The sequence below is a fragment of the Neofelis nebulosa genome, chromosome 14 (assembly GCF_028018385.1).
Source record: "Neofelis nebulosa isolate mNeoNeb1 chromosome 14, mNeoNeb1.pri, whole genome shotgun sequence".
Taxonomy (NCBI): domain Eukaryota; kingdom Metazoa; phylum Chordata; class Mammalia; order Carnivora; family Felidae; genus Neofelis; species Neofelis nebulosa.
Genome location: NC_080795.1, coordinates 59,400,532 through 59,544,710, shown reverse-complemented (window position 1 = coordinate 59,544,710; position 144,179 = coordinate 59,400,532). Strand labels below are relative to the sequence as shown.

The window sequence follows — 144,179 nt, the reverse complement described above, 5'->3', positions numbered from 1 at the left end:
CTTTTAAATGTTTGGGGAATTTCCCAAACAACTTTCTGATATTGAATTTCAATGTAATGCTGTATGATCAAAGAGCATATCCATATGATTTCATCCTTTTAAATTTATTGATTTCTTTTTATACTACAGACTATGGTCTCTCTTATTGAATGTTCCAAGTGTTTTCACTATGAATGTGTTTTCTCTTATTGTGTGATTTATTATAATATCATTGATACAAATTTGAGTGATAGTATTGTTTAAGTTTTCTATATCTTTAGTCTTCTGTTTAATTAACGGTGGGAGTATCTCCAAGTGAAATTGGGATATTATTTATTTCTCTGGTGATTTATCAGTTTTCACTTGATTTATTTTGAAACAGTAATTATGTGCATATGTCTTTATATTGGTTATGATGTGAGAAACAAGGCAGAAGAAGAAAATTAAATTTCCTTGCAAATCACAGCCCATTGACAAGTTCTTGACATTCCTCTAGGAACTCAGCTGCTTTGATGTTGACACTTTGCTAAGGGCAAAAGACAATTTTAGCCTGACCCCCGCCCAGAATCCTGTAAGTCCATTTTAACATATAAAAATTCCTTTGGAAACTTCCTTTATCTCTACTCACCCAAGAGATATGTTGGCAGTCATACTCCAAGCTTATGATCTACTGAGATACATCTGAAGGGTCTCATGACTGAGCTTTTACTAAACAGTAATAAGTGACCTTTTCCTAATAGCAGCTAGCCCCTCAGGGTCCTGGAAACCTTGTTTCCAAAATACCTTAGAGACTTAAGGCATAAAGTTATGCCACTCCTAACTTGAAGGTATATAAGCAATCACCTGTCACAACCCCAGTGCAGCATTTTTCTGTCCATGGGTCCTATCTCCATACTTTAGTACAACCACCTTTTTGCACTGAAGATGTCTCAAGAATTCATTCTTGGCTGTCAGCTCAGAACCCCAACACTTCAAACCATATCAGATTATGAATTGATTATTATTATGAATGTCCTGTTTTATCACTTATAATATTCCTTTTCCTGGGGTCTACTTTGTCTAATATTATTTTTATTACTCCTTACTTGTGATTATTGTTTGCATGATATTTCTTTTTACCGTCATTCTACTTTTAGTGTACCGATGTGTAATCTACTGAATTATGTCCTCCCTAAATTTATATGTTGAAGTTTTAAGCCCCCAGTGTGACTGCATTGGGGATAGGACCTTTAAGCAGATAATTATGATTAATGGAGTAATAAAGGTGGGATCCTAATTCAGTAGGACTGGTGTCCTTATGAAAAGAGGAAGAGATGCCAGGGAGCTCTCCCTTTTTCCATGCACATGCATAGACCAAAGGCCATGTGAAAATGCAGAGAGAAGATGGCTTAATCTTGGACTTCCAGCCTCCAGAAGAGTGAGAAAATAAATTTTGTTGTTTAAGCTATTCAGTCTATGGTGTTTTGTTATGCCATCCCAAGCCAACTAATTAAAATGTGTTTCTTACAAGCAACATATAATTGGATATTGCTGTTTTAAAAATCTAATCTTACAATTTCTACCTATAATTGGAGTGTTTAGATTATTTATAATCAATGTTGGGGCACCTGGGTGGTTCAGTAGGTTGAGCATCCAACTTTGGCTCAGGTCATGATCTCACAATTCCTGAGTTTGAGCCCACATTGGACTCTCTGCTATCAGCACAGAGCCTGCCTAGGATCCTCTATCCCTGTCTTGCTGCCCCTCTCCAGCTCACATGGTCTCTCTCTTTGAAAAATAAACATTAAAAAAAAATGTTATTGTTGATGTTGTTGGATTTATCTGCCATCAGTTAGGCTATTTGTTTTTAATTTGCCCTGTCACTGTTGTTTTTCTCTTTTCTAGCACTTTTCAAAAAGTTTCATTTTTAGTACTTTTTAATATTTTGTCTAATCTTTTCTATTGGTTTATTTGTTCTTTTTTGTTTTATTTATTTTTAAATGGTGGGTTAGGGTTTACCATATGTATTTTTTTCTTATCATAATTTATCTACAACTACTATCAAACACTTCATTATAATATAATAATTATAGTATACTGTAGTTTTTCTTCTATCATTTGTACTATTTTTGTTGTGCATTTTCCCTCTACATGTTATAAACCACCACTGTATAGTGTTAACGTGTATCTTTAATGAAACTTACAAACTGAAAAGAAGAAAAGTCTTTTATATACTTATCATTTCCTGTGCTCTCTCTTCATTTGTGTAGATAAAAGTTTCCATCTGGTGTTGATTTCCTTCCACTGGAAGAACTTCCTGTAACTTTTTTTTTTTTTTTTCATTACAAATCCTCTCAGCTTTTGTTTGTCAGAAACGTTTTTCATGTTGCTCTCATTTTAGAAAGATGTTTTCACTGGATATAAAATTCTAGTTTAACTTTATTTTTCCTTTCAATGACATAAAGATGTCACTATATTGTGTTCTGGCTTGGGTTTTTTCAGATGAGAAATTAGTTAATCTTTACATTGATTCATATTTTGTAATGAGCCTTTTTTTTTTTCTCTGACTGGTTTTTGGCAATTTGATAATGATGTGCCTTTGTGTGGTTTTCTTTGTTTGGTCCTATTTACATTTCTCTGCACTACTTGAGTCTCTGGCTTTGTAGATTTTATCAATTTTGGAAGATTTCGGTCATAATTTTTCACAGTTTATTCTGTCTCTTCTCCCCTTGTTGGACTTATATGGTATTCTGCTTCATATTTTCCTACACATAGCTGAGTCTTTGGGTTAATTTTTTATTTTGTTTTTCCCTTTGTTTTTGAATTTTGTGTTTTTTTTTTTTGCCTTTTTGTTCTCTGTCCTCCACTCTGGAAATTCTCCATTGCTATGTCTTTATATTCATTGGTCCTTTCTTCGGCAATGTGCAACCTGCTGCTAAATGCAACAAGTGAAGTTTTTATTTTAGAGGTTTTTTTTTTCTACTAGTTTTTTTTGGTTCTTTTAAAATTATTCTGTTTCAGGGGTGCCTGGCTGGCTCAGTCAATAGAGCATGCAACTCTTGATCTCAGGGTTGTGAGTTCAAGGCCCACGCTAGGCATGGATGCTACTTCAAAATAAGTAAATAAGTAAGTAAATGAAATAAATAGATAAATAAATAAGACATGACTATAAAAATATTCGGCTTCACTTCTTATTATGTTCATATTTCCCTTTAAATCCTTGTACATACTTAGGCAAACTATTGCTTAATTCTTGTCCGGTAATCCATCATCTCTGTCATTTCTTGTCTGTCTATACACTGAATTTTCTCCTGGTGATAGGTCACATTTTCCTGCTTCTTTCATGTCTAGTAATTTTTCATTGGGTAGTAGATGCTTTGCATTTTACGTTGTTGACACTGGATTTTATTTTTTTCCTTTCAGAAATTTTGGAATTTGTTCCAGCAGACAGTTAAATTACATGTTGGTTAACTTTTGAGGCTCGGTTTACGCTTTGTCAAAGTGAGTCTAGAATAGTCTTAATCTAGAACTAGTTTTATTCTCCTATTAAGATGTGTAGTGTTTACTGGAAGCCCCAAATGTTCAAATAGGATTCTCCATACTTACTGCTTAGAAATTGAGTGTTTCCTAATAGCCTGTGATCACTGGAAATTTTGTTACATTCTGTGCCTGCACAGTTTAGATTTTAGCCAGATTCATAGGAATGCAGATTTCTGTGACTAATTTTCTGTGTATCTCTTCCATCTCTGATTTTCTGCCTGAATTTCTGCCAAATTCCATTCCTCTCTGCCACATCAAATTCCAATCTTTGAATCCTCAATTCATTGAGGATTCAAATTCCAGAAAGTTTCTCCTGGCCCAGACTAGGACAATTACAGATCTCTCATCTCATGTGGTTTCTTCTTCTTCTCAAGGATCCCAGGCTTGTTCTACATATTGTTCAATGTTTGAAAATGGTTGTTTTATGGATTTTTGGAGGGATTCCTAGTTGGTTGATTTTCATATCTGTTTTCTTTGGCCATAAAATAGAGATGCTACCAACCTGTGGTCAGTTTACTTCCCTTTTAAGGTCCCTGGCCTAATATAAGAGTCTCAAGTTTTGCTCCTTCACTGTGCCCCTTACCCCATGATTATTATTCTTCTTGTAGCGCTTACTTAATCATTTGCCCTCAGAGAACTCTTTCTTTTGAGTGTGTTTACTGCTAACCATTTTGAACTCAGCTTTGTTTTTTTTAACACAGTGTGTGTGTGGGTGGCCCTAGGAGATTTTCCTTGCTTCCTGAAAGCACAGGGTTACAATAAAAAGCGTGTTTTATGTGGGATCTAGTTGTTTGCAGCAAGAAAGGCTTTTAGATTATTTTTTTCACTGTGTTGCTAGATAAAAAGTTTTTCTGAGTTTCTATTTTTAACTGTTAATTTAAGTCAATTTATAGATTTTGTTTTTAACGTCATGTTTGGACTTATATTTGTGCATTTCTAAACCGTACTGTTAACTTACTTCACGGTTTTCTCCTCATTTCCTGTATTTTCTTGTGTTAACATTGTGTTTCTCTTTTGTTTCCCCTAGGGATTTGGGTGTTGTGATGGTTAAATTTATATGTCAACTTGACTGGGTTGACTCAGTACACAGATATTTGGTCAAACATTATTCTGGATGTTTCTGTGAAGGTGATTTTTGGAACATTTAAATTTATAGACTCTGAGTAATGCAGATTACTTTCCATATGTGGATGGGCCTCATGTAATCAGTTGAAGGCTTTTAATAGAACAAAGACTGAGCACCCCCTAGCAAAACAGAATTCAGCCAGCAGACTGCATTTGGACTTGACCTGCATTTCTTCCCCTGAGTCTCCAGACTACTAGCCTACTGCATTGGATTTTTGGATGCATCAGGCCTCCAAAGTTGCATGAACCAATTCCTTAAAACATCTCTCTCTCTCTCTAGACAGACTGATAGATTGATAGATATAAAATCTCTACACATCTCTCTCTGTATATGTTTGTGTTGCTCTGGAGAACACTGACTAATGCAAGCATATATATTGATTTTTTTCTCCACTGGCTACATGGATATTGTTAAATTGCATCCATGACTCAACAATGTGTATAGTTCATCACTCCCTCTACTTTTTCCCACTTCCTAACCATGAACTGGCCACTAACTCTCAATACTCCCATTTCTGTTTTACATGCTATTGCTTTTCCTGTATTTTAGTTCACCTCATTAATAAACCAAAAGTATTTATTGTTTTTATATTGTATTTTTTTTATTTTTAAAAATGTGTACAATTTTTAAATATTCATTGCTTTAATTCCTTTTTTCCTATGGCTTTATTGCATTTGCCTCTCAAGCAAATCCTTTAATATTTTTCAGCAAGGGTTTGTGAATGGAAAATTCCATATTTGTTGGGATATATTTTATATTCTCAGTGTTTAATTACAATTTAATGTGAGTAGAATTTTTAGCTTAAAATTATTTTATCTTAACACGTTAAAGATATTGTTGCTGTGGCAAAGCCTGTTTTCAGAGGTATTTCCTGGTAACTTTTAAGTTTTTTTTTTTTTTTCCCATTTCTTTAAGTTTTCTGTAATTTCCTCATGCTGTGTCTAATTATAGGATTGTTTTTGTTTAGCATCTTTGAAAATTGTTTTCTCTTGATGCTAATGACTTAAGATTTATAATATCTGGACAACCTTCAGCGATTATCTTTTATTTTAGTGCCATATTCCTTTCTTCTTTATTCTGTCTGTGTATGTTGGCTCTTCTCATTTTTCCTGTACATATTGTAACTTCTTTTTCCTATGTGCTATGTCTTATTTCTCCTTATTGCATATGTGTGATTTCCACATTTTTATCTCCCAGTTTATGTAATCCATTTTAGCTGGGTCAGTTTTGTTGCTTAATGTAGCTATTTGTTTTGCATTGTAGTATCTATTTTCTACATTTCCATTCCTGTGTAGTTTTAAAAATTTGCATATTTTACTTCTGTAGTTTTTTTCTTTAATTATTTAAATAATTTTTTTTTTCTTTCAGGTTCTGTAATTTCAAATTCTTGAACTTATAATTTTGCTGCTTTTTAATGCTAATTGTTCACTCCTGGTGGATATATCTTTGTACATTTTACAGTTTCTGACTTTGGATTCATCTTGAATGGGATTGTGTGTATGAGAGAGAAAGACAAAGAAAGAGGAGATGAGCAGGGGGAGAGAGAGAGAGACAGAGAAAGAGAGAGAGATAGAGAGGGAGGCAAAGAGAGGGAGAGACAGAAAGAAGGAGAGAAAAACTGTATCTTGTGGTCTGAGTTCTGTGAACTTCCTTCCAGCTTTGTTTGTTTGTTTGTTTGTTTGTTTGTTTTGTGCCTCTGCCAGGAGCTTCAGGCCATCACTGATTGGTTAGAAAGGTTTTCCGTAAATTTTAACCATGTAGTTCCCAAATAATGGGAAGATTGTAACTAAAACTCAGAACTACATAAGTCAAGAATTTATGTCTTTGAATTTTTAAGAGATATATTTTTTCTTTTTTTTAAAAAAAAATTTAATGTTTATTTTTGAGAGAGAGGGAGAGTGACAGGGTGTGAGCAGGGGAGGGGCAGAGAGAGAGGGAGACTCCGAATCTGAAGCGGGCTCTGGGCTCCAAGCTGTCAGCCCAGAGCCCAACGCGGGGCTCGAACCCACCATCTGTGAGATCATGACCTGAGCCGAAGTCAGACACCTAACAACTGAGCCACTCAGGTGCCCCAGGAGATATATTTTTTCTATTAGGAGCACAAATGAAGATTTTGTTTTTATTTCCTTTGTTGTGAATATAATTTTTTTTTCCAGTCTGTTCCTCCATGTCTTGGCTTTGACCGTATGTGTACATGTATGTGAATATATCTGTTATGTATCTCTAACTTTTAATTCCAATTTCTCAATTGGACCTTGTCAATTTCTCAAAAGTGACCTTGTCACTTGCATTCAAGCACTGAAATTACTAGCATTAACAGTTCCCCAGAGCAACTTAATGTTGACCACTTTGGTTTTCTGTTACCTTTTCCTTTGATTATACCACTCATTTACATGTGAGCTTGGATATTTCATTAAATGTTATGAAATATGCCTTCAACATAATATTTGCCGTATTTTTTTTTAGTAATTATAGGTATTTGTAGTGGAAAGGATTTTTAAGATATCTATCATATTTACATTTCAAACAGGCCAGTTCAATTCAACTAATTGATTGATGGGCTATTATTGACCAGAAATACCTGATACAACAACTGTGCTTCCTTGTGAAAGCAAGTGATACTGGAACCATTGCTTTTAGATTTAATTCTTCAAGCACATAGAACTTAGATCTTTAATTTAATCTTCCTGTCTAGAAAGGGTTTGGATTTTTCAAGTGTTTTTATTACCTCAATTAATTTGAGCAGATGACTTTTTTCTTGAGCTCAGTAATATGGAAGTTTACATAGATACTTTTTGATTGTTGAACCAGCTTGCATGCTTGCAATAAATCCCAGCTGGTTGTGGTGTGTAATATTTTTATATATTATTGGATTTGATTTGCTAATATTTTACTGATAATTTTTGAATTTATGTTTGTGAGAGATACCAGTTTATATTTTTTATGTCTTGTAATGTCTTTTCCTTTTTTGTAGGTATTAGAGTAACGATGGCTTCATGAAATGTTTTAGGAAGTATTCACTCATATTTTCTATTTCTCTGTGGAGAATTGGTATTATTTTCTCCCTCATTGTTTTTTTTTTTTTTTTTTTTAATTTTTTTTTTCAACGTTTTTTATTTATTTTTGGGACAGAGAGAGACAGAGCATGAACGGGGGAGGGGCAGAGAAAGAGGGAGACACAGAATCAGAAACAGGCTCCAGGCTCCGAGCCATCAGCCCAGAGCCCGACGCGGGGCTCGAACCCACAGACCGCAAGATCGTGACCTGGCTGAAGTCGGACGCTTAACCGACTGCGCCACCCAGGCGCCCCTCTCCCTCATTGTTTGATAACAATATTGTTTGGTAAGAACTCATAAGTAAAACAATCAGAACCTTGAATGTTCTTTTCTATAAGGTTATTTATTATCGATTCATTTTCTTTAATAGACATAGGACTATTCAGGTAATCTATTTCTCCTTGTATGAGAATTGGTAGTTTGTGTCTTTTAAGATACTGATCCATTTTTCCTATTTATCAAATTTCTGGGCACAGTGTTGTTTATAGTATTTTAGTAACATTTGAATTGTCAGGCTATCCTACTTCATTCCAGATTGGGTTTCTAAAGTATTTCCTTGAAGCCCCAAACCCTATTGACTTTATCTGTTCCCCTCCCTGCCATGAGAAACAAAGCCTTTAGGTGGCTGGATTGAGAAGAAGGCCCTTCCCTCAAGAGTGATAAGGTCCTGTGGTCTTTTCCCTTGGAGCATAGGCCTGTGCTATGGCAAAGACATTGGGTGTATTTTATGATCATTCTTCCATTCCCCCTCTCAGAGCCTTGAGGATATGTTTGTCAGATCTTTGCCATATGAACCTGTTGGGGTTTTTGTACAGAAAATCCACAAACAGCAGGCCTTCTTAAGACTGCAGGCCCCAGGAATTCCTTACTCTCACTCTAGGCTATGCTCAGCCTCATGCAATTCCTCACAGATACCATTTAAATTTTCCTACCAGTTGATGGCTCCAGCAGATTCTGTTCCAGGTAAATGGGTCTTGGTTGTTGCATCTCTCTGGGTGTGACTGTCTTTCCAGATTTTAAGGTGGCAGTTTGCCCTGTGCCTTCAGTTTTCTGATGAATCCAAGAAAACGTGTTGATTTTCAGTTTGTCTTGCTCTTTCCTCTTACAAGGACAAGAGTGACAACTTGCAAACTCTTTCCCTATCATAGCTGAAACTGAAAGTCTATAAATGACATTTTGATTTTATTATTTTGTGTGTGTGTGTGTGTTGCGTGTGATTTTTTTATTTTTGTAGTTAGTCATTTGCCACTGTCAGAAACCCACAGTGATGGAAAATTTGCTGTATCTTTCAATAACAGAATCATTGTCAGTCTAATTCTGTTCCAATCAGACAGATCAAATTTTAACTTTTCCATAGAAAGGAGTAATTAGTCTGCTCTAATAAAAAATTGTCTTCAGACTTTGAGCCATGCAAAGTCACAGATGCTATTAAGAAGGCCAATCCATGCAGTAAAAATTTCAGCATCTCTCAAAGGCCAGTTAAAAAACTGCTACCTTGTTATGAGCCAAAAATTGCACAGCCATCTGGGATATAGAACAACCAATTTATTAAAAAATTTGTATAAAATGTGTATATTTTGTATTAGGAGGTTTGGATTGATTCATCTGGAGTCTGATTGTAAGACTTTATAGACTTTGCCAATAGTGATTTGTGGTTTAAAAGAGAAGGTGTGTTTATAATTTATTCTCTGAAGAGACGGTAAGAAAATCCCTTTTACAGAATGTACACACATTTTTCTTTGACAGTGTGCTTTAGAAAGCATTTGCACAACCATCTTTAAAAAAAAAATTTTTTTTTAATGTTTATTTATTTTGAGAGAGACAGAATGTGAGCAGGGGAGGGGCAGAGAGAGAGAGAGGGAGACACAGAATCCAAAGCAGGCTCCAGGCTCTGAGCTGTTAGCAAAGAGCTTGATGCGGGGCTCAAACCCGTGAACCATGAGTTCATGACCTGAGGCGAACCTGAGTTGAATGCTTAACTGACTGAGTCACCCAGGCGCCCCTGCACAACAGTCTTTATACAAAGGTTTTTTAGATTAAATATTTAAGACTATTAAAGTAAAAAAAAACAAAAACAACAACAACAACAAATAAACAAAGTCAACAAAGTTGACGGCAGGAGATTCTATGTAGATCAGTAGGACACAGATTTTTCAATTGGCTAACCTTTATAACTAGCCAATACAAGGCCCCGGTGGAATAATAGAAGCTGGCTTTTGTTCCGCTGTAGCCTCCTGTAAGCTGTGACTTATTGAAGTGCAGTCTTTCATTTTCATATAAAAAGCACGAGAGAGCCTCTCAGACATTCATCAGTTTCACATTGAGTCATTTTGTTTTCCTTTGTCTTGATGAAGGCCATTGACCAAATTGAACCTTGATCTAAAAGTTGGAGTCAATCACAGAAATTTGCTTAATGATGGATGCATGAATCCTTTCAAAAAAATAAAATTAAGCAGTCATACACCTAGGGTCAAACTTTAATGAGACCAAACCTATGTAATTTCCATAAATTTAAACAAGAACAAAACAGGAATAGTAAAATAATTTTTTGTTATAACAATTAAAGAATAATCTATGAACCTGTAAAACTTGGTGACATTTGAAATATAGCAGTCTAAACAAAATAATTTCTTCCTTTCTTTTTCTTCATTTTTTTCCATATATAATTTGGTTGTGATATAATTTGGTTTCAGTGCTTTCATCTTCTGTATATGTAACGAAACACAGATTTAAAACTTAATTTATAGATATTTCAAGAAAAGAATTGATACCTTCTTTGTCTAATTATATTAAATTAAAAGCTATATTTTCTTTGTTTGTAGTACAATAAGCCAACTTAATTTTTGTTAAAGGGCCTGGGTTTTGTCTTAATAATGTTACTAACTCTAGTACAGCAGAGGTATTGGCTGTGCAGGATAATTTGAACTTTCCTGCATCAATTAGGTTAACTACCCTTTAAATTAGAGGAATCATATTAGTGCCCTTCCTGCTTCTAGATGCAGCCTAGCATATCAGCTTTACAAATAGTGTATCTTTTTTTTTTTCTTTTGCCCTTGTGTTTTTAGACTGTATTCCAACCTATGAAAATCAAAAATACCTGCTTTTCGGGATGCCTGAGTGGCTCAGTCGGTTAAGCATCCAACTTCAGCTCAGGTCATGATCTCACAGTCCATGAGTTTGAGCCCCACATCAGGCTCTGTGCTGACATCTCAGAGCCTGGAGCCTGCTTTAGATTCTGTGTCTCCCTCGCTCTCTGCCCCTCCCCCAACTCTCACTCTGTGTCTCTGTCTCTGTCTCTCTCTCTCTCAGAAATAAATTTAAAAAAACATTAAGTTAAAAAAATACCTGTTTTTTAAACTTAAAATTCAGAGATATTAATTAATTTTCCTCTCAATTGGAGATAGAATATTATTTTGGCAACATGCCCAAGAAGTTGTTTCATTTTTGTCACAGTTTAGTGGATGTTGTGATTTCTTCCCAGTATTAATTGAGGTTTGTTTTGGCTGGTTCTAACACAAATGCCCAAATAACAAAATTAAACAATGTATAAGTTCACTTCTGTCTCATGTAGAAGATGTCTGAAGTAGAAAAGTCCATGGCTAGTGTGACAGTTCAGTGGTATCAGAAATTCTGGTTCCTTCTCTGATGTTATTATGCTGTATTTAGCATATAACCACATTGCCCAAGAGGCTGCTTGAACTCTGCCCATCATATCAAAAGTCCAGGCAGCAGGAAAAGCAAAAGTCATCAGAAGCTTACTCCTTCTTGGGGCACCTGGGTGGCTCACTTAATTAATTATCCAACTCTCTTTTTTGGCTCGGGTCATGATCTCACAGTAGTGAGTTCAAGCCCCATGTGAGACTCTGTGCTGAGTGTGGAGCCTCCTTAAGATTCTCTCTCCCTCTCCCCCTCCCTGCATGCACTTTCTCTCTCTCTCTCTCTCTCTCTCTCTCTCTCTGTCTCTCAAAAAGAAAAAAAAAAAGTTTATTCTTTTTCTTTTAGGTGACATTCCAGAAATCCCACATAGTACTTCTGTTTATATCATATTGTCTAGAAGCCAGAAACAGAGCTTTATAAAGATGCAAGGGAGGTCAGAGAATATAGTCTTTTACCTAGGTGGAAATTGGTCTAGCTAAAATGAACAATTTTTTAAGTTGAAATAGAGAACTAATTGTCTCAGCAACTGTTGATGGCTTTCCAATGTGTGAACTTTGCTAGGCTGAGCTACACTTCCAAGTCAATCAAACACTGAGCTAGGTGCTGCAATGAAAGAATTGCACAGACATGATTGTAACTCCTAATCAGTTGACTTTAGTCTATGGGAAAGGAAAGTATACTGGGTGAGGCTGACCTAATCAGGTCAGCCTTTAAAAGAGGATTTAGGCCTTCTCTCAGAAAGACTACAAACGACCTGTGTTCACAGGGTTCCAGAGTATTCATCGTCTTCTCTTTCTGGCTTTCCTATAGGATTCCATCTTGCTAAGCCAGTCTCCACTACCACATTAATACCATGAAACAATTCCATAGAACACATCAATCTCTTTTTCCCATCCTCTGTCTCTGCACACACACACACACACACACACACACACACACACACACACCTCTCTTGCTGTTTGAACTCTGATGTGAAAAGCAAAATTTGGCAATATCTATTCCCAGTAGTTCAGTAACTCCCTCAGCTTTTTCCCAACTATCTACCTTACCTGGAGCTACCCCTGTGACTTGAGACTGCTCTTTTTGCTTCAGAGATTGGGGTGTGGAGTATGTTATCATCTGGCACTCGCTGTTGGTTCCAGAACAACCATTAGAGCTAATTTTAGCCACTGTGGTGTAAGAGGGATTTAGTTCATGTTTCCCAAAAAGATAATTCCCAGCAACTCTGAGATAAATTTTGGGAAACAACTTTCTCTCTTGGCTTCAGTGTGGACACAGGAGAACAGAAACCCCAAGGCATTGCCGGCGTTAGGAAGAAAAGGGAAGGCAGTCTAAGGAAGCTGACACACAGAAAATGGAATATTCAGAAAACTTTGTTTTTTAAAAGCTGTAGAAACTTATCAATCTTGACATCCCTCAGCATTTTTAGATTAAGTGAGTCTAGAGAGCTGGTTATTTATTTGAACAGTTTAAGTTGTTTTTTTGTCACTTGCAAAAAAAGAATCCTAGCTGATATAACTAGTAAAGAATTCATTTTATGTATGATTAAAAGTAAATAGATATCTAATTCTGGTGTTGCTTAAAGTAATATCTGGGAACTTCTATAGTGTGTCAGACAGTGGCAGACTGCTGTTTTATTTGGCATGCAGACAATTTTCAATTTAGAGTTAAGTACCAAAACATAATCATTTGTTGATAATTCTGAGTATTGTGTATGAGAAATCCGTTAATTAAAAAATCACATATAGCCCTTATGTTTTGCCATAAAGATCAACGCGAATTATATCTATTCCTCTTGATCTGTTTTTGTGTGCCTGCCAAGAGATTCTATGCAAGGAAGATAATAGATGTGTTATGGGTTAAATTGTGTCCCTCTCAAAAATATGTTGAAGTCCTAACCCCTGGTACCAGTGAATGCGACCTTATTTGGAAATAGGGTCTTTACAGAGGTAATGAACTTAAAATGAGGTCACGAGGGTGAGCCCTAATCCAGTATGACTGGTGTCCTTACAACAAGAGGAAAATGTTTTGTGAAGACAAGGAGAGATCAGAGAGAAGCAGCCGTAAGCCAAGGAATGACAAGAGTTGACGGCTAACAACAGAAGCCAGAAAGAGGCAAAGAAGGATTCTCCTCAGAGTCTTAGAGCCTGACCCCGTGGACACCTTCATTTCAGACTTCAAGACTGCAGCTGTGAGAGAATAAATTTCCTTTGTCTTCGGCTACCCAGTCTGTGGTAACTTGTTATGGCAGCTTTATGAAACTAATATAATATGAACATTTCTACTTAAAAAATATAGAGGAAGAAAAGAAAAAAATAAGTGAGAAGGGAAACCGAGTCCAGGATATTCCAGAGGATTAAAAATTTCTAGTATAGGAGATACTTACCAGATATTTTCCAGAAAAATGAAATGTGGGAAGGAAGGAAGAGAGGAGGCTGTCAACATGTCGTGAACACTTACAGCGGGGCTGGGCAAGGTGTTGAGTGCTATCCATGTTACCAGATTTAACTCTCATATCTTGGTGAAGTAGGTGTAATTATCATTATTTTACTGACGAGGAAAGGAGGTATAGTGAGGTTAAGTAACTTGCCCATTATCACACAGGTTTTAGGTGGTAAGATCTGAACTGTTTCAGTTCTACTTGAAAAATCTAATCTCTTTCTTCTAGACCAGGTGTCAGCAAACTATGGCCAGACACGCAGGTCAAATCTGGCCTCTTGATTCTTGAAAATAAAGTTTTATTGGAACACAACCACACCTGTGACTGCTTTTACACAGCAGTGGTGGTGTTCAGTTGTCTCCACAGAGGCTTACTGCCTGCAGTGCTGAAAATCTTTGCTATCTGGCCCTTTCCAGAAAAAAATTTCTGAACACTTTTCTTGACATGTACAAGAAAATCTGGATGTGAGGCTCTCTGGCTTTCCTGATGATGAACTCTTGAGTAAGTCCTTTTATGTCTGAGGCAGTTTTCATACTTACCAAATGTAGATAATACCTCTTAATGTTTTCCTGAGAATCATTTGATATAGTGAATGTTAATGAACTTTGTAAATTGTATAGAAACATACAAACCTAAGTAGTTAACAAAAGTAATAAAAACCCATTATTAAAAAAAAAAAAAATCCCAGGCTCCTTGGTGACTCAGTCAGTTAAGCGTCTGACTCTTGATTTTGGCTCAGGTCATGATCTCAGGGTGGTTTGTGACATCAAGCCCTGCATCGGGCTCTGCACTGACAAGGCGTAGCCTGGTATGGATTCTCTCTCTGCCCTCCCCCATACTCTGTCTCTCTCTAAATAAATAAATAAATAAATAAATAAATAACATTAAAAAAAAAATCTCACTTTAATATTGAAAAAACCACAATTATATGGCTTTAGATTTCTGTTAATTTATTTTATTGGGTTTGTCTTATTAAGAAAAATTATAGGCAGATTTACTTTCCAAGCTGCCTTCCTTGTTAAAGGGTCCCTCTGTGCAGGGTGGTCCTTCTCTCCTGGTGATCTGTTTGTTCTGTGATCAAAACTGATTTTTTTTTTCTTCAAGAGGTATAATTTATCTATGTGGTGGGCCACCATGAGAACATTCCTCTCATTCCAAAAGAGGGAAGTTTTGAAATATAAAGACTTGGCCATCCCCTGATTAAGTCCAACAAATCTGATGCATTTCTTTAACCTTTATGTTTAGGTGGGAAGTTCTAAAAACATAAAGGCTATATCATTTCATTCAGTGTCCTGTCCATATTCTGAAATTTTATTCTTTCCATATATTTTGGCAGGACATTCCCTAACGGTCTACATTAAAGGCTGCTGGATCATAAAACATGTGCTTATTTTATCAGAACTCCTGTGATTGCTTGCTGTAGGTGCGTGGGCTAAGGTTTTAGGCTCAAAATTGCCTTTCTGTATCCATACCAATACCTAGACTAAACCCCAGCCTTATCTAATCCCCTTTCCTCATTGTGTTTTCAGTTGACCTGTTTGAGCCCAGGGTTGGTTCATCTACCTGTTTTCTATTAATAAGACACATTGTCACCGTGTGGTACAGCATAAGAGAAATCAGTTAAGTGGAAACATTTGCAAAGCCTTTCTGTTTGAATACAGAAATGTTAATATCATCTATTTCTGTAAGTTTTTGTGATATTTCAAAACTCAGACTCCGCAGTCTCTCTCCAAATGTTGACTATCTACTTTACCTTGCTCAGTTACATAATAACAGATGCTCAAAATTCTCTTTTAGGTGGGATGGTGTTTGGGAAGCATTGGTGTAGTTGTACTGGTTATACTGATTCATGAGAGCTAATTGTTAAAAATATCAGAAATTTTGTGAGCTGGTTGTTAAAAATAACCATTAATAAGAATGAAATTATATAAGTGTACAGTTAAATTACAATAAAAACGAGTCATAAAGACTCAAAACTTATCACTTCCTAATTGTTATACTACATTTTACTATTCTCTCTTGGAGGTATTTTCACATATGTCTATCTTAGAAATACTGGGTAATGGTATGCCACTGTATATCTGTTCACACCTCCAGCATTTTGTCATGTCACATTGCCTGCTTGAAATTGGCCACGGTGGGAGTATTTTTCCCACGGAAGTTAGCAGATGCGACAAACTAGAGCTTTTTTATTGTTGTTTCTTGAAGAGCAGGATGTTAAACTTTTACTAGTGCATAGCTGTTGAAAAGTCCTGTGACAACGACGACAACGACGACAACAACAACAACAACAACAACAACAACAACAACAACAGAATAGTCCTGTAACATTTCCTTGCTGCACACACGAGTTCCCTGTGTCCATTCATTACTGTACAGGTAAAACGAATTAGGAGTTGCTTTGGTAGAAAGAAACCTCTCTGTCCATATGTGGAATGGCCTTCTTCTCCTCACCACATAGTATTAGCTGCATGAGAGCAAGAACTTTGTCTGTCTTGTTCACCATGAATTGTCAGCATTTGAACAGAGTGTAGACAGAGAAGTTGTTCAGTATTTGCTGAATGTACTGCTACATAATGATATCATGAATAGCAAAATTATCACTGTCACAGAAAGTACTTATAAAACACTTGTAGTGTACCAGAGGCTATTCTGTATATATTAACTCCATTAATTTTTATAGCGATTTCATGGTATAGATAGCATAATTTTAATTTACAGATGAGGAAATTTAGGCACACAGAAACTAGGGTAGGTTTTCCATAATCATACATGAATAACTATGCATTTATCAGAAATAGTTTCTATAACATTGTAGCTTGCTTGTAAATAAACTGTAGCACATTTTCATAATTTTGCACGATTAAATATCTGAATTCTTTTTAGTGTGGGCTTTATTCAAATAGTTAGAAGCTTTAAAGTTGTTCTTCCAAGATGGCTAACTTAAAAACTATTAATCTTACTGTACCTAAATGCTATTCACTTATATACTTTGGTGCTTTTAGAAGTCTTTTCAAATTGTATTTCTCATGATTTGAGAGCTTTGGCTCTTGTGACTGATCTCTATTTCATTCTAATGACTGGTGGCATTTCTCACTTCTGAGAATGGTTTGTGATCCTACAAGTCCACATTCTGGTGTCTACCTGTGCCACTTGGTTCTGAGACTTAGTTTCTTGGTAGGCATCATTGTTGGATTAAATGATTCAGTCATCAACCTCTCTAAGCAGATGGCAGAACAGTCGTGCAGTTGTAAGGAGAGGACTGTATGTAAGTCTAAAGATTACAGGTTGGAGATAGTTTTAAAAAATGAAAAATATTCTAAGTTGGAAACTTTATTCTTGGCAACTTTGGGGTTGCTAGATTATTCCAAGTTTCATTAGGAAGAACGCTGACTGTCATCAGGAGGTTGGCATTGAGAAAATTGCCCATCACTTCCCAGTAGGTAGACCTACCTGCTTTCTGCTTGAATATTTCAGTGAATTGATGACAGTGACTCATCATGCTCCTCACCAAGGTTAAAAACTAAGCAAAAGATTTTTGATAAGTTAAAAGTTTAATGCAGTGAATTGGAGTCCATGGACATTTCTTTAAAAGTTTTCAGCAAATGAGCTTGTAGACACTGTCTCATTTGACAGCTACATCCCCATGAAATTAGATTTTTACAATATGAGTCGGGTAGATATGACAATTTAAGTAGAAAATTGCATTAAAACTTGTGGGTTTTTTTTTTTTTTTTCATTTCAAAGAAAAGAAAGAGACAGGGCGGAGGTTTGTGGAACATGCTGGTGCTAACAAATGGGAATTTTGCATCTGGCTCCTAGTTAACCAGTATTTCTGCTTTGAAATGATAGCATGGAAAGATCTCTGGTTGTGATCCAGGGAGTGACAAGAAAATGGCTGACAACAGAAGCTGAGTTTTCCAGTTATACTTGTATGTGTGAGAGAAAACTTGGAGGAGCAAACATACTGTACCTACACTTAAACGTCTTTTTTTTTTCTTTTTACGACAACAGCAGCAACACCAAGACGATTAGGTGCCAAGTCGTCAGAACCGTGCTTTTCCCACTTGAGTATGTCGGTCCCTCAGTAGTTACCCGTCATTTGTTCTTCCTCAAACAATACATCACCAGACTGACCCGGGCGTGTCCTAAACATAGTTTTTCTGAAAAGGCAAATTTCTCCTTGACCCAAGCAAGAAAGTAAAAAAATAAAAAAATAAAATAAAGTGATTTTGTGCTTATATTTATGCCTGAGAAAAAAAATACATCTAACTTTTCATTTACTTCAGATAAGCAGGTATTACTTCAGATACTTTTTCCTAAATTAATTACTGTAGTCTGTGCATATGGAAAGCCTTTATTGCGTACTTATTCATTAGTGTCTAGATGCCTCTTACTGAAGGATATTGATGGAGTGTCATCACTTGCTGAAGTTTAGAATTTCTCTGAAAATATCAACACACAAACTTTATAATTCGTCTTTTCATATATCACTCTAAATGCCTCCTTTGGCTGTTTTTATGCAGCAGCCCTGGGACAAATTGTGCCCTTGTGGTGGGGAACAGATATAGTGAGAGCCTTCATTCCACCTGACGTGCCCTGGCAGGCCCAGCCTTGGACACACCTCATCATGTCTCGCCTTCTGGCCACATTTTCTGCAGGCTGATTTTATGCGGTCACCTCACAGATTCAGTGAAAAGACCTCCACTGTACTCGCATTTCTGTGTCAGTATCAAAACAGCATGCTCCAGTGAATTGCTTGATAAAAGGTTGCAAATAAAGTTGTGGTTCCGAAGTGATTTTCTGTCCTGGAGGAAGAGGCTCAGGGCAATCCCACTAAATCACTGTGAAGAGGTTTGTCAGAGTCTGACTGTAGCACAAAGAGCAATTAGGGCTGTGCTCCCACCTGAGATTCAGAAACACAGAGAATAGTAACTAAAGAAAAGCAAAGTTGTCTGAAACTCAGGAGACTAGAAGCAGGTTGTGTCAGACCAAAGTGACGAGCCTAAGGCACCATATGAAATTGTAAAGTCAGGGTGAAGAAGGTTCTGTGTCAGTGACAGGTGACACTGGCTCAGGAGATCACGGTTTCAAACTCATAATGTAGAATACTTGAAATCAAGAGATTTTTCTAGAGGCAGAGAGAATTCAGGTCGCTCTAATTGCTGAAGTCTTGTTAACAGATGCAAGTTTACAGTTCATATAATTCCACCCAATTTCTTCTAGTAGTGTTAGAATATTCTGCTTCATATTCAGATATACTATAATTCTGAATTAAATGTGGTATTATTTTTGGTATCTAAGCAAAAAGAAGATCAGAATATCATTCACATTTTATTGGGGCTGGCCACTTTTTTTTTTTTTTTTTTTTTTTTTTTTTTTTTTGAGACAGAGACAGAGTATGAGCAGGGGAGGGGCAGAGAGAGAGGGAGACACAGAATCTGAAGCAGCCTTCAGGCTCTGAGCTGTCAGCACAGAGCCCCACGAGGGGCTTGAACTCACAGACCTTGAGATCATGACCTGAGCTGAAGTCGGATGCTTAACCGGCTTAGCCACCCAGGCGCCCTGGGGCTGCCCACTTTCTTACCAGGCAGCTCTAGTATCCAAAATCATACTTCTAGGCAGTTTTCAAGTTTATAGATTTTTTTCTATTCTGGCCAGTTGCCTGAATCAAAGTGCTAGTCTGTTTTATTCTCCGGTAACTTTTTTCTCCTGGGATACCATGAAAGCTCTCTGAGGAAAATCACCAGTTCTAACTTGTTTCTATTCCTTTGTTTCAAGCAACAGCCATTGGTTCAGATTAATTTATTTAATACTACAAGATAGCTTATTGTAACAGTGATAGATAATTCACAGAAGGACATGCTGAAAAACTAGACCCTTGGAAGAAAGTCAATTTGGAACAACTCTAGTAGCTCATTAGTGAGAATATCTGGACAATCTCTTTAAGGTTCTGTCTGTACTCTAGCCTGTTTCCAACCATCTTCTGTCCTTGCATTCCCCCCACCCCCCCAGGAATCAAATTTCAGAGGGAAAAAGAGAGAAAGATTTTTGTAGCTTGGGTACCATTCTGTAGGTTGAGGTCCACTTGATTGTCCACCAAGATCATAATGGAATAACAGGGGAAGAATCACTCCAAAGAACTGCAGATCATTCAATGATGATTGGGAATATTACCGGACAAATTAAAATTCTGTATGTAATTCATTATAAATATAATCCGTATGCTTACAATTAGATCTGTATGCTTGAAGTCCAATGTGTTAAGTTAAAAAGCGTCCAGGATAGTAGGAGGGAGTTTAGTGATTCTTTAGGGTTTTGTTCTTTTATCAAAATATGTGTAGTAAATGCCTAATTGTCTAGAAAATATATAGAAAAGTTATAATGAATAGATCGAAGTTGCCGTCAAGTAACAGGACAAACAAGTTTCCAAATGAAGTGCCAATGCTTATTTCTAATCATGATAATTTTATTTATTTATTTATTTTTTTAATTTTTTTTTCAACGTTTTTTATTTATTTTTGGACAGAGAGAAACAGAGCATGAACGGGGGAGGGGCAGAGAGAGAGGGAGACACAGAATCGGAAACAGGCTCCAGGCTCCGAGCCATCAGCCCAGAGCCTGACGCGGGGCTCGAACTCACGGACCGCGAGATCGTGACCTGGCTGAAGTCGGACGCTTAACCGACTGCGCCACCCAGGCGCCTAATCATGATAATTTTAGAAGCCTATAATCAAACTGGAGCAGTATAAAGATTAAATGCAGTGACTTTGGGCTCACTAGTGTAAATCGTGGTTCTGCTGCTTACTTGTAGGACACTGGGAAAATCTCTCAACCTCTCTATTTCCATTTCTCCATCTCTAAAATAAAGATATGTAATATATTTTTGCACTGATCTCTTCAGTATTAAAGGGGATAATAATATTTTTGATGTTCTTGTATTGCATAAATGGTAGATACTATATTTTCATCAGTATTCTTAAGAGTATGGACCACAAATCATGAGAAGACCAGTGTGTTATCATTCTAGGGCTACTATAACAAAGTACCACAAACTAGGTGGGCTAAACAACAGAAATTTATTATCTCACAGTTCTGGAGGCTGGAAGTCCAAGATCAAGGTATGGGCAGGGTTGATTCATTCTGAGGGCTCTGAGAGAAGAGCTCTGAGGGAAGAATCTTTTTCAGGACTCTCTTGTTTTGCAGATGCCATCTTCTCCTTGTGTCTCTTGTCATTATCTTCCCTCCATATGTGTCTCTGTGTCCAAAGTTCCGCTTTTTGTAAGGATCCCAGTCATATTGGATTAGAGCCCATTCCAAAGACTCCATTTTTAACTGGATTACATTTGAAATGACATTATCTCCAAATGAGGCCACATTCGGGCATACTGGGCTTTAGGACTTCAACATCTGAATTTGGGGGGAACATAATTCAATCCATGATGACAAAGTTACATTCAGAGTAGTTGAAGAATCTGTGGCTGTTTAGTCTGGAGGAGAAAATGCTGCAGCATGCAGAGGAAAAAGTCTGATAAATGCATTCATATGATGTAATGAATAGCATTTAAGGAGGTTAATACAGTGTTTAGTATATTATAAACATTCCATAAATGTCAGCTTTCTGACTCTGTCTCTGTCTCACTTGGACAAACATTTATTGAGTACCTACTATGTACCAGCTGTATTGTTGAACAGAGAAACCATGTATGCAGGATTAGACTTGTTTTGTGTGGCCCCAGGATTAAACTCCAATTAATGTGTACCAGTTATGTAGGGATATATTTTTATTTCATGAGAAATAAAGTTCTAAAGGGCAGTGCTATTCAAAGATGAAATGGGCTGCTTTTGAGGTAGCAAACCTCTCAATTTTATATATTGAAACACATTTTGAAAAACGAAGTACCTGGCATAATTTTATGGCACTTATAGAGTCAAAGGAAAATTAAGGTAACTCAGCATCCTTTAGAATCCTTCCCTATTCTTAATTTCATTGTTTAGTAATTCATTTAAGTAATCTCTATGCCCAATGTGTGGCTCGAACTCACAACCCCAAGATCAAGAGTTACAAGCTGTGCTGACTGAGCTAGCTAGGCAACCCTACTGTTGTTTTAAAAGGGACTAGGGTGGGACACCTGGGTGGCTTAGTCACTTAAGCATCTGACTTCGGCTCAGGTCATCATCTCATAGTTCATGAGTTTGAGCCCCACGTCTGTCTCTATGCTGAGAGCTCAGAGCCTGGAGCCTGCATTGGATTCTGTGTCTCCCTGTCTCTGCCCCTTGCCCACTTATACTCCTCTCTCAAAAGTAAATAAACATTAAAACAATTTAAAAAAATAAAAGGGGCTATGGCAAGGGTGGCAAGAAAGCTTAAGACAACAGGTATGCAATCTTTGTTTTAAAGAAAAGTACTCTAATTTCTTCTTATTTACATGGGAAGACTTTTTGTAATTCCAGGAACTGTTGAAATGGTAGAAGAGAATCAACTCAACCAGTATTTCTTCTGGTCTTTCTCGGGTCTTTCAACTCTGATTTCAAGAAGATACCACTGTTGGGGTGCCTGGGTGCTCAATTGGTTAAGCGTCCAACTTCAGCTTAGGTCATGATCTTGTGATTCGTGAGTTCAAGCCCTACGTCGGGCTCTGCACTGACAGCTCAGAGCCTGGAGCCTGCTTTGGATTCTGTGTCTCCCTCTCTGTCTGCTCCTCCTCTACGTGTGCTCTCTCTCTCTCTCTCTCTCTCTCTCTCTCTCTCTCTCAAAAATAAATAAAACATTAAAAATTAAAAAAGAAAAGAAGACAGCATTGCTGAATGGATGGAAAGTGTTCTGACAAAACCTCAGTATGGTTGTTTAAGAAGACTGGGAAAGGTTGCATAATAAAGCCCTTTTGGCACTGAAACATCAAGTTCCTTCCAAGTAGGGAATATGCTGCTATGACTTCTAAATAAAGGCAAATGTTAAATTTATTTATTTTTCATCCAATATTAAGGAATATGATACCACACAAAGTTAAATTTCAAAATGAAAACAATTTAAAGACTGGTAAAATTTAAATTTTAGAATAGAGTTTAAGGACACAGATGAAGTTATGTTTGAAGCTTCAAGACTTTAAGGAAAAGTAAATGTAAATTCATATAAAAACCCATTATTTATAAAATGTACACTTCAAAGTTTTTATTACTTAAGTTGTAGGATAAGACTATAGGAAGTAAGTGTCTTATGCTTTAAGATTGTCTATATTATGTTTGTATTGCAGCTGATGGAGAGTAGAGATTTGACTTCTAATAAATGATTAGACAACATAAATATACAAGCGTAAACTCTCTATGGTTGACTTACATTGGTATCCCCTAAAGGTCATGTTTTCCAGTTGTGAGGACTTTGTGTAGTATGGTCTCATATTGGCTTTTGGCTTGGGTCTGTGACTTGCTTTGGCCAGTGGGACATTTGCAAGTGTGAGCCTTGTTAGAGCACTTGAATGTTGGGGCTTGTTTCTTGGAACCAGAATTTAGAGCCAATTCTGTAAATCAGGCTAGATATTGAATGATGAGAGGTTGATATGAAAAGAGACCATGGAGGAGGAGGGCATTCTTGGGTATTCTTGCCCCATTTGAGCTCCCATTTGCATATAGACCCATGAAGGACTTCAGTTACAAAAGAACCATCCAGCCTGCTAATAATCCCAGTCAACTCACAGAGGCATGAGAAATAATTATTGTTGTTTGAAGCCACTCAATTTCGGGATGATTTGTTACTCAAAAATAGATGACAGAAATACTACTTTTTAAGTTATTTTATTTATAGCTTTTGTTTTCCATTACGGTTTTATTTTGTTTTCAATAACTTCAGAAGAAAACTGTGTTTGATGAGGCAATGGTTGAATTAAATACCTACTGTTGATTTTACAGTATATTCCAGAATCCAAATGCATAGTTTTTAGGCAAGTTGTATGACCATAGTCTAAATTGCTCCCTAAGAAGAAGGGATTTTATGAAGAACTATAACATTTTAAAGGCTTCCATGAGAGCTTTAAGTAGGTTGCAGTAACTTATTAAATGATATATTCAGTCATGCATTTTAAATGTATGTAGTAGCTAATTACATTTGTACTTATTCTTTATCATGAACCAAGTCACTAATGAGTTTTGGGGCACAATATAGATAGGAAATTCTTTGGGAAAACAAACTAGAGAAATTTTTTTCCCACCAAACTGAAACTGAAGTTGATTATTTGTCCACAGATAATTCCCTTTTTAAAAGAATTTGCTTCAGAGTTCCTGAAAATTGCAATTTCTTTCTGTGTTTATATGAACTACTATTGAATTTTGAAAAATGACATATTAAACTTCACAGAAGCCCTCCATTATATTATTCATTGTAAAGAACAAAATATGCCTTTATTTTCAGATTATTCTAAAAAAAAAAAGAAGTAAGCGTCTGTGTATCTTGTAAATCATGAATAAATGGATGTTACATATAATGGCAGTGTAATTGTAATCTCAACAGACAAAATCAGAAAAGAAGCTTTTTTGAGTTAAAGTTGTTTGTAATTCGTTGCTCCTCATCAAACATAAATGTAAATAGTAAATTAAATAATGTGGCAGTAGATTTAATGAAATTTAAATGTCTATACCTATCTTTTATAAGAATTTTAGTAAGGTAATATTATTACTTTGAATTATATAATGCTTAACAATTTATACAGTTCTTTCCCAGACTTAAAAACATTTTTAATGTTTATTTATTTTTGAGAGAGAGACACAGAGAGAGAGAGAGAGAGAGAGAGAGAGAGAGAGAGAGAGAGAGATCTCGAGTCAGGGAGGGACAGAGAGAGAGAGAGAGGGAGACACAGAATCTGAAGCAGGCTCTAGGCTCTGAGCTGTCAGCACAGAGCCTGACATGGGGCTCGAACCCACGAACTGTGAGATCATGAGCAGAAGTTGGAGTCTTAACCAACTGAGCCACCCAGACAGCCCTACCAGACTTTTTAATTAATTGGTTACTAAGTGTCAAGCACTATGAAATTCTAAGGTATCCAAGTAAACTCAATAGATATATAACATAGATCTCAGAATGTATGGTCAGTGTCATCATAATGTAGGAAGTGGTAGATATTCTCCTATACTAACTGAGAAGATTTCATGATGTGGGCACTTGTACCAAATTTAGGATAATACTGCCTGGGAAGATCATCAAATGTGAAAGTCTAGGGATGGGAGAACATGGTATGTGCCTCCCCCCCACCTGCAAGAACTAAGAGGGGAAAATGATTAATAATTCTAACTCATTAGTGTACAGCTTCTAGAAGGGACATGGCAAGGATTGAGAGTAGAGAGATTAGTACTATCTAGATCAAAATTGGCTTTTGAAGCCAAACTTAATGTCAAGAAATTTAGATTCTTTTCTAAGGAAATAGGGAAATAGGAAATAAGAAGCCATTAGGAGGAAGACATGATCAGATTGCATTTAGAAATTTTACACTGATTTGACACAGTGAATACATTGAGCAGGGGCAAGAATGCTTGCAAGGAGCCATTAGGAGGCTTCTGGGAGAATCCAGACAATAAATGATTGAGCATGTAACTCAATGTAACTATGACATTAGAGAGAAGGTAATAGAAGTGCAGAGGTAGAATGAATAGCATGTGGTGATATATTAATTGTAGCGGGTTGAGGAAGGGGGCATGTTGAGTTTATTTTCCAAGGTTTATGGTTTGAGCAACAGGATGCATACTGCTTCCTGTTGCATAAGTCATAAATGTGTGAAATAAGAATGTAAGAGAAAAAGTGAGTGTTGGGTTAATATTAATAAATTTCTGTTGATGGAGTTTCATTTGTAGGTACTTGTTCAACAGATAAGTAAGATTTATTGTCAAGAGTTGTATGGAAAATGTGTCGAGAAGAGGAGAGGGTGGGGAATAGGAACATGTGGAGAACTTTAATAAAAGGCTGTACAAGGGAGAAAGGAAACAAAAGATGGAGGAGGATGTGTGGACAAGGGACAGATTTAGGTTAAATTACATTGAGCAGAAAGGAGAAAGAAATATAAGACAAAGGACAGGAATAAATGGCAGTGTCTGAGGACACACTAGGAAACTGATTATAGAGCATATTATCTCCCATAAGTCTGTCTCTCTCGAGCACACATACAACAAGTATGATGTTATTAGTTGCTAGATAGTAGAACTAGAACTTGAGGTTACATAACCTATAAAATGTCACTTACCTGGTATATCACAGAGCTAAAACAATCCCTAGTGTCCTGACAGCTGAATCCAGGGTACATTCCTCTAGAGGCAGTGGGCACAGGGACTTTTTAATTGGTAGCTACCACAGAGTATTGAGCTCTGGCTGACAAGTGAGTCAGTCAATTAAAATAATCAATTACAAGTAATCCTACATCTTGATAGTGATAATTGAATTTTCCTTTTGAATCTAAATTTCTATCACATAATTTTTGTATGATCCAGACTGGACTGAGTTTGTCTGACATATTTGCAATAAAGAAGCATTAGCGATATGTGTACTAACCAGATCTACATCTCTTGATTCCAGCTGTGTATGCTTCCCACTGCCTGTGCCATTTAACATTGGTCAAGAATGACCCATTCATTGTCTAGTGCTCAAAAAAAAAAAAAAAAAAAGAACACTTGGCCTTATGGTTTTAGAGGAAGATTCACTTACTTGAACAATCACAGAAATGAATGGCGGGAGAAATATAACAAGAGAAAGGTGGAGAAAATGTTTTACCCTTGTTCATTATTCTTATTATTTGTGTAGAATTAACCCAGTATCTTCTTTACTTTAAGGCTTTTATTACCAAGCACAGAAGTTTTATTCTTGCATTTAGACTATTAGATGTTTAGCATTTTTTTTCTTATTTTGGACTCAAATTGCATAGGACATGCATTATTCATGGGCAGAAAATGTGGTAGTATGCACACTTGCATAAACATCATATGTAGGGTAGTTTAAATTTAGAAATAGTATTTGGCCTTCTGCTTCAGGAGACATCCTACTAAATCATACAATGACTAAAGCTTGTGATAGACATTTATCAATCCACCATGGGATGCCTGCTGTGACAAGCTGTCTTCAGGAACAGAGGATTTGCAAAGATAAAGTTACACTGGGTTTGCTCTATAAAAGGAAAGCCAAATGTACGTGTGCTTCATTGTAACCTAACAGTACAGGTCTTCGACTTGCTGGAACAGTTTTAAGCTTAAATGACTCCTGACTCCTAACAGATGATATATGAAACCATATATCCTGGATTTTTGTTAGGAAAATGTAGTCACCATGCTGTGACTGTATGTGCTGTTGCCAGCTTGTCTCCTTCAGATCTCTCCTGAATTCATGCCAGTCCCAATTCTTCCCCACCTGTGAACTAAAGCTGCCCAACATTGATCACCAGGATCTATAAAATGTCATGTTCAATGGTTGTTTCTCAGTCCTTAGGTGAAAGGACCTATGAGGTGTATTTGACCAAGTTTGTCACTGTCTGCTTTTCTTCAGTCACTTTGTTCACATGGCCTCCAGTTTCTTGGCTCCTCTGAACTTCACTAGATTCTCTCTCTCAACTTTATGGTATTTAAATATTGGATTCCTCAGGGCTCAGTCCTTGGACCTTTACTATTCTCCATCTGTATTCACTTTGGAAACGATCTTGTTCATACCTAAGGCTTTTAACTATCTAAAGCTAATGGCTCCAAATTTTGTATCTCCAGTGTGGACTGCTCACCTGCATTTTGAACTTGTATATTCACAACTACTTGAATATGTAACAAACATCAGAAATTAATAAGTTCAAAAACAAGCTTGCATTTCTCTTTATCTTCTACCCCCTCTTCTCATAATCTGTCCTGTCTCAGAATGTGGCAAATCCATTTTTCAGTTACTCATGTCAAAACCTCAGTCACCTTTGATTCCTTTCTTTCTGTCACAGCTCACATCCAAGCTGTCATTGTACCTTGTCACCCTAGCCCTCACATGTTTCTGCTTTTAGAGTACTTCTTGCCTTCCACCACTGCTTCCCTCACTTGAGTCCCTCCGTTTCTTTTTTTTTTTTTTAATTTTTTGTTAATGTTTATTTATTTTTGAGACACAGAGAGAGAGAGAGAGAGAGAGAGAGAGAGAGAGAACATGAACAGGGGAGGGTCAGAGAAAGAGGGAGACACAGAATCTGAAACAGGCTCCAGGCTCTGAGCTGTCAACACAGAGCCCAACGCGGGGCTTGAACCCACCCGCGAGATCATGACCTGAGCCGAAGTCGGCTGCTTAACTGACTGAGCCACTCAGGCGCCTCTAGTCCCTCCATTTCTTGACAGGATCATTGCAATTGCTCCCTAATTCTTTTCTCTGTTTCCACTCTTGCTGCTCTACAGACTGTTTGTGACATAGCTTCCAGAGTGAGCCTTTTAAAGCATAAGTCAGATCTTAACTGTCCCTCCACTCAAAATTCAATGGTTTCCTGTTTCACACTGGTGAAAAATTCAGAGTCTTGACTGTGACCCTTTATGGCCGTACAAGATCTGACCTCTCCGTCCTCACACTTGTCCCCATTACCCAGTCTCCCAATACTACCCCTCTTCCGCCATTTCCCTCAAGCCCACCTAGCTCTGTTCTGGCCATGACAAACCCCTGTGTGTTTTATGAGTATACAAAGCCTGGTCTCACTTTTGGACTCTGGTACTTACTATTTCTTCTGCCTGGGATATTTTTTTCCTTGTGTCAGCCTGGCTCACGCTGTGTCTTTTTTCAGGCACCTGTTAAAATGTCACTTTATCTGAGAGGCCTTCTTTTATCTCTATGTGATAAAGGGTATCCATGTTACAATACGTCTACCTTTTTTGTGTTTGTCACTGTTTGACATGATATTTGCTAGTTTATTCCCTGTTGCTGTTAGGTACTTTATTTATTTATTTATTTATTTATTTATTTATTTATTTTTTAATGTTCATTTATTTTTGAGAGAGACAGAGACAGAATCCGAGTAGGTTGGGGCAGAGAGAGAGGGAGGCACAGAATCCAAAGCAGGCTCCAGGCTCCGAACTGTCAGCACAGAGCCCAACGGGGGGCTTGAACCCACAAGCCATGATATCATGACCTGAGCTGAAGTTGGACAGTCAACCGACTGAGCCACCCAGGTGCCCCGGTAATTACATATTTAAAATTAGAATTGCATACTTCTTAGTAGGCAATTAGAATAGTTAGCTCCATGGAAGCAGGGACTTTATCTGCTCAGTACCTACTATAGGTAAGGCCTGAAACATGGTAAGTTCCCCATAAATATTGATAAATGAATGATTATAATGATTATGTATGTTTTCTTGCTTCCCAAATGTAACACATATTTTTACATAGGTTAATTCAGCCAAAGCAAAACTCCCCACTACCTACCAACTATTCCTTACTTTGTAAATAACTTCTTAGCTCTCTGGCCTTGATTTCTGCATAGACAGTTCTCAGCTGAAAAGGGCCAGACTAGCAGGAAGTGTAAATGCAGGTCTAATTCATAGGAACATTGGTATTGAACTATAAACACAAACACACTTAACCTCTTACACCTGGGTTATGAGTCATGATAACGGCACAACTCACAGTAAAGGCTCTGATCTGCTGGCAGATTGTGAACTACAACAGTGACTTGAGTTCTGTTACGTATAGTACTTTCTTTCCAGGAGTGAAATGTCCATTGCAGGAATTTTCTTTTAATATGACAAAAATACAATTTACTTAAAAACATCTTCTTCAGGATTTATACTTTTTATCCCATAAGTTGAAGAACTCTGCATTGACATTAAAAAAAAAAAATGCTGATAGGCAATAATGCAGAGTGACAGAGCCCAGGCTCTGGTCAGCCAGTGGTGGCTTCGAATAGCAGCTCTTCCAGATATTAGTTCCCTGAATTGGGGCAAGTGATAACCTTTCTCAAGTGTAGTTCCTGGGCTATAAAATGGGCAGAATAGTAGCATCATCCCGTAGAATTGCGCTGAGAACTAAGTGAGGCAACACATGAAAACACTTAGAAAAATTCCAGAGAAAACTCTTGCAGCTTTTTTTCTATTGGTATTGTTAGCATTACACTTACTTGTTTCATTGTCCCTGAGTTGAATGCCCTCCCTCCAGTGGTCCTACTTCTCCAGTTACAAGTGCAGTCTACTGTACTGAGAACAGATTTTTGTGGGAAAACTGAGATTGTCACCTGTGTTTGAGAATTACATGTTTTTCTAAATTCTTTTTTAAATTCCAAGGGGTTGTTACATTAAATTTTTGTGCTGTGTTGCCTCAGAAGTGTGCAAGAGTGTTTTGTCCTCCCACATAAAAGAACAAAATAACTTAAAAATGATTAAAATTAAAAAGTCAATTTAAAATGTCTTAAAAATGGGCTCATATGTCTTTATAACATATTTTCCACCTGCGAACTAATGCTACAGAAGTTTGCATCATGTGTTAGTGAGTATTTCTGTAGGAAAGTGCTAATGTTTCCTAAGTAGCATATGGGCTATTAGATCTGATACGTGGGAATAACTGTGCAGCAATCTTGGAAAATTATTCAAGGATTTGTTACAGAAGAAAAAACAGAATTTCTAGAGACACAAAAATCAAAATACCAGCTTGAATATTATAATGACACTTTGTGGTTATATATCACCTTTCTCAAATGCTTCACACCTATTTTCTCATCTAAAAACATCTTCTGTAAATTAATACAGTAGCGGGTATTAGTCGTCTTCCCAATATGAAGGGAAATCTTACTCGAGAGTTCACTACTGTGTTTGTTTGTACCATTTGAGATCTTCTGGAGTTCACATATTTAATATTTGCATTATTTTACTGGAAGCAAGAAGGTTGTCAACTGTAAGCATGATCTTCCAATGCAACAGCACATGTTGAAAATATATCCTGTTTAACTCAGGTTCTCTTACATGTGCTGAAGATAAATAGCTATTAGCACCAAAAAATAGTATTCTATTATTCTATTGAGAAAACTAATTTACCTAAACTGTAGGTGAGACTGTTGATAGCTATAACTCTAAATCAAATAAACATGCATTTATTTACTTGTCTATCAAACGTTTAGTATGCACTTACTATGCACCCACTAACTGTAAGATGCTGAAGAGACAGTTTCGATTATACTCAATCTCTGCTGTCACGAAAATTAAGTTTCTTGGTTACAAAATAAATCCATCTTCAGTAACAATTTTAGTAGCATCATTGAATTTTAAAGGATAATATCTAATATAAGATGAAATAATGACTTAACGATAGATGTAAATGGGAGCCAAAGAAATTAGTTTGGTAATTTGTGTTCCATAACTAGTCATTGTCAGGTATTCAGCTGTCTAAACATATGTGTTCTCTACACTTGGGTAAAATCTGTGCCACTGCTCGCCTGTCAGTGTGACTTTAGACCTAGAAGACACAGGAGGAATTGTGACCCTTCTTCCTAAGATGTGAATAATGATGGCAGTTGCTATCTGTATGAAGGAAAGTGCCCAAGGTAAATGATAGCTGGTCAGCATTTCCTTCTATTCTGTATGTATATCTAGTCATGTATATCTAGTCTTCTTTTTGACATGAACCTGAACTCAACATTTATCAGAATTAATGGTACATAAAGTAAAAATGAACCCATTAAAATTGTATTAAGATGACTTTCTGTAATCCAAGCAAATAGAATCTGTATACAACAGAAGGAAATTTCCCACATTCGGATATTAAATTTACAAAAAAAAAAAATGTAAAAGTCAAAGTACATTCACTTAGTTCTTTCATTCAGTATTCCCAGTTTTCCTTTCTCATGAAGACCTGTAGGTTTTTGCTCTTTACTTAAGTCTTGTGCCCTTGTTCCTTCTTTGAGTCCTTTTCAGTCTAAACACACAGGTTTAAACACATTGTTTAAGCTCACTATTGTTTACAAGACCAAACTTCCTCACCTTGTTCTCTTTCAGTCTCACCTGTCTAACATATCCCTGACTCAGAATGTTAGCTTTCTACACTGAGACATTTGGCAACTCAAAGAGTCTTAGGAGCATTGCTGAAGGCCTAGTTTGGCTTTCTTGTCCATCAGTCTGCAGCCATAGATATCAACCTTTTCAAAGTCCAAATAAAAATTATATCCTCCTGGGCAGAGAATAACCAATGGCCAATTAACTCTTGTAACTTGAGGTAATACTTTCCCAGCTAGCAAAGTTATTCCCAAATAGTTTTTCCTAAATGGAAAGAGAACATTTGACTATCTGACTTCAGTATCCATTGCTTGAACCCTGGGTGTTATTACATAGTCAGTACAAATTTTCCAGGGCTCCCTGCCAGTCTCCCATGGCCTACTTCTGATGATACTAAAGGAGCAACTTTTCTGATACTGGTGGGAGAAATAGTTCTCCATGATCTTGCATATCTTCTCATTATTAGATTAGGAATACTTGATTTGACAACAGTAATATAAAATATGTCAACTACACAACAGAAGAGAAATGGTCGCCTAGATAGCCCAAGACTTAGAGGCAAGCCAAAAGGTTATCTGAGCCTAGTAAATACCTCATATTTTGCATGGGTCACCATTATCAGAGAGTTAGTATAATCAGTTTTCTGTATTCATCGACAATAATATCCAGATTCTGAAAATCTTCCTCAGAGATATTTGCTCTAAAAGGCCATTCCTTACAACCCATAGCAAAATAGGTAACTATAATCCATACAGGCAAGGGAATTGGATTTCCCTGATTAGTTTGGACTTACCTAGAATTTGGGGAGGTGTTCACCTGCCTATGAATATAGGGACATGTTCAGGAGGGATGGATACCTGGAAAAACAGGATTCTGTTTAAAGGAAGAGTTGGTCTATGATAGTTAGGTAAACCATAGGACATTCTATAAACAGAAATGGATCTTTTGTGAGGCTAGCCTGGATTTCTAGATATTTCCAGACCTATCAGAGCCCACTAAGAGACATACTTTAATTTTGAACTTTAAAAAAGTTTATAAAGTTTTCACTTATATGGATCCACTTCTAGATCCTCAAGAGGACCTCATCTCAGATGTCTCTATGCCTTTACGCATTACTGTTATGGGGCGCCTGGGTGGCTCACTAGGTTAAGCCTCTGACTTCAGCTCAGGTCATTATCTCAGGGCTTGTGAGTTCGAGCCCCACATCAGGCCCTGTGCTGACAGCTCGGAGCCTGGAGCCTGCTGCAGATTCTGTGTCTCTCTCTCTCTCTTCCCTTCCCCTGCTCATGCTCTATCTGTCTCTCCTTCAAAAATAAATAAACATTAAAAAAGAAACATCACTCTTATTGAAGTCATTAGGTTGAAAGAATAGAAATTGACAGGAAACTAAAAAAACAAAAACTTTATTTTCAAGACCTATTCAAACTTGCTTGGGAGGGGGATTGGGGAGCAAATATTTTCTGTACTTTGAGAGGAATTTAGGACATGTCCAGTTACTTTTTTGGTGATTTTCTGATCATAAAATTTCAGTAAATTCTGGACAAACATATAATCTCCTTCAGTAAATGTCCAGGCCCATATAAAACTCAATATCATGAACTCTTATTAAACCTAATACTTAACCTCCCCAAACTCTGCCTTTCATTAGGCAGGATGCTGGCAGTGGGATAGAGGATTATGCATGACTTCTCTATTTCTCCTCTTTGTGTGTCTCGCCTTAGCTATTTCCTATTCCATCCTAGGCTGTCTTTTGGTTCCTCTGAGTTTAAGGCTGAGGGCAAAGAGAGGTAGGAGGCACAATGTTCTTAGTTTACAGATGCTGTTACGATCTGGCATTTGTGTTTTCTAGGGTTGATGGCTATTTGAAGGTGTTATTTTCATACAGCATTTCTGGGGATTTCTTAAAGCTTTCTTAACCAGGAACATTTACATGTATCTCTCTGGTTTGTTGTATTCTTTCTTAACCATGTTGGTGGCCAGCAACCTAGCTACCCACTCTGTTGGGATCACAAGTTTGAAGTGAACTTCTCAACTGATGGTTCCTAATGACAAGAAACTCTCATATGCCCTTGCTCTCTAGACCCGTCAAAGTGTGGCTAACCAACAAGTGTATATCAGTCTTTTCCAGTTCTGACATCATAATTTCATGGAACTTTGAACTTTGAAACTTTGTATTCCTTATGTGTGAATCCAAGAGGAGCCCCCTCTCCCCCACCCCCTGCCCCTTTCCTCTCAGCTTTAGAGGAAAAGCAACACACTCTAAAGTGTGATTTGGTTGCTTCCTATTATTGCATTTGGAAAACACAAATGGAGGACAATGCTTTCTCAGTCGTGGGGAGAGCAGAAAGATGTAAAACTATGATGTTATCTACAGTAGTAAAGGTGAATGTTTTAATAAAACAATATTTTTTATTTTTAACCTCAGTGCCCTTTCAGAAATCAAGTCAGAAATTAGAGCAGTGATTTCTTTCCCTAAAATTAGTGTCTGGAGTGTATGGTAATATTTTTCACCATGAGCTGTTAGATGAGCGCTACCAATTTGAAATGCTGCATGAGTTTCAGTGATGCAGGAGTGGAAGGATTGTCTTACGTGGGCAGCTGATAAATTGGCAACTAAAACTGAAAAATTAGGACTGAAAAATTAAAACTACATGGTGAGGGGCGCCTGGGTGGCGCAGTCGGTTAAGCGTCCGACTTCAGCCAGGTCACGATCTCGCGGTCCGTGAGTTCGAGCCCCGCGTCAGGCTCTGGGCTGATGGCTCGGAGCCTGGAGCCTGTTTCCGATTCTGTGTCTCTCTCTCTCTCTCTGCCCCTCCCCCGTTCATGCTCTGTCTCTCTGTCCCAAAAAAAAAAAAAAAAAAAAAAAAAAAAGTTGAAAAAAAAAAATTAAAAAAAAAAAAACTACATGGTGAATTGATGTGCAAATTTGAGAGGAGAATTAACTGTTTTAGAGAAAGTTGACTAGAAGGTCGAGTGACTCTGTTTGATTATGGATCTGAAGGAGGTTCAGCTTAAGCCACCTGCCTTCCACAGGTTCTCAGGGTTGATTTTATGTCTTATGCCAAGTTTGGCAGCCCTTGCCTTTATACAGATTCCATGTATTTGCTTCCTAAGGTGCTGCATTAGGTCCTGGTCAACCTTATCAGATAAAAGATGTTGATGCTAGCTAGAATCTCCAAACTAGCTCTCTGATTGATGCTTTGAAATACAGACAGAAGTTTGTATTCAGTTCAGAGAATAATCTTTGTGTATTCTGTGCCAACCAGTGTATCATGATAATGATGATACAAAGATAAAGACATGACCTCTGCCACTGAAGACATTGTTCTAAGGGTGAGACAGAAAAGTCAATTGTGGAATTGTCCCTAGCTGAATTGCAGAAAAGATCTTACAGGAAAGAATGGTGTATTTGGAACCCTAGTGGGCTATTCTCTATGAATGGTGCCCTTTGGAGTTGTGCAATGCAGTGGCTTTGGGGATGATTGATTTTTAACAATTGCTTTAATATAAGTTTCTAAATATTTGAGGCAAAAAATCCTTTCTTCCATCTCCACTTTTAGTTATAAAGACTGACTCTGGCAGTAGTGGGGATGAGGTTAATGGCACTGGTGAAGATGGATTGACTGGTTATTTTGATTTCAGTGAAAATTAATAGACTTTTAAAAAATTCAGCTGCAAAATCCTGTAGCAATAGTTGACTAATCCTGTTAAAAAGAGATGAATGAAAGAATATGTTTCCTTGGGAGAAAGAAGTATGTATAATTCAAGCAGAATTGCCCTTGATAGGATTTTGTCCTAGGTTGTTTATGTTTTATTAAATCAAATGGAAGGGTTTCCCATATGAAAGGGCTTAAATATATATTTAGTAAATACTAACATCAAAATAATTGGTTGCTGGATTGGATTCAACTGATATTGGGTGAATACAAGATAGGAGATTTCAAGTATATATTGACTATTCATTTCTCTCATTAAGTAATCTTACACCAAGTAGATTCACTTATTATTTAATTTATTGTGTTGAAAAATTCCCAAGGAGTTGCACTATGTATACCTCTCTCTTTTTTATTTGTTTATATATTTTCCTGGCTATTTTACTTTCTGTCATATCTCAGCCTCAGAAGTTAATATTTAAAATTTTTGAAAACATAGTAAGATATGATTACTGTGGTATGATATTTGAATTATGGTAGACTAAATAATAGTAGGGCACTAGAAAATTGACAATTGTTAGTCTATAGTAAGTGAGTAACATGTTTTAGATAAGAAGAAAATCATTTCACATAGGAGCAAAATAAGGGGACCAATGCAGGGATATTGGTTAAGGATTGGTTTGAGTGTAAAGAGCAGGAAACTCTACTGTGAGTATCAAAAACATAGTCGTTTATTTTTTATTACATTGTGAGTGGCCTGAAGATAGGCTGTTGTAGTAAATATGGGAGCTTTAGTTATTCAAGCATGATGAAAATAATTTTCTTTAATGTTTACTTATTTTTGAGAGAGAGAGGGACAGAGAGAGAGAGACAGAGACACAGAGTGTGAGTGGGAGGGAGGGGCCAAGAGAGAGGGAGACACAGAACCTGAACAGGCTCCAGGCTCTGAGCTCACAGCACAGAGCCTGACGCGGGGCCCGAGCCCATGAACCGTGAGATCATGACCTGAGCCGAAGTCGGACATTTAACCGACTGAGCCACCCAGGTGCCCCGAAAATAACTTAAATTTAAATTTAAATAATTTGCCCTGATTCAGTAAGTAAGGATGCAGTAATTACTATATAACATTTAATATTATTACTATTATAATATTATTATTTACATAATCAAGACTTCATTACTGTTTAAAAAATAAATTCAATGTGTATATTTTTAAGGCCTCCCGCTCGTTCCCTGAATTAACCCAAAGTTTCTGGAGTCTCACTCTACCAAGTGGCTCAGGCCTACTTCTGGAAAATCTATTCAGTTTACCAGTTCTTAGTACTTGTTACTGCATGGCATCCTAGTTAGTGACTGACTTCTCATGGTCTCATGGAATTTGCTTATATAATCATGGAATGAGTCCTCTGGCTTCAATCACGGTGACCTCTGGCTTCAAGTTTCAATCTGTTTGGCTTAAATTTATGTGCTCAACCTGTTTTTAAAAGCCTGAAGAGAAATCAATTAAAAGACAGTTGAAGAAAACCAGCAATGATTTACTTTTATGGTGGTATTAGTAAAAATAGAGGAGACAGGGTCAAAGGTTTTTTAGTTGGTAGAATCACAAGATTTGTCATTTTGGGGGGAGTGTTAAGAAATGAGAGACAACTTCAGCATTTTGTCTTGAGAAACTGTGTGGATAAAAGGTATCATTTCTGGAGATAAGAAGCATTTCCTGAGTTAGGAAACACTAGAAGAGCAGCTATGAAGAAAGAAAATGGATTTACTTTGAAATATACTGAGTTTTCATTGCTTCTGAATAATCTAAGCATATAGAGGGATTAGTTGATGTTTGGGTATATAGTTCTGAAGTTTAGGTGAGAAGACTAGATTAAAATTGAGGCTTTGAAGTCATAAATATATATACACTATTCATTCCATAGTTATAATTTCTAAATATCTAGAAATTCACCTTATTGGAATGAATTGCCCTTAAGTATTGATCTCCTTCCACCAAAAAAGATTGAAGCAGAAGTTGAATGATCTTTGGTCACCATTATAGTAAAATAACTCATTGGGAAATTTTGAATTTTCCAATTATTTTCCAAAATTCTTTCTTAATTATGTAAAAGTTGGGAAATTCCAAATACTAGTAGATATGAATAATTTCCCCCCCAAGGAAGTCAATGCTGATATAATTCAGTAGAGGTCTTGTTCAAAGACCACGAAGGAAGCTCTTATGTAACCCCTACAGATAAGGCTCAGAGCACATGCAATGTTGAATTGCTTATAGAAATGACAGATGAGAAAAACAGTCCATAAAGTAGGAAAGGAGGAATTGCAAAATGAAAAGGTCACGGGAGTTGAGAGTCAGACAGATTTTTGTTTAAATCCTGGTTATGCAACTTATCTGCTACTTAACATTGGACTGCGTATTCTCATATGTTATATAAGGGAAGTGACATCACTAATGGTGAGGATGAAATACAGTATCAGTAATATGCTTCCACAGTGACCTTCATATATGTGGGGCCTAGTGACATAAAATGGTTACTACCACTAGCAGTTCACAGTTTACGACTTAGATTAAACAAATTAAAATAATCTATACAAAATAAGCATTTTGGATAAAGAGCTTATGTATATTTGTAGGAGGTGAATTAAATATATAAATATATATATAAATAATACATATATATACACTAGCTGAAAATATGAACACATGGAAACAATTAAATTTTTACTAACTTTTTATGGTTATCTTAACAACTTTTACATTTAAAAAAACTTATTTACGTATTTTTCTTCCATGTTGTGATTTGTGTAAGTGATGAAAAACTCAATTTTAGGGACCAAGTGAGAGTAAAAATAACTGGATTAAGTTTATGGTTAAACATAAGACATTTAGCTGTCCCTGAACTAGAACTAATATTAAGGTACAGTGCTCACCTTTAAGCTACCTAAGCAAGGATCTGAGCCATGCACACTGTTAATTTTTCTATTAGCCAGAGGTCCTGATACTATATCTTAGAAAGGCAGGAAAGGAAGAGAATTCAATGTCTTTTTGTCTGGTCTCCTGAAAGGAAGGTTGAAGGCTGAAACTCTCAGAGCGCGTGCCTGATGACCGTGGAACAGGCGCTCAGACCAAAGTTTCCTCACTTCAATCCTTACCTCCCCTTCACACACCTGTGCTCCTTTCTTTAACTACCAGACGGTCTACACCACAGCAAAAATTTGTCACAAACCCACACGGTGTCCTTTGGATTCTTAAGCTTGAGCAAGCATGTTGGGAAAAGCTGTGTTGAAGAAAACTTATGTTGCCTTCTCTTAGATATAGACTAATTATTCAATGAATACCTTATGATGAGTGCATCATGTCAGTCTAAAGTGATCCGTACAGTTTTCTGGGTCTGTAGTTTACAAGGCTATGGCTTGGTTCATCATGATTAGATCCGTTCTGTTTACTTTGAATTTTCCCAGGTCTGAAGCTTGTTCTTGTTATAAGTCTTCAATGGTAAGTGATACTACCTCTGCACCTGAAATCCATTTAAATTCTCAGCTGCCCATGGGGGTACAACTCAGGCACTGCATTGTTTTGAAACGACCAGCTCCAGCTCCCAGGACGCCGGGCCATCTAGATAGCTGCAGAGTAGTAGCCAATTATTTCACAGATGTTCCAGCCAGACACTTCCCGGCTTCAGGGCAGGAAGTGGTATTTAAAAATGGAGATCTTACTTCTAGATACAGATAAGTTAGCAGATACTGTATCTTAGATATTTAAGAAAGCATGATCTAAATAATATTTTCATGGGAACCATTCACACAAACGATGAAGTACTCTGGCTAGTTAACAATCATTTTAAGTTAAAAACTTAGGAAAAACTTCCGTGTATTTTTCAGTTGTATTTTGAGGAGGGGACTTTAGTCTATTTCTACGTTATTACTTTCTCTCATATAAAAGTGGATATTCTCCGGGGCGCCTGGGTGGCGCAGTCGGTTAAGCGTCCGACTTCAGCCAGGTCACGATCTCGCGGTCCGTGAGTTCGAGCCCCGCGTCAGGCTCTGGGCTGACGGCTCGGAGCCTGGAGCCTGTTTCCGATTCTGTGTCTCCCTCTCTCTCTGCCCCTCCCCCGTTCATGCTCTGTCTCTCTCTGTCTCAAAAATAAATAAAAAACGTTGAAAAAAAAAATTAAAAAAAAAATAAATAAAAAAAAGTGGATATTCTCCAAGACTATGTGTTAATTTCTTGCCTCTCTCTAACCAGGGTTTCTTAATTTACATGGATCCTAGAGCAATAACCTCTAATTTTCTTTTAGGGGGAAGGTGGGTATTACCTCCATTTAGAATATAGTAAAAATGATAATACTTGTTCCCAGAAAAATGCACAAAAATGCACGTACCTACCAATTTCTTTTTTTTTTTTTAATGTAATTTTAGGTGTCATTGGTTGCAGCCCATTCATGGACTTGCTAGGAGTTAAAACCTGAAGACTGAGAAAACAATTAACCTTTTGCAGGGCACCTGGGTGGCTCAGTCAGTTAAGAGTCCTACTTTGGCTCAGGTCATGATCTCAGTTTGTGGGTTCAAGCCCCGTGTCAGGCTCTGTGCTGACAGCTCAGAGCCTGGAGCCTGCTTTGGAGTATGTGTCTCCCTCTCTCTCTGCTCCTTCCCCACTCCTGTTCTGTCTCACTCTATCTCTCAAAAATAAATAAAAATTCAAAAAAAGAATCTTTTGCAATCTTTTGCAATAATTTAGAGAAGTAACAAGCAAAGCTAATGGAGAAGGCAACTAGAGCAACATTTCAATCATGTTTTCTGTAGCATTCCATAGTCTGTCATCCTCTCATTATTGAAGCTCTCTCCTGGCTTTATATGCCTTAATCTCTGTTTACCTCATTTAATCCCCAGACCCCATTCTCATATTTCTTACATATTTTTGAAAATTCATCCCCTTCCTATTTTATCCAGACCCTTTATTTTTTTCTTGCCTGAACAATTACAGCAGACTCCAAAGTGGTCATTTAGCCTGTAACATCATAAATGTTAAATTGATTCTCCAATATTGATAGAAAGTTTTCTTTGTAAAATAGACATCTGAAAATGTCTCTTCTTTGAATAAAATGTCTTCCCATTATCTATAGCACTGTTGTCTAATAGAAATATAATGAGGGTGCATCTGGGTGGCTCAGCCAGTTAAGCATCCAACTCTTGACTTCAGCTCAGGTCGTGATCTCACAGTTGTGAGATCAAGCCCTGCATCCTCAGCATGGAGCCTGCTTGGGATTCTCTCTGTCCACCTCTGTGTACCCCTCCCCCATGCTCCTGTGTGCACACACATGCACTCTTTCTCTCTCTCTGACAATAAATAAATAAACTTAAAAAAAAGAAATTTGAGGGCTACATATGTAATTTAAATTTTCTAGTAGCCACATTAAAAAAGTAAAAAGAATCAGGTAAGGTCAATTAATGATCTGTTTAACCCAATATATTCAAAATAGTATCATGTCAACATGTAATTACTTTGAGAATTATTAATACTTCAGTTTTTTGGACTATGTTTTCAAGATCCAATATGTATTTTACGCTTAACATATCTCAACTAGGATGCTACATTTTCAAGGTTTAAGGTAAAATGAAGTTTTGCCTCCAAATGCAGTTATGTTTAATGACAAAAACAAGAAGTTTACATTGCTTCAGCTTTAAAATTTAAGTAACTGAAATAAAATAATTAAAAATTCAGTTTCTCTGTCACACTGGCCACGTTGCAAGTGCTCAAGAGCCGCCTGTGGCTGGTGGCTACTGTATTGGAGAGTGAGCTCAAGTTTACAAGGTAAAACTTAAACTGTGCTATAGATTTGGAACATGGCCGTGGATTAGTGTGCTTCCTCTTGGTGCCACCCCTACAGCATACCATCCAGCTGTAGCAAATGTGTTGCCATTGCCCATGTATACTGTGTACCTATCCTGTTGGCCTGAATACCCTTGCCTCGTCTTTTTGCAATTCCACTCACTCTCAGGTATTCGTTCTCAGCGTATTAAGACTCCCATGATAACTCTTTTTATTCTTCTGTTGTCCTGGCTTGAATCTGAAGAAAACAGTTCTTCCTCTATTCTCCCATGGAAATTCACTGAGTACCTACAATGGGTATTAGTCTTTTTCAAATGTGTTCTCTCCTATTATCCTGTGCATACAAGGGGAAACAGAAACTTGGAGAAGTATGTTGTGCAAAATCATTTACGTAGAAACTAGAGAAGAAAAGGAAGCCATTAGCCGGGACTTAACAACATTTTCTCAACACCAAATGTATAGATCTATCTGCGTTTGCACCCACCTTCTCTCTTATCTACTATTACATTGGAGGAAATTAATCTCCATTGTAAAAATATTTTTAATTTTACATTGTAAAATAATATTTGTGTTACTTTGATAAGTGCTCTGCATAACATCATCTTTCACATTATCAAGGACTTTGCTTGTTTCTAGAGTTTGGCATCATCTGAGAAATAGAAGAAACATCAGCAGTTGTGTACTTCATGATTGTCCATCCTCCTCCTCCCCCTCCTCCCCCTCCTCCTCCTCTTCCCCCTCCTTCTCCTCCACCACTTCCTCCTTTTTCCTTCCTCTCCCTCTCCTTCCTTCTCCTCCTTCTACCTTTTTTGTTTCCCTAATATTTTTTTAAAACATAATGCTGAAGATATAAAAACTAAAAGCATGAAAGATTAGAAAGAAGCAGGATATATTGTCCAAAATCATTGAGTATTCCAGTGGTAGAATAAGGACAAAGATGTGTACCTTTTAGTTCTTGGTTTAGTGCTTTTTCCATTTTATTGTAGCTTCTCCTCCCAAGGCCCTTTATTCATGAAAAAGCAGTCTTTCCCTTACATTTCAATGGGTAGAAATACCTGTGGAATTTCATTGAAAAAGCTGACAAAGTCAACTTATAAAAATCATGTATTTGGTGCTAGGTACTAATGGTTTCAAAGTGTAGGTAATTTAAATTTCTGCAACCATCAGAACTTAATTATGTATTCAGCAGGGGTCAAAGGAGTGATAATCCTTTTATTACTATATGCCACTGGCATCCACAGTGATATTTTAGCTTTTTTCAATAGTTAAAACTTAAATTGTATTTCTTTCTAATGCCTACAGATTATTTCTCATTATGTCTCTCTGTAATTTATATAATAAAAGAAAGAGAAAATGATTAGACATGGTGAATAAAGTACTCTCAGGGTGTCTACTTGTTAAAGCATTTGCCAAGTATCAATTCTTAAAATTCAGCTTTCTAAACAATGATATGTTAGAAAGCCTTCACGCGTCCAAATAAATATCTAGGTCTTCTAGCTGAACACTTTTTTTTTTTTTTTTTTTTTTTTAAATCAGAGTGGAATGTATGTTCCGGTTAAAGTCAATGAATGAAAGTCGAATGGGGCCCATGTCAGGTTGTCCGTAAAAAAGTTTTCAGAATTTTCTACTTTATAAATGCTATGCTCCTGATATGGATTAATAATAAGCAAAAGGGCTTTAAAAGACATATAAGAGGGGCGCCTGGGTGGCGCAGTCGGTTAAGCGTCCGACTTCAGCCAGGTCACGATCTCGCGGTCCGTGAGTTCGAGCCCCGCGTCAGGCTCTGGGCTGATGGCTCGGAGCCTGGAGCCTGTTTCCGATTCTGTGTCTCCCTCTCTCTCTGCCCCTCCCCCGTTCATGCTCTGTCTCTCTCTCTCTGTCCCAAAAATAAATAAAAAACGTTGAAAAAAAAAAAAAAAAATTTAAAAAAAAAAAAAAAAAAAGAAAAAAAAAAAAGACATATAAGAGATTATCTTCATTTTTAATCTGTAAAACATATTTACTATTTTATATTATTTAGGATAGTGGGGTCAGGTAAAGTGACTGAATATTAGCCAAAACATGGGAGATGTGGCTATGTGTGGTACCACATATATGAGGATTTTCCTGTTCCTGGTGATTGGATAAACCTGGCTCAAACTTTTAATTTCTCAATTTTAGAAATGTGTGTCCTTCTGTGATGGTTACAAAACTATAACCTTAGGTTACCTTCTTTCACATTGTCCATTTGGGTACAAAGCACTGCCACTTGATGGCCATTAAAAGAAATGGAATCTCAACAAGCAGAACATTATTTTAGTTACTTCAGTGATCATATGTGGGGGTTACGTGCAGTAGGTACAACTGAAACACGCTGTTTTCCATCTCTGTTTTCTCTTTTTGGAGACAAATATATATCCTGCCTGTGGCATGAACCCTCATGAAAAGGGGCCAAGAGCAGCTCCAGCTCTTTTCATAGGGACCTGCCTTATTAAAGCTTTAATATCTTTTCTAGCAAGCAACTACCCCATTCACTTACATCCTACCTGCCCTAGAATTCTGATGAAAATGTATCTTGTGCCTATGCAAATCCTGGGCTGTTTTTTAACCCTTCTTAGTCCTCACTTTTTGTTTCCAGAAAGATTGCTGTTAGTTGTCACTAAGAAAAACCTCTCTCTAGCTCTGTTACTCTCTCTGTTACTCCCCCTAATTTCTACATTACAGTGGATATTCAAAGCCTGTGAGGTTAGGAGGAATGGATATTATACTGCACTACACTACACTACACTATACTATACTGCAACACATCACAATGAAAAAATTTCTTTTTTCAAGTTTATTTGGAGAGGGGGAGAGAGGGAGAGGGTGCATGAGCACCTATGTGAATGCGGGAGGGGCAAAGAGAGACTCCTAGGCAGGCTCCACGCCACACGGGGCTGCATCTTGCAAATCATGAGATCATGACCTGAGCTGAAATCAAGAGTCAAATGCTTAGCCAGTTGAGCCACCCAAGTGCCCCAACACATCACAATTTAATGTAAAAAGGCAACAGAGCCAACTTTGTTCTGTTAACTTTCCTGTCAGTTAACTGCCCAGACTGAGAAAAGATTCATAATTGAATTCCACAGACATTTCCTTGGGGTCATCTAGATGATGTATTTTGCATGCAAGGAATAGTATCATGAGGATGACGTGCTCTCTTACCTTGAGAGAGGTTTGATGAAAAAAAAAAATAGATAACATATTTCTATTACTTTGCTATTAACAAACTGTTAGGCACAATAATTATCTCTCTCACCTTTCCAATGCCCTGTGGAGGACACATCTTATCCCAAGTTTGCTTATGATCACTCCTCAATGAGGTACTGTTATAACTAGGTACTCTTTCTGCCCAGTAACCTCTGGCTTCCCCACTCCTCAAACCTGTCAGTGTCAATAGCCACTGATTGCCTGGGCTCAGTGTGCAAGTTCCAACCTCGTGCTTGATTTCTCCCCTTCCTACATGTGGTTCAAGCTCCTAGAGCACATCATTTCAAAGGACACTCAAGCCTGATCTGAACCAGTCAGTGTCTTGCCTTGCTTTTGCCATCTTCATGTGCATATCATGTCTCTAGACTGTGGACAGACTCTTACTTCACCTCTAACAGAAGGTGGGTTCAAAACAACAGGCTGAATTTTAGTAATCTCAAAGCACTCTAGAAAGATTCTTATTAAAAAAATAATCTATGTGCTAACAGAGGTTGACACCATGAAATGAAGGGAGGGTTGGATTTTTCAGCACTTTGCTCTCAGCCATCCATTCCTTCATCATCAGGGAAATCACAGAACCCAAGGAAGACTGTGATCAGGGATAGAAGCACAAGGCCAGGAGCTGTGTGGCCAGAGAAACTACAGTGAATACTGCCAGTAGAAAATAGGTGGGGTGAGTAGAAAGAAAGGAAAGGTCAGGATTTCCCATTTCTGGTTCCACATGGAAGGAGTGTAGGGACCTAGGGCAGGCCGCCCCAAGATGGGCCACTTGGGCATAAAGGTTATTTCCAGTTAAAAGTAATAGAAACCCAGGAGATGCAGGAAAGGATCTCTGCCTCCCCCATAACTGCCTAAATTTACATTGGAAAGGAGAGCCTGTAACAGGAAGAGAAGTATTAACAGAGACTACCCTTTATCTAAGGAACTTATCTGCATAACAGAACAATCTTGTTTTTCCAAAACATCTCCTTTCACCTTCTTGCTCGTGAGCTTTATCTCCTTTGTATTTTTAGGCCCCTACCCCTCTCCTTAGCTCATTTAAACTTCCTGTTGCCTCATTGTCTTTGGAATTTGATGTCTGTGTGAATCTGCTGTACCTCTGCCTATTAAATTTGGTTTTCTCCTGGTCAGTTTGATTCTGAGTCCAGCTAGAAGAACCACGGAGCAGAGGAAAGTCTTCTTCCCCCATAGTAGCTTGGAAATTGCCACTCCATCCTAATAAGTAAAAAACTGATCAGACTGAAACAACAACTCTTCTTGGATCTGTAAGAGAGGGGAAGACACAGGGCCAACTGCCACCCCCACCATCAGAGACAGGTGAATATAGGGATCATAGCTTCTTTGAGTCATTGTATGCATTAAACTCTTTTGAGATTGAAGGTATTCACACTTGCTCTTCTCCTCTCTTCAGTGTGTTAACATGTATGTATCCTTCAAATCTTAGCTCACTCCTCAGTCTAATCTAACTTGCCCTTGTTTTTGTTTCTCCTAGCATACTGCATGAATGAATGCATGGGAAAATACTTTATCGCTTGTTGTACTTTTCCTTTATACATGTTACTCACAGGAACCCTCTGTTAACAAACTTGTACCTAAAATATACAGCCGTGTTGGGCCTTGGACCTTGAATCAATTACCATTTCATGGCCCGTTTCTATTTACAAAGTGTTTTCATTCATATTATGTCATTTGATTCCATTAATACCCTAGGAAGGAGTCCCTAGCTTTATTGTTGTATTACAGGTAGGGAAAGCTTCAGGAATTATCATGTCCATTATCTGGTAAATAGAACCCTATGTTCTGATAAAAATGCTGGTGTCTGCTCCTCTACATGAGAAATTCTGTGTGGTAGCATAAGAGATTGTTATGGGAACAGGGATATAATAGAAGAATGCAAAAGAAAAGTCAAAGAATATGTTAACAGTCCAGTTTAGGCTTTCAAAGCAGTTACTGGCATGTTTAAATGTTGTCCTTTTCATTCTTTTTTTTTTTTTAACGTTTATTTATTTTTGAGACAGAGAGAGACAGAGCATGAACGGGGGAGGGTCAGAGAGAGGGAGACACAGAATCTGAAACAGGCTCCAGGCTCTGAGCTGTCAGCACAGAGCCCGACACGGGGCTCGAACTCACGGACCATGAGATCATGACCTGAGCCGAAGTCAGCCACCCAACCAACTGAGCCACCCAGGCACCCCTGTCCTTTTCATTCTTTAAATTACCTAATCAGTAAAAATGTTGCTGAAATGGAATCAGATACTGGAAATATTTTTTAAATGGAGACAAAAATGATTTGGGGCCTAAATAACCTGAATAATGGCCTCAACTATTTGCTTTCATTGAGGAGGTAAAGGTAGGTTAAGTTTCAAAATAAATCCTCTTCTAAGATGTACATGAGATGATGCCAGCCATGAAACAAAGAACATTAAAGGCAAATATCAGAAGACCCTCCATTAAAGCCCCAAAGTACATAGTGACAATCATGAAAAAGACAACTCTCCTTCCACCTCCCTTAGAAGCAGTGCTACCAGAGACTCTCAAACAGGCTATTAAATAGGAGAGAAAAAGTATTCTAAATATTCTCCGCCAATTTTGATTTCTCAATGTGATTATAGAAAATAAGGAAATCACTCAGAACAGCTGTGTTGAAATTTCAGATGTTTATCAGCTTGGCATTTCTGGAAAAAAATTACATATCTGAAACCTAATCGTTCTATGCCATAAGGTTACACAGAGCCCTAAGAAATTGTGGGGCCTCCAGGATTGTGATATCCTTTAAAATTAGAATGTTATCTCCATGTAGATTTAGTAATGCAAGAAGTAAAGGAAAGCTCGTTATGATTTTCTCATTCATATAATCTTCTCTTTGCCCCTTGTATAGAAGTTATTATAATATTAAGTGATACATAAATAGTAGATGTTTTAACATGTAGGCTCTTACTTCCCTCTCTTTCTTTCCTTTTTTTTTTTTTTTTTTTTTGAAGAGATAACCAATCTTGCTGGAAATGTCCAAATAGAAAGATATGTTGGGTCATAACTATATACTCTTGGGGATTTTCAACAATGTTTGACTGTAAACCTAGATAATCTTCTTTGGTTTCAGAAAAGAAATAAATTACAAGCAAAATGGAAACTACAGATTGAGAAAAAACAACAACAAAAAACTGTAACAACTTTTGCGCAGCCATCAAAGTGCAAAATAAATTAGTGGACCTTGTATAATTCAGACAACAGCTTTCCGTTCAGTCCAAATAAGTAGGATAGGCTATCGTTTGGTAGGTTGTAAAATTTTAAAGTTTCCAAATAATTATTTTGTCATAAGCTGAATGTAACTTGAAAACTAGTGCTTGTCTGGCTTCTCTTGATGTCTTGAAAAGGCATGTTTAAGGATATCTTCAGAAGATATCAAGAAAAGCCTGTTTGTACAAATACATGGAGAAAATATCTTTCATATTTGCCACCATCTTAGGATGACTGTCATAGTTATAAAGAATTTTGGTTGAGCTTTTGACTATGTTAGCAGGTAGAACATTCCTGATGTGATACCATGTGACTTCTGGGACTGGGTCATAAAGGTAATGCTGTTTCTCCCTTGTTCACTTACGTTCTTGTATATGGAGACTCAAGCTACCATGCAACAATCCCACCTCCCCAGAAGCCACCATGCTGGGATGAACCCAAATCCAGTGGAGAAGCCATATATAGGTGCTCCTGAAGGCAACACCAGTCTCCCCACCCACGTGCCATACGAGTAAGTGAGCAAATCTTCACATGACTCTAGCTCCCAGCCTGTGAGTCATCCCCATTTAGGCTTTCCCAAGGAAACCCTAGATATTGTGAACCAGAGACAATCCATTTCTGCTGTTTCCTGTCTAAATAAATTCTTGTCCTACAGACTCTGTGGGAATAAAAAAAAGATCAATTAGAGCCACTCAGCTTCGGATTAATTTTGCGACTCAGCAGTAGTAACTGGAACAATTAGTGACTGGAATTTTTTTTCTAGTGACCACAGCCTTCAGACTGTACAGCCAAGTAGACTTCCCAACTTTTTGGCAGGGTGTTAGCAAAGAGCACCAGCTGCGTTTGCAGAAGCAGAGGTGCTAATCCTGTCCTCCCCATGGATTCACCAATAATTTACAAGTGAAAGGGAGACTAGAGGAAACAATTCCTTCAGATTGAAGGAATATTTTAATGCTGCTTCAGTTACCCGAGAATATCAGGAAAATGTTTTATGTACTTTGAATTATCTTGATGGTAACTTAAATTCTCTTAATTTTGTATGTATCATCTGATCATGGTATGAAATCTGAGCAAATGAATGAATTTGCAAAGAACGAATGGAAAAGTCCTCATTAGTTACTAAATATGAATTGGCTCACACGTAAGGTTTGGCATAGGGACTAGTGAAATGTGTGAAAGCATTTGGTCTCCAGACACTAACTCCACAAAAACCCTTCCACAATAACCAATCTGCCTTCTGTATTTTGTGACCAATGCCCAGATTTAAGACCAGCTCAGTAGAGTACAAGTAGAAATGATATTATTTTATTTTTGTGATTTGGAAGGAACAGTGGTTTATTCTGTTTCCCATCCTAATGGTCTAAAGAGAGCAAGGAAAATTTATTTTCATTTTCAGCTTCTTCCTTCACCTACTCAGTTCTGGAAATCATTGCATTTGTTTCTATAATATTATCAATATATGACAAAGTAATTAAAAGAATTGAGGCAACATTTTGGCTAAAAGAGAATAAGTACACAGGAGTGAATTGATTCATAAACTTACTTCAAATGAACTTCTCTCCAAGAGAGGACAGAATAATCACTGTAGTCAAAAGAAACTTATTTGAAAGTACATATATGTTATTTAAAAATTGGCTAAGTCCCTTTCCTTTTGTACAGAAGGACTTCTTTAGTAAGAATATGCTGGGAGGGATATACATTGACAGTTCTCTTCCATAAAGTATAAAATTTTTTGATCTTAAAATATAATAGGTCTTATTTTTATTTCAATCATAAATCTTTGGAAAAGAAGGTAAGGGAGAGTAATGTTTGATTTTCTTCTTGAACTTAGTAATGTCTGCTTCTATAGATAAAATTTGTGTTAACTTACGTGTACACACACATACAGGCAAAAACGGAGGTGGAGAATTAGTAAACTGTGTTCTTTTCAGGCTGTATAGACAGCTAAATTGGACATCTCAGGGACACACATTAAATCCAGATTCATTGTAACAAAGTGGGGGTAAGCAAATTTTCAACTTTGCTTCAGACAACTGAGGTCCCCTGAGCTCTACAAAGTCTGATTACATGTACCAGGCTAACCCAGAACATTAGTGGCTTATGAGTATAGTGGAACAGGAAATGGCCAGTCCACAGAACTAATGAGTCATCAACAGAGATTTTAGTGCTATGGCACTACAGGACAGAGTCCATCATCAGCTTAAACTAAGATCCGACCTCCTCTTGAGGCCAGTAGTACAAATGCACACTTTTATAAAGGCAACCTGTGTAAACTTACATTTTTTCCAGATTAATTGCATGTTACAGATATTTTGCAAAACAGACCTTTTTTCCCCCAATTAAATAAAGAAAAGTAGTTATCTGACTCCCTCGTTTTGTAGAGGAACCTCTGCAGCTTACTTCTCAGCCTATGTACAGTGTGTGCATGTGTGGAGATAAGCATAAATAAACACGGAGATACAAAACAAACCCACCCAAACCAACTTCTATACTTTTCTTCTTCTGTAGATTTCAGGACGTTTCCTGAGTTAGAAGGAATTCTTTACTATTCACGAAGAAAATTGTTTATAATAAGTCCATGAGTTTCATAAGAGTCTTTATTGACCTCCATATATTTGTGTTTTAGGGAAAGTGGTGTCAGTCATAAATCTTTTTCCCAACATGGGCTTGACTCCATTGGTTTCAAACATGGTTTGGCAGCCCTGCTTTCCTTCCCACACTGTTTACTCAGCATACAGACCTGTATCTGCTGCCCTTTCTTTCACTCAGCATGTGTGTTTGTGTGTGTGTGTGTGTGTGTGTGTGTGTGTGTGTGTGTGTGTGTGTTGAGACAGGAAGTTTCTTTTCCAACTTCCACTTCTGAATATACCTTTTAAATAATTAATCTAATTAAGAACTAGTATGTATATGGCAATGTTCTTTGCCCATTTGAATATACTTCAAAAAAATTATTGGAAAAATGAAAAAAGTGGGTTTTTTTTCCAAATGTAATAGCAGTTATTAAAAACATTAGCTTTGATCATTACCAGAATTGTTGAATACTCTGTGGTGTATTCATGCAGTGAAATACTGTATAACATTGAGAATGAACAAACTTTACCTCTTTCCAATAACATGGACAGGTCTCAGAAACATCAGACAAAAGCAGTCAGAATCCAAAAGAATACATACTATATAATTCCATTTGTATGTAATTTAAAAATTAGTCTATGATGCTTGAAGACAAGCTATGTTTACCCCTGAGGGAGTAGTGAGTAAAAGGGAGTTTGTGACTGGCATTTAGGGTGCTGATAATGTTCCTGTTCTTGATCTGGGCACCTGTCATGTGAGTGTGTTTATTTTATAAAAATTCATTAAGCTGTGTACTTACTATTTTTGTATTAAAAAAATTAATGTTTGTTTATCTCTCAGAGAGAGGGAGAGACAGAGTGTGAGGTGGGGAAGGGGCAGAGAGAGAGACACACACACACAGAATTCAAAGCAGGCTTCAGGCCATCAGTGAAAAGCCCAATGCGGGGCTCAAACTCACAAACTGTGAGATCATGACCTGAACAGATTTAACCGACGGAGCCACCCAGGCGCCCCTTATTTGTGTATTTGAAAATAATGTCTCATAGTTTCATAAAAAGTTCACAAAACAAACCAATATCAAAAAACTTAAAACACGAAAACAGTTTCAGTCTAACAATTTCTGCATCTTTTTGGCGCTAATCTAAAATAGTATTCACATTCCTGTGTCCTATTTTTGATGTGAAGTTTTAAAAGTTTCTTTTCACAAGGCCTACAAATGTTTGCCTGTATCAATGATTTCCAACTGATGTTTACCATTCATGTAGGTAAATGGTGCCTTTGTAGTTTCCTGGGCCAAGTCTACAGTACATTTTTCTAGGATTTTTCAATTTACCTGGGCCACTCATGGCAGTAATTAAAGCAGGTCAAGTTAGTGTGCTGTAGCTTTTTCCTATTCTTCCTCTGCCTCATCTCTTCCTCGTCTTTTTTCTCCCTTGCTCATGTTTCCTTTCTTCCTTCCCTTTGTAGTTTTTCCTTCTTTTTCAATGCCTTTTTTGATAACTGGGCTGTTTGAGTCCTTAGGATATCAGGATCCACAAATCTCCCTTGATAAAAACATACTTTGCGAATAGTGGATACATGTCATTATGCATTTGTCCAAACCATAGAATGAGTACAACACCAAGAGTGAACCCTAATGTAAACTACGGACTTTGCATGATAGTGTTGTGTCAGTGTGGTTCCTCAGTTTTAATAAATGTACTATCCCAGTAAAGGATGTTGGTAACAGGAGAGACTATGCATGTGTGGAGGTAGGGAGTATATAGGAAATCTCTGGATCTTCTGCCCAGTTGTACTGTGAACCTAAAACTGCTCTAAAAAATAAAGTCTATTAAATAAACCTAACTTTGTCAAAAGTAAAAAAAAATTTCTAACGACTTGACATATGAATTAATTGATTTATACCCACTCTCCATTTTTAAAAATTTGAATATAGTTGATGCATGAGATTACATTGGTTTCAGGTGTGCAACTTAGTGTTTCAAGAACTTTATACGCACAAGTATAGCTGTCATCTGTCATCATGCAATTTTATTACAGTACCTTTGACTATATTCCTATGCTGTACCTTTATTCCCATTGACTTACTCATTCCATGACTGAAAGCCCATACCTCCCACTCTCCTTTACCCATTTTGCCCATCCACCCATTCTTCCCTTCTGGCAACCATCAGTTTGTTCTCTTATTTATAGGTCCGATTCTGCTTTTTATTTGCTTGTTTATTCATTTGTTTTGTTTTTTAGATTCTACATATAAGTGAAATCATATGTTATTTGTCTTTCTCTGATTTATTTCACTTAGGAGAATACTCTATAGGTCCCATGTTTTAACAAATGGCAAGATCTCCTCCTTTTTATGGCTGAGTAATACTCCACCATGTATATATTCCACATCTTCTTTATCCATTCATCTATAAATGGACACTTGGGCTGCTTCCATATCTCTGCAATGGTAAATAATGCTGTAATAAGCATAGGGGTGCATATATATTTTTGAATTAGTGTTTCATTTTCTTTGGGTAAATACCTAGGAGTGGAATTATTGGATCTTATGCTTTTTCTATTTTTACTTTTTTTGAGGAAACTCCATACTGTTTTCCACAGTAGCCTTAGTAGTTTACATTCCTATTAACAGTGCACCAAGATTCCTTTTTTCTCCACATCCTTGCCAACTCTTGTTATTTCTTGTTTTCTTGATTCCAGCCTTTCTGACAGGTATAAGGTGATATCTCATGGTAGTCCTGATTTGCATTCCCCTAATGATGAGTAATGTTGAGCACCTTTTCATGTGTCTGTTGGCCACCTGTATGCCCTCTTTGGAAAAATGTCTATTCAGGTCCTCTGCCAATGTTTAAATTGGATTATTTGGGTTTTTGCTGTTGTTGTTGTTAAGTTGTATAAATTCTTTGTATACTTTGGCTATTAACCCCTGATCAAATATGTCATTTGCAAATATCTTCTCCCATTTGGTAGGTTGCCATGTTGTTTTGTTGATGGCTTCCTTTGCTGTGCAGAAGTTTTGTTTTTGTTTTTTTTGTTTTTATTTTTTTTTTTTTAATGTAGTCCCAATAGTTTATTTTTGCTTTTGTTTACCTTGCCTGAGGAGGCATGTATAGAAAAATATTGCTGTGACTGATGTCAAAGAATTACTGCCATATTTTCTTCTAGTATCTTAATGGTTTTAGGTCTCACATGTAGGTCTTTCATCCATTCTGAGTTTACTTTGGGGTATAGTGTAAGAAAGTAGTCTAGTTTCATTCTTTTGCATATAGCTGTCCAGGTTTCCCAGGACCATTTATTACAGAGACCTTTGTCATAGGGTAGTTGACCCTATATATGTGGATTTATTTCTGAGCTCTCTATTCTCTACTGTTGACCTATGTGTCTGTTTTTGTGCCAATACCATACTGTTTTGATTACTACAGCTTTGTAGTATATCTTGAAATCGGGGATTGTGGTACCATCAGCTTTGTTCTTATTTTTCAATATTGCTTTGGCGATTCAGAGTCTTTTATAATTCCATACAAACTTTAGTGTTATTTGTTCTAGTTCTGTGAGAAATGCTGTTGATATTTTGATAGAGATTACATTGAATCTGTAGGTTGCTTTGAGTAGTATGGACATTTTAACAATATTAATTTTCCCAGTCCATGAGCATGGAATATCTTTTTGTCTGTTTGTGTCTTCTTTGATTTCTTTCATCAATGTTTTATAGTTTTCAGACCCTAGGTTTTTTATCTCCTTAGTTAGATTTATTCCTAAGCATTTTATTCTTTTTAGTGCAATTGTAAGTGGAATTATTTTCTTAATTTCTCTTTTTGCTTCATTATTAGTGTATAGAAATACAACTGGTTTATGAGTATTAATTTTATATCCTGCAACTTTACTGAATTAATTTATTACTTCTAATGTTGTCTTGGTAGAGGCTTTAGGGTTTTCTACATATACTATCATGTCATCTGTAAATAGTGACAGTTTAACTTGTCCTTAACAGTATAGAGGCCTTTTATGTACTTTTGCTGTGGCTAGGAATTCTAGTGCTATGTTGAATAAAAGTGGCGTGAGTCTCTTACTCTCACTCTTCATTTAAAAAAATTTTTTTTAACATTTTATTTATTTTTGAGAGAGACAGAGTGTGAGTGGGGGAGGGGCAGAGAGAGAGGGGGAGACACAGAATCTGAAGCAGGCTCCAGGCTCCAAGCTGTCAGCACAGAGCCAGTTCGAACCCATGAACTGTGAGATCATGACCTGAGTCAAAGTCAGACACTTAACCGACGGAGCCACCCAGGCGCCCCTCTCACTCTTCATTTTTAAATGGATAAAGATCAAAGAAATACAGGATGACTAAATACATAATAGGAGATGGAAAGAAGGGTGATCAAGCTATGTTGAGACCAACATAGGTAGATCATGTTAGGGAAAAGATTTGTAACTATTTCCCCCTCCTCCTGTCACATATACACTTATAATAGCTTGGAGGTCAATAAGGCAGAGAAGATATTTGTTTATCTTTGATCCCCAACATTGGTCGCCTTGACTGACACACAGTAGGAGCTAAATAAATGTTTGACGAAGGAATGACAGCATGGATAGATGGTATAGCCTGTACTATTTAAGTACAAAATGGCTCTATCTCTTTTATTTCTCCAGTCACTGTTCCAATAACTCTTTTGTTTGTTTTGTTTTTTTCCTGAGTGTCACATGCCTAATTAGAAATTTATTTACATGGGTCGCTGGGTGGCTCAGTCGGTTAAGCGTCTGACTTCAGCTGGGGTCATGATCTCGAGGTCAGTGAGCTCGAGCCCTGCGTCGGGCTCTGTGCTGACAGATCAGAGCCTGGAGCCTGCTTTAGATTCTGTGTCTCCCTCTCTCTGCCTCTCCCTCACTCACACTCTGTCTCTCTCTGTCTCTCAAAAATGAATAAATGTCAAAAATTAAAAAAAAATAGATTATTACAAATGAATTTACATTAGAAGACCTTTCCTTCAAATTCTCAGGTTTTTGTTTTTGTTTTTTTTCCCCCCTCTACATAGCAGGAGACTTAATCTAAAGAGGGTTAGCCTAGTTTGCAAACAAAAATTAGTAAGGACCAAGCTATAATTAACTTGGGCGATACCTTTTGTGAGCATTATAAAAGTGAAAATAAAATTTGTTTTCCTCAAGTGAAAATAAAACTTGTTTTAAGTGAATGTATTATTGCACAACCTGGCCCAGGAGAGCTTTTCAGAGCCATGGAGGCTGTGCACACATATGCCCTCTCAATTAAAGCAACCCATCACATTCAAAGTGGAGTGAAAGCAGGTATAGAATTGGGTGTCTAGGAGCTGTGAATAGGTGAGGGAAGCAACCTCAGGAGGGGGCTGAAGCTAAGAAAGAGCCAAGAACAGCTGCTCCAGTGAGTGAAGGAGATTGTGCTCCTCCATTTGTGTGTGTATATGACCCTGTGGATTCATAGGGATTATGTTGGACTTGCCTCTCTCCTGCTGCTCCTAGAGTTAGGCTGGAGGCCTACATTTTACTCCCATCACTGAAAAGACACCATTAAAGATGTCCCCCCACCCCCGGATGTTGGTGCCTTGTGAAATGCACAGTCTTTTGGAATGGCCTGGATAAGAGGAGTCTTAGCCCATAAACCCTGTTCCTTCTTTCTGCCATATGGTGACACTTTTGCATAACTGTCCTGTAGAATCCAATGGACCCATTCCTGCTGGCTTATGTTGTCCTGTGTTAGGCACCATGTTGCAACATGTAATGTCATAATTCCACGCTCAGTTTCCACGTCACAGGACCTAGGTATATATAAACTTAAAGCAATATGCATAAACTATGCCAAACCAAATCAACCATTTCTCAATAATTATATCCTTTTTCTTTTTTTAAAGTTTATTTATTTTGAGAGAGAGAGACAGAGAGAGAGAGAGAGAGAGAGAGAGAGAGAGAGAGAAATTGCAAGCAGAGGGGAGCAGAGAGAGGGGGAGACAGAGAGAATCCCAAGAAGGCTCTGTACTGCCAGCACAGAGCCTGATGCGGGGTTCAAACTCATGAATCATGAGATCATGACCTGAGCTGAAATCAAGAGTCAGATGCTTAACCAACTGAGCTGCCCAGGTGCCCCAGTATATCCCTTTTCTTGAACCTAGGTCACCAGTACAACCTCCTGTTTCCTCAAGGTAATTTTACTTCAAAGAGCTTACTGACTTTTCCTAACTTTGGTGATGACCACTCTAAGAAGACCTGCATATTCCTTTCTTTCCCAAATCCCCTCCATTCTTTATGCAAATTAATCCAGTTCTGTGTTAGAAAACCTCTTTGAAAACCAGGGATTGTAGAGGGTAGTAATTTTGATAAAGTTAGAAAATGTTCTGTTGATTCCACCAGCACCGGCACCAGCACCAATCTGTCCTAGTAGGTGCGTCCTTGACTTACATTTAAGTAATTAAGAGCTCCTGTCCTAGTGCTTGATTCTGGACAGTGGTCTCCTTAAAAGTGAGCAATATCGGGGCACCTGGGTGGCGCAGTCGGTTAAGCGTCCGACTTCAGCCAGGTCACGATCTCGCGGTCCGTGAGTTCGAGCCCCGCGTCAGGCTCTGGGCTGATGGCTCGGAGCCTGGAGCCTGTTTCCGATTCTGTGTCTCCCTCTCTCTCTGCCCCTCCCCCGTTCATGCTCTGTCTCTCTCTGTCCCAAAAATAAAAAATAAAAAAAATGTTGAAAAAAAAAAAAAAAAGTGAGCAATATCTTCTTTGGCTGTTACTGTACAGAAAAAAAAAAACAGTTTGTTTTTCACATAAAACAAAATTTTGTCTGATTTTCAAGCCATTCTATTACAAAATACTGCACAAACCAGTTTTTGGCTATGTTTAAGAGGCTTTTTACAGATTTATATCTTGTTAGTTTCTGTCCAGTCAGAGAAGGCCATTTATTTCATCCTGTGAGACCAGCTGAACTACTTAATTTTAATAAAATAGTTGCATTAGAAAAAGTGGATACATTTTTACTGATAGCCATCATTTGGAATGAAGTTAAATTTAGTCTACAGTTTATATTACTTTTTCCTCACAATTTAGTTTAATATGCTCTGAATGACTTGCTATGAATAAATAATGAAGGCATGATTTCTGCTGCCAATTACAGTTTTTAAAAGTGCAAAATGTAGGAAATTAATTGAACACCTCTCTCCTCTTTTATCCCTATACTTGTATATCTGATTTTATTTCTAGAAACCAAATATCAGATTAGTTGGAACATATTTTGATGGGTTTAAATGTCTTCAGTGCAAAGGAAATGTCTGAGGCTTTCTAATTTGAGTAAATTTAAAGAAAACCTGGCTGGCATTAGGCAATCTGATAAATTATTTTCCTGTGGAGAGCCATAAGGAGGTCAGAGAAACAAAGCACTTACAAAAATCTTTCCCTGGAGAGATGAGGTGGGGTAGGGGACAGAGAGAGAGACAGAGAGAGAGAGAGAGAGAGAGAGAGAGCTGAGAGTCCGTTGTTTGAGATGTTTCCATCCACTGGGTGTCACTGCTGATATGAGACTGAACAGACTGAAAGATATTCCTGTGGCAGCAAGAATTTCTGAGAGACAGGATGTGAAAACTTAGGGATTTAGAAGCTATCACTCGGATCTGCTACACAACTGAAAATACAATGCATTTATTGTAGCAAGGTGGTGAGCATTCTGAATAGGATAACGGAACTACAAAAGAATGAGATATTAGAATTCCTTCTTGTGGCTGAGTAAGCCCTGGTGATAGTTACATTCTTGAATGTATTAAAAATGCTTTTATGATATGTGTCTGTTTTTCTCAGTTTACCAAAAAATAAAAAAATAAAATAAGGGAAGAGAATTCCACTGAGGACTTTGGCATTGGAACATACCTATAGTTTATCTTTGGATTTTCCAACTTGTAAGTAATGCACTTAAAAGGTGTCTGGTTTGCCCTAGCAGATTAGAGTTATGTTAATACTGGAGCTTTCTTCTCTTTTGGTTAAAGACTTGGCAATACCCATTGAAAACGCACCTATTTGTGACTTAGACTTCCTCTGGAGTGCGTGCATTCTTTCTCTCTTTTTTCTTTCTTTCTTTCTTTCTTTCTTTCTTTCTTTCTTTCTTTCTTTCTTTCTTTCTTTCTTTCTTTCTCTCTCTCTCTCTCTCTCTCTCTCTCTCTTTCTTTCTTTCTTTTTTTTTTTACATTTTTTTTTTACGTTTATTTATTTTTGAGACAGAGAGAGACAGAGCATGAATGAGGGAGGGTCAGAGAGAGAGGGAGACACAGAATCTGAAACAGGCTGCAGGCTCTGAGCACAGAGCCCGATGCAGGGCTCGAACTCACGGACTGCGAGATCATGACCTGAGCCGAAGTCGGATGCCCAACCGACTGAGCCACCCAGGCGCCCCATCCTTCTTTCTTTTTTTTCTGCTTTATTTTTTAAACCTATTAACATTTTGCTAGAAACAGTTTGAAAAAGTAACAGAAACTGAATCTTTTTTCTTGTCATGTGATGTTCTATGTCTTGTTTGTGAAATAAGACTAAAGTTCTGATACAAAATAATGGGGTAGAAATTTGATGGTAGGAATGGATAGAGGATGCATTCAAAGATACAGAGGAGCAAGGAGCATCTTTCGAATCAAATATGGAGAGAGAGAAAAAAAATAAAGAGGAAGTGTAGTAGGAGGATAAAGGAGAAATGAGAAAAGGAGATAAGGAGATGAGCAGATTTAGGAAGAGAAGAAAGGGAATCAAAGAGAAGGGAAGAGGAAAGACAGGAAGAAGAGGAGGAAGTAAATAGCTCCCTAACCTCTTATTCATGATTTTGAAGGGAGTCGTTTTAGGTGCTCTGTGTACTTTGGAAGGTAATAGGCTGAAGGAAAGTGAAGTGCACCTGGGACTTGAGGTAATTCAGAAACCTAAGAGATGAATGCCTTATTAAAGTAACCAGAGATGCAAGTTCAGAACTGGTAGAAAGGAGAGGAAATAGTTTGAGGAAGAAACACAAAGGAATCTAAGACCATTTTCAAGGCATGGAGTTTATGAAAGTCTAATGGCTGAACTTGGAATTGAGGGCACTACAAACTATCCTGGGCTTGCTTTACCCCTGCTAGCTTCTTGCAGTTGTATTAACAGAAAGAACTGCCATAGCAGATTGTGGAGGTGCTTATCCCTCAGAAATACAGTGGATCCTATTTAGAGTTCCATAGTCAGCTTTCTGGTGGTTTGAAATAACTTGTTATGGTGACAGCTTTGTATAGGATCTCAAGTCCGTAAGATAGGTACGTGGCCTGATTGTTCACTGCTATGGTCTCAGCACTCAGGATATCGTAAATGTCAATTTTTACTAAATTGTTGAATTGATAAGTTTCCCAGAAGCATGAGTTTGGCACATATGACTTCCAAACATCCAGTTACTTCTTGCATTCCCCAGCCTTTTGTCCTTGTGCCTGAAATGGACATCCGAGTCCATACTTTATTTTTTTTTTTAATTTTTTTTTTCAACGTTTTTTATTTATTTTTGGGACAGAGAGAGACAGAGCATGAACGGGGGAGGGGCAGAGAGAGAGGGAGACACAGAATCGGAAACAGGCTCCAGGCTCCGGGCCATCAGCCCAGAGCCTGACGCGGGGCTCGAACTCACGGACCGCGAGATCGTGACCTGGCTGAAGTCGGACGCTTAACCGACTGCGCCACCCAGGCGCCCCAATACTTTAGATGTGTCATTAGCACTAAGACTTGTATGTTACCAGACACTCCAGGATCATTCAGTACTTGGGGACTTGGAGGTCAACCCTGTTAATTAGGCCTCAGTAACACTGGGGCAATTGAAAGAGAAAGGAGAGTATGGTCTCAGGTCACCAAAGATGACGCTCCAAATATCTGGTTAAAAGGGTGATCTTGAGTGGGTGACACCATAGTAGTGTTTCCTACAAAGTTAGCGCTTATTTTCAGGACACTGCTTACTGTGCTGCTTATGCCTGCCTGAATATTTTTTCTTTCCAGAAAAATTAACTTATTCTTGCATTTAAAAATTAATAAATTTTTAATAAATAAACCTGGTATGGCCAAGGGATTACGAAGTCCAGTTGCCTTCTAATGTAACTTAGGTTTGATGAAATGTAGTTACACAGAGATTGCAGCAAATAAAGTTGTTTTCATTCTATTTCTTTAAGTTGACATATTTAAAATATTTTCCTCTCCCTCACCAAGTGTTCAATCTTCTATAATTATTGGCATTGGAAGCAGAGATGACAGAATGCCACTACATTTTTGCTCTGTTTTCCACATATGAGGCTATGATTATGTTAATTGTACATGTTAAATGGAAATATTCTTGAGAGAAAAATAAATGTTTTTCCCTGCATAGTCTCAACCATGAATAATGTTGCAAAGCTAGTTGATATTAAACCTAGCTCTGGTTGACAACTAAGTGAAACTGATTTTAGTTTGGGTCTCCTTTCTCTCAAGTAAATGTATATGCATGCACGTACGTGTGAGTATGGGTGTGTTGGCATTATAGAACATGCACACATCTGCATACATATATACATACATACATACTTACATGCATACACATATATTTCTTTGGTTAACTTGCATCAGAGGAATGATAAGAAAACTAGTCACAATAATTCAAAATCTATAAATAGCAATGAGTGAATCAGTGTTACCCATTGCCAGTAAACTTGAAATAAGGTAGTTAGCAAAAACCTTCTTATAATACTAGTGATTGAATCATAAAATAATCTTCTGAGGGCAGAAATATAGACTTTATCACCAAAGACATTTATAAACTACATGATTGTAAACCATCAGTGGCTATATTATTGGAATAGTTCCATACTGATATGAGTATGTATTAAATGCCTTCTTGGTTTTCTAGGTTTACATTAGTCTTTGTAGTATTTTTATATTCAGTTGTATTTTTCTTCCTTTTTTTCTACTATTGCTTGAAAATATTACCAGAGGCTAATCTTTCATTTTTGTGCTTATTGTGCAATTTTCCTTAAGTGCATGCACATCATTATTATGGTGATTAAACGTGTATGATTAAATCAACAAGATTAAAATTTAATGAAGAAAAATTTCTAAGATCTTGTTTAATAATTTATGCCTTGACTAGATATTCTTGGTGTTTTTCACAGGGACAAAATTGCGTGTGTGTGTGTGTGTGTGTGTGTGTGCGCACGTAAGTGTTTTCAGTAGCAAATAAGCCTACCGTTGTGAAATGAAACTGTAAGCAATTTAAGGAAAATGAAGGCAACAGACAGCAGGGTAATAGTATAGGGAAAAGAAAAAAATCACTTTTTGTACAGCAACATCATCGTTATTCTGAATACTGACTGGTGCTGCACACAGGGTGCTATTAATTCTTTCTGTGAAGTACTATCTGGAACTAGATGGAAAGAATGAAGAGTTACCCTAATGTCCCTTAATGAGAGTTTCTATGGGAGAAATTGAGCCTGCATCTCTGGGGTAAACCCAATACATTTTAGGCTGGAATGTATATGCACAAGAGGCTTTATTGATATTTCATGGCAATTTAATGCACGTGTAACTTGTAATCGGTAGTGCAGTGCTGCCCAACACATAATTTTTGTTGACTTAGTAGCATTTAAACTAGACACAATTTAAATCTTTTTAAGTAAATCTGCATAGGGGAACGACCTTGTTGCTTAGGAGTAATTTCATGGTGGGGATAAACTTTAATTGCCTCTGTTGGTGAATAATTACTAGTTTTGTGTATTATGTGCAAACAAAATTATAACCAACAGCAAGACACATAGTTGCCTGTTAAAAACAGTTACAGTAGTTTTGTTCCTAGAGTTTTGACTTACTTGATTATCAAATACTCTGGGTTTTCAAATTTATTAGGTAGGCACCTTAAAGAAAACAAGTCTTAAAGATAATATTGCTGCTAAGATATATCGTTTACTCCTCCACATTTGGACTTTCCCAGTCCAGAAAAGAGATCATACATTAACCATGACATCAGTTTGAATTTTTGTTTTTCATATTCTGTATTTATCCTATTTTGTTTCATTGAGCAAAAAGTTTCCTTTTATATTTCAAAAGTATAGCTGTTTTTTAAATTTTTTAAAAATTTTATATTTTTTCAAGGGAGGGAGAGAGGGAGAGAGAGAGAGAGAGAGACCCAGCATGAGTAGGGGAGGAGCAGAGAGAGAGGAGGACACAGAATCTGAAGCAAGCTCCGGGCTCTGAACTGTCAGCACAGAGCATGATGCAGAGCTTGAACCACCAACCATGAGATCGTGACCTGAGCCAAAGTCCAACACTTAACTAACTGACTGAGCCACCCAGGTGTCCCTAGGAAGCTTTTTAGACAATATGATGTTTAAAGGAGAAACAAGGGGCGCCTGGGTGGCGCAGTCGGTAAAGCGTCCGACTTCAGCCAGGTCACGATCTCGCGGTCCGTGAGTTCGAGCCCCGCGTCAGGCTCTGGGCTGATGGCTCGGAGCCTGGAGCCTGTTTCCGATTCTGTGTCTCCCTCTCTCTCTGCCCCTCCCCTGTTCATGCTCTGTCTCTCTCTGTCCCAAAAATAAATAAAAAACGTTGAAAAAAAAATAAAGGAGAAACAAAAGTAAAAATATATTAAAGTAAAAATATATTAAAAACAGAAATAGGATTTAAAATTTAATAAACTATTATAACTCAGTTAAAAAGAGGATTATTGTTATTTTTCTTGTGTTGAATCATGGAACATATTTTGATAAAAATAAAGTTTGTTCAGAACTTCAGGAAGAAGTTTGCCTCAAAATATTGGAATGATGATATAGTGGCAGTCACCTAATCAATCTCATTTTTTCACAGATGACAACCCAAAATCACTCTTTAACTATTGTGTTTAAGGTCACATGACTTCTCATTCCCATAAATTCTTTACAGTGGGATCAGAACTAGAACGTGGTAGTGTTAAAACCCACATGGACAGGGGCTGTGCCTCTCAACATCCAACATGGTGTCTGCTATTTGGTGAGAACTTGACAGTATTGGGGAAATGAATGATGCTTTCCAACTCTTGGTACAAGCTCATTCAGTTATCCCACATTGCCTCTCTGGGATAAAGTTTGCAAGGATGAAACAGATACCCATTGGTCCAGAAAAATAGTTGGCTTTGACCTAGGATAAATGTCTTCTTTTAAAGAAAATCTTAGATTGATAAATGAAGCAGCTTCTGAATGGCAAATCCCAAATATTAATTATATCATCAATAAAACTCTGTTACATGGGTGATGCAGATAACCAAACTACATACGATATGGCACTTGTTTCTTGGTATTCACCTATGCAGAGTAGATGGATTTATTATTGTGTATTGTGTGAGCCATGCTAATAATATTCTAACAACAGTCTGGTTCTTTGCTGTGATTTATATTCTAATATACAAAACAAGACTGTACATTATCACCTTTTCCTTGCACATTTTCTCCCTAACAGCAAGGTGGAGTTGACAGAAGCAGTGGCTGAATATCGTTAACAGCAAATGATAAAGAGGAGTAGCTTCTCTTTATCCATGATCTAACAATGTGCAAAGAGTAGTGGTATGAATAAAAATATAAATGCGTTTATATCTTATTAAGCATATTAACCTCCTCAAGCACACCGTTTATTTAGAGTTGTCTTTCAGCCATCCTCATTTATATTCTAAGCTTTGTTACCTGCTGTGCTGTTCTTATTTTTTCCCCCTCTCTTATAGCTCAGAGCTCAATGAGTGAAATTGTGTACACGTAGCTGCATCAGTTCTTTGGTATGAAATTCAGTTTTTGCCGGGTTTCTGTTGATCAAATTGCATGGGCAAAAGCGATAGAATTTGTTGTGTATTTCTGCATATTTGAGTGGCAAATCTAAATTTATGTGACTTTGACAGGAGATGGATAGAAATAATAACAAGTAGTAAAATCAGACTCATATTCACCTATGTTTATATTTTATCGCTGTGATTATTAACATAAAGTTTCTTTTAAATGAAACTTAGTGCTTCTGTTATCTATTGATGTGTAGAGGGCCACACCAAAACTTAGTGGCTTAAAACAGCATTTTATCATTCTCTCTCACAGTTTCATGGACTGGCTAGACTCATGTGCATTCTTCCCACTGAGTCTGTTTTGAGGTTGCTGTTGCTTGATGGCTGAGGAGAGTTATTTGAAGGCTTAGTAGATCTGGATATCTAAGACAGATGCTTCGTTCACATGGCTAGTGCCTTAGCTGGCTTAGCTAGAGCACCCGGAAGCTGCCTGGGCGACTACTCTGTCTCCATGACTTCTCCATATGGCTAGTTTGGCTTTTTCAAAAAAATGGTGGTCTCAAGAGAGTTGGACTGTATCTGTGGTTGGCCAATGACCCTCAATGTTATTTTAAGAAACCTGGGTAGAAGCTACAAGGCTACTTGTGACCTGGCTTCAGAAACCAAGCAGTTCTTCTACTTATTCTGTTTTTTACACAGGCTCAGACCAAATTCACTATGGGAAAGAACAATGCAATGGTATAAATATAGGGGATATGGTCATTGGGGAAACTTCTTTAAGAGACTTTGTATCTTAGTTTGTTTAGATAATTTGATTTCACTGTCTTAATCACCTTCATGGCCCTCTTTGAAGTATGTTAATTTATTATAGATTAATAATACTACATAAGTGGAAAAATACATGCAATTATAAATTTCTTACTAATTATTTTCATTTTTACTTATTTCATGCAAATACTGACTTCAGTATTTCTTTAATTTTTATCTTTTCTGAGGCACCGTGTCCAGATGATCTTTTTTCTGCTTGACTACTCTCAGTTCATAAGCATGCCAGTTATTGATTTCTAGCAGCAATACACTGACAACCAGCATAATAAATACTTAAAAAAATTTTGTCAAGGTATAGAAAACAAATTCTACAACCTGCAAATATGAAAATAAAGATACACGTGAGTTTTAAAACTGCAGATAGTGTCACTGCCTGCCATGTGTGAACTTTATTCACTGATTTATTGAATGTTTATTAGATAATTGTCATCTGGAAGATCTGAATACTGTGCTGAAGAAGCGTAGTTTAGGCTGTGAAACTTACGTTTTTGTAAGGTGTTCTTCAATAATCAGTGGTTCTCAAATTTAATGTGCAACAAACATCACTGCAAGACTTGTTAAAACACAGGTGATTGCGCCTCACCCCATGTTTCTGATTTATTCAACCTGGAAAGGGGCTTGATTGAGAATTTGTATGTCAAATATATTATCAGAGAATGCCATTGCTGCTGGAGACCATACTTTGAGAATCACTCTGCTAGACAACATTCTAATCATGTCTGCTTCTCTCCTGATTCAAGACTAGAGCAAGGTCAGGCAAATTGTGCCAGTTTGAAACAACCAGTTAAACAAAGAACTCTTGATTTGCATCCAAAGTGATGCCTGTGGACTGAAGACAATCCCTGCGTTCAGTTTTTCTGAGGAAACACAGACCAACCCCAGGAGATTTACACTCTTACTGAATCTGAGTCAAGAATGATGGAAAAAGTCAGTTGGTCCAATTCAATTTTCAATATTGGAAAACCCATCAACAATTTCATCATAATTGAATTACTCAGACAAGGCCTTAGAGACAACCTGATTTCCAGAAGGCAATAGTATAACGTAAAGACCATGAAATTTCAAATCAGAAACCAGAATCAGAGTTCCGATTTTACCACGTACTGGCCTATGGTCCCTTGGGAGCGTTTCCTTCCTTTCTAGGAATATATTTTTTCCTTTACCTATAAAATAAGAAACACAATAAGATTCACATTATAAAAGTATTATGGGCATCAACCGAAGTAGTGCGTAGGAAAACTGTAAGTTATTGTATAGATCTTCTAGCTGTTTGAGGTCATTATCGACTAGTGATTGAGTCAGTAGTGCCTTGTTTTGCTGCTAATTGGAATCCACAGACCTGTTGGTCTTTACACCCCATAGTTATTCAGGCAACCTCAGACAATTAATTGATTCATCCTTTAACATATCTTTTATCTCTCCTGTCCTTGCCTTTTTATAATTACACTGTTGTCTGTTCGTTAGACTTCATCATTTCAAATCTGTTTAAATGCAGTTCTCTACCTGGGGGCCAGTGTCTCCCTAAAACCCATCCCACCTGCAGCCCCACATACACACCCAAATAATTATTTATTTATACTGTCAATGCTCCTCTCATGAAGAAAAGGAGGAGAGATCAGAAAGATAATCAAGTCATTATTTACTAAACACTGTGTTCTAGTCACTGTAGTAATAAATTATCCAGGCATTATCTTTTTTTAACATTTGCAGCAACACTTTGAGGTAGACTCTGTTATATTCCTGATTTTTGACTGAGAAATCTGAGGTATACACAAATTTCCAAGGTCAAGTTGGAACAGCCTGAGGGCTGGAACTAGAATGCAAAGGTGGGTACGTCTCAATTGGGAGGCCTTATTTGTATCCACTCCTTGCTTGACCCTATGCCTTCTGTGGCTTTACAGAGCATAAATAGTAAGGGGGAAGGGAACCTGAAACAAAGTGATGTTGGCTCTGACAGGATCCTTCCAAGTATAGTCCTCACCACCTCTACTCAATCTGGGTTTGTTTGCTTATCGTCCCCTTACTGGCATCAGTTCACACATTGTTGCACTCTTGTTCATTTAACAAGCTTATCTGCTGCTTCTGATTCATTTTCATTGAATACTTGTGATGTAACAGGAGTTTACCTGAGTTCTTTGTATTTACTAATTTTGTATAACAATATTTAGAAGTCAGTACTATTATTATCCCGTTTTGTATGCCATTAAAATGAGGAACAGGGATATCGAATCATTTGTGCTAAGTCACATGCTAGTATATCGGAAGGTGGTATTCAAGCCATGCTGACAGCAGAGCCCGTGATCTTAATGTCTCTACCGCCTGGGCTCCTGTGTTCCCTACTACCTACAGCTTCCCCCCACCTCATATATCTTCCCCATTTAAAATTACATCCTCCTTTTTGTTCTCTACCCATCGAAATTAAAAAAAAAAAAAAATGAAGATCATACTAAACTTTCCTTGCATAAAGTTTCCTAAGACAAACCATATCACCCAGCATTTATACCATTCACTTTATCTGTATGTCTCTGTAAATAGAAGATATTTTCTCTCAGGCTAATCACTAAATAAGTTTTAGTGATAGGGGATATTTTCTACTCCCATTCTGCCTCTGCCGGGCAGGGTGCTAGGGGATTCACAGTAGGTACACAATACAGTTTTCGGGGACCAAGAAGAAAAGGATATTTTATATGTGTGTGTGTATATATATATATATATATATATATATATATATATATGTTTTTTTTTTCTTTCTTTTTTCTGTCTCACATGACTTTCTCCCTGCCATCCACACTGGAATGCTGGAATGTTCCACTTTTCTGGTCTTCTAAGTCTAACTGGAGTTTTACTTTTTCCATCAAGTTTTTATAGATTTTGCCCCCTGGAATGAATGCCTTCTTCCTTGATTTTAGAGCAGTTATTGTCACAACATTCATGTGATTGTTCCCTTGTGATTTTATTACATTTGCTGATGTAAATTTGACAGAATACCACCCTTAGAAGGTATTGGTTAGGGTTGTTTCGTCCTCTGTGAAATGGTTTTAGCTGCTTGTGATGTTGGTGCAAGAGAAAACTGTACAAAGAAATCCATTTCTGGATAGGGTAGATATCAAAACACACATGCACTGAGTCTGAAAATCCTGTTAGAGACAGTATTATCCTGAAGGTGCTACACGTTTATGAGATCCTCACGTCTTCGAATTGAGAAGGAGAGTTGATGGGTTTCAATGCCCTTATCGGTGAAATATTATCTTCCATTTTAAATGCAGGTTTCCTTGCTCCTTTCTGTGCTATACAAGACCTGTTACTGGTTTTTCAGCTCTTTCTCATTTTGCCATATTGTGAAAGTGAATATTGAGGAAGAAAAGTCAGAAAGCTCCAATGCTCATATTTACACCAAGAACCTGGACAGATGGATATCCCAATCCATATTACTTACAATGTTAAGAAAACTAATATTAGTTAAAGCAAGATATCTATATAGCAGATGTCCATCTTTCTCCAACAGCTCCGAGCACCAGCTGTTCAGATGAGGTTTTTATGAAGCGTAAAAGTCTGAGTACTGGTGTTCTTTGTCCTGAATATTCTTTTAATTTTTTAAGAGCAGGAAAAAAAAAAAAAAAGAAAAGAAAGGGGAAAAAAAAAGAAAGTCTCCAGGAGGAAAGTAAGGAAAGCCTTGTTGGAATGGTATCATACTAATTTAAGTATTTTTTTCTCCATTCATATATGCACAAAGTCTCTGAGATAGGACCTAGAGCGAAAAATTGAATGAATACCAAATATTTTCTTTTCACGTATGAAATATGCAGAACCACTTCCCTTGCTTGATGGTGATTCAGTATTATAGGGTTAGCAAATATTTTTCCCTCCAAGCTTTAATATCAAGAGGACTTTTCAATTTAGAAATAAATATCCTGCCTCTACCAAGGGCTTTACCTTGATTAACCTTCCTAACTAACTAGGGAGGTTGCTTGCTATGAATGTGTTTGCATGTGAACTTCAAGCTGGTTTTATTGACATAAGAGGTCAATCTAACAAGGTCCTGGCATCAAGGGAGGAGAGCAGAGAAGCTATACTAATTGTGGCCATGAAGAGCATGTAAGTGTTTTCATTAAAAGTCAATACTCATGCAGATTTTCAATTCACCATCTGGCCCTCTTCGCACTGATATTTGAAATGCAAGAAGCTGATTTAGTTACCAGATTTCTTCTTCAATTTGTCATATATTCATAGACCAACTTTTTATCATTTCTAGGTAATACAAGTGAAAACATGGTAATAATAAACTTTCTACATCTCATATTTTATATTTGGACACTTTGATTCCGTATTTCAAAATGTTGCTAAATTTAGTTTTAGTTTACTATTTAAGAAGGATTAACTTGACCATCCTACTTAAACATATGTACTAATCATAGGAATTGAAGAACCATTTGAAAATGTATGGTAATACTGAATTACATTTCTTTGCACAACTTTTGGTAATATGTGTGTGGGTGTGGGTAGAGGTGAAAGGATGTTCTTCATTCTCGAATGCCTCTTTGGAAATTACAGTGAGTTTACTACCAGGTGTGTGTTAGAGCTACAATTTGTTCCTTGTAGCATATATAATCAGAAATTCTTATTTCATGGCTGATTTTGTTGATTGCTCTATTTATTATCTCTTTGTTCAACATGTGTGACTCATATGAAGATGACACTATCAACTAACAATTCTTTGAATTTGTGTTTAATTTATTTTATTACTAGGTGAGGTTGTTTCTTTGAACCACCTTTACTCTTTTACCGGTTAAACAAATGTGAGTCTTGAGGAAAAAAATGCGCTATTTGGGAAAGTTTTAGCAGTAATAACTTATTTGATTAATAAAAACATATTGGGAACTTAATATATGCCAGACACTGCTCTGGGTGTTGGGAACTTATAGTGGGATATAATAAGGACAGCTGATAAATAATGAGTGTTTAAATCCTTTAAATGCATTGTCTTGTATGATAATCACGATGAACTCACAAGGAAACCTCCCCGCTCCCCTGCTTTACAAATGAGACAACTGGTACTTATAGAAGTTAAATAATTACCTAAGGTTTCACAGCCAGGAAGTAGTACACCTAGTATTTTAAACCAGATTTTCCTGGGTTGGCTTCACTATCTATTACTTCCTATGCTAACACACAGAAAATGTTAATGGAATAGGAATTTCATATTCTGCTCTTTGGTAAAAGTCAGTCAAGTGTTGTACTTGTAACTTTAATCCCAGTCGTGGTTGTTATTTGTTCCACTTACTCCATTTCACTGTCCCTTGATCACACTTTTTTCTTTGTGTCTTTGTCCTCGTATCCCTATAATTTATTTCAGTTGGATTGCTTGCTGCTCCTCCCTTTACTCCTTCAGGAAATCTTAACACTCTGTATCCCTTTTTAGGTTCAGTTAAAATTTACTTATTCTTCCCCCAAATCTGCTGTCTTCTTCAAATTTCCTTGACCTTCCTTTTCTCTGAACTTCTCTAGTACTGTTATTCCACTAAATTGGTGCTAAATTATGTATTATGTTTTCTTGATTTATTTGCTTATTCTTTTTTTTTTAATTTATTTTTTTAATATATGAAATTTACTGTCAAATTGGTTTCCATACAACACCCAGTGTTCATCCCAAAAGGTGCCCTCCTCAATACCCATCACCCACCCTGCCCTCCCTCCCACCCCCCATTAACCCTCAGTTTGTTCTCAGTTTTTAACAGTCTCTTATGCTTTGGCTCTCTCCCACTCTAACCTCTTTTTTTTTTTTTTTTTTTTTTTCCCCTTCCCCTCCCCCATGGGTTTCTGTTACGTTTCTCAGGATCCACATAAGAGTGAAACCATATGGTATCTGTCTTTCTCTGTATGGCTTATTTCACTTAGCATCACACTCTCCAGTTCCATCCACGTTGCTACAAAAGGCCATATTTCATTTTTTCTCATTGCCACATAGTATTCCATTGTGTATATAAACCACAATTTCTTTATCCATTCATCAGTTGATGGACATTTAGGCTCTTTCCATAATTTGGCTATTGTTGAGAGTGCTGCTATAAACATTGGGGTACAAGTGTCCCTATGCATCAGTACTCCTGTATTCCTTGGATAAATTCCTAGCAGTGCTATTGCTGGGTCATAGGGTAGGTCTATTTTTAATTTTCTGAGGAACCTCCACACTGCTTTCCAGAGCGGCTGCACCAATTTGCATTCCCACCAACAGTGCAAGAGGGTTCCCGTTTCTCCACATCCTCTCCAGCATCTATAGTCTCCTGATTTGTTCATTTTGGCCACTCTGACTGGCGTGAGGTGGTATCTGAGTGTGGTTTTGATTTGTATTTCCCTGATAAGGAGCGACGTTGAACATCTTTTCATGTGCCTGTTGGCCATCCGGATGTCTTCTTTAGAGAAGTGTCTATTCATGTTTTCTGCCCATTTCTTCACTGGGTTATTTGTTTTTCGGGTGTGGAGCTTGATGAGCTCTTGATAGATTTTGGATACTAGCCCTTTGTCCGATGTGTCATTTGCAAATATCTTTTCCCATTCCGTTGGTTGCCTTTTAGTTTTGTTGGTTGTTTCCTTTGCTGTGCAGAAGCTTTTTATCTTCATAAGGTCCCAGTAATTCACTTTTGCTTTTAATTCCCTTGCCTTTGGGGATGTGCCGAGTAAGAGATTGCTACGGCTGAGGTCAGAGAGGTCTTTTCCTGCTTTCTCTTCTAAGGTTTTGATGGTTTCCTGTCTCACATTCAGGTCCTTTATCCATTTTGAGTTTATTTTTGTGAATGGTGTGAGAAAGTGGTCTAGTTTCAACCTTCTGCATGTTGCTGTCCAGTTCTCCCAGCACCATTTGTTAAAGAGACTGTCTTTTTTCCATTGGATGTTCTTTCCTGCTTTGTCAAAGATGAGTTGGCCGTACGTTTGTGGGTCTAGTTCTGGGGTTTCTATTCTATTCCATTGGTCTATGTGTCTGTTTTTATGCCAAGACCATGCTGTCTTAATGACGACAGCTTTGTAGTAGAGGCTAAAGTCTGGGATTGTGATGCCTCCTGCTTTGGTCTTCTTCTTCAAAATTACTTTGGCTATTCGGGGCCTTTTGTGGTTCCATATGAATTTTAGGATTGCTTGTTCTAGTTTCGAGAAGAATGCTGGTGCAATTTTGATTGGGATTGCATTGAATGTGTAGATAGCTTTGGGTAGTATTGACATTTTGACAATATTTATTCTTCCAATCCATGAGCAGGGAATGTCTTTCCATTTCTTTATATCTTCTTCAATTACCTTCATAAGCTCTATAGTTTTCAGCATACAGATCTTTTACATCTTTGGTTAGATTTATTCCTAGGTATTTTATGCTTCTTGGTGCAATTGTGAATGGGATCAGTTTCTTTATTTGTCTTTCTGTGGCTTCATTGTTAGTGTATAAGAATGCAACTGATTTCTGTACATTGATTTTGTATCCTGCAACTTTGCTGAATTCATGTATCAGTTCTAGCAGACTTTTGGTGGAGTCTATCGGATTTTCCATGTATAATAACGTCATCTGCAAAAAGCGAAAGCTTGACTTCATCTTTGCCAATTTTGATGCCTTTGATTTCCTTTTGTTGTCTGATTGCTGATGCTAGAACTTCCAGCACTATATTAAACAACAGCGGTGAGAGTGGGCATCCCTGTCGTGTTCCTGATCTCAGGGAAAAAGCTCTCAGTTTTTCCCCGTTGAGGATGATGTTAGCTGTGGGCTTTTCATAAATGGCTTTTATGATCTTTAAGTATGTTCCTTCTATCCCGACTTTCTCAAGGGTTTTTATTAAGAAAGGGTGCTGGATTTTGTCAAAGGCCTTTTCTGCATCGATTGACAGGATCATATGGTTCTTCTCTTTTTTTTTTTTTTTTGTTAATGTGATGTATCACGTTGATCGATTTGCGAATGTTGAACCAGCCCTGCATCCCAGGAATGAATCCCACTTGATCATGGTGAATAATTCTTTTTATATGCCATTGAATTCTATTTGCTAGTATCTTATTGAGAATTTTTGCATCCATATTCATCAGAGATATTGGCCTGTAGTTCTCTTTTTTTACTGGGTCTCTGTCTGGTTTAGGAATCAAAGTAATACTGGCTTCATAGAATGAGTCTGGAAGTTTTCCTTCCCTTTCTATTTCTTGGAATAGCTTGAGAAGGATAGGTATTATCTCTACTTTAAACGTCTGGTAGAACTCCCCTGGGAAGCCATCTGGTCCTGGACTCTTATTTGTTGGGAGATTTTTGATAACCGATTCAATTTCTTCGCTGGTTATGGGTCTGTTCAAGCTTTCTATTTCCTCCTGATTGAGTTTTGGAAGCGTGTGGGTGTTTAGGAATCTGTCCATTTCTTCCAGGTTGTCCAATTTGTTGGCATATAATTTTTCATAGTATTCCCTGATAATTGTTTGTATCTCTGAGGGATTGGTTGTAATAATTCCATTTTCATTCATGATTTTATCTATTTGGGTCATCTCCCTTTTCTTTTTGAGAAGCCTGGCTAGAGGTTTGTCAATTTTGTTTATTTTTTTCAAAAAACCAACTCTTGGTTTCGTTGATCTGCTCTACAGTTTTTTTAGATTCTATATTGTTTATTTCTGCTCTGATCTTTATGATTTCTCTTCTTCTGCTGGGTTTAGGCTGCCTTTGCTGTTCTGCTTCTATTTCCTTTAGGTGTGCTGTTAGATTTTGTATTTGGGATTTTTCTTGTTTCTTGAGATAGGCCTGGATTGCAATGTATTTTCCTCTCAGGACTGCCTTCGCTGCGTCCCAAAGCGTTTGGATTGTTGTATTTTCATTTTCGTTTGTTTCCACATATTTTTTAATTTCTTCTCTAATTGCCTGGTTGACCCGCTCATTCTTTAGTAGGGTGTTCTTTAACCTCCATGCTTTTGGAGGTTTTCCAGACTTTTTCCTGTGGTTGATTTCAAGCTTCATAGCATTGTGGTCTGAAAGTATGCATGGTATAATTTCAATTCTTGTAAACTTATGAAGGGCTGTTTTGTGACCCAGTATATGATCTATCTTGGAGAATGTTCCATGTGCACTCGAGAAGAAAGTATATTCTGTTGCTTTGGGATGCAGAGTTCTAAATATATCTGTCAAGTCCATCTGATCCAATGTATCATTCAGGGCCCTTGTTTCTTTATTGACCGTGTGTCTAGATGATCTATCCATTTCTGTAAGTGGGGTGTTAAAGTCCCCTGCAATGACCACATTCTTATCAATAAGGTTGCTTATGTTTATGAGTAATTGTTTTATATATCTGGGGGCTCCGGTATTTGGCGCATAGACATTTATAATTGTTAGCTCTTCCTGATGGATAGACCCTGTAATTATTATATAATGCCCTTCTTCATCTCTTGTTACAGCCTTTAATTTAAAGTCTAGTTTGTCTGATATAAGTATGGCTACTCCAGCTTTCTTTTGGCTTCCAGTAGCATGATAAATAGTTCTCCATCCCCTCACTCTCAACCTAAAGGTGTCCTCAGATCTCAAATGAGTCTCTTGTAGACAGCAAATAGATGGGTCTTGTTTTTTTATCCATTCTGATACCCTATGTCTTTTGGTTGGTGCATTTAATCCATTTACATTCAGTGTTATTATAGAAAGATACGGGTTTAGAGTCATTGTGATGTCTGTATGTTTTATGCTTGTAGTGATGTCTCTGGTACTTTGTCTCACAGGATCCCCCTTAGGATCTCTTGTAGGGCTGGTTTCGTGGTGACAAATTCCTTCAGTTTTTGTTTGTTTGGGAAGACCTTTATTTCTCCTTCTATTCTAAATGACAGACTTGCTGGATAAAGGATTCTCGGCTGCATATTTTTTCTGTTTAGCACACTGAAGATATCGTGCCAAGCCTTTCTGGCCTGCCAAGTTTCAAAGGAGAGATCAGTCACGAGTCTTATAGGTCTCCCTTTATATGTGAGGGCACGTTTATCCCTTGCTGCTTTCAGAATTTTCTCTTTATCCTTGTATTTTGCCAGTTTCACTATAATATGTCGTGCAGAAGATCGATTCAAGTTACGTCTGAAGGGAGTTCTCTGTGCCTCTTGGATTTCAATGCCTTTTTCCTTCCCCAGTTCAGGGAAGTTCTCAGCTATAATTTCTTCAAGTACCCCTTCAGCACCTTTCCCTCTCTCTTCCTTCTCTGGGATACCAATTATGCGTATATTATTTCTTTTTAGTGTATCACTTAGTTCTCTAATTTTCCCTTCATACTCCTGGATTTTTTTATCTCTCTTTCTTTCAGCTTCCTCTTTTTCCATAACTTTATCTTCTAGTTCACCTATTCTCTCCTCTGCCTCTTCAATCCGAGCCGTCGTGGTTTCCATTTTGTTTTGCATTTCGTTTAAAGCGTTTTTCAGCTCCTCGTGACTGTTCCTTAGTCCCTTGATCTCTGTGGCAAGAGATTCTCTGCTGTCCTGTATACTGTTTTCAAGCCCAGCGATTAATTTTATGACTGTTATTCTAAATTCACTTTCTGTTATATTATTTAAATCCTTTTTGATCAGTTCATTAGCTGTTGTTATTTCCTGGAGATTCTTCTGAGGGGAATTCTTCTGTTTGGTCATTTTGGATAGTCCCTGGAGTGGTGAGGACCTGCAGGGCACTTCCCCCGTGCTGTGGTGTATAACTGGAGTTGGTGGGCGGGGCCGCAGTCCCACCTGATGTCTGCCCCCAGCCCACCGCTGGGGCCACAGTCAGACTGGTGTGTGCCTTCTCTTCCCCTCTCCTAGGGGCGGGATTCACTGTGGGGTGGCGTGGCCCGTCTGGGCTACTTGCACACTGCCAGGCTTGTGGTGCTGGGGATCTGACGTATTAGCTGGGGTGGGTAGGCAAGGTGCACGGGGGCAGGAGGGGCAGGCTTAGCTCGCTTCTCCTTAGGTGATCCACTTCAGGAGGGGCCGTGTGGCAGCGGGAGGGAGTCAGATCCGCTGCCGGAGGTTTGGCTCCGCAGAAGCACAGAGTTGGGTGTTTGCGTGGAGCGAGCAAGTTCCCTGGCAGGAACTGGTTCTCTTTGGGATTTTGGCTGGGGGATGGGTGGGGGAGATGGCGCTGGCGAGCGCCTTTGTTCCCCGCCAAGCTGAGCTCTGCCGTCCGGGGGCTCAGCAGCTCTCCCTCCCTTTGTCCTCCAGCCTTCCCGCTTTCTGAGCAGAGCTGTTAACTTATGACCTCCCAGACGCTAAGTCGCGCTTGCGGTCGGAACACAGTCCGTCCGGCCCCTCCGCTTTTGCCAGCCAGACTCGGGGTCTCTGCTTGGCCGGCGAGCCGCCCCTCCGCCCCGGCTCCCTCCCGCCAGTCCGTGGAGCGCGCACCGCCTCGCCGCCCTTCCTACCCTCTTCCGTAGGCCTCTCGTCTGCGCTTGGCTCTGGAGTCTCCGTTCTGCTAATCCTCTGGCGGTTTTCTGGGTTCTTTAGGCAGGTGTAAGTGGAATCTAAGTGATCAGCAGGACGCGCGGTGAGCCCAGCGTCCTCCTATGCCACCATCTTCCGGAACTCTCTATTTGCTTATTCTCAATTACATTTTGAAATTTTAAAATAAATAATTATATCTTCTTTAGTATTTCTACCAGTCAGACAAACTAACAAACTAAATCAGGATGTGAAGCATGATAGAGAACAAATTAACCAGAGATTGGGTGGATTTGTGTATCAAAAACATTATCCTAATAGGTCTAGTGAATAATGTAGTATATAACCTGCTTTTTATTGCTGTCAGTAAAATAGAGAATGAAAATATTAATTGTGGAAAATGACACATTTCAGAACAAGAAATGACTGACAACAGATCAGGAAGTCAATAGGAAATCCATGTCAGGAAAAGGGCATCTCTGTGATCACAGCTAATCCAATCATTATATGAAGGAAAACTTCCCACAAGTCACCCATCCTTCATCATAAACTGGAGATATTTTATTGATGAGATTAAGAACTTTCACAATGTCATCAGAGGTCTGGTCTCCTTAAGTGCAGTCAATTTGAAATAATTTTAAAACGTGAAGATCATAACACGTAATGAAAGTATTTTGCAAGGATCAAGTTGTTGCTTCAGTGACTTGGACAAATGTTATGGTGGTTATCATGATGTCTAAAAAAAGGAAAGTTGGTAAGAATCTGTCAGTATGCCTCCATCCTGTGCCCTGATCACGGACACAAGTATTCTTGCCTATAATGGAAGATGACTCATTAGGTTACCATGGCATTATGAAAATATTGTGTAATGTACACTTTATTGGGTATGAAGTGATTAAACAGAAAGCCTCCCAGCTACTGTTGCCTTGGGAGGTTTTAATGATGCTATGCAATAAGTGTTGTGGTTGCTGCCCAAATGGAGAATCTGTGCCTCCCTTAGTCTCTGAGCAGGAAAGAACTCCTCCCACCAGAAGGCCTTTAGAAACTCTTCCACACTTAGAGAGATCACATCATTGGAGCAGAAAAACATTTTTTTTTTTTTTTAACCAGACAGACCAGAAGAGACAGATGGCAGACACAAAATACTTAATTTAGGACAATGCAACAATGTGTAAATAGGTATTTGAGGGGTTAACAAATAGAGGCATTCAGTGTTAATGTAAGCAAAGATGAAGTCTTACTACTATGGATCCTGACCCAAGAAGTGAAGGTCTCAGACCAGAGGAAAAAAATGTGGAACACAAACAGCAGGGTCAGACTTTACCATTACTGGGAATATTCTATGAGCCACACTGGTTCATGCTTAACACTAGCTCATTATTGTTAATTAGACATTGTTATGTGCCAGACACATGCTATATACTGAAAAATCAAGGAAAGTAAGCAGATCTGATTCCTCATTCTCATCGAGTTTATGGAGTAATAGGAAAGACGTGAAAACAAGAATCATCCAAACAAAAGTATAACCACAAAATATTTTAAGTGCTATGAAGAAAAGGTACAGGGAGGGTAATGATTACAACGTTTAACAGTGACTTAATAAAGCATCGGAGATGGAAGAGTAGGGAATTTTCCTTAGAAAGTATTATCTAAGCTGAGATCAAAGATGAGTGGACATTAAATAGATACATTGAATCACTGGCAGGGAAGAGATGGTGAGGACTGGAGAAAAGTGGACAGACCGTCATGTGCCAATCAGTGTTGTGTGGATCAGGAAGCTAGCCAGAAGGGCTGGAACTAAAAGAGAAAGGGGAAGGGGAAGTTTGGGGGCAGAGCCGCTAAGACTTCATGGGTCCTGTTTAGTATTTTGGTCTTGATTTTAATGGAAAGTCACTGAAGCTCTTAAGATAAGAGGATGATATTATTTACAGTTTAAACCTATGTTTGTCTATACTATAAACAATAATTAAAGAGTACAGAGTGCGTTAGAAAGGAACCAAACCAAAGACAATCAGCTTTTCTTGATTCCACTGTCAGCTACAGAAAGAAAGAACCTGTATTTTTTCAAGGCATGTAGAGATGGGGTTATATGGTGTTCTATCAGGTGAAAGGAAGAGACTTGTTCCACGAACTTGGTGCAGGTTCACAGAGTATATCAAGAAGTTTAGAGTGTTTTTGCTGATAGTGAGCAGAGGATGAGAGTTTGCCAGTTGTGAGATTGGCATGGGTCCTGGAAAAGAACCTCCTGAGAGATGACTGAGTCTCTGCTACAAGAGCCCATGAATGCCAGTCTGTGTGGGTCATTTGTGATCAGCAAGGCCCTGGCGTTGGGAATAGCAGCTTATCATGGCAGTGAGGCGGTGCCACCACTTTTCCTAAAAGAGCCTATCAGAATAAGCAAGGAGCGTGGCCAAATTGGATTGCTTTCTTAATTTTGCACAATACAAATTGGAGGAAAGGATCTTACACTTTGTAGACTGAATTAGTTCAGGGTAGTTAGGTAGATGTTGAGCAGGGTTAGGAGAATTATGAATTCGTGTTTTAAGCCACTGAGTTTTTAATATAGAAACAAATGACTGGAGGGGTGCCTGCGTTGTTCAGTCAGCTAAATGTCTGGTTCTTGGTTTTGGCTCAGGTCATGAAGTCACAGTTCATGGGATTGAGCCCCGTGTCGGACTCTGTGCTGACAGCGTGGAGCCTGCTTGGCATTCTCTCTCTTCCCTGTCTCTGCAGCCCCCACCCTGCTTGTGCATGCATGCATTTTCTCAAAGTAAATAAGTGTATTTTTAAGTATGAAAAGTAAATAAATTACTGGAATATCTGAAATTGGTGCTTTTCTACTCATTTGTTGACACCATCATCTGCCACAACTAACGACAAATAGTGACTTTGCAGCTTTCCTCCTCCTCCTCCCTTCTCAACATTCGTCAAGTTTTAAATCTCTACCTGACTTGACAAGTAATGTCATCATAAGAAACTGCTTTACTTTTCACTGAAAATTTTGTTGCAGTTTTTTCAACTAATTTATTTACTGCAGTGTATCCTGTCATCCTGTATTATAAATTTCATGTTTCTGTACATGTTTCTTAAGATGTTATTTTTTAGAGACTAATAAGTAATATTTTAATATTTTATGACATAACATATTAGTTTATTAGTTACATAGAAATGGGTGTTTTGGGTATACGTGTTTATTTATGTTTTAGGAAATTGGGGTTTGGCATTAATATATTTCATATTATAACTTTGCCATTTAAAATAATGGGAAATAAGCTCCTGTTTGGCATGGCTTAGTTTTCAGAAATGAATTAGTAATATTAAATGAGAGATGGCCTATATTTAGGTTTTCCACTTTCTGTAGTGGAAGAATCAAGAGAGAAGGGACTACTCTGTTGAGGAACACAGAACAGTGTCTGCAAGTAGGTGGATGATACGGAAATTGTTTGGGATTTGTTAGTTGTCTGGTGTTTTCACAGTTAAGTAGAGAAGCCAAGTAGGCAATTTCTTAGGAAGACAAAAACAAACAAGCAAAAACAACACTAGGGAATGATCAGTAACCACTGGACTAACAACCACTCACTTGTATTTGGGTCGGCAGATAAAATTATGAGAGGGGACTACATGCATATCGTGGCCCAGGAGGTCCAGCTCCAAAAGCACCAATGAACCCATTTCACATAGATACTAACTAATATTCTCTCCTTTGAAGCCAGAAATCGAGGACAGATTGCTGCTGGCTGTAGCATTGCTCTACAGAATCTTCCATTTTAGTGATGTAATAGAAAGTCCTCAGGGGTAAGAGTTATATTTCATGTGGCCGGAGCAATTAACCCAGGCACCTAAGAACTTAAATGTCACTATGTGTGGGAGAGAAATACAGCCACGCATTTCTGCAAAAATTCCATATATGTGCAAGTGAGACGCAAAGAACATATGTACAGCCATAAATATGCTCATGTATAGCAGTTGGTCCTTCTGTGAATAATCACATGCAGAGACATTTGAGGAAATGCAAATAAAGTGCTTAGAAGTGTTCTTGGCACTTTGTAAGTGCTCAATAAATGTTAACTGCAGTAATATTATTGTTATTCTTTTCCTTCTGTTTCTCCTCGTCTTTCTCCTCCTCTGCCCTTTCTTTCTCCTTGTATTCTTTGCTTCTCTGGGCATGCCATTATAGTTCTGTTACTGATTCCCGTCAACCACTTTCAGAACAGAGAGTCATAATTCTCTTCCTTGCCCTTCTACTTTTCCAATTAATGCCCTTCTAAGGTCAGTTTTACTCCCACACCCTTTAGTCCTCTCCTCTGTTTCATGCTCCTTGTCACTGCCATGTTTAATATTCCTGTGGCTTTTCATCTAGAAAGCACCGGCCTCACACCGAGAGTGGGTTGCCCATGAGCAGTTACGCCTATCTTCAGAGTACTGCAAAACAGGCATGTCATAAAGATGAAAATTGTTCAGTCTTGATGAACCTTTCCAGGGTTTTTCTATCAGAAAACCTAGAACATGTATTGAAGTTTTGCCACATGTTTCATTCTTAATAGTTAAGCATTGATTTTATTATGACCCACAGTTAAGGGCAACAATACCATTGTATTTTCAGTTTAGTGTTTCTCATGTCTTATAATCTGACCTAGCTCCTGGCTTATCCCCTTGATTCCAGCTGCTTCTTTCTCATGTACACTCCTTTCAGGATAGTGAATGCTTTTGTAATGAAATTGCACTGCTCAGAAATTGATGGTGATGTATAGTGATTACAGATAAACAGCAACCACAGACATGTGGGTTAGGGAGAATTCCATAATGTTCTGGGGGGTATGAGTATAACGTAAGGAAACCTATATCAGGGTTAAGCAAGAGAAGACCATAGTCCCTGATATCTCATCATCCTCCAGAGAGATTCTTTGAGAACAGGGTACTTCTGGATACAGTACGGGTTTGTGTTACAGCTGTGGGTAACTGTCCCTTTGCTGAGCTCCTGCCTGGTAGTGCACGTGGGAGAAGACCTTTGCTAGAGGGATGAGTCAGAGTTCAATATGAGAGTCTATACCAGCTCTTCAGAGAGTTGTATGAAAGGGAGGGCCCTCATGGCCAAGGGAAGCTGAGCTCAAATGCACCCCTCACTGAGGTGGGGGAGTGAGGGGTCTCTGTTGGCCCACTGCAAGGTAATGGGAGCTTCAGTATTTATTCGCTGGATAATCCTCCTTTTCTCTCTTCACAACTTCTTAATTACTACCAAGTTTTGACTTAAACCTACCTTTTCTGATCCTGACACCCCCTTGCATTGCATGTTGTCTTAATGATTTCTTTTGAATATTTCCTGTGCTGTGTTTCCTTGAAAGATTTGCTCATATTGGGATATGAGCACCTTGCTTACATCAGCCCTCCACTTCCACACTTACACTTGCCACCGACATCAGCTTCGTGTTTATTCTATGAAATTTTCAGAAACCGTGTTAAAAACTGCCCCCTTCATGGAGTCTTCCTTTCCATTCACCTAAAGTTGTCTGGATTTTGATAAGGAAGTAAAATATGTAGAAAGCTAAGCACACTGTTTAAAAGTTAAAATATTTTTTGAGTAACTGTATATTTTTATTTTTTTCATCAAAACTAATTAATACAATAATGCCTCTGTTTAAAAATTCCATTTAGTTAATGGAAAATGCAAGGAACCCAAACTGACTTAGAAATGTCAGGATACTTTGTGGGAACTAAAGTTTTATGAACCATATGAATAGGCGAAGCCAAGATATCAGTGTCAAGCTTCTAGTAAAAGTGACTAGAAACTTCTAAGCAACAATTTCCATAAAGCTTTGTCAGCCAAGCAGTGAAATGTGAGCTTCTTTAAAGAAGCTTATAAAATTGCATTATTCACAAGTTTGGGAGTAGATCATATGTTACATGGAAATGATTTTTGATGCAAAATATTAAAACCCAAGCATGACCTGAAGAGACTCTGAAAAAATGTGACCATACCTGGAACAGACATATATTAAACTTTGAGAAAGTACCAATAAGAGTTAAGGTGAAAACTCACGTGGTATCTGGTTGCACCGAAGTTGCAGGCACAGAGTATATTTCAGAATGGTGTGAAATTCCTTCTTGTCTAGGAATATGCATTAAATAAGGTAGAAGTACAGGTTCCAAAATAATAACCTATATTTTAGAGAGGACTAGTAAATAAACATGTAGTGCAACAGGCTGTACTGTTTGTGATTTGTTTTCTTGAATCATTAGTACTAGAAAATGTTTCCTAAGTACTTGCCATGTATGAAAAACTATCCATGACGCAGAGATGGACGTGACCTCCACCCAGCGGTTCTGCAGTCTAAATAAGTCTGGTAACGAGGCAGACATAAAAATGCTGGAAGATGGGTGACTTACATGGAGGTGATGCAGTTTGCATACGCTTTTATTTTTCTGGTTTCTTCTATGAGGCCTCTCCCATTGCTTTATGATTTTAAAAAGGTGCCGGGTGTGGCATCACAGAATTGCATTTTGGTCCTGTGTTCTTCATAAAAAGTCTAGTATGAGGCTAATGTTAAATCGGTATGTTACAAATTGAGGCATTCAAAGGCTCTGGTTCATCAGAAAAAGAAAATATTTCTTCTACACATTTTTGCTTATTCCGGCTTTATTTGTACATAGCCAAAGTACATCATGTTTGCTAGAACTCTGTTATGCGGTGTTAGCAATTTAATAGAAATACTGGTTTTGTTGATGGCCATCAGAATATCTTTTTAAAATCTTTTTAAAGGTTTTTGTGGTCATTACCTTTAAAAATTTCATCTTGTAAATAAACAGTAGGTTTTCCCCACAAAATAATAAGAGAACAAGAGAAAGAAAATTGCTGAGAAGCAGGTAGCCGTTAGGAAATTCTGATCAGCACAATTTCTTGGGGGATCAGAGTCTCTGAGGAAGAGGTGTCTCCTAGACTGGAGGACCTCAGATATATTAATTGAATGCATGATATGTGGAGGTCCGTAATGTACCATCTGCAGCCTTAAAATTTTTGGAAGGGCAGTGGATTCTTGAAGTGTCTTGTTACCAATAAGTCTATCTTTGTTTGCAAGAGAGAAATCTATAAGAGAGAACTGTAAAATGAATAGCTCAGGTCAAAAGGGGTGTTTACTGACCATCTGTTTAATGATTTATTCATACATCATGTGTCTGTTAACTAACTCTGTGCTTAGCGATGAGCTGATGCTTTCAAAAGCACCTGTCAAACTGAGAAAATGATGACCACTTTGTACAATTAAGAACTACAGAATTCTCAGTCTTTATTGTCTTTTAATTGTGTTTATGTTGCAAAAAGCTCTTTATGAATCCCAATCACAGAGAAAACTGAAATTGGAAGTAAGTTGACATTTTTGATATTCTGTTAGATACTGACATTCCAGCAGACAGGAGTGATATCTATGCATTAAACTAGGATAATACTTGCTTATACTAGACACTCAATATTGTTAGATGGATGAATGAATACATCGTGATAAATGATAGAGTGAAATGCTTCCCAAATTGAGGGATGGAAGAGGATGTTCAGATTCATAAAACAGAAAGGATATCAAATAGGATAAATCTAAAGAAGTCTACATGAAGATACATTATGAGCTAATTGACAAAGGTCAAACACAAAGTGAATTTTGAAAATTGCAAAAGAAAATTTGTCACATACAAGGGAGCCCTCATAAGACTATCAGCGGATTTCTTAGCAGGCCAGGAGTTGGGTGATATGTTTAAAGTGCTGAAAGGAAAAAAGCTACCAAACAATAATACTCTATATACCAAAACATTTCTTCAAAAATGAAGGTGAGATAAAGACTTTCCCAGACAAATAGAAAGTGAGGGAGTTCATGCTATAATTTGCTTTATAAGAAATACTAAACGGAGTTCTCAAATTGAAATGTAAGGATTCTAAACAGCATAAAAGTACATGAGCGCTGGTAATGATAAATATAAAAATAAATGCAGAATATTGTAATACTGTAATGGTGGTATATAAATCACTATTAATTTTAGCATGAAGATAAAAAACATTAAATATGACTATAAAATTGATTACATTCATAATATAAAGGATGTAATTTGTGATTTCAATAACATAAAGTGTGTTAGGCAGGGGAAGTAAAAAGAGTACAGTTTTTGCATGCTATTGAAGTTAATTTGTTATTGGTTTAAAATAGGCGGTTATAAGTTGTTTTATGTAAGCCCTATGATAACTATAAAAATACATACAGAATATACACAAAAGGAAAGGAATAAAAATATATGATTACAATAAATCAATAAAACACAAAGAAGGATAGCAAGAGAAGAAAAGATGAGCAAAAAAACTACAAAACAGAGAACAATGAACGAAATTGCAATAGTAAGTTTTCCCCTAAGACTGATTACTTTAAAAATAAATGGAATAAATTTCCTGATCAAAAGACATAGCATGGCTGATGGATAATAAAATAAGACCCAACTACATGTTGCCTACAAGGGACTTGCTTTAGAATTAAGGACCCACATAGGCTGAAAGTGATGGTGGGTGGAAAAAGATACTCAATGTAAATGGTAATCAGAAGAGAGCAGAGGTGGTTTTACTTATATCAGACAAAATATACTTTAAATCAAAAACTGTCACAAGGCACCAAAAAGGATATTATATAATGATAAAAGGATATTCATCAGGAATATATAACAATTATATATGCACCCAACATCAGAACACCAAAATATATATAGCAAAAACTAATAGAACTGAAGGGAGAAATTCATACCAATGCAATAATAGCAGGAGACATCAATACCAAATTTTCAATAATTGATACAGCATCCAGGAAGAAAATCAATAAAGAAACAGCTGACTTGAACAACACTGTAGATCAAATTAACCTAACAAACATATTCAGAACTTTCCCTCTAACGGCAGTAGAATATATATTTTCCTCAAGCACACATGGAACGTTGTCCTGGATAGATTCCATGTTTGGTCATAAGGCAAGTCTTAACAAATTGAAGGGGACTGAAATTATACCAAATATCTTTTCCAACCATAATGCTATGAGACTAGGAATCAATAAGAGAAGAGAAACTCACAAATACATGGAAATTAAGCAACACACTGTTGAACAACCAAGAACAACCAATGAGTCAAAGAAGAAACCAAAGGAGAAATCAGAAGAATGCCATGAGGCAAATGAAAATTAAAATACAAGATATCAAAATTTATGGGACACAGGAGCGCCTGGGTGGCTCAGTCGGTTGAGCGTCCGACTTCAGCTCAGGTCACGATCTCGTGGTCCGTGAGTTCAAGCCCCGCGTCGGGCTCTGGGCTGATGGCTCGGAGTCTGGAGCCTGCTTCCGATTCTGTGTCTCCCTCTCTCTCTGCCCCTCCCCTGTTCATGCTCTGTCTCTTTCTGTCTCAAAAACAAATAAAAAACGTTAAAAAAAATTAAAAAAAAAACGTATGGGACACAGAAAAAGTGGTAATAAGAGGGAATTTTATGGCAATACACACCCACATTAAAAAAGATAGGTCTCAAAACAAAACAAAACAAAACAAAAAAACTCCTAAATTTATACTTCAAGGAACTAGGGAAAAAAGTCTAAAATTAAGGAAGGAAATACTAAATATTGGAGCAAAAATAAGGAAATAGGCACTATAAAAACAATAGAAAAGATCAATGAAACCAAGAGTTGGTTTTTGGAAAAGGTAAGCAAAATTGACAAATATTTAGCTAGAGAAAAAAGCAGATTTAAATTAATAAAATCAGAAATGAAAGAGGAGACATTACAAGTAATGCCACAGAAATAAAAAGCATCATAAGAGGCTACTGTAACAGTTATTTGCCTACAATCTGGATACCAGAGGAAATGGATAAATTGCTAGATACACAACCTACCAGGACTGAATCATGAAGAAAAAGAAGGCCTGAACAGACCACTAATGAAAAAGGGAATTGATCAGTAATAAAAACCTTCCAACATAGAAAAGTCCAGGACCAGATGGCTTCACTAGTGAATTCTACCAAACATTTAAAGAAGAATTAATGCCAATTCTTTCCAAACTCTTCCAAAAAAATGAAGTGGAGAAAACACTTCCAAATAAATTTTATGAGGCCAGAATTACCCTGATCGCAAAGCCAGACAAAACTATGAGAAAAAAGAAAATTGCAGGTCAATGCCCTTGATTAACATAGATGCAAAAATTCTCAACAAAATGCTAGCAAACTAAGTCACTACATTAAATCAGTACATTAAAAGGATCATATGTCATGATCAAGTAAGATTTATTCTTGAGATGCAAATGTGTTTCAATATACAGACATCAATAAATGTGTCACATTAATAGAATTAAATATAAGAATCACAGGGTTATCTCAATAGTTGCAGAAAAATAATTTAACAAAATTCAACACTTTTTCATGAAAAACACTAGGCATGGAAGCAACAGACTTCAACATAATAAAGTCCGTATGTGAAAAACCCACAGCTGACATCATACTCGTGATAAACTGAAAGCTTTTTCTCTACTATCAGGAAAAAGAAAGGAAACCCATTCTCACCACTTCTATTCAGCATAGTACTGGAAATTCTAGCCAGAGCAACCAGGCAAGAAAAAGAAATTAATTCATTTAAATCAGAAAGGATAAAGTAAAATTATGTCTGTTGCAGATAAGATAATTCTATATGTAGAAAACTTTAAGGATCCCACGAAAAACATGTTAAAACTAATAAATGAATTCAGTAAAGTTACAGGAAACAGGACCGACATAAAAATCATTTGCATTTCTATGCAATAATAAAGAAATATCAGAAAGATAAATGAAGAAAGAAATCCTATTTACAATAACATAAAACATACTTAGGAATAAATTTAATCAAGGAATAAAAGACTTATACACTGGAAACTGCAAAATATTGGTGAAACTAATAAAAGAGAACCAAAAATAGGAAAGCATCCCATGGTTATGCAGTAGAAGACTTAAAATTGTTAAAATGTTCACACAGCTCAGAGCAACCTACACATTTGATGCAATAGACATCAAAATCCTAGTGGCACTTTTTTTTTTTTTTTTTTTTTAAATTTTTTTTCAACGTTTTTTATTTATTTTTGGGACAGAGAGAGACAGAGCATGAACAGGGGAGGTGCAGAGAGAGGGAGACACAGAATCGGAAACAGGCTCCAGGCTCCGAGCCATCAGCCCAGAGCCTGACGCGGGGCTCAAACTCACGGACCGCGAGATCGTGACCTGGCTGAAGTCGGACGCTTAACCGACTGCGCCACCCAGGCGCCCCCCTAGTGGCACTTTTTACAGAAATAGAAAAAATCTCCAAATTCATGTGGACTCATAAAGAATACCCCAAAGAGTCAAAGCAATATTGAGAAAGGAGAACAACCCCGGAGGCCTCACACTTTATGATTTCAAAATATACTACAAAGCTACAGTAATTAAAACAGTATGGTACTGGCATGGATACAGACAGATCAACAAATGGAATAGAATAGAGAACGCAGAAATAAACCCATGCATATACAGTCAGTTGATCTTTGATAAGTGTGCCAAGAATTAACTAAGGGGAAAGGATATTCTTTTCAGCAAATGGTGATGGGAAAACTAGATATCTGCATGCAAAATAATGTGATCATAATATTATCTTACAACATTTACAAAAATCTGCCCAAAAAGTATTGAATACTTAAACATAACACCTGAAACTGTAAAAATCATAGGAGAAAACATAGGGCAAAGTCTCTTGACTTAGGTCTTGGTAGTGATTTTTAGATGTGGCACCAAAAGCACAGGCAACAAAGCAAAAATAGACAAGTGGGGCTACATGAAACTGAAAGGCTTCTGAAGAGCAAAGAAAACAACCAACCAACAAAGAATGAAAAGCCAACCTACAGAATGATAGAAAATGTTTGCAAGTCATATATCTGGTAAGGAGTTAATTTCCAAAGTATATAAGGAAATCCTACAACTCAATTACAAAATGGAAATAACTCCATTAAAAATGGACAATGGACTTGAACAGACATTTCTCCAAAGAAGATGTACAAATGGCCAACAGATACATGAAAGATGCTCTATGTCACTAATTATCAAGGGAATGTAAAATTATAATGAGAAATCACCTCATACCTGATAGGATGGCCATTACCAAAAAGCCAAAGATAAGTACTGGTAAGCCTGTGGAGAAATTTGAACCTTGTACACTGTAGTGGGAAGACAAAATAGCAATTATAGAAAACAATATGGGGTTTATTAAAGATTTTTTTTAAAAGAACTATCATATGATCTAACAACCCTACTTCTGGGTACACATCCAAAATATTAAAATCAGGATTTTGAAGAGATATTATCTTCACTCTTATGTTCACTGTAGCACTATTTGTAATAGCTAAGAAATGGAAACAATCCAAGTGAACATCAACAGATGAATAAATAAAGAAAATGTGGCATATCCATTATTCAGCCTTAAAAAAGAAGATAACTTCAAACAACATGTTAAATGAAATCAGCCTATCACAGAAGAATACTGCGATTTCTGCTCATAGGAGACATCTAAAATAGCCACTCATAGAAGTAGATAATACAGTGGTGGTTGCTAGGGGCTGAGGGGAGGGGAAAAGAGGAGTGGTTGTTCAATGGGTAAAAAGTTTCAGTTATGCTCATTGAATAAACTCTAGAAATCTGCTGTACAACACCGTGCCTATAGTTAACAGTGTGGTATTGTTCACTTTGGAATTTGTTAAGAAGATAGAGCTCTCGTTAAATGCTTTTCCAACAACAACACAACAAAACAAACGAACAAAAGGGCACATGGAAAGTTTCAGAGGTGTTGGATATATCTGTTACCTTAACTGTGGTGAAGTGTCATGGGTATTTGCGTATGTTCAAACTCTTCAAATTCTGCACATTAAATATATGAAGTACTTTCTTTAAAAAAAATTTTAACGTTTATTTTTGAGACAGAGAGTGACACAGCATGAATGGGAGGGTCAGAGAGAGAGGGAGACACAGAATCTGAAACAGGCTCCAGGCTCTGTACTGTCAGCACAGAGCCCCACGCGGGGCTCAAACTCACAGACCGTGAGATCATGACCTGAGCTGAAGCCAGGTGCTTAACTGACTGAGCCATCCAGGTGGCCCTGAAGTTCTTTATTTTTAATGATAGCTTAGTAAAGTTGTTAAAAAAAAAAAAAAAGAATAGTGGCTCAGATATGACTCAGGAACCATAGTTGTGGACCTCTGCTATAAATTATCAAATACTTGGGGTGCCTGGATGGTTATCAGTTAAGCATCCAACTCTTCATTTTGGCTCAGGTCATGATCTCATTGTTTGGGCCCTGGGTCAGGCCCTGCGCTGACAGCACTGAGCCTGCTTGGGATTCTCTCCCTTGCAGGAGAATGGGAATCTCTCCCTTTCTCTTTCTTTCCCTCTTTCTCTGCCTTTTTCCTGCTTGTGCACTCTCTCTCTTTCTCAAATAAATAAACATTTGAAAAAAAATCATCAAATACCTTCACAAGTTTCTTGACATAGGAGTTTTTATATGTTTATTGCCAAATTCCCATATCTAGAACAGGGTTTATTACAAAAAATGCTTAATAAATGCTTGTGGAATAATCTAAGTAATAAAAACATACTGCAGTCTAAAAAAGAAATCCAGTAACGTCTGATTTATAAGAATACATGCATCCATTCATGGATGTGAGAATTGTTTTTGTAAGGGGGAGATTTTAAGGTTTTATTTGCAATAGATCTGTTTTAAAAATTGCTTTTTATAATATAAGTACAAGTCAAAAGACAGTAAAGGTGGAGAGTTTTTGTAATTCTTAATTGTAGAATGTCAGCATCATGTGGATAAGTTGTTAGTTTGATAGATGCTTTAAAAAGTTTATGTAAATTGCCTCAGCATACCAGGAAGCCAAGCATGGATTGTCTACTTCCTGGAATTAAACAAGTTTTCCTATCAAATTTTGCTGCTTTGTGGATGTCCTGTAAATTATTTCTCTCAACCAATCTTTTTTCTTACAAATAAACAGTGATGAGAAATTTTGACTCCCCAAAAATAGTTTCGTGTAGTTTCAGTTTTTCAGTTCACCCCAAACAAAAATTAAACTCTTTTCTAACTTGAGAGACCTAAATATATATTTGAATGAAAATGTAGTAAGTTATGTTAATAATTGCATTATTTTATTAACTGGTTATTTCAGGAAACACACACACACACACACACACACACACACACACACACGCACACACATTCATAAACCCACCAAAACACAATACAGTACTTCTATTCCCTTATTTCTCCTACTTAAAGGGAGAGAGAAAAAAAAAAAAAAACCTTCCATCACAGCAAAGCACATTTAAGACAAAGAGATGTGAGGCAAAAATTTTCACTTGCTTGAAAGATTTAAGCATATTTCATTACTCATATGAGTGAATTATAACTGAGTTTATATTTATAACCATCTGAGATTTTGCCTTCCTAGTTCTGGGTCACATGTACTGGGGAAAAAATGAATCTTAGATATTATATCGTTTACTGTGGAACAGTTTAATGGTATTACTGTGTAATATGTGGTGCTACACACTGTTACAGTAACTGTATTATTAAAACCCTATCAAATAAAGGTCATATCTTGGAATCCTGGCTTTACCAGCTGGCTCATAAATGTGGTTTAGAAATGGACTAATTAAATTACAGCATTCAAATAATAATACTGATTAAATAGATATTTATACAGTACTTGTCCAGGAGAGTCTGCCATGGTCAGTTTCCAGGGAAAAGAAAGATCTAATCAAGTATGTATATTTTTCAAAGTATACATGTTAATTTGAAAGCTGAGTAAGTTGCAGAAGTGTTTCAGGATCAATGACTAAAAAGAGAGGACAAAAAGCGTGGTCCTTGGCAAAGTAGAGTTGGGAATCATTAATCATTTTAAAGTAAATGTTTCTTTACCTGAATCTCTGCCAAAGGCCTTGACAGAATACAGACTCCCAGAAGATCCAAACCTGCTGATGACAACAATGTTTGTTATCCAGTATGCAATATTACAAAAGATCCTTTCAGTGCTTGAGATCTTGAAAAGATGCCTGTATCTAGGATTTCTGATAAAGCTTACAACTGCTTTGAGTGATCCTCAGTTTTAATATATGAGGCTTCATGCCATTACATGCACCAGTTCCATCCTTCATGCTGCATTGGAAGGCTCAGTTAAGCCAACTGGGGCCAATTCTAGAATTCTTCTTGCCAATGATGACATGGCTTCCTTTCCAGAGCCTCTAGTGTATTCTCATGTAGTCTGACTTATAGAGAAGCCAAAAGTTATTGGAGGCTCAGATAATTTTTGAACCACACCTTGGTTTTTTAATCAGCAGAACTTGATAGAAGTAAATGCTGTGAACTACTTCATGCTCATATTGCCTCATTCATAATGTGGTTGTCACATAAAATTATCCGCCCACACTTTACCAGGAAGAATCTTTGCCTGCTCCTTCATCCATCAGGAAAAAGCCACTCCAAGTATAAATTTCTTGGCTGCTTTACAGGTCACTACCTATTTTGATCAAGAAAGTGGATGACAAAGCCTTTCAAGTAATGAAGTTTTCCATAAAAAGCCATTTTAACTTGAAATGTTATGATTAAGCTTTTTAATATGCCATCTCTTAGAGGTCAAACATTTAGATAGCAGAATTTTAAAAAATAGAGATGAACGGAAAGAAACGTGTACATTACATAATTATAGAACTCCCAAAGGACTGTTATTTGCACTGGAGAATCAATCTCACATGCTCCTCTCCTGCCCAGAGCATAAAACAAAACAAACAAACAGAAACACACCAGACTTCTTTTCGTTTATATATCTGTATCTTAATCTTGTAGATAGCCAGCCAGAAATAAGCCTGGCTTGGTGTCATTCTGGAAAAAGCACAACTCTGCAGGTACAGATATTTACCTGTGGCCCTACCTGCATACACTCGTTAGCTGGGAATGTTTATTAAAGAGTCCAAGAGGATTGGTAAAAAGACAACTGAACTCAAACTTTAGTAAAGAGACATACATAACTTAGTCTAAATTAACTAGGGTTATATAACAAAAGTAAACTTTTGAGTGATATAAAGTTGTAATGTTTCATTATGGAATGGGCAAAAACTTCAGTTATGAGACGAAGGATTTCTGGTAGGACTGGCTTCAGTGTTGCCTGTTTCTCTTCTTGCTTACTAGCAGTGTTTTGACATTCTTCTGTTCCTTCTATCCCATCCTTGTACCACTACAGTTTTGATTGAGTTGTTTCTTTGAATAAGACCCTTTGTTATTACCTGAGAGGCACCTTTGTTTCTCTATCTACAATTATGAAAATCGCACAGAGTTGATTTTTTAAAATTTGGTTTTCAGCTGTACTTTGATTCCCTGAAAAGCACACTGCAAAGTTCTTGCCAGTACATACTTATTACAGAATAATAGTATTACTATTTCTGAAACCCTGGGGTGGGTTCATGAATTTAATTTCTGGCCAGGTTTGTTTTTACAAAGTGTCCTGTTCCACTTTGAATCAGACTTAGATTCAAACTCAATTTAAGCAATTTGTTCAGAAAATGTTGCATGTCTCGTTCTGTTTCCAGGGATATAGCAGGTTGGGTTATTCAAACTAATCCTCCCATTGAAACCAACAACAGATGCTGGATAAAATATTTTATTACTACCTTTCAAAAACCATCAGAAAGCTGATGAGGTAGTAAGGAATTACCAAGCCAAGTCTAAGGAAAACCTGGAACCCAAGAGTAAAGGAGTAGTGGAGCTATTTTTGCCACAAAGGCAATTATTAATCAATGCTAATTTGCACTTTCTTTAGTTTTGATGGCTTAAACTTGAGGAGAATAGAAGTTATAGCCCAAGGCCTACCAATCACCCATGATAAGAATCTGATATGAGATTCTTCCTACATTAAGATAGGGCTTCAGAGAGTTATAGCATTAGAATATTGGTAAATCAGAAGCAAATCTACCTTCCACCCCCAGAACATCAGACAAAGTTGACTTAGAGTTGTGTAGAATAGAGGGGGAGAAAGCACCCTAAGAAACTATAATCATAGCCCACTTGAATAACACATCTGCAGTCCAAATTAATAATTATCTGCTGGTTACAAAATAATCTACAGATTGTGAATACATTTTAAAGTGGCTGGACAGTTGTAGTATCCCTAGGTCCCTGTAAGAAACCAGGCAGATCTATAGAGGAAGGATCCCTCCCTTTTTTTTTTTTTGAATCTCCAAAATATCCACATACATAATTTATCAAGACTATGAGCAGCACACAGTTAAAAATACCAAGCACATGAGGATTTCTGGCATTATATGCCAGAATCGGCAGAAATAAAAAGTAACAGAGATATACCCACGAAGGTTACAAATACTAGACTTCTTAGAGACAGAGTATAAACTATACTATTGTGTTTAAAAAATAAAAAGATGAACTTGAAAATATCTACATATAGAAAAGTATGAAAAAGGCCAAAAGATTTTATTAAAAAAATAACTTCTAGAAATTAAAAAAAATGCAATAAATAAAAGTATAACCTCAATGGATAATTGTAAAAGAAGATTAACCATAGTTGAAGAGAGAAGAGGAACTGAAAGATTATTTAGAAGAAATTATCTGTAAATTAGCACAGAGAAGTGTAAAGATGGGAAATAGGTAGGACAGATTAAGAGACAAGGAAGAGTATGTGATGAGTTCTAAAGTATGATTAAATGGTGTTCCAGGAGGAGATGGAGAAAATAGGGAAGAGGCAATACATAAAAAGGTAATGAATAAAGTATTTATTGACCTGTCTGAACTGAGGAAGAAACAGATTTAAGATTCCCAATGGATCTCAAAGAGCACTAGAAATAATAATAATTCCAACTGGAGCACATAAAAGTGAAATTTCAGCATACCAAAGACAAAGTGAACAATCTTAAAAGCCAACCAGGGCAACATGTACAGATAACCTTTAAGGAGTGCTGTGTAGATTAATATTTAATTTCTTAAAGAACATATAGATGTCAGACATATGGTAAAAGAAAATAATTGCAAATCCATTGAAAATATCCTCAATAATGTTGGCAAAGCAGAGATGTGTATGTTTAGGACAAACAAAAACTGAGAAGGACAATGCCTGCGACATTTTAGGGGTTTAGAACTCCCCTTGTTAGTAAGTCAGCTTCTTTGAGGCCTCAATTCAATAGCTCTTCTTTTCCTGATAGTCTTGGAGGCAGAGTCTATTGCAAATCTGTTTGGGTTTGGATCTCATGAAGGTGCCTAAGCCAACTGATGATGCCTTAAATACCTGTGAGTTTAAAGATTGACAAGTCTACATATTTACCCCATATTTGGAGTGATTATGATCCAGAAAAAAAATCATATGGTTATCCTCACCCCAGATCCCATGGGTTTGGACAATATTATAACAGTCTTTAGAATATAGGAAGCATAGTTGCACTGACTTACAAGGTCACATGAGCAATATTTAGCATTATTGATGTCATTAATTTTCATAATGACGATTTTCATAACTGTAGATAAACAAAGGTGCCTCTCAGATAATAACAAAGGGTCTTATTCAAAGAAACAACTCAATCAAAACTGTAGTGGTACAAGGATGGGATAGAAGGAACAGAAGAATGTCAAAACACTGCTAGTAAGCAAGAAGAGAAACTGGCAACACTGAAGCCAGTCCTACCAGAAATCCTTAGTTGCTGTCATTACCAAACCCCAACACCCATTTTTCATGCCAACTGCTTCTATTATCATCAGATATTTGGTCATACAAAGTAACTAAAAGAATAAATAATACACTTTACTTTTTTGAATTTAAAATAATTATCCTAATATTATAGTTAGGAGCAAGTATTTGGTGTGCATTATCATTTATGTAGACATTTTCTCAAATATTACCATGATTCGGCCTATGTATTCAATTAAGACACTAGTTGTGTGTGTGTGTGTGTGTGTGTGTGTGCACACATGCACGTGCATGCACGCATGCTTGTGTAATATAATGTATTCCAGAACAGAGGGAAGTGAGACATTTTGAAATAGGCAGATTTTTTGTGCTTCCTGAATTAGGTGGTTTCCCAATATGTGTGCATAGCAATAAAAAAATTGACTTCTGTATGTGCATCATACAAAGCAGCTTCATATTGACTCATTTAATCTTTACTAAATCTTTAAGATTGTCAAGGAGCATATTGAAAGTTCTATTTTCAGATAAAAAAAATAGTACATTCAGATAGATTATGTGACTTGCCCAAGGTCATATAGCCACAAAATGAGGTGCTCAGAATGATGTTGCTAGACAGAGACTGGTTCCAAGGACATTGAGGACAGAAAAATTGATGTCAGGAGATTGCATTCACTGAATGGGACCTTCTACATGCCAAACCTTCTAATCACTGGAGATACAGAGATGAACAAAGTTGGATTTATTCATTAAGATGCTCTGAGTCTTATAGGGGTCCTCAGGGGCAGACAGCACTGCAGAGATCATGGTGAAACTCTGAGAACCCTTAGAAGAGGGAGTGAAAATAAGAAGTTCCTACACACGTATAGAATGGGTAAAATACAAACACTGGTAATACCAAATGCTGGTGAAGATATAGAGCAACAGGAACTCTCATTCATTGCTGATGGTACAGCCACTTTGGAAGAAAGTTTGGGAGTCTTTGATAAAGCTAAACATAGTCCTACCACACAAAACTTGCGCATAAATGTTTATAGCAGCTTTATTCATAATTGCCAAGACTTGAATGCAACCCAATGTTCTTCAGTAGGTGAATGGATAAACAAACTGTGGTACATCCATACAATGGAATATATATTCAACAATGAAAAGAAAGGAGTTATCAAATCACACAAAGACATAGAAGAACCTTAAATGAAAATTTTAAGTGAAAAATGGCAATTAGAAAAGGCTATATACTGTATGATTCCAATTATATGACATGCTGGAAAACACAAAACTATAGAGACAGTAAAAAAGATCAGTGGTCATCAGTGATTATGGGGGATAAATAAATGGAGCAAAGGGGACTTGGGGGCAGTGAAACTATTCCTCCCGATACTGTATTGGTGGATACCTGATATTATGAGTTTGTCAAACTCTGCAGAACTGTACAACACAATGAGTGGACCCTAATGGAAACCGTGGACTCCAGTTAATAATGTGGCATTGATAGTAGTTCATCAATTATAACAAATGTATTACACTAATGAGAGATGTTAATCGTAAGGGAAACTAAGAGGGCTGGAGGAGATGTATGGGAAATCTCTGTCCTTTGTTCAGTTTTTAAGCCTAATCTCTAAAAAAAGTCTATTAATAATAATTAAAAAATGAAGGTCATAGGCAAATTGAAGAAGGAAATAGGAGAGTAGTAGAGGTCAGAATTGAGGGTGGGGGTTCCATAATTAGGGCTACTTAAAAATTTTTTTAACATGTATTTATTTTTGAGAGACAGAGAGAGGCAGAACATGAGCAGGTGAGGGGGTGAGAGAGAGGGAGATACAAAATCTGAAGCAGGCTCCAGGCTCTGAGCTGTTTGTTATCACAGAGCCCGACGTGAGGCTCAAAATCACAGCTGCAAGATCATGACCTGAGCTGAAGTTGGACGCTCAACCCACTGAGCCACCCAGGTGCCCCAGGGATACTTTAGATGTTATAGACTACCTCTTTTGTCACCCCAGAGGGTTTTTTTTTTTTAATTTACATCTAAGTTAGTTAGCATATAGTGCAACAATGACTTTAGGAGTAGATACCTTAATGTCCCTTACCCATTTAGCCCATCCCCCCTCCAATAACCCCGCTCTTTGTTCTCCATATTTAAGAGTCTCTTATATTTTGTCCCTCTTCCTGTTTTTGTATTATTGTTGCTTCCCTTACCTTGTGTCACATCAGAGTTTTTAATGCAATCCCCATAAGTAAGAACATCTCTCTTACTTTAAGAACATTGGTGAATCTCTCATATTAATTAAGGCATGCAGGTCAGAACTCAATTTTTTTTTAAGTTTATTTATTTTGAGAGAGAATGTGAGCAGGAAAGAGGGAGAGAGAGAGGGAGAGAAAGAGAATCCCAAGCAGTCTTCACACTGTCAGCACAGAGCTCCATACAGGGCTTGAACTCAATGAGCCATGATATTGTGACCTGAGTCGAAATCAGGAATCCATTGCTCAACCAGCTGAGCCACCTGGGTGCCCCCAGAACTGAATTTTTGTCATTTGACTTCAAATCCATGACCAGTTCCCCCCACTGCAAATTACTAGTATGATTACCACAAATTACACAGTAAATTTTAAAAAGGAGAAAAGTTCTGGGGAAAAAAAAGGCAAAAATTCGGGAGGAGAAGCTAAGAATGTGAATATGGTGCCCACAATGAATTTCACCTTATTCAACCTGTCCATTTGTTCTTTTCTTCTTAAAAGAATATTCTGCGAACAAATTCAAACTTCTGCCTGTCAGACTCTTTGCTTCTTGAGGATTTTATTCTCAAGGGGGAAACAACAGGGGAATGAAAGGTATGCTGGAACATAATTTTCTTAGCTGAATGTTAACCACATCAGTGTTTTGAGTAAGCTCCAGTAGATGGAGCGAGAGAGTAGGAAGCGGCATCCCTTGCAGGGTGCGTTTTGAAATAAAGCAGCCGTATTTTCAACAGCTCTGAGTCTGTGTGATTTCTGGCAAGACATTTAGCAGAGGAGGAGAGCAGACAGTTTTATAGCCTCTGTCACTCTTCTTGGCAGAGCCAGAAGACCCTCTGGTCTATTGGACTTGAGGATTCCTTTCCTCTAGAAATATTTGATGGCAGCCAAGTGATTGCATGTTCCAAGACCCTTGAAAAGGGCTCTTCTGCGTCACTCAGACGGCGTTGTGTGCTAGAGGGCCTTTCCAACTCTGTGACTGATGGCAGGCAGCTAGACTATAATCTGTGGAGCTCTTCTGCTTTTGCCAGAGGAAGTTACTAGAGCATTTTGATTTTTTTAAAGGCTACCAAAACAAACAAACAAAAAGTATGACTAAAATTCAGACAGTGAAAACAATATTTTTATTCATAACTATAAGTTCAACATTTACCAATAGCACAGCATAGAGTTTATTTCTCTTTTTTCAGTTAGTCCCTTTTTGAAATGACACAGAACAGCATGATGGAAAGAATTGTATATTTAAAATTGTGCATTTAAAAAAATGTCCAAGTGAGTATATTATCAATTGAGGTTGATCACATATACAGTGATGGAATTAAAATGCACTGGAAAGCTGTCCCTTCCCCCAGCCCACCAAATTATGGAGGGAAACTCAATAGCCTCACTCAAATTTTTGAGTACCTACCACTTTCTCTGGGAGACAAGAACCGTGGGACTGTAATAGATCTGTGTGTGTGTGTGTGTGTGTGTGTGTGTGTGTGTGTATTATATATAATATGTATATATATAATATATATATTATATATATATGACATATAATATATAGTCAGCTTTCTACTTAATATGTTATTTAATTTTATAGAATTTTAATTTTCAAGAAGCATACATCTACAAATTATTTACACATTTCACTATCTGCCAAGTCATATTTCTTGTTTAAGGAAGTTTCTTGCTCTGTCCTTTGTCTTATTGTAGCTTCCTTCATGTTAGGTCAACTTTTTATGAGTAGCATAAGAATTATTTTGGGTTCTTTCCAAAATCAGTGTATGAAATTATTGCCCCACACCCACTCAATCAGAAAATAGTGTGAAAGGGCACCTGGATGGCTCAGTCAGTTGCGCATCTGACATCAGCTCAGGTCATGATCTCACGGTTAGTGAGTTCGAGACCCGCATCAGGCTCTCTGCTGTCAGTATATTGATGCAGAGCCTGCTTCGGATCCTCTGTTCCCTTCTCTCTCTGCCCCTTCCCTGCTCATGCTCTCTCTCTCTCTCTCAAAAAAAATTAATTAAAAAAAATACTGTGAAGAAAATAAGTGTATGAATGTTTAAATTAATAAGTTCTGCCAATACGTGGCATAGAGGGTATAAAAAAATGAGAAGAACAAGGCCCCTTTCCTCTAGAGGCTCATGATCAATAATAATAGGACAAGCCCATATGAAGGAATGGCACCCATATAAAATTACTATAATCAAGGTCTGAATAAGGCATCATGGTAGTACAAAGGAGAAAATACTTTCTGTGATCGATAATATCAAGAAAGGTATTTTATTGGAGGCGATATCTGGGCTGAGTGTTAAAGAATAGCAGAAATTCATCAGGCAGACAAGAGAATGAATGGTACTAATGACCCTGAAAAAGGCATATACAAAAGTTAAATAATATCCTATTTGTCAAAGGTAAGTAATTTAGAATGGTTAGAGCCCTGGCTAACTGTGGCAGAAAGAGGGAAATTAGATTAAGAAAACAGATGAGATAAAACTATGAAAAGCTTAAACATATTGCCTGGGAATCTGGGGTTAATTCAGCAGTGTTTAATAAACCTTTCTGCAATGTTGGAAATGTTCTATAACTTGCATTGTCTAAAGCAGACACTAGCCACCTGTGGTTACTGAACAGTTTAAAAGGTGCTGGTGAGACTGAGGCCATTATTATTTTTGCTTAATTTAAATTAGATTTAAATAGTTGCATGAAACTAGTAGCTACTATATTGGATAGCACTGTTTGAATGATGGGAACTATTGAAAGATTATCTTTAGTGGAATTAAATGATTGGGTTTAAAATTAATCCAGAAATAAGCATAGTTTGTAACAATTCCATTGGATTATATGGTCCATTTAAAATCAAAGATCTTTAAATACTACATATTAACTTGGAGTTATGTTCATTTGTATAAGAAGAGCAATTGCAACTGTCCATGAACTAAGATAAGAATGCCTTTCTAGACAACTCAGCCTGAGAAGGTACAGAGTAAATAATCAAATGCATGTAGCCTCTAATCCATACATAAGGAAGTTAGGCATCCATATTTGGAGTGGAGAAAACATGTTATTAGAGATAAATGACCTCCACCAACTTAAGGAATTCCTTTAAAAGATAAGCCTTTTCCAATAATATGCAAATCTTCCCAAATCATTCTCAAACCTTTGGCTTATTGAATTCATGGAATTTGTGTCTGAATGATGAAAGAGACAAAGCCTGATTAGAAAGAATATAGACTCTGAAATCTCAGACAAGCAAGCCTGTGGCAACACTCAAGGTTGGCTTGCTCTTCTCTTCCCTCAGTAGATTTCAGCAGAGCTGAGACTCTTTCTGATTTTCCTGGCTGCCTGTTTCACTGTAGGTATGTCTAATGGCACATCTCTTTTGAGAAGACAGGAAATGCTTCCAATCAGCACTAATGGCTGGGATCAAAAGAAAAAGCACCCAGAAAAGGCTTCTGATCAGTTTGGAAAATTATCTTAAAAAGAAACATTGGTAATTTCATTTTGAATTATTTACTTTCCCCTTTGCAAGATGTGTTTATTTTCTACTGCTGAATAATAAATTATTACAAACTTAGCTTTCAAAGTGCTTAAACAATATCCATTTGTTAAAGTACACTTTATGTAGGTTGCAAGTTTAGGCATACGGTAGCTGAATTCTCATTCAGAGTTGCTCTCACAAGGTCAAAGTCAAAGTGTCAGCCAAGTTGGATTCTCATTTGGAGCTCAGAGCCCTCTTCTAAGCTCATGTAGGTGCTAGAGAGTTCAGTGCCTTGTGGTTGTAGGACTGAGGCTCTCAACTCCCAGAGGGACCTTCAACTTCCTGGTCCATCGTCCTTTCCACAACATGATGGTTTGCTTCTTCAAGGACAACAGAAGAGAGTGTCTACTGCTGTTTTGAGCAGTTGAGTTCGGTAAGAGCTAAATTGATGAACTCGGGCCCACTAGGATAATCTCTCATTTGGTTAACTAAAGCCCGTTGATTCAGGATTTAATCAAATCTGCAAAATCCCTTCAGCTTTAAAATAAAACATAATCATGGGAGTGATATCCACTCATACACTCATATCTGGCTACGACTAAAGAGGAAGGGATTATACAGGGCTCGTGTACCAGCAGATGGGAGCCTAGGGAACCATCTTAGAATTCTGCCTACCACACATGGTCATGGCAGTCTATACACATCTCTATTCTAATGCTTTATTTTCCCTCCCATGACTACATATGCTTACATATCTGTCTTTTCCAATAAAGACAGAGACGATATTGTAGTAATGTGATCTTTCACACAAACTCTACAATATGATTTTAGAAGGAAGGAAGTCTCTTTGTTGCTCACTCTCCCTCATTTTCATATGATTAGTATAGTGCCTTGTACATATTGACTTATGTATGAATAGAGGTTTTTTAAAATCTTGTTCTCGTTTATATGAATTACTCAAAATATATATTATATAAAAATATATACATCTCAATGCAAAGGGATAGTAAAGATGAATCTTGTGAAAACAAGACAGAAAATAACATTTTAAAGTCTATTGAGAGCTTCTGATGTATAAAGGAGACAATGTGTTGTGATAACGCTGATTGATGAGAGAAGTAAGAAATGAACCACTGATATGGGTAAAGAGAAAGTAGAATATAAATTTGTATAAAACAAAGATGAATTACCTCAAAGAATATGCATTTTATAGCTGGATTTGGACTCTTATAAAGTAATAACTTCCACATATTCCCATCTGAGCCTTTGTTCTTCCTTTTTGATGATTTGTAGTAGAACATGAAAACTTAGTTAATGAAAAATGTCTAGAAACAGTTTCATAATCATTTAGTGATTTTTTAAGTCTCCAATACATCTCAGAGTAGAGGAGTGTGTTACCAGAAATATGTAGAAGATGTTAAATTATAGGATGGATTATATATGTGTGTATGTATGTGTATTTGTGAGTGTATTTGATAAGACTAACAAATTTTTTTAGAATATTTGTAGAATATTCACTTATGAGGAGGTTATTAGTCTTTAGCCTGAAGCTAAACTCCATGGTCTCCTCTGCAGTAGTTGCCTTACAAAGCACTACTGATTCTCCTTATGTTCTGCCTACACCACCATCTTTGTTTTTAGACCTGTAGCCAGACTCAAGTCCCAGCAGCCTGCAAAGGATGAGGAAAAAGCGTGACCTGTCAGAAGGTATACCGCACTACACAAAAGAGCAGCATTAACTGCTTGGTGCCCCCCCAACCCCACCCCCGGCCAATTTATATAGATAGAAATCTAGAGAGTATGTGTGAGAATGGATATTATGGGTATGGAATAATGGGGAAAGGAATATAAAATTGAATTAGGCCAAATTTATTGAAAGGGTCTGTATTAGTCAGGATTCTTCAGGGAAACAAAATATAGATGTGTGTATGTATGTATGTATGTATGTATGTATGTATGTATATCTATCCTGGGCCATACTAGATATTTAATGCTTAACCATGGGCCACCAAGTTATCATGTGAACTGAACTTTCCATTGTGAACTGGGTGTTGTTTGACACACAAAGCCATTAGGTTGGCACAGTAGCATTCCATTATGAAATGAAAGGTGGTATGGATGAGATAATGCTTGAGTAGGCCCGGTAGGAATAAGGTTCATGAGGAAGTAGGCAAAATGCACAAGACCCCTATTCCTGCTCATTGCTTTCTAACTCTCGGCTTGCACTTTTGACCTTATGGGAAATTTCCTGTGACCAGGTGCCTGAGGGAGAGAAAATTTAGGCCTGGTTTACAGATGGTTCTGCACCATATGTACGCACCATTTGAAAGTTGTCAGCTCCATTGCTATAGCCCTCTCTGGGATATTCCTGAAGGAGAATGGTAAAAGGAGTTCCTCCTAGTGGACATAGCACTTTGAGCAGTGCACCTGGTTATTTATTTTGCCTGGAAAAAGAAATGGCCAGACTTAGAAGTCTATGCCTATTCATGGATTCTGACAAATGCTTTGGTTGGTCAGGGACTTAGAAGAAATATGGTTAGAAAATTCATGACAAGGAAGACTGGAAAAGGGATTTATAGATAGACCCTTCTGAATGGGCAAAGATTTTCGAAGACATTTGTATCCTTTGTTAATGTTCATCGAAGAATGACCTCGACAGAGGAGGAAGACCAGTTTTGTGGATATTAGTAAGTTTCTTTTCCTATTCTTGTCATTGCCCAATGGGATCCTGAACAAAGGGGCCATAGTGGATGCAGGTTATGCATAGCCTCAACAACATGGGCTTCCATTCACTGAAGCTGACCTTACTATAGTCACTGCTAAATTCTAATCTGTCAGCAACAGAGACCAACACTGAATTTTCAGTATGGTACCATTTCTCAGGATGATCAGCCAGCTAACTGATGCAGATTGATAACATTGTTCTTACTACAATAGACACTTATCTAGATATGGATTTGCTTTCTTTGCACCTAATGCTTCTGTCAAAATTACCATCTGCAGACTAATAGAATGCTTTATTGCACATCATCAAATTCCACACAACATTGTTTCTGATCAAAGAACTCACTTCACAGCTAAAGAAGTACAGCAGTGAGCCCATGCTCATGGAATTCACTTATCTTACTATGTTCCCTATGGTAAGCAGCTGGCTTAATATAATGGTGAAATGACATTTTAAAGACTCGATCGAGTGCCATGCCAACTAGGTGACCATATTTATAGGGTTAGGGCAATGCCTTGCAAGAGGCTGTGTATGCTCTAAATAAGCATCCAGTTTATAGTACTATTTCTTCCTTAGTCAGGATCCACTGGTCCAGGAATAAAAGCATAGAAATGAGAGTGGCACCATTCTCTGTTACCCCTAGTGTTCCCCCAGGAAAATTTCCACTAGCAAAATCTTTGCTTGCAGTCCCCACAACCTTATGCTCTGCAGATCTAGAGGACTTAATTCCATTGAGAGGAATGCTTCTACCAGAAGAGACAATAATTAAACTGTTGGATGGGAAGTTGAGGCTGCCACCCACCCACTTCGTGGTCCTTACCCCATTGAATCAACATTTAAAGAAGGGAGCTACTATACTGACTGGGATGATTCATATTAATTGCCGAGGGAAAATTGCTACTACAAAATGGAAGTATGGAAGATTATGTCTGGCACACAGGAAATCCATTAGGATATATTTTACCAGGTCCTGTGATTAAAATCAATAGAAAACTAAACCCAGTTCAGGCAGGAATGCTAATGGGTCAGAACCTTCATGACTGAGGTTTTGCGTCACCCTACCATGCAAAGAACCATAACCAGCTGACATGGTTCCTGAGTACAGATGAATAAAGAATTGGCAGTGGAAGAAGGTGGTTATAAATAACAACTCTGCGTGGCTAGTTAATTTTATATCACAGCATTTATATTATAGGATATCAAAGAAGAAGATTGAACATTAGGGGAGGGCTTTGACTTCTTTTCTGGATCATGTTAAATGGAAATAAGACTTAGTGTTTAATTTTAATAGTAAGCATGGTTTAATGAGATATGTGGGTGTTAAGTTAACAAGGATGTGGCCATGATGGTTTTATTTGACTATCAACTAGTCTACGTTTTCAGTCAAACATTAATTAATATGTTGGCATGAAGGAATTTTTAGATGTACTTAAACTCTATAATCAGTTGACTCTTAGTAACGGAGACTATCCTAGATGATGTTAGTTGGCTAATTCAATGATTGGAAAGGACTTTAAAAGCTGAAATTTCCTGAGAGAAGATGAAATTCTGCCTGTGGACAGTAGCTTCAGGCCATGGTGGAAAGTTTCAGCCTACCATTTCTGAAGGCCCACTGTGTAGATTTTAGACTTGCCTAGCCAGTTTGCACGATTATAGAAACCATTTATTTGCAATATATCTCTTAGTATATATCTCCTCCTGCTTCTGTTACTCTGGTTGAACTCAGACCATTACAATAGGCATTGGAGCATTGAATGAACAGTGGAGAGAAGAATGGTTAAGATAGAAAAGAATCAGATTTCATTTATTAGGTCATGTACAAGACAGTTGATATGCACAGAAGCAATTTATGGCCTGTAAAAATTACTGTTAGCTTGAGAGGAGACTGGTAAGAGGCTAAGAATGAGGCCAAGATTTTTTTTTTAAATACAGGAAAGACCAAGAAGTGATCAAATAAAAGTAGTAAATTGATTGATACCTAAAACAAATTTAGTTCTCCTGGTAAGCCTCTCCTCCATTCCCCCTGAATTTACTTTCTCTTGTTCCTTTTCATGAAGGCAATTCTGAGGCCAACTTAGGAATGATCCTGAAGTATTAGTGTTTCCATCAGGACTAATACCCCAGTATGTGTAATTCCTAGGAAGTTTGTAAAAATTATGTGGGATGCATAATGTTTTCTGGAAAGCTATTGTTGAAACTTCTCTGAGGTTTTTGGAACTCTATTCTATCAGCAATTAGAAATAATTTCTTTCTCTTGCTGAGCTAACCTTTTGAAGGGTAGCAACTCTGTAATTTCCTCTCATCTAAAATTTCTCTTTTTTTTTTTTAAATTGCTACTCCCTATTGATTAGATTATTGCCTACAGTGCTTTATATTTTATTTTATCCAGTCCATATTTCATTAATTGCATCAGAGGTATGCCAAGATTTTTTTCTTTTTTTTTCTTCACTTAGTACATTTTGTCTTAAAATTAGCATTAGTTCCTCCCATATACTGGGAATTTTTAGCTCTCAGTTTTGATTTTTCAAGCTATGAGACTGCTATTCCATAGAAGAGACTTTATCATTGGTCATTTGTGTCAAGAAGAAAGAGACTTCCTGAGGAGCTACCCTGTGGCCTCATTTTGAGGACAAGAAGAATGCATTTGGCTCCAACCAACTTGACTACTTGCTTTCACTGAATTTTCCCAGTCCTTTCTCTTCCAAGCTTTCTTCTGGCACTGCTTCACTTTGATGACTTCTTTCCACTCTCATACCTAAAATTATCCTGCCCAGCCTAAGTGTCATCTCTTTCAGGATGTCTCTCTTTCAGGAGATTTTAATTTATCACTTCAACTTGAAGTGCTTTCTTTTTCCTGTGAATCCCTACAGTAGTGATGTCAAGTATATTTCTGTTATGAACATCACTAATCATCATGGCATTCTCTCAAGCTGGGCCATTGCCGAGGAATCCTTACTATCACAGCACAGTATAGAGCCACTACAATTTCTTGAGTTAACATTGGAAATGAAAATTAACTGTGATCCTCTCATCTTTCTCATGAACTAAACTGTAAGCAACTTGAAGACAGGGCACAAGTCACCTTTATATTTCTCACAGTAAACAGTACACTGAGTTGAATGTATTAACTATCTCATTTCATATAGCTGTCTCCCATGTATTAACAATAATCTGTTCCTCAAACTCAGAACATCTGAATGAAAATGCTAACCCATAATTTCCCATTATTTTAAATGGGAAATAATATAATGAATTACAGGTCAGCCACAAACCCCCAATTTCTTTAACAAAAAACGGTATATTTTTTATATATAAGTACCTGTTAAATATTTCAAACATTTCTTCCAGATCACCAAATGTAACTGATATGCCTATTAAAAAACAGTTTGTTTTCAGTAACATGGCATTTCTTAGTGCCAGCAACATCTAAGATGAATACCCCTTTGTTGAGATTTGGCTAGCTCCTCAAAATGTCCATGCTATTCCAACATTCTATCAATTCTATTTGGAAAATTACTTTTCCCCTTGCAATTTGTTAAAAAATGTCATATTGGGCTTTAGAGACATAAATGTAATTTTTTCTATATAAATATTGGCTGAAAATACTGTGTTAAGAGACACATTTTCTATAAAGTTGGGGCATTAAAAATAAGGCAGCCTTCTACCAGAAAAATATTTAACTGTGTAGATCTTCTGTGCAGTTTTACTTTATTTGTGTATTTAATATATTGTTTATTCATCCAATGCAACACACATTTATTGATTACCTACCAGGGGTCAGGTGTTATGTAGACATTATGCATGCAAATAGAAAATAAATTCCTGAAAATTAACCAACATTTTAATGAAGGGTAAACACATAGAAAGAAATAATTACAATACAAGTTAACACAATCTCTAGTAGCCTTGTGAGGTTTTAGTAGGAGAAGTTATTAATTTTCCCATAGTAATTATTTGAGGCCTCACAGAAGAGGGGCGCAGGGACGTATGACTTACTTTAAAGACATAATAAGAGTATAGTAGGTAGACTGGTAAGAATACTTACACAAAGTTATATTTAAAAAATGTTATGTTTGAGGAACTTAAAGAAGTGTTTAATGTCTACAGTGCAAAATTTATGATAGGTGGATAGAGAGAGGTACGACTTAGAAGTTAATTGGAGCTAGATCCTGAATATTATATTAAATAGTCTAGAGTTTGGACTTTATTTCTTGGTGGTAAGGACCAAATGATGGCAGTGAGGTTGGAAGAGAGCTAATAAGACCTCATTTTAGAAAGACAACATTGCTGCTTATAGGTTTTAGTGAGAAGATATAGACAGTGCACAGTAGGTTTAGAAACGATAAAGGTCTTAGCCGATGTTTTTAAATGCTCTAAGCGCCATGTACTATGGTAAAAGCCAATGGCACTAACATACTTTTATGAATTGCAAAATATTGATATCTAAAAATTCTAACTGTAAGAAATTTTCAAAAAATTAATTCCATATAATGAAACCTGACTGCAAGAATAGGGCTAATGCACAGCCACTAAGGAGAAGGATTAAATATTGTATGAGATGCTGGGGCTGATCATGAAAATGTTTCAGCTTTTGCTCAGACAGGGATCCTTGGGTTTGGGCTTCTGGAGCAATTTAGAAATACAACCTCAGGCTCTTCTTTCCATCTCATCCCCCCAGGCATCCCTCCTTTCTTCTACTGAGAGAGAGCCTCATTCATATTCCTTGGTGCAGCCGACCTCCAGCTACTATTCTCTTGTCATGCCTGAATATTCCTTTGCCCCAGCACTGGTCAAAGATAGGTCAAGCTGGTACCTCTGCCAGATCTTCATATGCAGTGCCACTGAAGTCTGAACAGGCTGGGAAAGTCAGCTTTGTGCATGCCTTTTCTTGAGTCTCTAAGAGGGACAAATTTCAGTCAAGCAGTTCTTTTTAGGAACACTTTTGATAGCCAAGGAGTTTCACCGAACTCTGATGCCTTATGTTTCAAAGCATGAGGTTAAACCTGCTGGGGGTATATCAGAGCCACAGCAACTCAAAAAGAAATGTAAGAGAGGGTAACCAACCTAGAGAAAAATAAGTAGCAACTAAGTATAATTGCGAGCAGTGAAATTTATTTGCAATCATATTTGAATGAAAAAGTTCTTTTCTCCTTGTTTTAATATTTAATCCCATCTTATGAACAAAGAGAAAAATATTAGCAGGTCAAAAGACATCCAGGTTATTTTAAAGCTATATGGCTCTTTTGAATCTAAAAACTTCATACTGAGTCATAATATGGCAAAAGTATATTTGTCAACTTGATCCTTTTCATTGATTAAATGTAAAATGTGATTTTGTTTAAAGGAAAATATTGTTGAACAAGTAAATCTTAATCAAGCATTTTAAGTCTTGGAATTTCTCAGGTACTAAAGTTGAGAGTACTATTTTTATGTAGAAGTCCACAAATTTGTTCAAAAAAGTTACTGAAAAGAAAGAAGTATTGAATGAAGAAAAAGTTTGCTGAAGATTTTTCTTTTAATCTCTAAGAGTGTACTTTATGTGAAGGAACTAAAATCCTAGGTTTCTTTTCTTAGAAAAAAGACATAAAATGTTGAGAAAATAACTAAATTGGGACAAATGGAATTAAATATTTGATGTTCGTTGAATAATCGTAAATTGATTGCTAGCGTTGTCTAGTTTCTAAAATATACATGAGGAACTGCATAGCTTTCTTCTGATTGTACTATTTCCATTCATATTGAAGTTATTTTATTTTGATTTATTTGCAATGATGCTGAAATTTGGAGAATTATTAGTCTTAAATAACTTGGCTTTGTGATAAATGACATCAGTTTATCCATTCAAAGAAAAATTCAGGTTTGGAGATTATATTTGGTTTTATTAAAAGAAAACATGCTATCTTTTCAAAACTAATAATTCATGTTTGTATTTTTTCTTCTTTTTTAAGAACATTTTGCAGGGGTAGGCAAATGAAGTCAATTTGATACTTTACAAAATTGCAGTAAATAAGTTCTAAACCCTATAATATGGGGAAATAGACTCTTTTATATTTTAAATGGGAGCATACATTGATATAACTGGAATTAAGTGAAGGTTTATTCATCTAATCACAAATGGAAATACATGTCCTCTGTTCCAGCAGTTCAATTTTTAGGGATTTGTATTAAGATATACTTTCACATGCACAGAATAATGTGTGTAAGAGCAGCCATTGCAGTACCAAAATGTGTGCATTACTGGGGACTGCTCAAATAAATTATTGTAAATCTGTCCAATATAATGCCATTCAGACATTAAAAAGAATAAGAAAGCTTTATACGCAGTGAAATCTTCTATTTATATTACATGAAAAAAATTCAACACATAGAAAAGGCTCCTTATCATGCTAATATTTATATGTTAGAAAAGAATTCTACATGTATGTAATTATATGTGTACCTGACATCTATGGAAGGATAGCCAAGGAACTAGTTACAGTGGTTGACTTTAAGAAGAAAAGCTGGGTAGGAGTGGCAAAGAAAATAATTTTTTATTGTATACACTTTAATTTTTTTTTTTTTTTGTTTTACGTTTATTTATTTTTGGGACAGAGAGAGACTAGAGCATGAATGGGGGAGGGGCAGAGAGAGAGGGAGACACAGAATCGGAAGCAGGCTCCAGGCTCTGAGCCATCAGCCCAGAGCCCGACGCGGGGCTCGAACTCACGGACTGCGAGATCGTGACCTGAGCTGAAGTCAGACGCTCAACCGACTGAGCCACCCAGGCGCCCCTGTATACACTTTAATATCATTTGAACTCTCTTCCCTGTGCATTCATTATAAATTCAGAAAAATAAAATAATTCTAAAAAATAAAAATAGAACTTCTGGCAGATATTCATTTTTCTTATTAACTTAGAATAATCTTTTAAAATTACCTATTTATGTTTTTTGAGAAGATACTAAAGTAAAACGTTAGTATCAACAAAATAGAGCAATATTTCTAAAGTTTTTTTTTCCATGATATAGTTGTAATTCTCATGTTGTTTCTCATGAATAAAAATTTCAGGGTTAGCCCATTTATTACAGTGACCTTGATAACCAAATGAGACCGCCTGGTAATTATTTTCGTCCTGGTGATTGGGTTTTAGTGTGAAGGCATTTAAATGTATAAAGCAATTATATCATGAAGTGATCTTAGAACATTGAATGTGGTCTTTTTGGTGTTCACATATAGAGAAACAGCATAGTTTCACAACTGGTGAGTAGCCATTTGGTTTCCTTACATGTATTTCTGTAACTTTGAAACTTTATTTCAAATTACACCCTTTTGAATGAGCTGTTATCAGTTAAATGAGATTTCATGGAATATAGCTATTGCAAGTATTTTTCAAAATATTCAGGAAAGACTATGTTTTATAAGATTTGGCAACCGAAACATGTTGGCAGACTATTTCTGAAGAACTGAAAATTCTTCACATACAATGCTTTAGCTATTGATATTATTCCTGAATAGTTGTTTTACTTAGTTTACATATCTTGTCAGAGTATATTTCTGATAAAACAACAATCTCTCAAACAATTGGAACACAGCAATAGATACCCCTTTTTCATCCTCTACCTTCCCCCCCTCCCCATTTTCCCATAGAATCTTGACAATTCTACACTCGGCACACAATCAAAAGACAATTTTCATTTCTATTCTTAACTGTTCTTCACATTGTTAGAAGGAAGACTGAATAATTCTTCTGGGTCCTTACAGTAAGTCTTAATGACTCCAAGAATTTGTGAAGTAAATAGAATCAAGATTGATTGAGAAATACAATGATAATGTATATGAACTTTTAATTAGCACCAGTGTGTAAGAGTAAATCTCTTAAGTGTCTTTAATACCTTATTATAGACAATCTTGAGTTAGTGGATTATGCTATATAATTATGTTATAGTTAATGTTTCTGATTTAATTTCTTGTGACCTCTTATTTTAAATACACTCATAAAATGTATTTTCAATCCAACTACATTTTTTTTTTTATTTTTATTTTTTTTTTTATTTATTTTTGGGACAGAGAGAGACAGAGCATGAACGGGGGAGGGGCAGAGAGAGAGGGAGACACAGAATCGGAAACAGGCTCCAGGCTCCGAGCCATCAGCCCAGAGCCTGACGCGGGGCTCGAACTCACGGACCGCGAGATCGTGACCTGGCTGAAGTCGGACGCTTAACCGACTGCGCCACCCAGGCGCCCCGACAATCCAACTACATTTTAATAGTAATAGTAATAGCAATAACAACGACAACAGTTTAAAGTGCCATCTTTCAGATACTCTGATGCACATTTATAAGAGTTCAGATGTTTTGTGTCACCATTCAGTTGTGTAATTTATGTGAATTAGTTTTGTCTTCATTTTTTAATGGGTGAATTTAACTTGGTTGCCGAACTCCTATTTTCACAGATGGCATAAGGTGCTTAATGTAGTACTTTAGATAACTAAGTCACTTCTGAATTACAAACATAATTTTCCTCCCGAGGGAGTCTGACATAAGTGCCACTGTTTGGTCATTCCTGTACTGTGGTATTCCTTCCCATTTAATCTGGGGGCTCTGTAGATTGAAACCCACAGCTCCCTTCCTTGGTCCTTTGTGGTCTCTGCTCATGTGGTCTGTCCCCCTGTCCCAACTCTTGGCCAAAGTCCATTCAGTCTAAAGACGCTCTGAGTGTACTTGTACCTTCCCCCCACCCCTTGGGGTTATGTCTTCTCATCTGCTCTCTCTGCCAACTTTAGTCCTGATGAACTTTGTAAGGCATGACCTTAGACTCATCCATGGAAACACCAGTCATTTCTAATCTCCAGTTGTGCTTTGACATATGGGTAGCTCTCTAAAGTTTGAGGAGCTAGAATTTTTCTTTGGATGTTTTCCTGTGAAGAAAGATATAAATTCTCTCCACTGGATTTTGTCAATCCCTTCTGGGCATTTAGATACCATTTTCTTTGCTCCCCCAAGTCAACAGGTCTGGAACTCAAAAGTGTGGGATTCTGGCTGTCTTCTCAGGGACCCAGAAAGCATCTAAACCTTAAAGTGTTGCCTTCTAATATTCTCCAAACTCTTCCTTATCCAGAAGTGTGTGTGAGCACATGTGTGTTTACTAGCTCTTTCCTGTATGGCAGGGAAGCTACTGTTTGGTCATCATTCTCAATCTGCTTTTACTCTATGCTTGTTTCATAGACTTTATTTGTTCCTCTAGGCTCTGCTTCCTGTTATTCCAAGACAAGACTTTTTTTTTTTTTTTTTTTTGTAATTCAAAACCACAAACTGAAAACTGCCCCCATAAGAAATGCTGAGGGTCTTACGTATGAATAACTCTTTGGCTTTTAAACAATTGTGTTTGTTTTGAGTTTCAAAATCTATTTAGCTTCTCAATTGAGTTCTTTGTTCTAAGCTGTACTTGAATGCCCTACTGGGCTGATATTCCTACCACTTTAATACTGAAGAAAGGGTAAGGGTAATAGGAATGGAGGGGGAAAAAAAGGGAGTTTAATGTCAAACTGTCATTCTGTACACATTCACGCATCTCGTTTATTTGTAGAGTCACACAGTAATACATTTGTGGAGGATACGGAAGTGGTCTAGTTATGGTAATCATGTTATATACAAAGGAGTGGAGTCTAAGACATTATTTTCCCCCAAGATCACAAAATTGGCAAAAGCAGACTAGAACCTAGGCCCTTTGATTTCTTGTAATATGGCACAGTATTCTTCTGCTATTCTTTATAATCTATTTCATTTTAATTTTAGCTGCCCTAAGCTCCTAAGAATAGACTTCTATGAGTTATTTGCATGAAAGTTCTGTATTTGTTGTTGCAGAGGTAAGGCACAAAATGACATAGTGGGTGAAATGGATATCCAGGGTTTCATATTTATGCCTAACATACCTAATATAACTTTCCATGTTTTATCTTTTTTTATTATGAGATAGTTCTCCTAAGCCGCCTGAAATCCACATTCACAATATACTTTCTTAGATTTATATATGTGTATGTATTTAAAGGAACAGGAGCCTAAACAACTAACAAATCATATTAACTTCAGCATTTCACTGTCACACTGGAGTCCCTGTGGGTTGTATATGTATGCACCAGAGAGAAGTTGGCAGGTACCACATACGTATTGTGTAGGTTCTTGGGGGAATTGGATTTTATTCTATGTGCAGTAAGAAGCTACAAGACTTGGGGCGCCTGGGTGGCGCAGTCGGTTAAGCGTCTGACTTCAGCCGGGTCACGATCTCGCGGTCCGTGAGTTCGAGCCCCGCGTCAGGCTCTGGGCTGATGGCTCGGAGCCTGGAGCCTGTTTCCGATTCTGTGTCTCCCTCTCTCTCTGCCCCTCCCCCGTTCATGCTCTGTCTCTCTCTGTCTGTCAAAAAAAAAAAAAAAAAAAAAAAAAACGTTGAAAAGAAGCTACAAGACTTTATAAGCTAGAGAATGAAGTGATCTGATTATCATTTTTTTAAAGAAAAGCTTAACTGCTGAGGAGAGACCAAACTGAGAAACTGTAGTGGCAGAGGGACAGCGAAGTAGAGCAGAAACAGAAGAGAGGAAGCCCAAGAGAAGAACTGGTGTGGCTGCCCACGTGAGATACCTCCTGTCTGAATGAGGGCGATGGGAAGGAGACAGAGACGAAACCAAGGATATGTGTTGCAGACAAGAGTGGATGGTGCCTCTTGTGTTCTTTACCTGGGCTCAGGACAGAGGGATAAGAAAGAGTCAATAACTCACTATAATGCTCTCATGTGGCTAAATGCATTTAATTTTGTTTCTCTGCTAATCTAATATGAAATCAGGAAGAACTGTCAAGCTCAATGTGTAATAAATAGAAAGCGGTTAATACCATATACTCTAATATTCTTATTCAGTATTATTTCAAAAGATACAATGCTTAAAAAAGTCTTTAAACAAATTTTTTTTTTAAACATTTATTTATTTTTGAGAGACAGAGCGCAAGCAGAAGAGGGGCAGAGAGAGAGAGAGAGAGAGAGAGAGAGAGAGAGAGAGAGACAGAATCCAAAGCAGGCTCTAGGCTCTGAGCTGTCAGCACAGAACCTGATGTGGGGCTCAAACCCACCAACCATGACATCGTAACCTGAGCCGAAGTCTGACACTTTACTGACTGAGCTATCCAGGCACTTCTAAAAGAGTCTTTTAGTTAAATGTTGGCACACTAGACTGGACAGTTAACTTGTTATTATTATCATTAATACTAGTATTGTTTTAAGGCCATTAGAATTGGACTTTCCCTTTTGTTCCTGATCTAAGAAGGGCTTATTTTTGTTGATCTTCTTGGCCTGATATAAAATCTATCTTTTGAAATTGGCATTCCCCAGTGACTAAGTGGTGAATTATGCTGTCTGGAAAGTTATTGTGAGTTCCACTGTGGTTTTGGTTCAGTAGGTTTTTATGTATTTTTACAAATTTTGTACACACACCCAGAGGCTTTTTGGCACTGGCTACATATTGAAATTCAAGAAAACAAATATGAACTATTTAACGGTATTCAATTCTAGATTTAGTGTTTCAAATATATTGAAATATGTATATGAAGAATTTCCTGAAACTTGGAACGGAGACTGATTTGTCAGAGATTTTTACTAACATTACAAAGAAGAGCTTTCTCTGCAGCCCATTTGATGATATGTCCTTTAGGTCATGAGCGGTATATTTTGAATCTGAGCTCTGGAACTTGGAGGGAGTGTACTTAATATTCTTGATATTTGTTTTGCATTTCTAGTGGCTGAATAAGACCCATGCTAATTGATTTACCCTATTCTTGGGAAAACTCTCAAGCTTATAGTCAGCTTGAATTATAGTCAACGGTACAGTGAAATACAAAAAGGGTTATTTGGAAATGTAGAAAAAAAATCATTTTTAAAATAAGGTACAGCTATTTCAAGAATATAAAAGATGTATTTGCTAATCTTTTTCCCTCCCATTTGTCAACTTTAAATAATCCACTTGCAAAATAAAGCCAAATGGCATATTCTACTGAAAGTTCAATTTATAGTGAAATAAAAAAACCCTATAATTCTTATATGCATAGTTAGTTCTCCAAATTACTGTTAATCACACAAGTAAATTAATATCACCCACAAGAATCTTACTATTATTAAAGGTAAAAAAATATTATGATATATTCGGGATTCTGTAATATATATCTTGGAAATTGCCTTGGACCTTGAAAATGTGAGGCTCTTTCAGGAAGTAATGATACATATGGACACATAGGTAGTGGCAGTATTTTACTAAAGGGGTATTATTTTGTGTGTAATCACAATGAGATGATTGTTATGACAGAGATGTACAAAAGTTTTAAGGGCAGAACAAATTTGAGGCATAGGATCTATTGGTTCTGTTGGTTTTTATTCTTGGTTCTCCTGTTATTTTCTGCCTGGGTACCCTCATTCTGGCCATTTTTTAGTCTGCCAAGGGGGTGTCCACAATCCCCGTCAGCTACCGCCTCAAAATATGGTCAGGGATCTCATATTTTGCTTGGTAATCCCTTGAGACGTTTGGATGAAAAGAACCATAAAAATCCAAACTGTTTTTCTAGGTGGGGGTTTCCAAAATTGGTCCCTTTGAGGGAGCCACCCACTTGGATATTGAATACCCTCCCTGTGTAATGTGGAAAAAGCAGTTGGTGAAAATTTGTTCTTCCAGCATCACCAAAAAAACAGACGTCTTTATTGTTTCGAAAGTGAAACACACCCATTGGGGATCACTTCATCATTTTTTTAAAGTGAATGAAAACATCACAAGTCGAAGTGATGAAATGCAGGATAAGTGCAAACAGACTACACCCTTCCTCTTTCAGTCACAAGGAGTGGAGGCCTGCCGTCTCCCCTCCCTGTCTAGTAAGGGCCCTACTTGGCTCACAGGCCTTGTCCATATCTGAGCTACAACTAATCACGCCTCTGTTGAGTCACCAGCAGAAAATCCCACAGACTGGTTGCTTTCCTCTCTGTGGTGTAGGGCAGTGATTTGAGAGAGAATCTTTTCCCTGTTATTTTTTTTCTCTTTTCATCTGTGTCATTTTTTTCCCCATTTGCTTACTCACTTGCATGTCTTCCAATTTTTAATTATCATCCCTCTCTTAGCCCATCCTCTTCTAATCTCAAGGGCTATTTTAAAAGGATGCTTATTCACCAGATGCAACTCTCCAAGGACACATTTGGAAAAAAATAATAATCTTTTCTGTCCCTGTAGCTGCCAAAAGTCATCATGAGTCATGTTTTTGATTCAATTGACAGAAACACTTAATATAAATAGTTGGCCTTTCCCAGAGTTCTTTCTTGGTTGCCATTCTGTCTTGCTGATTTCAACTGACTGATAGGATTCAGCATTTGACCACAGCAGTTTTCCTGGTCATTTTGGTCCTTTTTTTTTTTTTTTTTTCTTCTTTGTGTCTGTTACATGTGCCTAAAGCAATCAGATCAAGTGGGTGATAAGCAAAATAAGCCATTGTCAGTGAACATTCTAGCTCTAGAATATCTTGTTTGAAAAAATCCTTGCAAAGTTACTCCCCAAAATTGAACTGGATTCCATAAGCTAAATAAGAAATTAAGTAAACTACTTTCTAAACAATATTATTTCTAAATAATATTAACAAAAATAATGATACTACTGCTAATAATTATATAAGATCATTCTTTGATGGTGTCACTCTTACAACCCACTACTAGTTGCTTTTTGAATCATTAGACATTAACATCTTTGTTACAAATAGACACAGTATTTGGTTTCTTATCTTAAGGTTAGCAGAGCCTAAAAGAACTATTGCTGCTGTTCACATTTTACCTTGTCAAAGTGAAAGTCTTTGAAGGTTGAAAAAAATTCCTCTCATACAAATATGGAGTAAGCGTGGCAAAGGTTTATTTAACTCACTAATGGGGTTTATTAATCAGGGTTCAACCAGGTAAGCCAAGTAAGTAAGATATATGGATATGCCCTTCCCTTTCCCAAACACATATATATATTTTTTTATTTCAAGAATGGCTTATAAATTTTGGGGACTGGTGAAGCAAATCTGAAACATGTCAAGAAAGCCAGGAAGGGAAGATCATAAGCAGGCTGGCTCCCACAGGCCTGGGCCAAAGCTATTCGTGCAAGGCAGTCAGAGAAGAATGATTGGGAGCAGGCCGGAACTCAGCAGGGCCTAGGTGTGTCTTCTGGGAAAGCCTCCCTAAGAACAAGTCAGGCCCACAAATCTCTCTAATTTAAGTGAACTGATTAAGTACTTCATTTATATCTGCAGAAGCTTTTCCTGGCAGTGCCTAGGTTGGTGTTTGACTGGAGAACTGGGAGAACACGGGTTCATGCTGCAGAATGGCTAAGGCTTCCTTCTGTCCTGCAGCTCTCATGAACAGTATTTCTTGTCGTCTACCTTATGTAGAATCAGACTAGAAAGGCAGTTCTGGAGAAGGTATTTTATCCCAGCCAAGTTGACACAACAAAAGCCATACATGAATATTTACAGACTCTGTTATAGTTTGAGTGTGTTCTCCCAAAATTCATAAATTGAATCCTAATTCCCAAAGATGATGTTATTAGGATGTGCGACTTTCAAGGGTGGGCGGTGGTGATTAGGTCCTGAGGGCAGAACCTCATGAATGGAATTAGTGCCTCATGAAAGAGCCTCCAGAGATATTCCCAGCCCCTTCTGCCAACTGAGAACACAGCAAGATATAAAACAGATTACTGTTCAATAAGGCAACAAAACTGCAGTCTTCGGGACTGTCTTTTCTATCAGACAAATAATTCGCACCTGTACCGGACATAAATCCACAAGTTAACATGTAACTCCTTAGACTCTGAAACCTAATAGTACACAGTGAGTCAAATAAAGGCACACAGGCCTATATAATTACATAATCTTTACATGGGCCTATTAGACAATATTCCAGTATAACTTTGAAAGGACATGCATACCTCTTTTTGGTTTATTTATAAGTTTGTATAATTTTTCTTAACAACTTAAATAATTTACCTCCTTTCTTATTAAAATGCTACTATTTCTTCAAGAGTTTAGATTTCCCAAAATACTATATTCCATCAGATTAATCAGAAATCAGTGTAGATTTTGCAATTTCATGCTGATATCCTTTGGTCTTCTCTGCTCTAGCTACATATGATAGCTAGCCCTTCATGGGCTCTTGCTGCCTATCATAAGAGTTTCTCTGGGCATTTGGGAGGCGACTCCTATACTCCTAGGTACAGAAATCCCTTGAATCTACAGGCCCAAGCAATTAGAAAGGAAGAGAGAACAAAAGAGGAAAGAAGATCATTGCTTTATTTAAAGGCTCCGAGTCAGTGTGATAGAAATATTAGGAAGGAAGAATAACAAGAGAAAAGGAGAGAAATGTTATTTTCACTTGTACAAATGGTTATTTTTATGAGGAAATAAGACAGAGAACCAAATTTGAAAATAATCAATTGACTGTAAATATAGGTTTGGTGAGAACAAAGAAAATGGTGTGTTCATCTTGAAAATTCCATGCTATTAAAGCTACAATTACTATTTTGAACAAAAGTGATTTATTCTCTTCTGTCCTAAACTGAGGACCATATGGGTCATATTTATAAACCAATTATTCAGTAAGTGCTTCTAAGTATATATTTCAAAGGTGCCTTGAAATGGCTAATTTGGATAAAAATGAAAAAGTCAGCTGTGCAGACATGTTTCTTCATTTGACTTAAAACAAACACTTTGTAATAGACTCACTGCATTCTTTACTGAGATCTTTAAGACAATTGTTTGAGAATTTCCACCTCTTATGACAATACAGACATTGCTGACATGTTGTAAGTAATAGGAAATTCAAGCCAAACTACAAATTCTAGTGCTGGGAACAAATTCGTACTGATATGTGTCTAAACTACTGTTTCGCTTTAGATGTCTTAGCGAATTATTGCAGTAAATATCTAACAACGATCTAACATGATAACTTTCCTAGTCATCATGTAATCAGCTGGCAAAATCATTATTCTAAAATCCAAGGATCTTTGTTTTCCTTTCTGGCCTAGTATGCTTCCTTGACACACACTGCCTATTTGATCAATGCACCTACCTAAGCAAGGTAGTCAAGGTTCTTTATGATCCAGGCTTTATTATTTCTTCAATTTCTTTTTTTGGCCATGCACAGTCAGCTTCTATGTGCACTATACATAGACATGGTATTTCCCAAACCTTCACATAATCTTGCTGTATCATATTTGCATGCATAATTACCCCTATAAGAAATGCCCTTCACCCGCTGTCATTCTGGAAAATTTCATTTCATTCTTTAAAACCCAGCTTAGTTCCCTTCCTCTGAGTAACTTTCGACCATCCCTGCCTATTCCACCCAGACAGCCAGAACTAGGTTCTAAGCTAGAACTCTCCTAGGTTCTAGTGGCACTTCCTGGGCATAACTCTGCTATAGCCCTTAGCTTATCAGTGATTCAAAGGGCTTTTTATGTAGGTTTATTGCTCCCTGAGTGCAGATGCTTTACCTTTTTTTTTTCTTTGTTCCCAGAATATAGCTTAGGGTTTAATTTGGTAAGAGTTGCCTATGCAGAATAAAACATTTGTTGAATATTGGGTATAATCAATTCCTCTGATCTGATGTTGGCTTTGGGAAATTAAAGTGGGTAAGTAGAGAAGCCATTCAGCTGAGGTCATGGACGTTTTATTGTCTTTATTTACTAGTGGGTCTCAGACTTTACTCTGCTTTGGAATCTTCTTATTAAGACACAGATTGCGTGGCCTCATCCCCGAGTTTCAGATCAGTAGGTCCAGGCTGGAGCTGCCAAAATGGCGTTTCTAGTTAGTGTGCACTTGTCGCTGCTTCCGTTGCTCAAGCAATTCTTAAATTACTGCTTTATATTTACACAAAAACCGAGGTGCTGAAAGGAAATATGTATATTTAATACATGCTTATCCAGTTGATAATGTTTTTGTTGTAAAGAATCTAAAAATCTTCATACAGAATATAATTTATTCTGTTCCCTTCTAAATCAAGAGAAATGGAAACATGGATGCGTATATATTTTATTTAACAAAGAAGATTAATAGTCTGAATTTTCTGTCATAATCATAATCCACCCATTATTTTCCAGTAATTTAACAAAGGGAATTTTTAAAATTTCTGACCATGTTGATTTCCCTTTATAACAACAGATCTTAACTTTTTTTGAGAGGAGGGACTGATTATCACAACCATCTATGTTACTATGCAAGCAGTTAACCCATTCTTCAGAAAATTGAACATACATACTAAATTTGTCCTGATATTTTAGGTGGTTCCTGGACTCTCTTGAATTTCATAGGGAGATCCAAATTAAGAATATTTATTTTTAAAATTATAAGTAGGAAATAAAGGATTGTAGAGATAAAATGAGAGCAGTCTTTTTTAAAAAAATCAGCAAGAAATCTATTGGAGCAAATAAACAAATTCAGCAAAGTTGTAGGGTACAAGATGAACAAACAAAAATCAGAAGACCTAATAAATGGAAAGACATTTCATGTTCTTGGGTAGGAATATGTAATATTGTTAGGATGTCATTGTTGCTCAAAGCAATCTATAGACTCAATGCAATTTTTATAAAAATTTGAACAACTTTTTTTGAAGAAATGGAAAATCAACACTCAAATTCTTATGAAATTGTAAGAAGTCCCAAATAGCCAAAACATTTTGAAAAACAAGAACAGAGATGGATAGTTCACACTTTCTACTTTCAAAACTTATAGCAAGAATATGGATTAATAATAGATCAATGGACTAGAATTGAGAGTACAGAAATAAAAACATACAGCTATGTCCAACTGATTTTTGACCAGGGTGCCTTTGTCCACTCAATGGGAAAAGATTAGAGATAGTCCCTGACTTATAATGGTTCAACCTCATGATTTTTTGACTTTATGATGGTGCAAAAATGGTACACAATCAGTAGAACCTGTACTTGGAATCTGAAAGTTTGATCTTCTCCTGGGCTAGTGATATGCAGTAAAAAAACTATCTTGTAATGCTGGGCAGTGGTAGTGAGCTATATATCTCCCACTCAGCCAGATAACAATGAAGGTAAACACCTGATACACTTACAGCCATTCTGTACCCACATGACCATTCTATTTTTCACTTTCAGCACAGTATTTAACAAATGATATAAGGTATTCAACATTTATTATAAAATAGGCTTTGTGTTAGATGATTTTGCCTAACTGTAGGATAATGTGTTATGAGCACATTTAAATTAGGCTAGATTAAGGTATGATGCTCAGTAGATTAGGTGTCTCAAATGCATTTTTAGCATATGATTTTTTCAACTTATAATGGGTTTCTCAGGTCAGAACCCCACTGTAAATTAAGGAGGATCTGTCGTCTCTTCAATAATGGTGCTGGCACAATTGGATTTCTACATGCAAAGGAATTTTGTTGGACACCTACCTTATATCGTATACAAAAATTAACTAAAAATGGATAAACACTGTAAATATAAGTGCTAAAACCATAAAACTCTTAGAAAAAATATAAGGATAAATCTTCATGACTTTAGAATTGGCAACTAATTCTTTTTTTTTTTTTTTCTTAATGTCTATTTTTGAGAGAGAGAGAGAGAGTGTGCACAAGTTGTGGAGGGGCAGAGAGAGAGGGGGACGGAGGGTCTGAAGCAGGCTTGGGCACTGACAGCAGAAAGCTGGTTGTGGGGCTCACACCCACAAACCATGAGATCATGACCTGAGCTGATGTCTGACGCTTAACCGACTGAGCCACCCAGGCACCCCAGTGACCAATTCTTAAATATGACACCAAAAGCATAGCCACAACAGAAAAAAGATCCATTGAATTTCATCAAAATTTAAACATTTTGTGTATTAAAGGATATTTTCAAGGAACTGAAAAGATAACCTAGAAAGTGGGAGAAAATGTTTGCAAATTATATATCTGGTAAGTATTTAATATTAAATATATATATAAAGAACTTTTTTATTAAAACAAAAATTTTTAATGTTTATTTATTTTTGAAGGAGAGAGAGACAGAGTGTGAATAAGGGAGGGGCATAGAGAGAGGGAAACACAGAATCCTAACCAGGCTCTAGGCTCTGAGCTGTCAGCACAGAGCCCAGCGTGGGACTCGAACTCACAAACTGCAAGATCATGACCTGGGCTGAAGTCGGACACTTAACCGACTGAGCCATCCAGGTGCCCCAGTATACATATAAAGAACTCTTAAAGCTGAACAGCAGAAAGACAAAACAATGGAGAAAGGATTTGAACAGATATTTCTCCAAAAACATACAAATAGCTTATAAGAACATGAAGACATATTCAACATCTTTAGTCACTAGGGAAATACAAATCGAAACAATAAGATTTCACTTCACATGTGCTGGGATGGATATAATGAAAGAAAAAAAAAACTAGAAAATAACGAGTTCGTAACGATGTGGAGAAACTGGAACCCTGGTACACTGCTGGTGGGAATGAAAAATCATTGGAAGGTTAGTATGGGAATAGTTTGGGTGTTTTTCAAAAAAAGCTAAATAATGAGTTGCTATTTGACCCAGCCATTGCACTCCAAGTTATAACCCCCCAAATTGAAAATAGGGATCTATTTTTATGCCAATGTTTATTGCAGCATTAGTAACTGTAGTCAAAAAATGGAAACGCCCCATGTATCCATCAGTAGAGGAATGCATAAGCCAAATGTTGTATATACATATAATGGAATATTATTAAGCCTTAAAGAGGAATGGATTCTAATGCACAGACTAACCTTGGAAACACTGCTTTAAGTGAAATAAATCATACATAAAAGGACAATTATTGTATGATTCTATTCAGTGAAATATCTAGAATAGGCAAATTCATGGAGACGGAAAGTAAATTAAAGATTACTAGGAGTTTTTTTGCTAGGCAGGAAGGGCGGGCAAAGGAATGGCTGTCGAAACAGCTTGGGAAAATGGCCATGGAGACGCTGGAGAGGGTCCTCAGTTACCAGGATGACAAAGAGCAGGGCCGGACTGAAAAGGTCCTGGATGCCCTGTCCTGTAGTTTCAATATCAGATTGAAATGGTTTGGCAGATGCTTTGTATGCAGCATTTCTTTTTTGTTATTGTTGTTTTATCCTTGGAACTGGATTGCTATTCCTTTCTGGTGGCATAAAACTTTTTGTATTGTTTTATACCCTAGGAAGAATTGCTGCATTGACCAGTGTGAACTTTTCACTGGGCTCTGTGAAGCAACTGAAGAAAATGTTTGAAACAAGATTGCTTGCAACAGATATTATCATTATTTTTCATATTCACCTTGTGTGCTTCTCGTTAGTGACATAGGAAGAGAGAGACTGGCCTCATTGTTCTGCGTGTTGCTGGTCTTGTGAATGGCCTGATGGAGTCTATGATGTATTCCATATGCAAGAGATACAGAAATTAAATGCAGTTCTGTTCAAAGTTGAAAGTCCAAAACTCTCCAAAAAGAGCATTTGAAAATTAATGCTGTGGTTTTCGTGAAGAATGCTTTTCCTGATAAAATAATCATTCCAAAAACAACTGTAGTGACAATTTAAGACCTTTTGTATTCTGGTAAAAACTACATGCTTGATTAAACTGTTAAATGCTTATAACTTTAAATTCATATGAGTCATTACTATGCCCTTCCAAAGACAAGGAGATTTTAATCATTGCCAATTGTAAATTATTTTCAGCCATTTTTTAGTCTTTTCAAAACAGCTTTGAGATGTGAATAATTAAGCATGGACCTGTACTGAAAGACATATTCAGCTTTTTTTTTTTTTTGATCTTTTAAAAAGTTTAAAACATTTTAAAAACAATTAAAAAAAAAACGCTTTATGTGAAAGTTTAAACTTTAAGCTAAAGATTGCTTATTGTATGGGGGCACCTGGGTGGCTCAGTTGGTTAAGTGTCCAACTCTTGATTTCAGCTCAGGTCATGATCTCACAGCTGTGAGATCTATCACCACGTCAGGCTGAGCGGAAGTCTGCTTGGGATTCTTTCTCCCTCTCTGCTCCTCCCCCTCTCATTTTCTCTCTCTCTCTCTCTCTCTCTCCCAAAATAAATAAACATCAAAAATTTTTAAAAATATTGCTTATTATACGTAATAAAAATAATTTTTTAATAATTTTTTTAAATTTTTTTAATATATGAAATTTATTGTCAAATTGGTTTCCATACAACACCCAGTGCTCACCCCAAAAGATGCCCTCTTCAATGCCCATCACTTACGCTTCCCTCCCTCCCACCCCCCCATCAACCCTCAGTTTGTTCTCAGTTTTTAAGAGTCTCTTTTGCTTTGGCTCTCTCCCACTCTAACCTCTTTTTTTTTTTTTTCCCTTCCCCTCCCCCATGGGTTTCTGTTAAGTTTCTCAGGATCCACATAAGAGTGAAAACATATGGTATCTGTCTTTCTCTGTATGATTTATTTCACTTAGCATCACACTCTTCAGTTCCATCCACATTGCTACAAAAGGCCAGATTTCATTCTTTCTCATTGCCACATAGTATTCCATTGTGTATATAAACCACAATTTTTTTATCCATCAGTTGATAGACATTTAGGCTCTTTCCATAATTTGGCTATTGTTGAAAGTGCTGCTATAAACATTGGGGTACAAGTGCCCCTATGCATCAGTACTCCTGTATCCCTTCGGTAAATTCCTAGCAGTGCTACTGCTGGGTCATAGGGTAGGTCTATTTTTAATTTTCTGAGGAACCTCCACACTGTTTTCCAGAGTGGCTGCACCAGTTTGCATTCCCACCAACAGTGCAAGAGGGTTCCTCTTTCTCCCTCTCCAGTATCTATAGTCTCCTGATTTGTTCATTTTGGCCACTCTGGCGTGAGGTGATATCTGAGTGTGGTTTTGATTTGTATTTTCCTGATGAGGAGCGACATTGAGCATCTTTTCATGTGCCTGTTGGGCATCTGGATATCTTCTTTAGAGAAGTGTCTATTCATGTTTTCTGCCCATTTCTTCACTGGATTATTTGTTTTTCGGGTGTGGAGTTTGGTGAGCTCTTTATAGATTTTGGATACTAGACCTTTGTCTGATATGTCATTTGCAAATATCTTTTCCCATTCCGTTGGTTGCCTTTTAGTTTTGTTGATTGTTTCCTTTGCAGTGCAGAAGCTTTTTATCTTCACGAGGTCCCAATAGTTCATTTTTGCTTTTAATTCCCTTGCCTTTGGGGATGTGTCAAGTAAGAAATTGCTACGGCTGAGGTCAGAGAGGTCTTTTCCTGCTTTCTCCTCTAGGGTTTGGATGGTTTCCTGTCTCACATTCAGGTCCTTTATCCATTTTGAGTTTATTTTTGTGAATGGTGTGAGAAAGTGGTCTGGTTTCAACCTTCTGCATGTTGCTGTCCAGTTCTCCCAGCACCATTTGTTAAAGAGACTGTCTTTTTTCCATTGGATATCCTTTCCTGCTTTGTCAAAGATTAGTTGGCCATACTTTCGTGGGTCTAGTTCTGGGGTTTCTATTCTATTCCATTGGTCTATGTGTCCGTTTTTGTGCTAATACCATGCTGTTTTGATGATTACAGCTTTGTAGTAGAGGCTAAAGTCTGGGATTGTGATGCCTCCTGCTTTGGTCTTCAAAATTACTTTGGCTATTTGGGGCCTTTTGTGGTTCCATATGAATTTTAGGATTGCTTGTTCTAGCTTTGAGAAGAATGCTGGTGCAATTTTGATGGGATTGCATTGAATGAAGTTTTTATAATTTTTAAATAAACCCACAGTTACAAATAAAGTTTACTAGGGGATAAAGGAAGGGACGAATGAGGACTTATTGTTTAATGTTTTTAGAGTTTCTGTTTGGAATGATGAAAAAGGTTTTGAATTAGTTAATAGTGATGGTTGCACAACATTGAGGGCAATTAATGCCACTGTACTGTATACTTAAAAATGGTTACTATTGAAAAAAAAATCAATGGAAGTAGATACAGAGAAGTAAGCAAAGGTAGGTTAAGTTGCAAAGGTGAGAAGTGCTAACAATTACATAGTGTTTACTATATTCTGGGCTCTTTCAGGTGGTTTTATATATGTTACTCAATCCTCACAACATTATTTTCCTTGTAACTATGAGAAAACGAGGCTCAGAAAGTTTAAGTAATTTGTGAGTGTCAAGTAGCTAGTGGATAGAAAAGCCAAGATTTGAACCCAGGCAGTTTGTCTCTAAAAACCATGCTTTGGTAAAATCATGCTTGCATTTTAACCATGCATTACTATTTCTGCCCATTATTTGGTTAGGTGCTGAATGAGGAGAATGAACCTAAGACTGTGAGAAACAAGAGGCTAGGAGAAATCAGTCTATTTTTTGGTCACTCTGGTCTCATAAGACCATAAACTTTACAAATAAATCTCTCTCTCTCTCTCTTACAAATCTAATTCTTAATTGACAAATTTTATATCCTTTTGGTGTTCATACTGCCTTCCCAAGTGATTTCTTAGAAAGTAGTAGGATATGATGACCCTTTAATTTGATGGAGTCATTGAATACCTGCTCTGCACATTTTTTTAGCAATTGATAATCAACTTATTAAAACAGATGACATTTTTCAGCTTTATTGAGATATAATTGACACATGAAATTATAAGCCATTTAAAGACCACAAGGTGATGGTTTGATACATGTATACATTGTGAAAGGATTCCTTTATCAAGTCAATTAATACATCCATCACCCCACATATTTGCTTTTTCCTCTTTTTTTGGTGAACACATTTAAGTTTTACTCTCTCACCAATTACAGTTAAACAACAGAGTGTTACCCACTATATAGTCACCATGTTATACATTAGGTCCTTAGACTTTACTCATCTTGTAGGTGAATTATAACTTTTATCAACTCCAACCTCTACCTATTTCTTCCACCCCACAGCCCCTCGAAACTATTGGTTTACTCTCTGCTTCAGTAAGTTTGACATTTTTTTAGAATATACATGTAAGTGATACCAGGCAGTGTTTATGTTTCTCTGTCTGGATAATCTTGCTTACCTTAACATCCTCCAGTTCATCTACGTTGTTGCAAATGATAGGATTTCCTTTTTTTTAAAGGGTGAATAATATTCTATTGTATATATGTACAGCATTTTCTTGGTCTGTTCTCTTGTTGATGGACACTTAGTTTTTTGCCAGATTTTGGCTATTGTGAATAATGCTCTGACAAACAGGAGTAGAGATCTATCTTTGAGATAATTATTTCATTTTCTTTGGAAAATGACACTTGAACAACACAAGGGTGAGGGGCCAGTCCCCAGGGAGTCAAAAATCCACATATAACTTTGACTCCCCAAAAACTTAACTACAAGTAGCCTACTGTTGACCGGAAGCAGAAAACAGTTGATTAACACATATTTTCTGTGTTATATGTACTATTTACTGTAGTATTACAATAAAGTAAGATAAAGGAAAATGTTATTGAGAAAATCATAAGGAAGAGACAAATGCGTTTATAGTACTATACTTATTGAAAAAAATCTGTATATAAGTAAACATGTGCGGTTCAAACCTATGTCATTCAACGATCAACTCTGTATCTAGAAGTGAGATTGCTGGATCATATGTCGTAGTTCTATTTTTAATTTTTTGAATAAACTCCATACTGTTTTCCATAGAGGCTTTACAGATTTAAATTTACAAAATAGATGATTTTTAAGGAGACATGGTGAAGATTACAAAAAACGTTGAAAAATGTGACTTCTTTTACTTTTTAATAAATGGACTCTGGTAACATTAAGAATACTGTAACATAAAGCTGATCTGCATTCTTTCCAATACTTATTTATTTTCTGCTAGTTGTAGCTTCAAACACATTAATTTTTATAGAAATGATTAGGCATCAATATTTAAGACATTTCTTGAACACCTATTTTGTGCAAAACTAAAAGCCAGTATCTTTCCACGTAAGGGATAAATTACAGACATACCCTGGTGGAATTCTTGTCTAATTATTGCTTTTATTTTTTTCAGTATTGTGTCCTAGCTAGTTATTTAGAGAACTTGGGAATTGTTTAAGAGGTGAGTTACAACAATGAAATACAACAAAAATATTATCTTTGGATCATGTTATTTTCATATATATGAAAACAGTTTGCAGTAAAATATTTATCATACTTTAAAAAATATAAGTACTCTCTGTTAAGTTTTAATAACCCTAGTTTGAAATTTAAAACATTTTAAGCACAACCCAGGGGAATTTTATATGATATAAGCCAATGATATCAGAACAACAACTGTGGCCTTTTATTAGCAGTTATGATTTGTAGCAAGTCTTTATTGCCAATTTTCACAACTCCCTTCCTCTTTCTTTTCTTTTCTTTTTGTTTTGTTTTTCCCTGTAATCAAGTCTTGTATTAGCGCTTTTGGCCCCTGGGATCAATCTGCACCAGACAACATGAAACAAAACTTCCATCTAGTTCTATACTTCAGCTGTTACTGACTGGAATTCAATTATATATAAGACACATTGTTATTTAAAATTCAGTAGGACTAAAAATAAAACAAATAAGCCAAAAACTAAAAGGTTTGCTTCCAAGGAAACACTCGTTGATTACTAATAGGTATTATTTGAGGCTAGAAACATCCAGAATTTAGAAAAGCCCACTTGATAACTTATTTTCATATATAACCAAGTTATTAAGGAATCCTAATAATAGATGTAGTCTATAAATAGGACATTAATGAGTTTTTCATTAACCGTTGTCTCTAATTCCATTTTAGAACTTTCTTCTCTGAACTTTGAGTACATCTGAATAGAAGTGACAGGCTTTCTGGCCACTTTCATGCATTGATTAGCCTAAATCAAATAAATTCATTCTCACATTCAATTGAAAGATGTTAATTTCCCATTTTTTCCTATCTCTTAGATTGGCCTGACTTGCAGCGTAGATGCATAATCTGTTTTTCACCCTGGCTATCTTCTTTCCCTGTATTCCCGGTTCCATGCAGGGATGAAAAAGGCATTAATGAAAGAGGAGTAAAGAATATGGTAGTATTACAGGTGTCCTAATGTGAATTTCTTTTGGGTTGTATTTGTGGGCTTATGGGAATTATCCACTGGGATATTCATATTGAATAATTTACTGATATGGTGCGTATACTTTGTCTAATCACCAGAAGTCCTTCTGTAGCTCCATTTTGCCTTCACCCACTGGTATACACTACAGTTTACAGTAGGGCTATACAGTACAGTACAGATCAATCTCTTCTCTATGGAAAATGCTTTCTTGGACATGGTCATTTAAAGAAGCTTTGGGTGAAGTAATTTCCAGAATTTCCACTGGTAGATGGGAATTCAGTGTGCTACAGATTGGCTACTTGTATACCAAATCCATTTTCTTTTCTTCCTGGATACAGAGCTATTCCTGCATTTCCTAGCTTTCCTTGAATTTGATGTGGATATACTGCTGAGTTCTAGCCAACAAAATACGAGTGTGGTGCTGTTTCCAAGGTTAGCTCACTAGAACTTCTCATGTACAGTCCCCCATATTCTTTTCACATCTGCCTCCTTGAGGCAGCTAAGGACAGAGATCTAGGAAGACACCTTTGAAAAAGATGGACCATAAGATGAAATAAATCTAGATCCAATTAAAGAAGAGTTTCTTGCTCCTTTGTAATTTTTATAAGCTCCTTTTGTAATTTTTATAAATAAATTCTTATTTATTCGAAGTAAATTCTATCATAAACAAACCGTTATACATTTTGGAGTTTGTCATTGCAAGTAATCATATTTTAACTAATTCTTGCATGCATTGTAGCTAGGCTTGTGATATTTAGCAAATGAAAATAAAGGGCATCAACTTAACATCCAGAATTTAGAAAAGCTCACTTGATAACTTATTTTCATATATAACCAAGTTATTGATGAATCTGAATGATAAATGTGGGCGGTAAATAGGATATTAGTGAGTATTTCCTTAACCATTGTCTTTAATTCCATTTTAGAACTTTCTTCTCTGAACCTTGAGTACATCTGAATAGAAGTGACAGGTTTTCTGGCCACTTTCATGCATTGATTAGCCCAAATCAATTTCAGGTAAAAAAGGAAAAAAAATATTTTTTTAATTAAACATTTTTGTTTAACGTTTATTCATTTTTGAGAGACAGGGAGAGACAGAGCATGAGTGGGGAAGGGGCAGACGGAGGGAGACACAGAATCTGAGGCAGGCTTCAGGCTCTGAGCTGTCAGCACAGAGCCCAACGCGGGGCTCGAGCTCTCGAACTCTGAGATCATGACCTGAGCCGAAGTCGGATGCTCAACCGACTGAGCCACTCAGGCGCCCCAAGGAAAAATATTTTAAAATAAGTATGTTCCATGAAAATATTGAGGACATGTTTACATTAAAGATTATTTGTTGTCTACCAGAAATTCACACTTAACTGGGCATCCTATATTTTATGTCAACCCTGATTCTTATCACACTAAAAAGTGGGCATGTATGGCACTCCCAGTGTTTCCCTGTCTTGTTCCATTTTTCTGTGACTGCTCTATCTGGAATCAAATTTTCAGAAACATATGGAGGAAGGTAACCTTTTGGCTTCTACATTCACATTATGCCTGCAAACAAGGAGAAATGTGCCAGTCTTGTCCCCAAATTCTCCCAACCAAGTCATTCCAGCACCATGGCACAAGTTTCTCCAACTCAACAACCATCCATGTGGGGAAGCCTTACCTTCAGTATACTCCCTAAATTTCTGTATATGATTCTCTCAGAACCCAACTAGCTTTGTTTGGCACAGAGACTATTACCATATTTTTAATAACCATCTAACTGAACACTCAGATAAATTCTTTCCTCTGATGGACTTGAGTCTTTCTTTTATTTGGCTACAAGGGGTAGGGAGAGTGAAGGAAGCAGATCTGGTCAAATCTTAGTAAATCTTGTGACTAATGCCTAAAAGCTCCTCTTCAGAATGTAGAGAAGCTTATTAGCTATTGGGGTTTTTTTTGAATCTTCAACAGGAATTCTCAGACAACAGGAGAAGTTCACTTTATTATAATTCCATTCAAGTTCCATTCAATTACATTTTTTCAGATCGTCAAAAACATTGAGAAAATGCAAAACTTATTTGCATATTCTTAATTTCACTTCAAAAAAATAACACTTGACAATCAAATCTGAGTAGTATTTCTCTTGGCCAACATAATTCTGTGTCCTTCAATTTACATCTTCAATAAGTTCAGGCTATCAGTTTGTGTACAGCTTACCAAACTCTATGGTAACCCACATACTATGTGCTCTGTGCTTTCATTATGTGCTTCATATCATTCTTTCTTGTGTCATTATAATACGATATTTGGCAAAATGTAATACTAAATATTGGGTTGGAGTTTTGTTTCTTCACTTACTCTAAATAATTTAACCTATATTTCTCTAAGAGTTTGATTTCTTTCTAAGAAAGAGATTATGTTTCTTCTGTAAGGGCAGTATAACTTAACACACCGAAAGATATTAAATATAATTATAATTTCAGGGTTCAAGGGAAAAATTACACTCAAAAGTGAAAGCAACACATCTTTTCAAATCAATTTGAACAAAATGAAGCATTATTTTAAAAAGTAATATACTGTATTAGAAATAAGAAACTGAAGCTCCAGCAAAACTGAAAATAAAGTGGACAACAAACTTGGGTCAGAGACAAGCAATTATACTATTATTTTTAATTTTTTGGCATCAGCTGCTAGATCCATGAGGTGAAAAATGAAAATAGAAAAAGAAAGAGACTCAAATCACATAATTGTATTATATATTATTCATATTATACAGTATTTTGTTTTCTCAATCTAATTTTCTGCGGTTAGTATCAGAAATATTCGGTTTAATAAAACAATACAGTTTGTTATAGGATAGATGCTAAAAGTAAAAGCAGAATGTACAAGGATCTAATATCTATTTAGTAAAAAGGAAGGAAGCCTTATTCAATGGAAATCAAATTTGATATTTTACATTATGCATTATACTTAGTATTAAGAAATTATTGAAAACATCTGCAAAGAAAAAGTAAATGGGACAGAATATTTGGAGCCTTATTCTTAATTATACATAAGAGATAGATATTAGTGTAGGACAGGAGTTGGTTGACAAACTTTTTCTTTAAAGATCCATATGGTCAATATTTTAAGCTCTGAGGGCCATAAGGTACTTATTTAACTAGTCAATCTGCTGTTGTAGTGAGAAAGTAGTCAAAGATAATGCATAAATGAGTAATTATGGCTGTGTTTCAGTAAAACTATAACTACAGGCTATTGGCTAGATTTGATCCGAGGATCAGAATTTGTCCATCCATGTTCTAAAACAAATGCACATTATGTTACTATCTCTCTCAAACACAAAGACTGTCTTCTGTTTCTGATTTTAACTTCTCAGTTTACAAATCCTTTCCAGTTCTGGTTTATGCCAGTGTTAATTTCCCAACAACCTTACCCTTTCTTTGAAGCTCACAATTGATATATTGAGAAGCCTATTAATTTCTTCATAGCTCTAAAGAGAATGGACTCCTAATCAGATCTAATCATTTGCCCAGCTATTTGTGGTTTTAAACTGATGAAAATGTTAAGACAGTAGTCCACTGTTCAATAGCAAGATGACTCTTTCTAGAGGGGATTATACATGTCTTTTTTTGTTTTTAATTTTTTTAACTTTATGTTGGAGAGAGAGAGCAAGAGAGTGAGAGAGTGCACGCACGCGAGACAGAGAAAGTGAGCAGGGAGGGGCAGAGAGAGAAGGTGAGAGAATCTCAAGCAAGCTCTGCACTGCCCACACAGAGCTTGACATGGGTCTTGAACTCATGAAGCAGAGATCATGACCTGAGCCGAAACCAAGACCTGGATGCTTAACTGACTGAGCCACCCAGGCGCCCCAGGGATTATACATTTCTTAGTCAATTTGATTCTTTTTGTAAAAATTGATTTAGGGAGGATCCACGTATAGCATCTAGGTGATTTTGCTTTGAACAGTTGAGATTTCTCATCAAATATTTATTATTTATTTACAGAAAGGAAGACATTTTAATTAGCTTATTTTTGGCTGGAGTTCTTTCTGCATAGCAGATCACTTCTTTGAAATGACTTTCCTGATGAACTGCTTCGGTATCATGACTGTAAAAATAGCCTCTTCAGGGGCGCCTGGGTAACTCAGTCAGTTAAGCGTCTGACTCTTGATCACAGCTCAGGTCTTCACTTGTGGGGGGTTGTGAATTCAAGCCCCACGTTGAGCTTCCTGCTGAGCATGAATTGTGCTTAAAAAAATAGACTCTTGATGGCCATAAATATCTGTCTCCACCCCTGAATCCCAAATGTGTATACATCATTTTTCACTAATTCATAAATTCAACAAATATTTGTAGAGACCTAGTGTGTAAAACATGTTGTACTTGATGTTTGGCATTGGATGAGTTTTGACTATATATATATAGACAAGGTTGGGTTACTATTTGTGAAATCAGTAAAAAAAAAAAAAAATGTACGCCAATTAAAAAAAATAAATGTCTTTTTATGCAAAAGGAAAATTTCAATATCTTAAACCACCCAGGGTGGGATAATGATGAATCCAGTGGGAACTGAATGCCCTTTTCAAGAAGTCTAGTGAACTTTGCTGAAGTGGAAATCTTTGGACTAGCTTTCAAAGTTATTTAAAGGATTAGATGCCTCAGCTTCTATTTTCTCTTCTTCTGGATCCCCTAGAGACAAATTCTCGCTTCATTTTATTCTCCATCTCTAAGCCATGTTTGAGTTTTTGTTTGTTTGTTTTTTCCTTGACTGTGACAATAAAAAACTTTTGGCTAAAACTGGGTGCTCTTAAGTAGCATCATGTATAGATTTGTCAGATGCTCACCAAACTTTTGTCTTCACATTTCCTACCAAAATGCAGCTGATTTTCATATTCACAGTAGTCATATTCTATAAACTTATTAGGAATGATGAATTAATGAACAACGAGCCGTTACTCCTGGGAGAAATGTAAGATTAGTTTCCTCAGAGTCTCTGGTTGTATTGTTGTCAACTAATCAGTATATAGAGGTTTTTGTGTGTTTCTATCTCAAAACATTTTATTTAATAGATGTTATTGATTCATTAGCTTTGGACTCAGCCACAACACTATAATTCATGTTTGAATGAAACTTATCTAACACATGTATCATTCTTATGCTTAGGAAAACTTCAGCACTATGCTTTGGAGACCATTTTAAACAGTAAAATCACCAAGAAGAAGCCTGAAATTGCAAATAATGTGGCACCAAATAAATGGCAAAGAAGATAATCAGAAGGAGAGCTGAAACAAGAAGACAGAACATCATCTTGTTTGACCTCCATTGGGAACTTGCTCTAAAGGTAACTCAAATTTTTTGATATCCTATACATGTCTATGAATGACCTTGAAACAGCTTTGATTATTGATTGTAGAGGTGCAAATACATTTTAGTGAGGTGAATTTTTTTGTAATATTATTTGTTTTGAGAGAGAGGTGGGGAGGGACAGGGAGAGAGAGAGTGCGAATCCCAAGCAGGCTCCTCGCTGTCAGCACAGAGCCTGACATGGGGCTTGATCCCACGAATGGTGAGATCATGACCTGAGCCCAAATCAAGAGTCAGACACTTAACCTACTGAGCCACCCAGGTGCCCTGTGAATAGGTGAATTTGTAATTATGGAATCTGTAATAATGAAGAATGACTGTACTTTGTCCTATTTTCTTCCTTTAATGCATATTTTTACTTAGTTTTATTCAAATTTACCTTATAGCAAGATGGAAAGGAAATAGATTTTATTACTTGACTTATGTTTTTTTCCACTTAACTTGGTAGTCTACACACCCTCCAACTGCTATTTTTGTATTGATAATATTGCTATTTATTGATATTGATTATAAGGGCTTACATTCCCTGTTGTTAAAGAATGGAGTGAAAAGTTGACTGGTAGATTTAGCAGGTGATCATGTACAATTTGTCTTAAGGTGCAACTCTCATGAGGCATTAAGAAATGGAATACAATATACTCTTAAACTCCCTTACAACATTTTCAGCTTCTGCCTAAATGATGCAAATCTGTGCAAAATTAACTCCAATAGTAATAATTTCTGACTGTTTTAAGTAATGTATTTTCAAAGTCCAAATTCTATGCTGCATAAAGAAATAATTATTTCTACACATGGTTAAGTCCTCTTTGCATGCTAGAAAGACATTTTGATTGTAAAATTTGAGTTTATTAAATTGTATGTACCATATAATTTTTTCCTAAGGAAGTCTTAGCATATACACATGGCTATGCTTTTTAGAACAGACCCAAACCAAATAATACCCTGGCATATTTTTGACTCTGTTCCCAATACCTGTCAGACCTTAAGCTCCACAAGGAAGGAGACACTAGCTCTCTTTATCACGGTTATTTAAAAAATGCATGACACATAGTAGAGGCTCAACAAATACTGGCCAAATAAATGAGTAAATGGGTCAGTATATCTATACCACAACATAAAGAATTAGGAAGGATTTATTCTCCAAAGTCTACTACCCTAATGATTTTGAGCCTTTAAAAAGAAAAAAACATACCATAAGATACCATTAAGATATTTTTTCTTATCATCTTATTTCAATGTGATTTTGCAAGTAATTTCATGGAATAATTAAAAATAATATTTAATTTTAAACTGATATGAGTTAAAAAACAAAACAAAACATAATAAAAACCCTGTAATACATATTTTGGCTTTTCAATGGAATCCAAATTTCATCACCAGCTTACTGACACCCAACAAGCCAACCCTTTGGTATGTCTCTATACTTTCTCATTAACTGTACATTCTGCTTCTAGTTCAGTAAAAATTGAAGTCAATATAAACAAGCTCTGAATCATAAAAAAAGATTACTAGGAAATCCCTAAATATTTGGAAATTTAAAAATTGACTTCTACAATGATTTACATGTCAAAGAATGAATTAAAATGAAAATTAGAAAATATTTTGAGCTGAGTGACAACAAAATGCTATATGCCAAAAATTTGGAGTGCACTTAAAGCTACTAGAAGAAAAAAAATAATGTACGGCTTTATACCAGAAAAGGTGAATGGGAAAATTAGTGAACTAAGCACTGCTCTAAATAACTTGGGAAAATGGCAACAAATGACACCTAAAGAAAATAGAAGAAAAGAAATTATAAATGTTAAGAACCAAAATTATTAACATAGAAAACAAACATACATTATAGAGACCTAGCAAAACTAAAAGCTGATTCTTTGAAAACACTGAAACATTCTTTTTTTTTTTTTTTAAATTTTTTTTTTCAACGTTTTTTATTTATTTTTGGGACAGAGAGAGACAGAGCATGAACGGGGGAGAGGCAGAGAGAGAGGGAGACACAGAATCGGAAACAGGCTCCAAACTCTGAGCCATCAGCCCAGAGCCCGACGCGGGGCTCGAACTCACGGACCGCGAGATCGTGACCTGGCTGAAGTCGGACGCTTAACCGACTGCGCCACCCAGGCACCCCAAACACTGAAACATTCTTAAGCACCTGGATAAACTGAAGAACATTAAAAAAAACAAGGGAAACAAAACCAGTGGGAGAAACAAAAAAGGAAACTTCACTAACAATCCTATGGACATTAAAAATGTATCACTTATAGTAACTTCAAAAATATTTAAAAAGCAAAACATGGGAATAAATTTCACTAAGGTGTGCAAAATCTCTACAAGGAAGCATGTAAACCATGAATATGGGAAAATTAAAAAATAGATGTAAATGTAATAATGGAGATATAAATGTAGTAACAGACAAAACTTTTCATGGATTGGAAGATTCAGTATTTCAAAACATCAGTTCTCTTCAGATTACCTTCAAACACCAACATTTTTTTTCCAGAGTTTAAAAACCTTATTCTAAAATCTGTATAGAATCACAAACATTCAAGACTAGCCAGGAAATTCTCAAGTAGAATAAAAAAGTGAGAAAACTTGCTCTGATAGATACCAAGACGTTACAAAACTAGTGTAAGTTAAGACAGTTGTTGGCATAAGGATAGAAAAATAGGGAAATGAAGCAAAATTAGAATCCAATAACAGAAAACAGAAACACAATATAAAACAAAGGCGAATTTTCAGAGCAGTGAGAAAAAGACTATGAATACATAATGTTGGATTATTGGATATGCGAATGAAAAAAAAGTAAAATAAATTTGACCCCTACTTCACACTTTACCCCAAGTGGAATGAAACTAAATGTAAAAGGGAAACAAGTAATTCCACTGTAAAATAAGGTAGAAAATTACCTTTCTTGGTGAGAGGGAAGGGGGAGTTAAGAAAATGTTTCTTTAACAAAACACACACACAAAAACACAGCTAACCATAAAGGACAATATTCATAAGCTACAGTCCAATAAAATTAAGAAATTCTGTTTATTGAAAGATAGGAATAAGATAGTGAAAAGACAAGCCACTGATTGGGAGAAGATATTTGCAATGCATGTAATAAAAAGTGCTTGTTTTCTGAAACTTCATAGTTTCTGAAACTGTGAATAGTTCCCATAAGTCAGTAAGAAAAAGTCCAAGAGAAAAATGGCCATAAGAAATGAACTGGTACTTCAAAAGAGATTTTATGAAAATGTTTAAGAAACACTTAAAATGCTGGTTAATCTCATTAATACCCAGATAATAATAATTAGGAAAGTGTACGTTGATGAAGAATCAAATATGATTACACAACCACCAGAATAGGTAAAAAATAAAATTACTGAGGGCCCTGGGTGGCTCAGTCGGTTAAGCATCTGACTCTGGGTTTTGGCTCAGCTCATGATCTCATGGCTCGTGAGTTTGAATCCTGAATGGGACTCCGCACTGCCAGTGCAGAACCTGTTTGGGATTCTCTCTCTCCGTCTCTCTCTCTGCCCATCCCCCATTCGCACTGTCTCTGTCTCTCTCAAAATAAATAAACTTAAATAAATAAAACAATTTTTTAAGTAAATAAAAATAAAATTACTAACACTGCCATGTGTTGACAAATACATGGAGGACTGTAAGTCAATACATTGTTGATATGTCTATAAATTGCAGCTGCTTTTGAAAACCAAAAGATATCATCTACTGAAATTCAACAGATACTTGCTCTATGATCCTTGCAAATCAACAATAAGGAGCTTTACATGCCTTAAGAAAAGAAGTTCCCAATAAGTAGATGAATCTGTGATACGTTTGTTACTGAACATCTGGAAAAGAAGGTATCATTACCAGACAAGAATGGGAACTGAAAGAAGAGATTTCCTAATCTCATTTAATAGATGGAAGACAGTTGTAAGCAGTGAACGGCTAGTGTCAAAGAATCACGCATAACATAAAACTATCATTAGAGCATCACTTTTAAATTTCACAGAAAATTCCTGCTGACTTTCAGCACAGGCTGCATAGCCTTCAGCAACATGTTGCTCAGTTGGTGAAAAAAAACGAAACAGGTAGGAACGTTTAAGCAGACAGGAAATGCTAACAAAACTTTCCCATTCTCTGACATAACACAAAATTAATGCTGACAGTGCCCAAGGTGATTGGGTCATATATCATTTGTGCCTTAATAAGTCTAAAATAGTACTTGCAATAAGCCTAATAAAAACTGTGTATTAAGAAAGCAGTTTGTCAAGTTTTAATACTCAGCTTTTTTTTTCTTTTAATATTTCATAAAATAATGCTGAACAGTAAAATCATTGGCATCTTAGATTTGATGATATTCCATGAGATATTGCCTCTTCATGCTAATTCTCATACATATTCATAGAACACAGAAAAAGACAAAAAGTATGTACAACAAAACATTAAAATTATTTACCTTTAAAAACTTTAGGTTATTTAAACTTGTAAGATCTTCCGGTACTTCTACACTTTAAAAAGTTTTGGGGCACCTGGGTAGCTCAGTTGGTTAAGCGTCTGACTCTTGATTTCAGCTCAGGCATGATCTCACTATTTGTGAGTTCCAGCCCCACGTTGGGCTCTGTGATGACAGCATGGGGCCTGCTTGAGATTCTCTCTCTCCCTCTCTCTCTCTGCCCCTCCCCTGTACACACACACTCTCTCTCTGTCTCTCTCAAATAAATAAACTTAAAAAAAATTTTAATTCTGGGCATGCATTAAGAAGTCTGAAATCTAATCAATGCTAAGCATTATGGAAGGAGGCTTACATGTAAAGGCATCTATGACTACTTAAATGTCTGGAACCATAACTTCCTACACATTGGTCCAAAAATGACCAGGGGATCAAGGTTTAGAGAGCCAACCTCAGAGTTCCTGGTTCTGCGTCTCAAAATTCTGCAGTTTGCTTTTAAAGGACTCCAAGGGTGATTCCGATGCAAAATTAGGTTGCTCTATGGCACATTAAAAGATTTTCCATAACATGAGATGTAGTTATATCAAGTTAAGAGGTGATTATCCACAATAACCATTATTTATTGGACTTCCCCTGGACAGTACCAGCCACTAGACTCATTTAATTTACAAAAATAATCAAGCAGATATTAAAATTCTGTTTTTATAGATGCGTACTCTACAGTTCTCTCTATGCTTATACCTATCACTTTGTAAGCAGCTAGAGAACACATGCTGCTGTTTTAATAAAGAACTCTATTTTGTACACAAAAGTCAGAGGTCCACATACTGTATTTCTTCTTTCTTCTGTACTTGGACTAAACAAAATGGAAGCAAGAGGTATTACCGATTCCCTGTGGACTTTTGTCTCATACATGAAGCTTATTAAGTAGAGAGAAACATCATGCAAGCAACTCAGATGACTTTGGATATATATAGTCAAGGCATTGCTTTCTGTCACTATATTATGCAACAGGATAGCATAAAATATTTAGTGAGAACATTTTATTTATTATTTTTTTTATTTATTATTTTTTTTAAATTCTGCCCTAAATTTTTTTTTTTTTTTTTTTAATTTTTTTTTTTTAACGTTTATTTATTTTTGAGCCAGAGAGAGACACAGCATGACCGGGGGAGGGGCAGAGAGAGAGGGAGACACAGAATCGGAAACAGGCTCCAGGCTCCGAGCCATCAGCCCAGAACCCGACGCGGGGCTCGAACTCGCAGACCGTGAGATCGTGACCTGAGCTGAAGTCGGACGCTCAACCGACTGAGCCACCCAGGCGCCCCTAGTGAGAACATTTTAAATTTCAAAAATCACACTCTGATGATTCTTTCAAAAGCTCTAAGGGGTTTCCTTTTTTTTTAAACAGCAATTTTTTAATTATTCCATGTTTTCTGTAGCAATAACGTATGGAAAATATGGATATTAAGCATATGTTTTAAGCCACAAAAACAGTAAAAGGACTGAATTGTTTTGAGCACAGTTCGAATGGTGTGCTTGTGTTTTCACCAAGATAAACTTAAAGAGCAATGTTCCCAAACAAGATATACACACAGCCAAAAAAACAAAAGCAGAGCAACAACAAGAACAAAAACAAATAGAGGTGAACATTATTTTGTAACTTTTATTTGCTGGAAATTATGTCATTTCGCAACATGATAAATTTACCAAGAAATCATAGAAGGTTCAAGAACCTTTTCTTGTACTTTTATTCAATAACATGAAATGTAATACATTCCCAGGGGTTTCGTGTGTCCTTACTTTATTTTGTCCAATGAGGAACAAATATAACAGCTTCTCACATTGGGGAACTTTAGTGAAATCTTATTAATTTGCATGCTAAAAAATATGATTATTTAACTTGTTAGTATATCATCTAGGATGGACTGAACAGAAGTATTTTCTCTTTACTGTCTATAAAGATAAGCTTTGATTATACAAGTAATAAAGCCAATGATATTCCAAAGACCTATTTCAACCTATTCCAGAAAAACAATTATTTTTTAAAAGTAAGTTAATCTTAGCTTATGAATGAATGTAAGCTACTAATTGCAAATTAATCTCACGTATTGGGGCACCTGGGTGGCTCAGTCAGTTAAACATCTGACTTTGGCTCAGGTCATGATCTCATAGCTCATGAGTTCGAGCCCCACGTCAGGCTCTGTGCTGACAGCTCAGAGCCTGGAGCCTGCTTCGGATTCTGTGTCTCCTTCTCTCTCAGCCCTCCCCTGCTCATGCTCTGCCTGTCCCCCCACCTCTCAAAAATAAATAAATGTTTAAAAAAGTTTTTTTTTTTAAATCTCATTTATTTACTTCAAAAGGACCACTAGGACTTCTATTTGTAAATAGTTGTGAACAGTTAAGAGAGGGAGACAGAGAGAAGGATTGATATAGAGAAAGGAGAAAGGCTGGAGACTTGGTAGTCTCACCTGGGTGAACTGAGGTGCTTTCAGAATTTCCAACAACGACCAAAATATTTCATTTCCAGTGTCACACTTTTACTTTGTAAAATATAATACAATGCTCTAAATCCACAGTGGGTTTAAGAGGGTTAAGCCTTATTTAAAGAGGCTTCACCAACACAAGCAATTTAAATTGTCCATTTGGTACTCCTGTAGTTTTTAAAGCTCAGGACAATTTTCCAAAGAAGGATTGGGTTGGATGAGAACTTTCCCTTGTCAACTAAAAGAAGGAGAATTGCGGTCGAGGAGGTGGGGAAGGAGACCTTGCCTGGTACCTTGACTAGGACTACATTGCTGGGCCGCACATAGTTGAGGTTCTGGAAAGTGACTTTCTTAAGTCACCCTTGCCATTAATTCCCTTGGAAAGTCTTTGTGTACACTCAAGAGTCCAAGTTTTAAGATCATTGATTTAGAGAATTTCAATAATTTGCAAAAGCCCACACAGATTAACATGTAGCTTAAACTCCCTGACTGCAAAAACCAAGTTCTTAACCACTGCACTGCAATCCATTCTTTTTTCATTAAAGATAAATTCTACATGGAAACAAATGCCTATTACTTTTTAGTATTTGTAAGTATCACACTGTCTCATCTATATCTCTCATTATAGAATGATGCTATTTTAATTGCTTTGATCTGTAACTATACCTTTTTACTGGGATTTTTTTTTCATTCATATAGTTCTAATTTCTGGAAATCAAATTTAAGCCTCAGGAAATTGTATATCTATTGGAAATATCAAATAAACTTTCTACATTTCAGTTTAGGAAATTTTATAGTAGTGAGGTAATGATGTTTAAAAGCAAATTTCTTGGTGTTTAGATTTATGGTTTGGCTGTTCTGTGCTTCTCTAGTTTATTTTCTGTTCCACTTTATATTAATACAATACTACAACATTATTATAAGATAAATGTTTCAGCTTTATTCATTAGAAAAACATTACAATTTTCTAAAAACATTAATCATAGTAATTGCACTAAATTAATACTGTACATTCAAAATAATCTGTTTGCCTCTGCCAGCTGGAAATCTGTGTCTCACTAGGGAATAACATACAACCACTATAGAGAAACCAAGCTGATGTTCCCCTTCTAGAATATTTTAACTGTGTTTGCACTGTTGACAATGAAGGTTATAATATTTTCTTTGTATTTTCTAAACACGTTGTGGCTTACCACCAATAAATTGTTTTGAGGTATAGAAAATACTGCACTTGCCATTGTGAAGGAAGGTGGAAGGAATGGAAGAAGGAAGGGAAGGAAAGAAGGAGGGATGGAGGGTGGAAGTGAGGGAGGAAAGAAAGGAGGGAACGAAAGAATCGAGACACACAAGTTGTTAGAAAAGACATTTAGACTTGGAAGGGAGCTTAGATATCAACCAGGTTAATTATTTCATTTTCTAGACGGCATATCACCAAACTTGGAACTACAAACGATATATTCTTTTGAATATTAGAAAAACACCAAATGAATTTTTTCAAAGATATGCCTTCCTTATAGTGAAATAGTCTCTCTTTTATAATGAAGTTTTGATGGCTGCCTGGCTTCTTCATATTTTATTCTCCTCCCTCAGAGTTATTACTAATAATTCTACAACAGTTGGGAAATAGACAATAAAAACTTATGAGCTTCTTGGGCCACAGTGGATATTGTGTATATAATGATGTCACACAGGAAGGGCTATGGTGTCATGGTTCCTGCCAAATAGGGTTACCCACTATAGTTCAGATTGTAACCTGGAAATTATTTTCCCTATCCCAAAGTGAGTAATATAAAAATGTCCCATCTACTGACCCAGAGCTTTGAACACAGGTGCAGGAGGCAGTGATAGAAAGAGATAGTTGCACTGACAGTTTAAGTATAAAGAGAAGCCTTTCCTGGTAACAAATAGCTCATGATCAGTATTTTGCAGAGCTTATTCAGGCAAGGGATCCTCCTTAGCAATTTCACAACTGAGACTGGATGCTCCAATACGTAATCGGAGGCAGAAGATTTGTGCATATAAAGTGCATACTTAATGTTCCCTGACAGAAATTCTCCAGATCATTCACCTTTATCTCCAATTCCATAATTTTGGGTAGTCATTACCAAGAATTCTTGAATAATCAGGGTAGTGCTTATGTTCTCCAGAGTCAGGAGACCTTTCTGGAGTCACTCTTTATCTCCAATTCCATACTTTTGGGTAGTCGTTACCAAGAATTCTTGAATAATTAAGGTAGTGCTTATGTTCTCTAGAGTCAGGATATACCTCATTCTTCTTCCCATTCTTCCATAAAGTTCATTCCTGTGAAAGAAACGCTATCTGCCTTCCAGAGAACCACTAAAAAGGGCGGATGTGGGTAGCAGTCACTACTGTAGATTTCCTTGGGAGGTAGCCCATTTTAGGATGGCACAGAAATCATTTGCAATCAGATATTACACATTTCTTGTTTAGGTTTCTTCACTACTGCAAATCATCACCAGTTTACTTTCTCCCCAGTGTCAAAGAAAAAT

General features: G+C 36.9%; 1 long non-coding RNA gene and 1 pseudogene across 1 annotated transcript; both read left to right on the top strand.

Moving 5' to 3' along the window:
* The first annotated feature begins 24,853 nt into the window (after positions 1-24,853).
* LOC131494459 (uncharacterized) lies at positions 24,854-134,878 on the top strand. Its single transcript, XR_009253413.1, has 3 exons — positions 24,854-25,000; positions 26,783-26,935; positions 134,539-134,878. It is a non-coding gene; the product is annotated as an uncharacterized LOC131494459 (long non-coding RNA).
* Positions 123,338-123,826, top strand: LOC131494458 (vesicle transport protein SFT2A-like; annotated as a pseudogene).
* Positions 134,879-144,179: the final 9,301 nt, after the last annotated feature.